This window comes from Vombatus ursinus, unplaced genomic scaffold (genome assembly GCF_900497805.2).
Source record: "Vombatus ursinus unplaced genomic scaffold, bare-nosed wombat genome assembly UNPS02011572.1, whole genome shotgun sequence".
NCBI classification, from domain to species: Eukaryota; Metazoa; Chordata; class Mammalia; order Diprotodontia; family Vombatidae; genus Vombatus; species Vombatus ursinus.
The window spans coordinates 2,595,075-2,738,407 of record NW_020951350.1 but is presented as its reverse complement, the minus strand read 5'-3'; the positions used below and the strand labels follow the sequence as shown (position 1 = coordinate 2,738,407).

At 40.4% G+C, this 143,333-nt stretch overlaps 4 protein-coding genes across 12 annotated transcripts; 3 read left to right on the top strand and 1 right to left on the bottom strand.

Annotated features, from left to right (window-relative positions):
• The first annotated feature begins 61,722 nt into the window (after window positions 1-61,722).
• On the top strand, window positions 61,723-87,917 carry CDC23 (cell division cycle 23). Its single transcript, XM_027856567.1, has 16 exons — window positions 61,723-61,889; window positions 61,983-62,055; window positions 77,361-77,498; window positions 79,860-79,902; window positions 80,185-80,290; window positions 80,914-81,046; window positions 82,557-82,734; window positions 82,817-82,914; window positions 83,092-83,173; window positions 84,690-84,843; window positions 84,957-85,076; window positions 85,370-85,445; window positions 85,801-85,862; window positions 86,549-86,627; window positions 86,707-86,826; window positions 86,980-87,917. The coding sequence occupies exons 1-16, from the start codon at window positions 61,735-61,737 to the stop codon at window positions 87,148-87,150; spliced, it is 1,788 nt and encodes a 595-aa protein (XP_027712368.1). The 5' UTR covers window positions 61,723-61,734; the 3' UTR covers window positions 87,151-87,917.
• Window positions 87,918-88,152: 235 nt separating this feature from the next.
• Window positions 88,153-95,305, bottom strand: KIF20A (kinesin family member 20A). 2 transcript variants are annotated; one of them, XM_027856565.1, is made up of 19 exons: window positions 95,066-95,302; window positions 94,485-94,673; window positions 94,042-94,131; window positions 93,829-93,948; window positions 93,433-93,571; window positions 93,141-93,328; window positions 92,915-93,050; window positions 92,368-92,562; window positions 92,150-92,261; window positions 91,992-92,060; window positions 91,656-91,796; window positions 91,320-91,485; window positions 91,055-91,219; window positions 90,783-90,922; window positions 90,530-90,632; window positions 90,095-90,302; window positions 89,828-89,919; window positions 89,442-89,579; window positions 88,153-88,715 (listed from the first exon to the last, which is right to left on the bottom strand). In XM_027856565.1, exons 2-19 carry the CDS (start codon window positions 94,650-94,652, stop codon window positions 88,389-88,391), a joined length of 2,697 nt encoding a protein of 898 aa, XP_027712366.1. In that variant the 5' UTR covers window positions 94,653-94,673; window positions 95,066-95,302; the 3' UTR covers window positions 88,153-88,388. The 2 variants fall into 2 exon arrangements, with proteins under 2 accessions (XP_027712366.1, XP_027712367.1); XM_027856566.1 differs by lacking the exon at window positions 88,153-88,715 and adding an exon at window positions 88,816-89,074 and having other exon boundaries at window positions 95,066-95,305.
• A 355-nt stretch (window positions 95,306-95,660) lies between these two features.
• On the top strand, window positions 95,661-126,739 carry BRD8 (bromodomain containing 8). 7 transcript variants are annotated; one of them, XM_027856529.1, is made up of 27 exons: window positions 95,661-95,705; window positions 96,978-97,074; window positions 99,156-99,225; window positions 102,170-102,219; window positions 102,423-102,545; window positions 102,653-102,733; window positions 103,216-103,280; window positions 104,908-105,044; window positions 106,446-106,590; window positions 107,290-107,499; window positions 107,892-108,172; window positions 108,422-108,937; window positions 109,223-109,316; window positions 109,492-109,538; window positions 110,235-110,449; window positions 110,639-110,731; window positions 110,876-110,944; window positions 111,992-112,169; window positions 113,051-113,155; window positions 113,806-113,850; window positions 118,499-118,777; window positions 119,496-119,768; window positions 120,166-120,320; window positions 123,506-123,595; window positions 124,401-124,469; window positions 125,305-125,482; window positions 126,692-126,739. In XM_027856529.1, exons 1-27 carry the CDS (start codon window positions 95,687-95,689, stop codon window positions 126,722-126,724), a joined length of 3,717 nt encoding a protein of 1,238 aa, XP_027712330.1. In that variant the 5' UTR covers window positions 95,661-95,686; the 3' UTR covers window positions 126,725-126,739. The 7 variants fall into 7 exon arrangements, with proteins under 7 accessions (XP_027712330.1, XP_027712328.1, XP_027712326.1 ...); XM_027856527.1 differs by lacking the exons at window positions 118,499-118,777; window positions 119,496-119,768; window positions 120,166-120,320; ... (2 more) ...; window positions 125,305-125,482; window positions 126,692-126,739 and adding exons at window positions 105,845-106,063; window positions 115,602-115,971 and having other exon boundaries at window positions 107,407-107,499; XM_027856525.1 differs by lacking the exons at window positions 118,499-118,777; window positions 119,496-119,768; window positions 120,166-120,320; ... (2 more) ...; window positions 125,305-125,482; window positions 126,692-126,739 and adding exons at window positions 105,845-106,063; window positions 115,602-115,971.
• Window positions 126,740-127,270: 531 nt separating this feature from the next.
• On the top strand, window positions 127,271-141,640 carry NME5 (NME/NM23 family member 5). Of its 2 annotated transcripts, none has more exons than XM_027856584.1 (5): window positions 127,271-127,894; window positions 132,722-132,927; window positions 133,535-133,635; window positions 138,938-139,056; window positions 141,431-141,640. In XM_027856584.1, exons 1-5 carry the CDS (start codon window positions 127,766-127,768, stop codon window positions 141,527-141,529), a joined length of 654 nt encoding a protein of 217 aa, XP_027712385.1. In that variant the 5' UTR covers window positions 127,271-127,765; the 3' UTR covers window positions 141,530-141,640. The 2 variants fall into 2 exon arrangements, with proteins under 2 accessions (XP_027712385.1, XP_027712387.1); XM_027856586.1 differs by having other exon boundaries at window positions 138,938-139,030; window positions 141,431-141,511.
• Window positions 141,641-143,333: the final 1,693 nt, after the last annotated feature.

Here is a 143,333-nt window from a genome sequence, read left to right as displayed (position 1 = left end):
AAATAAAAGAAAGCTACAAGCACTTAAACAGAGCTTCTGCCATCTTGCTGTCTCCCGCCTCATCAATGCGCCTCTGGGTTAAGAGTATTGAGCTGGTCTCATGCTCACCACTGCAGTGGCCAAGTCATTTTTCTTTGCAATAGCTTTAAAAAAATGAAAAAGCTTAGAAACATAGAGGATGCCCATCAATGAGGGAATGGCAGAACAAATTTGGAATGTGAGTGTAATGGAATAGGGTTGCCCTATGAAAATGACAAATGTGTGGAATTCGGAGAAAATTGGAAAGACATGTAAAAAACAAAGAGTGAAAAAGCACAACCAAAAGAAATATATGCACACTGACCAGTAATAAGAAGAAAAACCATGCTGAAAAGACAACTCAAATGAAAGCAATTCATTCAACAAACATTTATGAAGGGGGTGGGGTGGGGAGAAGAGCAAACACTGTCCTAGGCACTTTGAATACACTTCAAATACAAAGATGAAAAATGCCCCCAAGGACCTTCTACCAGGTCTTTAATGACTAACTTGATTCAAAAGAACAGGTGATGAAGCTTTACTTTCCTCCTTTTTGTAAAGAAGGAGTATGGAGTGCTGCAAACACAGAGTGTGCTGGTTTTCTTTGTACAAGGCAGAGTTCAGGGAATCATAGGAAAGATTTTTTTTTTAACGAACAAAATGTGTGTGTGTGTGTGTTTTAAGAAAAAAAAAGTCATCCTAGGTGTTAAACAGCGGGTCTGGGGCTGTCCCAGGGCCCAGGCAGAGGCAAATGAACAGATCAGCCAAGGAAACAGCACTAGTCTTCAGATCTAAGGATTCCCAAAGCTCCATTTGCGCTACAAATTGTATTCTAAGTGATGACTCTCTTTGGGACTGTGTGGCCTTGGATCCAGGTATCAGAAGTGTCAGAAGTTGAGGGGTTTGTGCTCCTTTAGAATTTCTGTTGGTTAAAACAGAACTTCTATGCTTGGAGCAGCAGGGACTGGAAGGAGAAGTGGTGGAGCTGAGATGCTCCATCCTTTCTGTCCCCTAGCTTCCTTCTTCCTTAGGTTTGAAGGAGTCTCTTCTGAGCTTTCCTCAACCAGAGATGGGAGGAGATGGAGTCTGGTCTCTGCTGTGATGTTAAGCGTGTCTTTCTTTCATCCTCCTAGGGATAAAATTAGGGAACCTCACTGGGAACAGGAAAGGAGCCAGAGAATTTAGGAGGAAGTGGATAAGAGAGATTTTAATATGAAGGTCATCGGATATGTTTTGCAATGAGGCTCTTTTTGAAAGCGTGTGTGTGCACAGGCAAGGTTCAGGAGCAGAAGGGATGTGTTCCTTTTCCCTACATCATGATCTTCCACATCCGGAATGTGCTTTCTTCACTTTACCTTGTAGATTTGTTAGTTTCTTTTAAAGCACAACTCAGAGACCAGCTCCTACTTGGGATCTTTTCTAATATTTCAGAGTGGCCTGATCATTAGCCTTCTTTCCTTCTTGAAATTACTTCATATATATTTGATCCCTGGAAGCTCGGAGGAAGGGCTACACTTATATATGTCGTATCCTACCAACACCTTGAAGGTGAGAAGTTTTGCTTTTTTATCTTCCTTCTTATAAAGTGTCTTGCACATAGATCATTAATGTCTATTGAATTGAATTGAACTTCCTTGGATAAAAATCAGTCCCTACCGACTTTGAGCCTCTTCTGTAGGTCACTTGCAGCCTGACTCCACCTTCTCTTTCGTACTTCCTCAACGTTACACTAAAGACTTCTAGTATTTCTCTATCCAGTCTGTCTCCTACCTGATTCTCCCATCCATGGGCTCTGGCATCAGAAGACATGGTTCAAATCCTGGCTCTGATAATCACTAGCTTTGTGACCTTGAGCAAATCACTTTTGAGGTCCCTGTGCCTCAGTTTCCTCATTCTGTAAAATGAGGGGGGTGGACTGGATGACCTCTAAGGTCCCTTCCAACTCTAGGTGTAGGATGCTATGGTCCACCCAGGGCCTACTCTTTTCCTTTAGCCAAATAGCCACCAAGTCAAGCTACAAGGGGAAGGAAACAAGACCGAGTTTTCTGATGGACCCTCTTGAGGTCTTGGAGGGGAGATTGGGCTGGATTGTCTCCACATCCACCCACCACCCTAGGGATCCTTTGAGTGTGACAGACCACCCAGTATGCTTCATAAAGGTTCTTGGCTGTTCAGGATATCTGGCCCTAGGGCTCTCCTAGGGAAGTAGGACAGGGACCAGCTGAACATCTGAATTGCATTTGGCATCCCCAAGCCCAGGGTTCTTTCTGTTTTCTCTGCAGCCAAAAGCGGAGAGAAGAGCAGAGGTCATTGTATGTGAGGGAGAAGATGAAGCAGAGGCTGTGTCTGAGTTCCTAATGGTGGGGGAACAAAAACACTGGATGCTTCCTCTCCTGGGGAGACAGTGACAAACAAGCCTGCTCAGTTCCATCCTGCCTTGAACCCTTTCTGTCTCTTTAGTCTACTGAAGTCCAAGGCATTCCTTCCACTGACTCTGTCTTCACTGGCTTCTTTATATTTTGAGGTCAATGTGAGATGCCTCCCCTCTATTCCAGAGCAGGCTGACCCCTATCCCCAAGAGGCCAGTGCATGGGCTGGGTGTCCAGGGGGTTCAGGCCAGAGCTATTCCCCGTTCCATAGTCATTAGATTTCACAGCCTCTGGTTATGAAGCTGTAACCTTCAAAAGCACAGAGAATAAATAAGAGAGAGAAGTCAGCTGGTGAATAGCACTGAAAACAAACTTTACCCTGTTCCTCAGTTTTGCCTCAGGCGGGTCTTTGCTGGACCTTTCCAATCACTTTCCCCCACAAAGCCTCCTTGTGTCTCCCAATCCTTCAGGGACAGACCCTCTGATTCATAATGGTTCCCCCTTCTCAGGGTAGGGCTCCCTCCCAGGCCTGGCTGTGATGGTGGTGGGGGTGCATGAGGGAAGGATCCTGGGGCATTCTGTGGATTTGGTGGGCAAGAAGCTGGGGGTTGATATATGCCTAGGGGGATTGATTTCCAGGAAAGCAGCGGTCAGGAACTCAGCCAGGCAAGGAGAAGAGAGTTGTCTCCCTAGGGAAGGGCTGGGGGTGGGGTGTAGTGTGAATGTGTTGGGGAGAGAATAAAAAGAAAGGGAGAGAGGGGAGGAGGACCCAGGCTGTGCCAACATTGAGCAAGACCGAGACAAGAATCTGGCCCATGCAAGATCCTGTATGGGGTATGGTTTCCCGGTCTTTTTCAGACAACTGTTCAAAGTAGATTCTTTCTTTATTTCCTTTGGACCCACCGAGCTATCTGAAGTCTTGGCCTTGGGAAGAGCTCCAGGGAGTGGGACAGGAGCCAGGACAGAAGGGGGATAATAACAATGTCTTATGTGTGCATAACTTTTACAATTTACAAAGCCTTTTAACAGCAATTATTTCATTTCATCCTCACAACCTTATAAGGTGGGAGTGAAAGGATTATTATTATTGCAGTTGCAAGCTAATATTGAGAGGCAGTATGGGTTTAGTGGATGGCAGGCCCACTTTTGAGTCTGCAAGACTTGGGTTCAAATCCTGCTTCTGACACACACCAGCTCTGGGACCTTGGCCAAACCACATAACCTCTTAATGTTCCAAGCAAGACTCTAATGGCAGATTGGTGGTAGTGGAGCAAATTCTAGGTTGGGACAAAAAAATGTTATCATGATTGTTTTGAAGGATGGACAGAATTTTAACAACCCCACCAATTTGACAAATTTCCCCACCAGAAAGGTAGGGAAGGTATTCTTAGAAACTTAACACACAGGGTTGTTGTGTGGGTTAGATGAAATAATACACATAGAAAATACCTTGAAAACCTTAATCTGCTCTACAAATGGCAATTGTCATTATAATTGTTAGTTGCCTAGAGTAGAGACAAATATTTTTGTGGGGGAGATAAGCCTGAAACATAGATGGCCTTGAATTTGGACTTAATTTTGCAGAAAATCCTTCTGGTGTCTAAATTACTCCCTTATTCAGTCCTCTTCCGTACACTGGAATGGTAATATACTAACTGGGTGTGTCAGGGGATATGAATAATATAGTAAAAACTCCATTAACAAATGTTTGGAGAAGAGGGTGTTTGGCTTAATTGAATTTTCTGATTAAGTCAGGGTTTTACCTAATTCCTTTCTGGGTGAGTCTATGTTGTTGAAAATCTTTCCCAAATGTATTAGAGGTAGTGTGGTACTATGGAAAGATCACTGGCTCTTGGTCAAAGGACCAGACTCTACATCTGATACCTCCTATCTGTATGACATTGAAGAAGTCATTTGACCTCCCTGGACCTCATCTATGAGATGAGGGGGTTGGACTAGATGATCTTTAGGTTCCTTCCAGATCTAAATCAATGATCCTATTGGCCTACTTTCCTGCCACAGTAAACTGACCAAGAATATTGAACAAGATGGAATACTTTTATGATGAGCCAATATCCTATAGGGACTCTGGGTTGAAATTCTATAAATTAGTTCTCATTGTACCAGACCATGAGTGTAACAGTTTGGGAGATTGGATTCAATCTGAAACTAAATTGACATAGTTTTATAACCACATTGAACTGGTCCTCTCTCAAACAGTACAGAAAATACCCACACATACTTTTTTTTTTTAATCCTGTTTGACTTTTGTTTAGATACTCCAATGAATTCTCACAGGATCTCTACCTAACATCCATCCTGGACATACACAGAGTCCATCCTGGCTCTGCTATTTTTACTTATGAGACCTTGGGCAAGACCCTTCCTCTCCCTGGGCCTCAGTTTCCTCATCTGTAAAATGAAGGGGGTTTGAGTAGATAGCCTCTGTCACCCCTTTCAGCTCCAGGTCTACGTCTTGGGGTAGAAGCTTTCCACCAAAAATCCTAGAAATGGGTAGAAGCTTTCCACTAGGTCCCATGACATTGAGTGGATACCAGTGAAGCACATGGGCTGTTTATCTATCATCCCTTGATCTTGTTACTCGACCAGCCCATTTCATCTTCCACTTGAATTTCTCATTGATCATTTCTTTTGTGCTACTTTTGTGGCTCAGATCTTCACTTTTATTGTGCTGTGGGCCTTCACAAACAGTAATTTGCCAAGATTACATCTTTATAATCAAACTTGATTGAAAGATACAACAGAGTCAAGAAAGATCCCATGGTGCTTATGGTTTGCTGATATTTTTAAAAAGCATTTTATTCCATTGAGCAAAAACAGCGTCTCTCATGTATCTGTCAAAACCACGCAGAATTCCTTGAGCAATATGATAGAAATACTCTTTTCAATGACTCTCTGGTTTTTAATGTCGAGCAAGGCCTAAAACAGAGATGTATGCTCACCAAATGTCTTAGCCACTGTCTTGAAGGAAAATCATCATAGAATCTAAACAGAAGGGAGAATCCTCCACAGATGGTGAGGTCTTCCAGATGTTACTGTTTGCAGATGACATTGTAATGAATTAAATCAAGGCCTAGGACACTGCTGAGCCTCCTGAGAACCTCCTAAATTAGATCCAAAAATTGCTTCAGTTTGGACTATCTTTCCATGAAGGAAAAACAAAGGGAAAGAAGAATGCCTATTGCCCAGATTTTAATTGGCCACTAGATGGACAGTCCATTGAACTTTTCTATCACATCAGTGTCTTGGACAGATACTTCAGTGGGACAATAAACTGGGGCTACAATTGAATTAAAGGAAGAGAGTGGGCTGGATAGTATTTGGGAGATTTTGCAGTTCTTTTAATAACCTCAAGTTTCTCAAGGGTAAAAAAAAGCCCTATTTTTTGTTGTTTCACTTAAAAATGATAAACATATTTTGTTCTGACAGGACATTAACAAATACACAAACAACCCCTCCTTCCCCTCCTAGTCCCTCCCGTCTCCAAAGTATTTTCCTGGAAAACTGTTAAGCAAAATTGGAACAGTATGATTGCTACAAATAGTATGAGTCACTTTCCATGTTACTGATTATTAACAGAAAGGAAAAATGTATGCTCTAACTTTGATAATATTGTTCATTAAATTTGACCACAATTTTATTGCATCTCAGTGTTGTCAACTAGGCCGTCACTACAACAAGGCAACCTTTATGTGAGGGACTGTCTGATGTTGGCAGCTACCAGGTTGGGCGCTGTGGCAAGAGTAGGGTAAGATCTGGGTATTTTGGAAGTCGAGGCAGGGGCTGTGGTAGGAGGAGTCATGGTAAACTGGGATGGGCTGGGTACGGAGAAGCCCTGAGGCAGTGGGCAGTGCTATGTGAGATAAGCTGGGTACAAGGAAGTAGCGGAGCTTGTGCTCCTGAGGCAAGGGGCGGTGCCACGTGGGAGTGGGATGGCAGAGGACTGAGTTCCCTTTGCTTAGTCCCCTCCCTATATGCTACGTCATCCCCAGACACCTCCATCTTGTGACCTTCCTGACTTCCTGGGTCCCTTTGTGTAGCACTGACCCCAGACCCCTCCTCCCAGTATCTGAGTCTGACTTCCTAGGTCACGTACTCTGTCTATGCACTAATCCCAGATGCCTCCTCCCTGTATCCGGTCCTAGCCTCCTACGTCACTCCCTCCCCCTTGGTGTGCTAAACTCAGACAGCCCCTTCCAGTATCTGACCCTACAATCATTGGCTAGTAAGCAGGCTGGGGAGGAGGGGCTAGGTAGGTATTTAGGAACGAGCGTGGTCAGATCATGCGCTCCCTCTTGGCTCCTGCTCTGTTGCTCTGGCCTTGCTGCTTGGGCTTGCTGTGATGGCTTGCTGTGATGGCCTCTGAATAAAGCTCTGGTGTTGGCGCCTCCCGATGGCTCGTCTCTGTGTGGTGATCCGGCTGAGGACCGAAGACTCGGAAGTGAGTATGACTCTGGCAGCCTGCTCCTTATAGGAGGAGAGGGACGGAGCGGCCGGCACAAGGTCAGCGTGGCCGGTACACCTTTACACCTCTCTAATTAACCTTCAAGATTCCACTCACCCTAGTGACTATTCCAAACAATTTTATCCTCATGGCACTCTTTCCCCTACCCTCTCAGCTAAGAATCTTGCCTCATACTTGACTGAAAAAATTGAAGCTCAGGTGCTTTCTCCAACTTCTTCTTTCATTGCTGTCTCTCATGAAAAAATGGCCCTTCTCCTTGCCAAGGTAAATCCTTCTTCATGCACAAATTATCCCATCTCATCCTATCTTCTCCAGCAGATCAATTCTGCTATTACCCCTACTATCTCATTAATCTTTAGTAACTCCTTGTCTACTGTCTGCTTCCCGCTGACCTACAAACACACTCATGTCTCTCCCATATTCAAAAAGCTTTAATTTGATCCACCCATCACCACTAGTATCATCCTATATTTTAATCGATCAATGGACATTTAGACAGAGTGCCTACTCTGTGCCAGGCATTGTGCTAAGTAGTAGGGATACACAAAAAGTCCAAAGAGAGTCCTTACCCTCAAGGACCTTACAATTTAATGGATTTTTCTCCTGCTTTTTGTGGCTAAACTCCTTGAGAAACCAGCTATAATTGGTGCCTCCACTTCCTCTTCTCTCATTCTCCCCTAAACTCTCTACAGTCTGGATTCAGACCTTATCATTTAACTAAAATGGCTCCTACCACAGCTACGAATGATCTCTTCATTGTGAAATCTAATGGCCTTTTATTAATCTTCATCCCTTCTTGGCTTCTCTGTACTTTGACACTGTTGTTCACCCTCTTGGATACTCTCTCCTTCCTAGGTTTTTCATGATTCTCCTCCTCCTAATTCTCCTCCTACTTATTCAACTGCTCTTTCTCTGTTTCCTTTTCTGGATCTTCATCCAGGTCACACTTTGGCTAAGATTCTGTCTTTGGTTCTCTTCTATTCTTGATCTATACCCTCTCAGTTGGTGATGTCATTAGCTCTCATGGATCCAGTTATCATCTCTATGCAGATGTTTCTCAGATCTACTTATCTAGTCCTAACCTTTCTGCTGACTTCTAATCTCACATCTCCAAATTTGTTTTGGACATCTTGGACTGGATGTCCTATAGACATCTGAAACTCAGCATGTCCAAAACAGAACTCATTATCTACCCTCCCCCTTCCCCAAGTCCTACTCTAACTTCCCTGACACTGTCAAGGTTACCACTATCCTTCCAGTCACTCATGCTTGCAACCTAGGTGTCATCCTCTACTCCTTATTCTTTAATTCCATATCCACTTTGTTGCCAAGACGTATTGTTTCTGCCTTCATAACACTTCTCCTATTCACCCCTTCTCTCCTCTGACACAGCCACCACCCTGATGCAGGCACTCATCATCTTGTGCCTAAACTATTGCAATAGCCAATGGTTGGACTCTCTGCCACATCTGTCTCCACTCCAGTCCGTCTTCTGCTCAGCTATCAGAGTTATCTTCTTACAGTATAGGTCTGACCAAATCACCCTCCTATTCAAGAAACTCCAGTGGCTCCCTGTTACCTCCAGGATCAAATATAAAATCCTCTGGCTATTAAAGTCCATTACTTCCTAACTTTCCAGTCTTTGTAAAACGTAGTGAAGCTGTCCTCCACATGTAACATGGGATGTCTTTATGTAGCTCTCAGGGAGGCAAGAATAAATTCATCTCTGAGGCTCTTCAAGAAAGACTTCTTCAAGAATTTTTGCCAGGAGGAGCCACTCTTCTCTCCTCAGAGAGAGGGGAGGCACATCAGTCTAGAATTATATTTATCTTCTCCTTTAAATATTATTCGTTTAGAGGATGAGATATTTAAGCTCAAGATAAATTCTTGATTGGTATTTCTAAAAGAGGAAAGGGAGACCTCAAGCTTTATATCCAAGCCTTGATTTTCTTCCCAGTAAATGACAATTTCACAATGAACACACAGAGCAGATAGCAAAGAAACCCATTTATCCAAGTGGATAGCAAAACAGAAATCAGAGAAAGTATACATATGATAATACATACCAGACAATACACAGAGTAAATGAACCCTACCACTGGGAGTTAGGAGACCAAGAGAGGCAGTCTTTGATCTTGTCCAAGGGGAAGTTCACTGAAATATCTAGTGGAGCAAGCTGTGGATAGGTATGTGACAGAGACTGCCAACTCCTCTCCATTGGGTTCTTCCTATAGTCTTTTTCTACCATCAGCAAATTGAAGAGGAGTTGGCATCTCCCATCTTCTCTTTTGAAGTTGAACACCAGAAGATGAATCTAAAAAGACTCAAGAGTGAGAAGAGACTGAAGAGATTCAATCTTTTTACTCCATCCTGCCCCTCCTGCCTGTATGGATCTCTACCAATAAGGAAAGAATCCCATACCAAATGGCTCTGGGGCTTGGGATACATTATACATTACTCCCTCCAGTGACACTGGACTCCTGGATGTTACTTGCACATGCCACTCCACCACCCAACTCTGCCTTTTTACTTGCTGTCTGCCACGCCTAGAATGTTCTCCCTCTTCATCTCTGCCTCCTGCCTTCCTTCAAAACTCAGCTCAAATCCTTCCTTCTGCAAGAGGCCTTTCTTGCTCCCCACCATTCCTTGCTCCACACTCCTATTGCCTTTCTGCTAAGCAAGATTATCTCTAATTTACTCCAAATACAGCTCTATTTGTTTGCATGTTATCTGCTCCATTAGACTGTGAGCTCTGTGAGGGCTGGAGCTGTTTTTGCTTTTCTTTGTATCCCTAGCACAGTGCCTGGCACATAATAAGCGTTAGACATTATGTTACTTGGTCTTTTTTTTTTTCAGTGAGATGAAATGACTTGTTTAAGGTCATACAGAAAGTCAGTGTTACAGCCAGGACCTGAATTCAGGTCTTCGATCTTCTAGCCCAGGGCTCTTTCAATTTGTCAGTGTTCCATCCATCTGCCTTGCGTCCAGCCTGTGACTCTTCAGCCAAAGTTGTGAATTTCCTCCTACCACACTATCAAGCCTTAGGTCCTAGCTGCCACTTGAAGGCCAGGCATGCTAAGCACAGCATTAACTCAATATGGCATCTTCACAGCAAGGGTCCCGTCAATCAACATCTTCCACTGTGTCAGATGGTAGTGTCAGGCCCCGCCCGGGGAGGGGAGCGCCCTGACTTCTTGGTCTTTTGATTACTCTTTCTTTCCTAATTTTGTATTCCTTCAAACATATGCTCATGAATTCTTCATATCTGCTCTTCCTTATGGCTCTTATTAAGTATATATATATATATTTACATATATATTTAGATAATAGTTTGATTCAGTACGTGATCATTATAAGACTCATCTTTTTTTTTTTACCACCAATACATTCTTCTAGCTATACTATGTGACTGTGAATCATGGAATCCCACTGTCTCAGAAGGTTAAAAGTTTCTGATCACCCAAAAGGGCAGTGGGAGAACGTATGGTGACTGTGAGTAATCAATAGCAATTTACCATTTATGACCATGTTGTCATACTGTGGAAATTGTTTGCTTGTTTGTTCAAATAAATCTTTGAGCATGTTTCCTGCCTCTCGGCAGAGAGGTGATGGTGTGGAGATACAGAATGAGACAAGCATTTTCAGGTAAAGCCAAGGTATGGATTTGTTTCACACAACTATACTTATTTACTACAAGGAAGGGCAAGTTAGTGGGTAGATGTGAAAAAGAGAAAGAGAAAGGATGGTCAATAAAATATTAAAAATTACAAACAAAATATTTCATAGCTTCTGTAGTTATTTTGGATGGAATTTCTCTTACTAGATTTTGCTAGGTTTTGTTGGTTGTATATAGGAATGCTGATTATTTATGTGGACTTATCTTATATCCTACAACTTTGCTAAAGTTGTTTCAATTAATTTTTAGTTAACCCACTAGGATTCTTTAAGTGCACCGTCATATCACTTGCAAAAATTAATCATTTTATTTCCTCTTTGTTTATGCTATTCCCTCTTTTTTTGTCTTATTGTTATAACTAGCATTTCTATCACTATGTTAAATAATTGTGATAAGGGGCATCTTTGCTTTTCCCTGATGTAAAGGCCTCTGATTTCTCCATTGTATATATTTGCTCTTGGGTTTACATTAATTCTTTTTACTATGTTAAGGAAAGATGTATTTGTTCCTGTGATTTATAGAGTTTTTAATAATATTGCATTTTGTCAAAAACCTCTTCTGCATCGAACAGCCCTTTATCAGTGCTCATCCTTCTCTATTTCTCTGCAACATTTGACACTGCTGATTATCATGTCCTCCTGAACACTCTATTCCCTGGTTTCTTATGACACTACTCCTTTCTAGTTTTCCTTCTACTTGTCTGACCACTCTCACTCAGTCTCTCTTGCTGGTTCTTCATCCATGTCATGCCCACTAGCTTTCCACTAATCTTCTATCTTTTATTGCCGTAGTTTTAATAATTTGGGTCAGTCTTTTATCTTTTCTAATCATCCCCAAACATTTAACCTCTCTATAATTGATAGACTCTTCACCATCAAGTGGCATCCAAGTCTTCTGGTTTTTGAACAAAGTCTTATTAAATTTGGCTCAACTCAGTCCTAGTATAAACTCTGGCTTCTGAGTTGGTGGCTATTTCCCCTCTATCTAAAATTTTGTTTTTTTTAAAGGACACAAGACTCACCAGGGGTCATTCATATCCTGCTATCCCCCTGGCAGTGAATTGTTTGACGCACCATCAAATGGGTCACTATTACTTCTTTGCCTTCTATTTTTTGCTCTGTCTTCTTTATGTTTGAAAGTTCCTTGGCATAATGCCTCTAATAAAACTCAAAACATCTGTTCATTGTTTTTACAGTTTCTTAGCTTATTTTCTAATTCCAAAGGAAGAGATACACTTTTCTCCACAAAATCAAATGTCTTCTTTTTGCCTAACTTCTTAAATAGGAAATCCCCAACATCTTGCAAGGGAGGATTTAAAACTTTTTGTTTCAGTGGTTTTGATTTTATCAAAGTCATGAGACCTCTGACTGCTGGTCTAAATATCCTTGCCTTGGCTAGCCATGCCTCTTGAGGTACTTCCCAGGTCTCTCGGGAAGTTAATTGGTTTTAAGTGTACACAGTAAATTTGTTGTAGCTGCTTACAAAGTCCCACCTTATCTCTGTGCTACCAGGACAGATGGGTCTAGTATGACGTTTTCTTTTTAAAGATTTTCTCTTAACACTTGGTAATATTATACCTTAGCTCATTATAAAAGTTACTTTCCTCTATGGGCATACTTTTAACAGAGTCCCATCTCAAGGACAGAGATGCAGGAATTGTATTGATTTGATAGGGGGAGAGAAAAAGAGAGACATAGAGACAGATAGATAGACACACACAGAGAGAGACACAGAGAGAGATGGAGAGAGATGCCTTTTTGCTAAGACAAGGGGTTCAGTAATGTAGACTTTGTTCTATCCAGGGAAGACAGAAGTTATCAACAACGGTATAGCTGCCATGAGATTTAGTCCTAGTTCTGATCAGCAACTTATAAATCTAAAGAGGAAGGACTTTCCTGTCATTAAGACACAGGATTTGGTATTTCATCTCTTGTTCTCTCCAGAGAAGATACGGAGTTTCAGCAAAGCTGATTACCTTACCTTGTCCACAGAAGTGTGGTTGTAGATAAAACTGGTCCTAGCCTTCATCAGTTACTCATGGATCTAAAAGGAAATGCTAGAAGTCAACCCTCAGTTTGTCTTCACTCCTTTCTGTTGCTATGGAATGCTTTTAACAGCATCCCATCCTTGTCATCAAAGGTTACGTCTGGTATACACATAACACTGATTCCCTGTCACATATGCTAACTAGTGCAATGGAAACACCAGATTAGACTTATGCTTCTCAATGAATGAATCAAACTTAGTTAATCAATGCATGCAAACAATACATACATCAACCCCTCTAGGAATAAACCACCAATATGATTCCTAAGAATCCCAGCAATTGTCTCATACAGGTGCTCATGACAAGGCTCTCTCTCTTCCCAGCTGGAGATTGTGTGTGTCTCCAAGGTGGTGTTTTGACAAGTGTTTGTCAATTAGTACTGTTCTTGGGTGAACATGATGCTTGAGTCTCTGAATTTTGGTAATGTAGGAGTCAGTTCTGGTAGCCACCCAAAAGCAAACTGATGGCTGCAGGGGACTCTATATCACTCAAGTCCTTAACTTATTACAGAAAAGCAACTTACACAACAATTACTCAGTCACAAAATGGAGTTGCTTATCCTAAGTTAACAAAGATCAACGTAGACAGCAACTGCAGCCACAAAATGAAAAAAAAAAGTTTGTTCCTTGAAAGGAAAGCTATGACAAGTCTGAATGGCATATTAAAAAGCAGAGACATCACCTTGCCAACAAAGGTCTGTATAGTCAAAACTATGGTTTTTCTAGTAATAATGTATGGCTGTGAGAGTTGTACTATAAGGAAAGCTGAGTACCACAGAATTGATGCTTTCGAATTGTGGTGCTGGAGAAGACTTTTGAGAGCCCCTTGGACAGCATGGAGATCAAATCAGTCAATACTTAAAGAAATTAATTCAGACTATTCACTGGAAGGTCAAATACTGAAGCTGAAACTTAGATATTTTGGCCACATAATGAGAAGACAGGGCTTCTTGGAAAAGACCCTGATGTTGGGAAAGATTGAAGGCCAAAGCAAAAGGGGATGGCAAAGGATGTCATGGAAACAACAAATAAAAACTTGGACAGGCTTCAAGAGATAGTAGAGGATAGAAGAGCCTGGTGTGCTGTGGTTCATCGGGGTCATGAAGAGTTGGACACGACTGAACAACAACATTCCCGCTATAGTCAGGGATTAAGTTTTGTTCATTGCTTTTCCTTACAGCACCAAGGACAGGTCCTAATACATAGTAGGTACTCAGTAAGTGGGTATTGAAAGAATGAATGAACAGGAGGGCTCAAAACATATTCCTTAAATGAATGAATGCATAATTGACTCTGAGCCTCACATGAGAATTTTAATAGATTCCCCAAGATCAGGGCCAGCAAAGGTAGGACAAAGCCAGCATTTGCCTTCTGATTTGAAAAAGTGCACTCCTGGTTGTTACTACCCACCAGAAGCTTTGAGCCTTCATAGAAACACACATGATATTATATCAGTAAAAATTCCTGCCTGCCAGGAAGAGCAGAATTTTCTGGCATTAAAAAATGTGCATTTATTTAAAAAGTCATTTAAAAAGCATTTCCTCCCCCATCCTCCCACCTTGTTTTCCTACTTGTAAGGAGTGTCCTAAGTGACTAGAGTGACTATCCACTTTGCCTACTCCTAATTCTAGCTCTGGAGACCAACTCTATAACCCTCCTTGTACAGCATATAGTCCTTCTCAGCACACAAATTAGACACTATTTAAAAGCTCTTTGAATGATGAGTTACCCAGACTCTGGAAGGCCCCTTTTTGCTCCTGGGAGGGATAGATGGGAGGCAAGAATGTTTGGATCTAAGAGGCCCAACCTCAGGGAATGAGGAAAGTGGGGCACTGGGGTGGGGAGAAGGAGAGAGTGAGGGGGAGGAAGTTCCTAAGGGACTGAGCTATTCCTTAGGGACTACGTGGTTTCAGGGAAGAGCGCTGCTGGAAACACTTGTGTGTGTCTCTTGGTGTCAGAGTCCAGCCCAGCCCTGCAGCCAGGGAATGAATGGAGCTTCCTCAGGAGTGGGGGAGGGCGGGAATAGCCTAATGCAGAAGTCAGTTAATTAGAGGAGAAGGTTATGTCATTAGCTGCGGAATCAATACAAAAAGAATTAAGAGCCTTTGACAGTGAATCGCTTGAGCTCTCTCCAGGTACCTGGGGCCTTATTTAGCTAAAATTCAATACACATTAGTAGGCAATCAATGTTTGCTTGTGTTGGGGCGGCTGCACGGAACACTTTAATTGGACCCTCTGTAGCGTTATCAAAGCTAAACAAGATGTCAGATTGAGACAGTCTGCCTAAGCTTGTCCAGGCAACCCAGGCAGTGCAAAGAAGAGACAATTACAGCCAGAATCTCTCTGGACTTTTCCAGCTATCCACCCTTATTCTTCACACCTGGGACTTACACACACACACACACACACACACACACACACATACACACACACAGAGGTATTTAGCCATGAACTATGAGAAGAGCCCTGAACTATGTGTGTGTGTGTGTGTGTGTGTGTGTGTGGGTGGGTGTGTGTGGGTGTGGGTGGGTGTATGTGTGTGTATTCTGAACATTACAGGGGAAAGAGGAGAAACTGAAGAGAGAGAGAAAGAAAAAGAGGTAATGTTTTTTGACCTTAAGGATTCCCTCATTTGGGTTCTATCTTGGCTCTGTTACTTACCACCCCACCTGCGTAACCTTGGACAAACTACTTAACTTCTCTGGATCCTATAATGGGGACCCTGTTTTGTTTTCTAGCTGGTCTGTCAGGGGTAAAGGGCAGAACTGAGGGGGATTAGTATAAGAAAATTGCCTGCTCCTTAATTAATTTCTCCAATTGAAACATGAAAATAAACCATCCTTCATTTCATATCTTTTTCTCATTAATAACATGGATATGGAATTCTTAGCAGAAAAGGAGAGAGAAAAGGAAGTAAAAAATATGAACCTAGGGACACTGGAGGTCATCTAGGCCACTGGCGTCGAGCTCAACTAGAAAGAGGAGCTGCTAATCTGTTTAGAAGGATCACTGTGGCAGTATATTGACTTAGAAAAACCACATATTAATGTTATCTATGTTCTATTATATTTTTATTTATTTGGTTAAATATTTGCTAATTACATTTTAATGTTTGGGCTACAATGTGGCCCAGTAGGCTGTATGTTTGACACCTCTGAATTCTGATCCAATCCACTTACAAGCAAGAATTCTCTCTATAATATCTCATTCCACCTCTGCTTTGAATACTTCCAGTGATAAGGAACTTATACTACCTACTGAGTCAGCCCATTCTACTTTGAGAGAAGTTCTAATTATTAAGGAGTTTTTTTGTTTTGTTTTATTTTTACCTCAAGCCAAAATTTGACTCCCTATTACTTTCATCTGCTGCCCCTGGTTCTTCCCTCTGAGGCCAAACAGAAGAGGTGCAATCCCTCTTTCAGATGTTTGTGTTTTTTGGTCCAGACCTGTGGTTTCACTGGTGGTGGCAATTCCAGGCAAAGAAATTCCTTCTACTAATACATATCTACTGTTCTGTTATTCGAAGAATGTTGTCTGGGGACATTGAAAGTTTGAGTGACTTGTCTGGGATCACACAACTTTTATATGTGTGTCAGAGACAGCCTTGAACCTACCTTGATTTCCAAGCCTCCTTCTCAATGCATTATACTGCACTTTTACATATTTGAAGACAATGGAAGGGATTGGATTATACCAAATGAGAAGAAATATATCTCAATTTTTAGAAATTTTCTCTTCCCTAACAAGTTTGTCTGCTCTAACAAAGGCAGTGACTGTTGTTGAGAAGCAATGTGGACTTGTAGCCAGACAACCTGAGTTTGAGTCCCAGCCCTTGTTGCTTTACTAGCTGTGTGATTTTGGGGAAATTGCTTCCATTTTCTAAGTTCCTATTTCTTCGCCTGCAAAATAGGGATCAAAATTCCCACCCTGCCAACTTTACAGGATTATTGTGAGGATCAAATGACACAATGAATATGAAAATGCATTGTAAAGCGTGGAGAACTAGGCAAACATACTTCAAGATGTCCAAAGATCTGTGATTTCATTGGTGTGGGGACTGTTTCCATTTACATGGGATCCCTTTGTATAGTCCTCTTTGTTAACCCAACTCTCAATTGCTAGTGTTGTCTCCCTCTTGAGTTCATAGCTGGCTCTTTTCTTTGCTGCCAGAAGTCTCACCACTAAAAGCTGCTTCTTGGAGTGACTGCCATCCTGTGTCCTTGTTTGTCTGGAGTATTTGTTTGTTACTTCAGTTGTACCTCTGAACTCTAAAACTGGTGAACTCTGGAACTGTTAGATGGGATTTCTCCCTCAGAACAAGTTGTGGGTAGATGTCACAGACATTTGGAGGAGGGGAGATAAAGTCCCTGCTTCCTCCCTTTAAGAGTCTCCTTGACCAATTGCTCTGGAGCCTACATTCCTCCAAACACCCCAGGACATCTATTTAAAGTCCTCAGGGTTTCCTTAATTTGTTTGTCTAACCAATCATAATATTCCCTTCTAGTTCAATCTGAGAGGTGGTTCATACTTTATGAAAAGGTGTCCTGATATGGTCACAATTTTATAATTAATTTAACATCTTGTTACCACATTAAAACCTCATCATTTGACCAAATTCTGTAACTATATCCACTGAACTGGATGGGTGGGGGGGAGATTTACATTGCCCCTTCCTTACACTCATGACTATAGGGTTAAAATGTAAAATTTCTGGACCAAATCAAATAGTCTGAATATTTTTAACTTGGTTCATTCTCCTTTAATTAAACTGTTGAATTTGTTTGCACGCAATTTGTGTGTCAAAGTGTAATAGATCAACATATGAAGTTAAAATGAAAGACTTATTTTAACCTGGCTTAATTCTATGAACTTGGACGGTAGGGGTGAATTTGCATCCTTTGGAAATCTCCCTGGTATTGGGAGGGGCAAAGAAGAGACTACTGCAGTTGGAATTTGGCACAGAAATTCCACCTTACTCCACTGACCCCGAAACAGAGACAAACATGAAAACATTGGCAAAGAAATCCATAAAAGCAAGTGCTAATTAATGCAGCTGTGAGAAGCCAAGATTTTAAGCAAGGGTGGGAGCCTAGCGAGAAAAGAGCAGAGCCAGGAAGGATTCACTAGGGAAGAGTGTCCAGGAAGATGATTTGAGGACTACTTTTTTTTCTTTTTGAAAAAAGGTTTTCCTCTTTCTAGGATTATGTCTAGGGACAGCTAGGTGATGCAGTGGATAGAGTGGAAGGCCTGGAGTCAGGAAGACTCATCTTCCTAAATTCAAGTCTGACCTCAGATACTTCCTAGCTGTGTGACCCTGGGCAAGTCACTTCATCCTGTTTGGCTTTGTTTCCTCATCTGTAAAATGAGCTGGAGAAGGAAATGGCAAACCACTCCAGTATCTTTGCCAAGAAAACCCCAAATGGGGTCATGAAGAGTCAGACATGACTGAAAAATGACCAAACAAGGTTCATGTCTTCTCTCTCTTACACCACTAGCTCCATAATCTCCCTAAGAGCAAGAGTTATATTCTATTTATTTGTGCCCTAATACTCCTGAGCATGTGCTTGGCACATAATAGACTCATAAAATCCTAGATTTAGGACCGTCTACTTCAATCTTTTCATTCTACAGTTAAGGAAACTGAGGCCCAGGGAATTTAAATGACTTTCCCAAGGTCACATAGGTGTTATCAAAAGCAGGATTTGAAGCCAGGTCCTCTGATTCCAGAGCCAGTCCTTTCCACTGTGCCACTCTCCCTCCCAGTAAATGTGTGTTGTTTGACTGAATAAGATGTGTTTATGAAATAAGTTTGATTGAATCTGAGTTGGGAGTAATGAGAAAGGTGGAGCACTTGAGGTAACACTCAAGTCATGGACTAGGTCCCTTTAGACAAGGCTACCCATGGTTCAAAGTACTCTGTGGGTCCTCAACAAAAACCATAGTTTATGAACCCCTACTGATGTGTTGACCTTTAGTATTCAGCCAAGGGACTCAGTTGAACATAAAAGCAAATGATCTAGCATAGTAAGAAAAGTGGCATTACAAGAAATCCTTCCGGGGCAGCTAGGTGGATAGAGTACCAGCCCTGAAGTCAGGAGGACCCGAGTTCAAATCTGGCTTCAGACCAAACACTTGACACTAGCTGTGTGACCCTGGGCAAGTCACTTAACCCCAATTGCCTAAAAAAAAAAAGAAATCCTTCCTAAAACTTGGGCTCACTTTCCCACAAAAGCACATTACCTGTGAGACCTTGGGCAAGTCACTTACTTTTCCTGGGCTTCAGTCTCCTCATTTGAAAAATGAAAGTTTTGGATTAGATGACTTCCAGCTTTGTATTTATGATGCAATGATCTTATAACCATCGGTGGAAAGAGTAGACACATAAAGGAATGTACCACCAAGTTGCACACAGCAAGCACCTACTCCGTGTCAGGCATTGTGCTGAGCTCTTTACAAATATTATCTCACTCGATCCTCATAACAACCCTGTGAGGTAGGAGCTATTATTATCCCCATTTTACTTTTAAGGTGACTTGCCTAGGGTCACACAGCTAATAAGTTTCTGAGGCCAGATTTGAATTTAGGCCTTTCTGACTCCAGGACCAGTGCTCTGTCCATTGTGCCACCTAGCTGCCCCATGTAGGGAAAATGTATGCATGGAGGGAGGGACAGCTCACACCTGTGCTTCAGGGCTTCTGATGTTTTCTGGTGATTTCCTCACATTGCTTCTAATGGAGTTGCTCTATGTTGATCTCTGCTAGAGGCTGCTCTGGTGGATACCTTGACTTCTGACACATCCCCTCTGGATATGTTGTGAAGCTGCTAATGCTCACTTCCCAGTTCTCTTAGAGGTTTTAGCCCTTCTCCCTCTCTTAGGATGAGAGAAAGACAATAGTCCTGACTTCTTCAGTCCTTGGGTCAAAGCACACTGAAGGTTTTGTTCTGTAAAATGGGGATCATAGTAATTCACAGGGTTGTTAAGAGAATCAACTGAGATAATATTTGTAAAGCACTTAGAACAATACCTGACACAGAGTGGATGCTTAATAAATGTCTTCTTCCTTCCTTCTTTCCTTCCTTTTTTATTCCTTCCTCTTTCTTTCTTCTTTCCTTCCTTCCTTCCTCCTTCCCTCCCTCCCTTCCTTTCTTTCCTTCCTTCCTTCCATCTTTTCTCCCTTCTTTCCTTCCTTCCTCCCTCCCTTCCTTCCATCTTTCCTTTCTTCCTTCCTTCCTCCCTCCCTCCCTTCCTTCCTTCTTTCCTTCCTCCCTCCTTCCCTTCCTTCCTTCCTGTCTTCCTTCCTTCCTCCCTCCCTCCCTTCCTTCCTTCCTTCCATCTTTCCTTCCTTCCTTCCTTCCTTCCTTCACATGTGCCCTATTGTGTGCATCCTGGCCACACATTCCCTATATGTTTCTTCTCTCCCCACTGATGGTCATAAGATCATAAATAAATATCAATATAAAGCTGGAAGGGACTTCAGAAGTCATCTAGTCCAACCCTTTCATTTTACAATTGAGGAAACTGAAGCCCGGGAAGAGTAAGTGACTTGCCCAAAGCACAACAGCAATAGTTAAGATTTGTACAGAGCCTTAAGGTTTACAAAGCACTTTACACATATTTTCTCATTTGATCTTTATAACAAGCTGGTGAGAAAGGTGCTACTATTAATTAATTGTCTTTTTATAGATGAGGAAAGAAAGTTTAAGTGACTTACTCAGAGTTACACAGATAGTGTCTGAAGTGGGATTTAAACTCTTCCTTACTCCATGTTCTTGGTCAAAAGGTTCTACAATTTTGGGTGTGTCCCTTATGCTTCCCAGTTTTATCTGAAAACTAGACTACACCTAATTATTATCTACATAGTGGATACTTGCTCAACAATCGTCAAGGCTATTCTGAGTCTGGAGTCTCCCAGTTTCTCAATTCTCAAACCCCTTCCATTTTCCTGATCAGACGAGTTGGGGTGTGATTGGGGGGGGTGGTTGAGGCAAGAGCAAGGAAGGTACAGAGATATATACTTATCCCTTCCACATGGATAGGGGGAAGTTAGGGGCATGATGCCCCCTTTCTGGTAATCTGGAAAATCCAGTAAAATCCAGTAAAATACCAGAGAAATCTGAATTGTTGTGGTATTAAAAGATAAAATATGCTGATATTATATAATACTATACATACATTTTATTCATTTCTGAGTTTCTAAATTTTTTCTGTGTCATCTGCTAGCTTTGACAAAACTCCCCTAAAATTCCCATTTAATTTCTTATGCCAACCTGCAATACATCAAAATGGCAATGGGGAGAGTCTCAATGTGGAAGAGATAACTAATTGTACCTAAACCAAGGATGAAAGTTTAGCTTCTTTCCTATCTCTTCATACTCCTGCCATTTGCATCTACAGCTAATGGAGCCAAAGAGACTGGGAGGGATAGGCAGGAAGAACAGAAAGCAAAGAACAGATAGGAGAGAGAGGAGACAATTAACAGAATAATAATAGCCCACACCTCTGTAGAGTCTTTAAAGTTTATAATGTGTTTCCCTTATAACAACTTTGTGAATTAAGTAATACAAGTATTATTTTTCCATTTTCAAGTTGAGGAAACTGAGGGGTCAGAGAGGTAAAGTGATTTGTTTAAGGTAACACAGCTGGTAAGTGTCAGAACCCAGGTCTCATAATAATAATAATAATACAAATATTCTTGCTTTTAGTATGAGGTGAAACTGCACCTTTAATGCCCATATAACAGCAACCTGAAATGGGAGGGAGCTACCACTTTAATATAATTCATTGCAATAAATACTTATTAAGCATGTAATATATACAGGGCAGGTAAAGTAGAGTTCTCTTTTTTATTCTTTTTCTCCCTCTGCTTCTTTCATTTTGTTATATCTGGGGTGTTTAGTAAAAACTTCAGTTCATATGGCCTTGGTGGTGGTCCCTCTAGAGAAGGAGGGTTATAAGTCATGGAGAATGGAGGTGCAGGGGAGTTTTTTTAGGAGGGTCACTTCTTTCTCTGGAAGGTAAAATGGTATCAACCTGCTCATAGTTTTCCCTGCCTTTCTAACTCTGATGTTGAATCTCCGCCCACCCCTCCTCCCAAGCCCTCTCTTTATTCCCTTTCCAAAGCAAACTGCTTCTCACTATTCTCTGCAAGCTCCTTCTACCTTCCCAATTGAACTTGGCTCCTGTAGATCTTCCCAGGTCAAGCAGGGGAAGCATCCAGTTGCTGAAATGCTCCTTGCTTCGATGCATCCACTGAATTAGGTAGCCCAGGCGGGGCTGATAAAAGCGTTATCTCAATCATATCCCATTACAAGGATTAAATCAGACTGGGCTCCAGGGGGCCTCCCTGGACTACTGGGAGACTCCATTCTCTGCAACTCTGGGTAATTACTTTTGGTCTAATCTGAGGTCATCACACTTCTCCAACCGGCATGAATGATTCTAATAGGTAGGAGACCTTGAAGGTACAATCAAAACTGTGCCAGAGGTCGCTGGTCGGGCACAGAGAAAACATTGTCCGCCTGTGTCTGAGTCTAAGAGGCTTTAGGTTTTGAAGCTGGTGGTTTGGAGTGATTGGAGACTCCCACTTCTCCCAAGAGAGCTCTGGAGTAGGAACCATCTCTCCTCTCTCGAAGCTCTTTTCTCTTCTACTCCCTACGGCCCCACGTCCCAACAGTCAGCCAAGTATTACAGCCTAGTAAATAGTATCTATTCCCTTGTCCGGGTACAAGAAACCAGCCCCAAGTCAAACCTCAGACCAGAGAAGAAATGAAGCTTCCCCTATTTTGTTCTGTAAATTAAGGCCATTCACTGCAGCAGTTTGAATGAGGGCTCAGTGTGAATTCTAGGAGATTTAAAAGGAGATTTGATAAATTTCTCCTGCCTCTTTCAATTCCTACATTTCACTGCAAAGGCCCTTCCAAATGAATGATTATGTATTAATTCAATGCCTGTAGTAGGTAAGGAAAAAAGAGAAAACCCACACACAAGACTTAACATGAGATCTGTTAAAAGATATTTTTTATAGCCAGCTGTAGATGGGAAAACGGTGCTGTTATCCTCCAAATCTGCATCTGGATTGGGGTAGTGGTATGGCAGCTCTCTCGAAGATGGCATCTCAACTTTCCCTACTATAAAGGGAAAGTCCTATCTCCTTCAAGTGTCAGAGATTCTGCCTCCTTTTTGGGAGGGGGGTCGGAGAGTGATTCTAGAATGTTGATTGGCTGAGGTCAAAATGGGTACGTACATGATTTATACATAAAGGGAGATACCATAAACAAATTAGAAGACCAAGGAATAGTCTACCTGTCAGATCTACGGAGAAGGGAAGAATTTATGGTCAAATAAAATGGAGGGCATTATGAAATAGACAATTTTGATTATATTAAACTAAAAGGTTTTTGCACAAACAAAATCAATGCAACCAATATTAGAAGGAAAGCAGAAAGCTGGGAAATAATCTTTATAGCAAGTGTCTCTGATAAAGGCCTCATTTACCAAATATATAGAGAACTGAGTAAAATTTAAAAGAACACAAGCTATTCCCCAATTGCTAAATGGTCAAAGGATATGAATGGACAGTTTTCAGATGAAGAAATCAAAGTTATCCATAGGCATATGAAGAAGTGCTCTTTTTTTAAATTAGAGAAATGCAAATTAAAACAACTGAGAGGTGCCACCTCATACCTATCAAATTGGCTATTATGACAAAAAAGGAAAAATGATAGCTGTTGGAGAGGATGTGGGAAAATTGGTACTCTAATGCACTGTTGGTGAAGTTATGAACTGATCCAACCATTCTGAAGAGCAATTTGGAAACATGCCCAAAAGGCAATTAAACTGTGATTTGATTTGATTTGATCCAGCAATACCACTACTAGGTCTGTATCTCAAAGACATCATTAAAAAGGGAAAAGGACCTACATATACAAAAGTATTTATAGCAGCTCTTACTGTGGTGACAAAAAATTAGAAATTGAGGGGATACCCATTAATTGAGGGAATGGCTGAACAAGTTGTGGTATGTGGATATAATGGAATACTATTGTGTGATAAGGAATGATGAGCAGGCAGATTTCAGAAAAACCTGGAAAGACTTATATGAACTAATACAAAGTAAAATGAGCAGAACTAAGAAAACATTGTACATAGTGATAGCAATATTGTGCTATGATCCACTATGAATGACTTAGCTCTTCTCAAAATACAATGATTCAAAACTATTCCAAAGGACTCATGATGGAAAATGCTATCCACACCCAGAGAAAAAATTGATGGAGTCTGAGTGCAGATTGAAACATACTATTTTCACTTTATTTTTTTCATGTTTTTTTTTCTTTTTAGTCTGTTTCTTCTTTCACAACTATAACTAACATGGAAATATGTTTTACATGATTGCACGTATATAACCTGTATCAAATTGTTTACCATTTTAGGAAGAGAAGAGACAAGGAGGAGAAGGGAGGGAGAGAGGGAAAAAATTTAGAGCTCAAAATATTGTAAAAATGAATGCTAAAAATTGTCTTTACATATAATTGGAAAAATAAAATATTGTTTAAAAAAATAAAAGGAGTACCTATCAAAAAAAATTGAAGATTTGTGACAATCCTGCACTGAGCAAGTCTATCAGCATCATTTTTCCAATGGCATGTGCTCTGTGTAACATTCTGGTAATTCTCATAATACTTTAAACTTTTTCATTATTATTGTTATATCTGTCATAGTAATCTGTGATCAGTGATCTTTGATGTTACTGTTGTAATTGTTTTGGGGCCCCCAGTGAACCTGTTCAGGTAAGATAATAAATTTAATTGATAAATATTGTGTGTGTGTTCTGACTGCTCCACCACATAGCTGGTTCCCTGTCCCTCTTCCTCTCCTTGGGCTTCCCTATTCCCTAAGACACAACAATATTAAAGAATATTATATAAACTTAGTTGATAAAGCAGCAGCAGGGCTTGAGAGGATTGACTCCAATTCTGAAAGACATTCTACTGTGGGTAAAATGTTATCAAACAGCATTCCATGCTATAGAGAAATCTTTTGTGAAAGAGTCAATCGATATGGCAAACTTCATTGATGTCTTATTTTAAGAAATTGCCATGGCCACCCCAGCCTTCAGCAACCCCCAACCTGATCAGTCAGCAGCCATCAACATTGAGACAAGATCCTCCCACAGCAAAAAGATTACAATTTGCTGAAGGCTTAGATGATGGTTAGCATTTTTAGAAATAAAGTAGTTTAAATTAAGGTAAGTACATAGGTATGCACATTTTTATATGTAATACTATTGCACACTTAACAGACTACATTATAATGCAAACATAATTTTTATATGCATTAGGAAACCAAAAAATTCATGTGACTCACTTGATTGTGATAATTCACTTTACTGCGGTGGTCTAAACTGAACTGGCAATCTCTCCATGGTATGCCTGTATACTATTCTGCTTCCTATTCACACAGGACCAATCATTTGAGAAGGTGAAGGTGTTGGCCTAGATGATCTCTGTGGTCCTTCTTATCTCTAGATCAGTGATCCTATTATCCTTTGATTTGTCACCTTGCACCCAACAAATTAGTAAAGATAGTTGAAAACTTTAAAATTCATTGTTGGAGAGAAGTGATCATTAAAAAAAAGAAAGAAAGAAAAGAAAGCAAATGAAACATTAAAATACACACAGAAGAGAGCAGAAGGAGGATCAGAAGGGGACGCTAAGAATCAGAACAATGTATAAATACCATTGTGGTCCATATATATTGGGGGGGGATAATCCTTATCCCAATTTACACTCACAATGGCAAGTTAGTTACCCACAGAATGGCTAGCTATCTCTTCCCACCAGAGTTCTAGGGGTATCCATGAGGGATTGTGGGTATCTTCTCTCATGCTCCCAGCCCAAGCCCCCATCCTAGGGTTTTTTTAATTTCCCAATATCAATCACCATTTATTATGTCCTCAATAAGGAGACCATTGATTAATGGCCCCCGTCATCTAACCATTTATTATCAATTAGCTTTTACAAAAGGCCATGTACTAAGAAGATGTAGCAAGAATAGAAGTTATAAAGCATTGCCTCTCAATAGCAGGGGCACAATCTTCCCTTTTCTGCATAGGTCCTTGGGAAAAATAGGCTCAAACTTAAATCAATTGCTGCAAAGTATTTCGCCAACCAAGTTCACATGTGAATGTGGCACAGCCAATGAATTTGGTTGTTCTTTGGCTTTCAGGACCCGTGTCAATGCATTGCTGAGCTGGGTCAAGCAGGCCAGTCTTCATGGCTTTGTGGATTCACCTAGATCAGTTAGCAGACAGGAAATAGTTACAGAATACATATGCGTGCTCTGAAGTGCAATGCTTGGTCTTGGTATTTTGCATCATCAAGCATCTTCAGAAGCAAGCTCACAAAATATTCATGCTCCCTGGACTGGGTCCTCCCGGGCTAGTGTGCCTGTCACACCGGGTTAAATTTAACATGTACTTTTCAAAAAGTTGTACATAATAGAGGTTCATGATGTCATATACAATCTCTTTGGTATATAGAAATATTCATGTTTGTCAATGTTTATCAAATTTTTTTTTTAAAAAGAAAGTTTTTAAGAGAAAAGGTTAGAAGGACCATCAGAGAGAGCAGAGATCAAAGGTGCCACGACTGTGTAGCACATGAACCATATTAGGCTGAGTCAAGTGATCAGGGAATCACTGAATGCTAAATTGTCATTGTTGCAATAGAGCAGCCTACATTCCAGGAACTCAACTCCTCAGATCTGTTCCAGTCAATCAGGGAGGTAGAAGCATGGCTTGTGGAAAAACAGAGAGTAGCCAGAGGCTATGAAAAGTGGTTCCTTACTGGTCTCTAAGTGACCTTCTTAACTGTGGAAAGGAGGTGAACTTCTTTTTAGAGGCCAATGCCAACAAGAGAAACCTCTCTGTAGAAGTTTGAGCCAGGACTTCAATTTGTTTGACTGTTGCTCAGGGTCATTCTTCCCAGAGGGTCAAATAGGCTTAGGTTCAGAAGGCAAGACAACCAACTTGGGAATGGTACCCTAAGAGCCCACCCAAGTGGGCCAGGCAGTCTTTGGCTACACTATGGACAAGATGATCAGAAGTATACTTGAGAGTACAATGTTAGTCTCCTAGAGCCAGGGGCTACCACAAGCCTCTAAAAAATGAGCTTTTTTTGCAGAAATCTTTCTTGGGTCCTTCTACCTGGACTCATAGGACACAATGCAGCAATGGTTGTGAGAACTGAAGATGTAGAGTGTCTCATGCTGGAGAGCAGATACCCAGTGATAATTGTAACTGCTATTCTATGAAGTATATGCCTGAGGTGTATACAGTTTATGAAAGAGTTGATCTCTACATTGCCAAGACTGCACATGAATAAGGTAGATCATAGAACTGTAATGTACCTCTCTGGAGATTTAAAGATCTTTCCCCATGAGTTGTTGTTCCTCCTTCGTTTTCAAAGAGGACCAATGACATCATTGGGTGATGTCTTGACTTGTGCATGAATTGGATTTAAATAAGGCAGAGTTGCACAAAGTAGTCAGCTTCACTCTCTCTTCCAGAGTCATCAAAGTCCAGTGGCAAGACAAAAATCAGGATGGCTGGTGATGGCCTGTGATGCAGTGGTTGACTTTGGCCTCTTCAATGTCTGACCAAACCCTAAGTGCCCGCTTGAGCCGCTTTCATGGCCATTGGAACAAATTATTCTCATCTACCCATTCTGCCAGGGGAAAGTCGTTATATGCTTGGGGTAGGCACCCGCCTAACTTACTGATGGATTTGAGGCCTGTCAGTTACCCCCAACCTGATTTAGCCTGTCTACCGAGACAGTTTTACCAGGGTGTGGCCTTTGCGCATGCTATAGCTTCTTGGAGTCACAAGTGAGTGTTGGATGACAGATGGACATCGAAGGTGAATGAGCAGTTCTGAAAAGGGCTTGGCAAGCCCTCACACCAGAGAAGCTAGTCCTCCCTGAACACCTCATACACCCTATACACAACTCTCACTTCCCCATAAGTATATTGGTCAGGGAGGAAGTGGGTCTGGAAAGCAATTTCTCAAGGTTCCATGGGTGATGCATGGATGTCACTGAGTGTGGGTTTTGAAGCTAAAGGTAGAAGAAGGACAGAAATACAAAGGCATGGTAGCAATGGGGAAGTCTTTGACTGACAGTGGTAAACAGAAAATTTTCCTGCTTCTCGAGTGGCAGAAACCAGAAGGCATGGAAAGTATGGAAATGAGCCACATCTTGGCATCAGTATTAGTGAAAGAGTCTCTGTCCAACCAAACTAATAAGTGAACAACGTGAAAAGCCGTTAAGGGTTGTTGTTAAGATTTCTGTAATCATTCAAAGTAAGGAGAAGAATTTCAGCTTCTCTGCTGGCACTGGCTATAGCAATTGACTTGTTTCTCTCCCTTCTGGATTCTTGTGGGAATCAGATTTAAATTTTACATTAAACATTTGAACATTTGTTTCACACTGCAAGGTAAGCCAGTCGAGTGAGAACTGAGGTGATGGCTACTTCTGAAATATATGTGTTTGTTGCTTCAATTTAATACTCTTTTTTCTAATGCAATTAAAATGCTTACTGAGATAATATTCTTTTAATCAGAGACTTTTGATTGATGCAAATCTGAGTAGGGAAAAAGGGGGAGTGGTTAGTGGGATTGGGGCAGTAAAATGAATAAATTATACTCAGATAAGAAGGACCAAGGGGAAAGGGATGGGGCACTATGTTGATTGACAGTTATTCCTGACCATGGTCTTACCTGTTCATAAAGGACCACAAATGAACCAAAAGACCACACCACTCACCCTTGTTGGAATAAATCTATAGTTTCCCAGAGAATTTGTGAGTATCAGGAAGAAAGGAGACACCACAGCCCTGGTATGTCAAGACCTGGTCAATATTTTTAGTGTTTTGGCATTGATTAGGTCCAATCGCAACCTCTTCAGGATACTATAGGTAGTAAGCAGGGACTCGGCACCTTAGCACCCTGACAATCCATATCTTTTGTACAGAAGCTAACAAAGGAAAAGAGGACATTGCTGACAAAGAATAATAAGAAACTCCAGCTTGGAAACAGATCCAGAGGAGTTCAGTTTTGAAGATTCCCCATTGCCCAAAGCATGTAAGGATTATCTGAGGAAGAAACTCAGCCTCATGCCTGGTATGTCTTCACTGCATGAATGAGATGTAGCAGAGATGTACCCAAGGTCCAATAAACATGATTCACCTCCCTGACTCCCAATCTCTTTGAGATTGCTCCTAGAAAATCATCCTCTCAGAGAGGCAGGAAGAGAAGAATCTGAGAAAAGAATAATTAGTCAATGATAGGATCAGAGAATCCCATAGTCGGTGTATTTTACTCATAGAGGTGATGCAAAAGAGTGAAGAGGACATCTGCAGAACATCAAATCTTGAATAAAAGAACTAAGATGGATTCACTATGCCATGAGATCAAAATGCACAGGATTGTTTTTTGGAGAGACAGTGGTTTCTATGTTGTTGTCTACGGCAGAGAGAAGACTTATATTCACCTGTCCAGTGAGACTTCATCAATGTAAGCACATGCTCCAAGGGATTTCTGAGGGCCCCTGTCTGAGAAGCAGCTTCGCACAGTGAATAGAGGGCTAGAGTTGGAGTCAGAAAGACCCGAGTTTGGATCCCACCTCAGATACTTACTAGCTGTGAGACCTTGGGCAAATCACTTAACCTCTCTTATTCTTACTTTCCACATCTGTAAAATGGGGATACTAAGAGCACCTATCTCACAGGGTATTGTAAAGCTCAAATAAGATAATATATGTAAAATTCTTTGTAAACCTTAAAGCTCCCTAAAAGTGTTAGTTATTATTTTTTCAAACATTTATGGAAAAGATTCATGAATTACTCATAGGTATTTAATCTAGATGAACTCCCTGTATTTGGGAAGACATTGAAAAAGGACAAGGATGTACCATTGAAGGTATTAAATGGGCTCAAAACTGTTATTCTAAAGCTATTGATTGACAGTTGCTAGCTCTGCTGAGTCTCTGGCAAACACATAGGTCACATTGTATCTTAGCTGGCATCATAGTAGGATCAAAGCATTAGAGTTGGATGGGTTCTCAGAGGCCATAAAGTCCAACCTTCTCATTTTACAGATGAAGAAAGTAAATCCCAGAGAAGTTAACTGACTTGTTCAGGGTGGCACAGCCAGTTGTGTCTGAGGAGGAACTTGAACCCTGGTCTTCTAGGCTCCAATTCCAATTCTCTATCCACTAACCCACACTGACTGTAGGAGAAAAGTGTTCACCCTGAGAAGATAGAAGCACTTGTCACTAGGCTGCATCTGAAAAATTATTGATTACTGAAGATATTTCTGGAATCTGGTACCTATTATCATATCTGTGAATGATTCTGTTATTATTGCAAAGGCTATCTATGATCTCACACTTTGATATATGACTGAAAAGAACCATAAAAAGCAGGATTGAAAGAAGCCCGTCCTGGATCCCCTGCTTGGGTAAAGAAAAAGAACTAGGTTTATTAGGACTTGGTTATCTGCCTCAAAATAATAGTTGCCTTTTTCTAATATGACCATAGGACAAGTCACTTAACCTGTCTGGGCCTCAGTTAACTCTTTTGTAAAATAAGGGGGTTGGATTTGTTGACCTCTAAGGTCTTTTCTAACCCTAAATCTCTGGTCCTATGATTCTTTTGTATTGTACATATATTATAATGCCAGCCTTCAGGGGTTGGGATAGTTTTGTACCACGAGAAAAAATGACCATTAGAAGACTCTTACATTTGCCTTCAGTCAGTCAACAAACATTTCCTAAGCACCTATGTGTACACATTCTCTGCCAGACACTGTGATAAGTACTGGGGATACAAAGAAAGGCAAAAGATAGTCCCTGCCCTCAAGGAACTCACAATCTAATAGGGGAGACAACATGCAAACCACTATGTAGGAACAAGCTATATACAGATTAAATTGGAGATAATTAGTAGAAGAAACTAGAATTAAGAGGTATAGGGAAAGACTTCCTGTAAAAAGTGGGATTTTAGCTGAGATTTGAAAGATTCCAAGGAAGCCAGGAGGTGGAGATGAAGAGGGAGAACATTCCAGGAATGGGGGACAGCCAGTGAAAATGCCCAAAGTTGGGAGACAGAGTGTTTTGTTTGAGGAACACCAAGAAGGCCATTGTCACTGGCTCAGAGTATATGGTGCGGTATAAGACATGAGGAAGACTGGAAGTGGCGTGGGGCAGGAGAGGGACGTGAGGAGTTAGTTATGAAGGGCTTTAAACAACAGAGAATTTCATATTTTGTCTTGGAGGTGACAAGGATTTAGTCAGCCCCTTTTTCCATCTATAGATTGGAATAAATAGCCTTTAACAGAGTTGTCACTGAAAAGTTCCAAGACTTTGTGCATAGACCTCAATTTCAAGTACAGACAAATAAGAATCCACTGACATATATTCTGGCAAGTGTTAAGTCAGATAACACCAGTCAGAGGTGGAAAGAAACTGGCTAACTCTGAGTTCAGCATGTTTTATTGGCCAAGGAGAACCACTACGGAAGAAACCCTGTCCAATAGGTCCCTGGTCATTCCCATAGAGGAAAGGATTGAATCAGATGATCTGTGACATAAAGGGAGCAGGGCTACTAAAATACAATATCATGGCTAAAAATTTGGGACTTACTCTGGAGAATGTGCCATTTTGTGGCTTTGAATCATATTTCCTGTGCTGAATGAATATGGACTATTGACAGAGAGCTCAGTTGTAGGATAAAAGTTGGTGAGTAGTGATATTGGTCAAAATAAAGGGGTGAGACCCTTGAGACATTAGCTATGCTTCCCCTTAGGGCACACTATTGTTGAGGGAGTGGCAGGAGCTGTCACTCTGCTGTGGAATGCTGGATCAGACTACAATTGATCTTCAGGGATCTGTGCTCCGCACCATGTTGGTTAATGATTTCATCAATGAATTGGATAAAGGAATAGATGTACACTCATCAAATGTACAGATCACACAAAAGTGGAATTGATAGCTAACCCACTGGATAAGTTAGAATTCAAACAGATCTTGAAAGGTTAGAACATTGGGCCAAAGGGAATAAGGTCTGGTGTAGTTATCACGTAGACATTTTGGTAAATATCTATGGTACTACCAGGAACCATGACATAGACTTTACTCTGTGCCCTTTGGTGCTGGAGATAGCCCCAATTTGACCCAAGATATTCACAGGCCAGTGGATAAAGGACACCTGTTTCCCCATAGAGGATGGGAAGATCACATGTTCAGAAGGGACATCGAGTCAAAGTAGAAGTGGTCAGATTACATAGACAGTAATCAGGCCAACATACAAAGCCCTGAGTGGTGGGTGAGGATGCTACTCATTCTGTTGGCACTTGCTGGTTCAGGGCCATGTATAGTCTTTGGGGAGTGATGGCATTCAGAGGCTAGAGTGTCTTTTAAGTCTACTACATATAAGTCTACAGTATGATATTGTATCCTATGTGATACCTGTGTGTCAGCTGTTTATCTAGTGTACTTTGCATGTAATCCTACCACATGTGACCCTGTAGAGGAACTGAAGCCTGTCTATGTCCCTATTTCCATCTTGGTGCACTAGAGAATTCAGGAAACTTCTCCTTGGATGAGATTGTTGAACTGAGATAGGGATATGCTTAAGGCACTAGCACCTACATTTTGGCTTCTTCCCAAAATCTTTCTCTCCTTCTAGGTCACCCTCCCTGAAGAAAGCCTGGAATTGTGTGTCCTCTCTCTAAGCCAGAAGCCAAAAAAAGAATCTCTTTTCCCCCATACTTTCCCTTACTTTGCCACTTAGACGGCCCTGGAACATTGAGTATTCATCTTCTACACCAATGAGGACTTTCTCATGCAAATGCCCAGGCTTGCACCTGGGTTACATAAACTTTTTTGTTGGGGCATTTGCCCTTCCCTTCCACATGTTCTGCAGTTCAGTTACACTGAACTTCTTGTGTTCTTCAAATATGACAATTCCACCTCTCATCCTATACCTTTGTACTGGCTGTCCCACATACCTGGAATTCTCTGCTCACTCATCTCCACCTTCTTGTTTCTCTGACTTTCTTCAAGATTCAGCTGCAGGTCTACCTTCTGCAGTAGGCCTTTCATGATCCTCCCACTTGCTAGTGCCTCCCTCTGTCAGATTCTTTCCATCTATTTTGTATATACCTAGTTATTTACATGTTGTCTTCCCCATTAGAATATAAGCTCCTTGAGGGCAGGCATTCCCCCCCCTCTTCTTTGTATCCATTGTGCTTAGCACAATGCCTGGCATGTGAATAAAAGCTTAATCAATACTTCTTGACTGACCACCCACTAGTGTTTATCCAGGATCCTGTGTTACTTGTTGCATCTCCTAGGCTTGCAGGAGACCTTTAATAAATGTGTCATATTGTTGTTATTGTTATTACATCATAGAGGTGTTGTGAGAATCAAATGAAATAATGTGTGGGAAGAGCTTTGTAAAGATCAAAATACCAGATAAACGTCAGTTGTAGTCAACCAAGTACTGGAATCCTCTTTTATGGGATCCCTGATAAGAGGCACCTTATCCAGTCTCTGCCTAAATTCTACCAATGACAAGGGCTTCTCTCTATGTGCCCTTGATGCCATCCCCTTCCATGTTTTCCACCACTTGGCACCCTCAATCATTCTCTCTCTGTCTTTGTCTCTCTCTCATCTTCAACCTCTTTCTATCTACTGGATCTTTCCTTACTGCCTTCAAACACATCCATCTTGCCTTATCCTTAAAAAAAAATCACTGGATCCTACCATCCCTTCTATTGTCCTATATCTTTCCTTTTCTCCCTTTCTTTTTTTAAACTTTATTAATTTATTTTGATTTATCAACAATCATTTCCATAAGCTTTTGAGTTTTAAATTTTCTCTCCTTCCCTCTCCACCTCCCTCTCCAAGACAGTGCGGAATATGATATAGGCTATACATATACATTCCTATTAAACATATTTTCACCTTAGTGATGTTGTAAGTAAGAATTAAAACCAATAGGAGGAACCACCAGAAAGACGAAACAAAGCACAACAGAAGACAAAAGTAGCAAATAGTACGCATCGATCTGCATTCAAATTCCATAGTTCTTGCTTTGGATGTGGATAGCATTTTCCATCATGAGGCCTTTGGAGATGTCTTAGATCCTTGTATTGCTGAGAAGGGTTAAGTCTATCAATATTAGTCATCACATAACGTGGCTGTTACTGTGTACAATGTTCTCCTGGTTCTGCTCACTTCTCTCATCATCAGTCCAGGTTTTTCTAAAGTCTGCCTGCTCATCATTTCTTATAGCACGATAGTATTCCATTACATTCATATACCACAACTTGTTCAGCCATTCCCCAATTGATGGGCATCCTCTCAATTTCCAATTCTTTGCCACCACAAAAAGAGTTGCTATAAATATTTTTGTACATGTGGGTCCTTTTCCCATTTGTATGATATTTTTGGGATACAGCCCTGGAAATGCTATTGCTGGGTCAAAGGGTATGCACATTTTTATAGCCCTTTGGGCATAGTTCCAAATTGCTCTCCAAAATGGTTGGATCAGTTCACAACTCCACCAACAATTCATTAGTGTTCCAATTTTTCCACATCTTCTCCAACATTTATCATTTTCCTATTTTGTCATTTCCTATTTTGGCCAATCTAATAGGTGTGATGTGGTACCTCAGAGTTGTTTTGATTTGCATTTCTCTAATCAATAGTGATTCAGAGCATTTTTTCATATGACTATAGATGGCTTTAATTTCTTCATCTGAAAACTGCCTACTGATATCCTTTGACTGTTTATCAATTGGGGAATGACTTGCATTCTTATAACTTTGACTTAAATCTCTATATATTTTAGAAATGAGGCCCTTATCAGAGACACTGGTTATAAAAATTCTTTCCAAATTTTCTACTTTCCTTTTAATCTTGGTTGCATTGGTTTTGTTTGTGCAAAAACTTTTCAATTTAATGTAATCAAAATAATCCATTTTGCATTTCATGATGCTTTCTATCTCCTGTTTGGTCATGAATTCTTCATTCTCCATAAATCTAATAGGTAAACTATTCCTTACTCTCCCAGTTTGTTTACAGTATCAGCCTTTATATCTAAATCATGAACTCATTTTGACTTTATTTTGGTATATGGTGTCAGATTTTGGTTTATGTTTAGTTTCTGCCATACTCTTTTCCAGTTTTCTCAGCAGGTTTTGTCAAAGAGTGAGTTCTTATCCCAGAAGCTGGGGTCTTCGGTTTTATCAAATAGTAGGTTACTATAGTCACTGACTACTGTGTCTTGCATACTTAATCTATTCCACTGATCCACCACTCTATTTCTTAGCCAGTACCAGGCAGTTTTGATGATTGTTGCTTTATAATACAATTTAAGATCTGGAATAACTAGGCCACCTTGCCCTGCATTTCTTTTCATTAGTTCCTTTGATATTCTGGACCTTTTGTTATTCCAAATAAATCCTGTTATTATTTTTTCTAACTCTATAAAATAATTTTTTTGGTAATTTGGTATGGCACTGAATAAGTAAATTAGCTTAGGTAGAATTGTCATTTTTATTATATTAGCTCAGCCTACTCATGAGCAACTGATATTTTTCCAGTTATTTAAGTGTGACTTTATTTGTGTGAAAAGTGTTTTGTAATTGTATTCATATAGTTGCTGGGCCTTTTCTCCCTTTCTCAGCTATATAATAGAAAGAGGGTCTTGGCATGTGATTTCATTGGAATAGGAAATTCCCAATGAGGAAGGTCTTTCTTTTTTTTATCAACCAATATGACCATTTTCTCTGGAATGTATACTCTTAGAGAGTTGCCTAGGACACTCATTAAGAAGTTAAGTAATTTACCTGGGGTCACCCAGCCAGTATGTGTCGGAGGTGGAACCTAAACCAAAGTCTTCTTGGCTCTGAAGCCAGCTCTTTATCCATTAATATCTGCACCCTGACAGACATTTTTTAGAGAAAGTTCTTTACACTCACTGGCTCTACTTCCTTACCTCAACCTTTACAAAATCTGGCTTCTGACCTCATCACTCAACTGAAACTTCTCTCTCCAAAGTTAACTATCATCTCTTCATTGCCAAATCTATTATTTTCTCAGTCTTTATCCTTCTTGGCTTCTCCATTGCATTTGACTCTCTCTCTCTCTCTCTCTCTCTCTCTCTCTCTCTCTCTCTCTCTCCCCCCCCCCCCCCCCCCCCCACTCCTTCCTCCTAGATACACTCTCATCTCTGAGATTTGAAGGCTCTATTTTTCTCCTGGTTCTATTCTTACCATTCCTGCCTGACTGGTCTTTGTCCCCTTTGCTAACTAATCAATCATCCATACCATGCCCCCTTATTATGGGTAATCCCCAATGCTCTGTCCTGTGTCCTCTTCTCTCCTCTCTATACTCTTGGTGACCTAATCAGTTCCCTTGAGTTTAATGATTTATGCTTGTCTTTTTTTTTTCTTTAAGGCAATCAGGATTAAGTGACTTGCTTAGAATTACACAGCTTGTAAGTGTCTGAGGCTGGATTTGAACTCAGAGTCACTGTATCACCTAGTTGCCCCGAGTTTAATGATTTATGCAACTGACTTCCAGATCTATAGATCCCAAGCTTCAGTCTTGTCTCCAACTACCAACAGGACATTTCAAACTGGATGTCCCAAAGACATCATAAACTAACAACGTTCAAAAACAAAGTCTTGTCCAAAACAGGAACGTATTATCTTTACCCAAAAAACTTATCCCCTTTTCCAAACTTTCCTAGTTCTGATAAGAGCATCACCGTTTTTTAAATCCCTTAGATTTATAACCTCACTGTCATCCTCCAGCCCTCACTCTCACTCACTCTTCATACCCAATAAATTCCCAAATCCGACCTTTTCTACTTCCAAACATTCCTCATATTTTATCCCTTCTCTGTATTCACACAACCCCTACATTAGCTAACATCGTCCTTATTGCCTCATCTCTCCCTACTTCAGTCCATCCTCCACACCTTCGAAATGTCCTTTTCTGTAGAAGCAGATCTGACCATGTCACTGTTCTCCTCAATACCAGTGACTCCCTGCTGCCTCTATGATAATATATAACTCCTCTGTTTAGTTTTAAGTCCTTTGAAACCTTGCCCAAGCTATCTTTCCAGCCTCATTGTACATCATTTCCCCTCCTGTACTCTGGGATCCAGTTAAACTTGCCTTTTCTCTGCTCCATCCTCCTTAGTACTGTGCCTTTGCCCAGGCTCTTGGGAATATACCCTCTCCTCATCTTGATTTCATAGAGTCTCCTTCTTTCTTTTAGATCCAAATCAAGCATTACTTTGTACATACATCCTTTCTTGATTCCCCATTGCTAATGTCCTCCATCCCAAATCATGTATTTAGTATTTATGTATTTAAGTACTGTGTGTTTATTTTTTAATTTTTAATTTATAGGATAAAACAAGCATTTTCATAAATAGTATAATAAAAAAGATTGTACATGAACCTGCAAATTTATTACCTATAGCTTGCTATTCCATTTAAATGTGTTATAACGTTATCATGTAAATTTCTTTTTTTCTCCAACCCCCATCCTAGAGATGGCTACCAGTAGACACACACACACACACACACACACACACATAAAATTGTTCTTTCCATACTTCCATTTATCATTTCTTTCTCTGGATGTAGATAGCATCTTCCTTCATATGTCTTTTGTCAGTAATTAGGATATTTATAATATTTTTCATTTTAATTAAATAGTTTTAGTTTTAATTATTTTCTTTATTTCCATTCTGTATTTAACTATTTACAAAGTTGTCTCCCTGCTGGTAGGGATTGTTTCATTCTTTGTATCTGTATCCTCGATTTCTAGCACAACGTCTGCTAAATAACCAGTGCTTAATAAATGTTGCTTGAGTGATTGATTGATACCCCAGGTTCGGGTTCTTTTTATTTTTGGCTAGGCAATGGGATTAAGTGACTTGCCCAGGGTTACACAGCAAGTAAGTGTTAAGTGTCCGAGGCTGGATTTGAACTCAGGTCCTCCTGACTCCAAGGCCAGAAATCTATTCACTGCACCATCTAGCTGCCCGTACTTGCAGGTTCTTAACCTTATTTGTGTCCTGGACCTCTTTGGCCGTCTGGTGAAGCCTATGGACCCTTTCTTACAATGTCTTCAAATGAATAAAATACATGTACAAATAATTACAAAGCAAACTAATTATAGTGAAAACAATTATTAAGATATTACACACACACACACACACACACACACACACACAAATTTATGGTCAACAAGTTAAGAACCCCAGAACTAGTTCAATTCCTTATTTTATATTATATTACGGATGAGGAAACTGAGACCTCAAGGAATGAAATAACTTGTTCAAGTTCACACAAGTAGCAGAGTCTGGATTTGAATCTAGGTCCTCAGGAAATGGCAAACCACTTCAGTATCTTTGCCAAGAAAATGCCAAATAGAGCCACGAAGGGTTGGACGTGACTGAAACGACTGAACAACAGCAAACCTCCAAATCCAGCATTCTTTCCTCTGAGTGGGACACTCTACCCCCTTGAAACATTCCCTAATGAGAGAGCAAAGCTGAAAAATGTTTGTTCTTGGAGCTGTTCCCTTTCATAGCTGCTTTATGTCAACAAACACTGAATACACTCTCCTACCTAGGAGTCAGATGTAGGGGAGAGGGCCACGCAGGGAGAGTGGAGATGGAGATCAGGTCAGTCTTAGATTCACTGTCTCCTTCCCCAAGGGAACATCTGTAGAGTAACAATCTGTCTTGATCAACAGTGATGTCACCACTGACGAGATTACAACTTCATTCCTTTTCTTCCTGGATGAGTCGAGCAGAACTTGACTCCAAGGTGATCTTGGAGAGATGTCCTTTGCTTCTTGCCCTGAGCATGGACACTAGGTGGAATGGATTCTGTGATAGGGTTGAAGAACATCAGGAATTCTGGACTGCTCTTCTTAGAAAGCCAGCAGGGAGAATTGAATTACCCAACCCTCAGAAGCCAGGATCTGTCCCTCACTCTCCAACCATGATAAATCCAGAGCCCTGGGCGCCATCTCCTGTCTGGAATCTCGTAAGCGCAGAGGAAATAGGAAACGGGTCCTGAGCAATCACTCTGCCTCTTGGCTGGCTTGCTAAGCACCTCTTGGCACTCTTGCCTTCCAGCTTCCTTTCCTCTATTCTCCACCCCGCCCCTTCCCCTCTCATCTCATTCTCTTTCTCCTGGAGTCAGTTCCCACTTATTAGCTGTATTACACTGGACAGGACATGCCACCTCTTTGGGCCTCAGTTTTCTTATATGAAAAGTGGTTACATGCACCACCTACTTCCCAGGTGATTGTTTGGAAAGCACTTTGTAAATCTTAAAGCACTATATAAATATGTAATACTAGTAATAGTGACTAGACCTACGATTTTATTGGTATAGGGAACTTTGGGATGAGGAAACATCCCCTACCTATATAGGTGGCACCTTTCTGTAACTTGTCCTGGAGAGTGGCTTAGAACACTGAGAGTTTAAGTGACTTGCGCAGGGTCACACAGCCAATGTGTTAGAGATGTAACTTGAACCCAGGTCTTCTTGGGTTCTTCTGAATATATCCATTATACCACACTGCTTCTCTTGTTATTATTATCTTCAATGGACTTGGATGATTCCCAATATTTCTTCTGGCTGTAAATCCTAGGATCGTATGATTCCCCCTGAATAGGGCTGAAGTAAAACTATGAAATAGATAAGTAGATACCATATTTTAATACAGACTTCTGGAAAACTGAGTTCAAGTGACTTTGCTAGATTGCAGTGGATTTCATTGGTTGCTTTTGCTGAATAGTTGTTTTGTTTTAATCTTTGTTACAAGGAAAAGCTCATTAGGTAGGAGAGGTAGAAACATGTATTTAGAAATTAATTTGATGTGAAAAAAGAAATTAATAAACCTTTTTAAAGCTCTCAAATCTTAAATAAAAAAAACCCTCCATTCAATTCAACAAACGTGTAAATGCTTGCTGCGTGCAAGGCCAGATGAATAAAACCCATTCCTTATGCTAAAAGACCTTATAATCCAGTAGAGTGATAAGAAACATATCAAGATGACACAAGTTAGAATATGGGAGGTCCATAGAAGAAATCTAATAGTATCTTACATCTGTGAAGTGTCCAGCATAACAAAGTTGCTTTCATAGAATCACATCCACAGCACTGGTCCCACATACTCTGGAGCTACTTGCTACCCACAAGGTTCAATATAAAGTGTCTGGGGCTAATCATAGTAATACCAAGCTCCCATCCAGGCATTCTCTACCAACAGACCAGGAGTCATAATTAGTCAAAGAGCAAAGTTTTTCATTAGGACAGTCCCTTGATTCCTCTATCAAGTTCTAAGTAAAATCCACCTTTTCTGATCCCCCTTCATTCTAGTGCCTTGCCTCTATTGATTTTCCCCTATTTATCTTGTCCATAGCTTGTTTGTACAGAATTGTTTTCATGTCATCTGCTCCACTAGACTGAGAGCACCTTTGGAACAGGGGCTGTTTTTTGCTTTTTTTTTTTTTAAATTCCCAGTCCGTAGCATGGGGCTTGGAACACACTAGGCATTATTTATTAGGTGTTGCTGACTGACTAACAGTGGACACCAAGGAGTATAATCTCCCACAAATTTCCCAGGCTACCACCAGGAGAAGGAACACTAACAACTCTGAACTTGAGGATTTCTTCAATAAGAGTATTATCGCTCTCTCGTAAGACTACTCAGCCAAAATGTGCCCATAGATAATCAACACTTTCAGGTCCTAGGATAGTCGAGCCCATAGCTACAGCCACAGACCTTGGAATGGAAAGGATTTCTATTCCCTGCTGTCCTACCACCCCCCTACCTCCTCAGCCAAAACCCATGCAACTTTCCTCTATGGGAATTTTCTCACTACTACTCTCTTCTTATTTAGGTTGGGATGATTAAATTCCTTTCCACTCCCATCATGCTTCTGGAAGCTATCTCCAGAGTTATGCAAATCACCCTAGAATTTCCACAAGCCTCAAAAAGGCCTTTAGGAACACTGATGTTTCTTTTAGGTTTTGTTGTTCAGTTGTGTCCAACTCTTTGTGACCCCATTTGGGGTTTTCTTGGCAAAGATACTGGAGTGGTTTGCCATTTCTTTCTCTGGCTCATTTTTACAGATGAAGAAACTGAGGCAAACAGGGTTAAATGACTTGCCCAGAGTCACACAGACAATAAGTATCTGAGGTCATATTTGAACTCATATCCATCTGAGTCCAGGCCAGTGCTGTATCCATTGTGCCACCTTGCTGCCCCATCTATTTTTTTCAAGATTATGTTCTTGCTTACACAAAGCTGCAAGGGGCCTTACATATCACCTAGTTCAATCTTGAACTTGCCCAAGATCACATAGTAAGGGCAGAGGTGGAACTTGAGCCCGGGTCTTCTGACTTGAGTGGGACATTCTTCCTCCTCCCCTCATGGTCTCATTTGAGCTTCATAACCATCTAGGGAGGGATGCAGGAAAGGGATTATTATACTAATTTTATAGATAAGGAAACTGAGGTCCAGAGGAAAAAAAGGGGAAATTGTAAATTACAGAGCTAGTCAGTAACTGAGCCAGGGAGGTAAGGTTCTTAGGCTTCTGGTACAATGCTCTCCAGACTATGTCATCTACCTTGCTGCTTCCAACCTTCAAGAGCCATTGGAATGATTCTCTAATACTGGAATTTCAGGTATCATGACATGCAATGGGCAAGGTATTTGGGGGAGAAGAATGACATATTCCTTTTTCATAAAACCACCACATTGACTTTTTGTGGAGCTAAAGAGAACAGTGAAGGGTTCAGAATGTCCAAGACCTCTGTTTTCTAGTGGTTTCCCCCATTTTCTGGAAGTGCAACCCTGAGAACATGGCACTGAATTGCCCCCTGCCCAGCCCTAAGCACAAGTTTGACTCCATAATCGTCACCAATGAAATTCTTTGGGCTCCAAGAATCATAAATGAAAAAAATGGCCATGATTGTCTTATGAAATGCTTAATAAATCCTTGTTGAATGAAATTGAATCAAATTAGGTTGAATGATTCCATCCCAAAGCTCCTGGGTCCTGTTTAGTACTGACATCCTAAACTCCAGGCTGGCAGGAAAGAAAGCAGCCTTATAAATTGTCTTAGTAGCATGATACCTCAGCCATGGCTATCAGTAAGACACCTGGCCTGGACATAAAGACCAGATTTTCAGCTAGCTGGCAAGACTAGATTCTGGTAGATCACAAAGACATCTGTAGGTGAGGTCAAGGGGAGGGGGTGTTTGCTGGTTTGAAGGAACCCAGGTCTCCTAACAGTTGAACTTTTTTATTCTTCAGGTATTAGAAGAGTTGAAGAGTTTCGTTTTATTAAGAAAATTAACCTCTGAATGCCCAAAGGGTCACTAAATTGTGATTCTTTGATTCAGTAATACCATTAATAGGTCTATACTCCAAAGAACTGAGAGAGAGAGAGAGAGAGAGAGAGAGAGAGAGAGAGAGAAAAGAATCCATTTCTACAAAAATGCTTACAGCATCTGTTTTCATTGTAGCAAAAATGTGGAAACTAAGTGCCCACATATTGAGGAATGGTGAAATAAATTATGATATTTGAATGTTATTATACCATTAAAAATGAAAAAAATGAAAAGTTTCAGAGAAAACTGGGAAGACCTGTATAAATGAAATGAGTAGAACTAGGAAAACAATTTATATAATAACAATACCACTATGAATTCAAACTACTTTGAAAGACCTGAAGTATGTTTTGCATGACTACGCCTGTTTTCCAGAGCTAAGGCCCAGCAAGCAAGCTGTGCCCTGAACTTGGCATGACAACAATCCTTTGTGCTCACCCTCTGGATGATCCCCGCCACAGCAAAATTCCAGAATTGTTTCTGGTCGTGAAGCCCTGCTAAAAATCACACCTGTCACATTGTTCTGTTAACCCTCGTTGTCAGAGCTACAGCTCATTGCACAGCCACTGGTTTAAGTATTGAGATCTCCTCATACTAAATCAAGTCCTCCCCTACTAGGAGCAGGGCTCGGCACATGTGTCCTTGCTTGCAAACCATTTCCCTCACTTTGAAATTAAACTTGTATTTGATTCCTGACTCTTCTGTCTCCAGCCTGCTCTGTTCTACTCTGGCTACCCACAGGTTAGAGGCTGATTCTGTTGGGTTGACGCTTCATATATATAATGGGTATCATGTTTCTTGCTTTCTCAATGGGTGGGGGAGGAAGTAGAGAGAGGGAGAGAATTTAGAACTGAAAATAAAAATTAAAAAATAGTTAAAAAAAAAGAAAGACCTGAGAATTCTGACCAATGACAAACCACAATTCTAGAGCACAAAATATGAAACATGCTACCCCCTTTCTGAAAGAAAGGTAGTAGAATCAAAATGCAGAATGAGACATAAGCCAACGAAGAAATTGATTGTGTTTTCCCAGCAGTTTTTGTCAAATAGTGAGTTCTTATCCCAGAAGCTAGGGTCTTTGGGTTTATCAAATAGTAGATTACTATAGTCATCGACTACTGTGTCTTGCATACCTAACCCATTCCACTGATCCATTCCATTCTATTTCTTAGCCAGCACCAAGCAGTTTTGATGATTGCTGCTTTATAATACAATTTAAGATCTGGAAGGGCGAGGCCACATTTCCCTACATTTCTTTTCATTAGTTCCCTTGATATTCTGGACCTTTTGTTATTCCAAATGAATCTTGTTATTATTTTTTCTAGCTCTGTAAAAAATTTTTTTGGTAGTTTGACTGGTATGGCACTGAATAAGTAAATTAGCTTAGGTAGAAATGTCATTTTTATTATATTAGCTCAGCCTACTCATGAGCAACTGGGAAAACTGGAAAAGAGTATGGCAGAAACTAAACATAGACCAAAATCTCACACCAAACACCAAAATAAAGTCAAAATGGGTTCATGATTTAGATATAAAGGCTGATACTATAAGCAAACTGAGAGAGCAAGGAATAGTTTACCTATCAGATTTATGGAGAACAGAAGAATTTATGACTAAACAGGAGAAAGAGAACATTATGAAATGCAAAATGGATAATTTTGATTATTTTAAATTGAAAAGTTTTTGCACAGACAAAGCCAATGCAACCAAGATTAGGAGGGAAGCAGAAAATGGAAAGAATTTTTACAATCAGTATCTCTGATAAGGGTCTCGTTTCTAAAATATATAGAGAATTAAGTAAAAATTATAAGAATACAAGTCATTCCCCAATTGATAAATGGTCAAAGGATATCAGTAGGCAGTTTTCAGATGAAGAAATAAAAGCCATGTATAGTCATATGAAAAAATGCTCTGAATCACTATTGATTAGAGAAATGCAAATCAAAACAGCTCTGAGGTACCACATCACACCTATCAGATTGGCCAACATGACAAAACAAGAAAATGATGAATGCTGGAAAAGATGTGGGAAAATTGGAATGCTAATGCATTATTGGTGGAATTGTGAAATGATCCAACCATTTTGGAGAGCAATTTGGACCTATGCCCAAAGGGCTATAAAAATGTGCATAACGTTTGACCCAGCAATAGTACTTCTAGGGCTGTATCCCAAAAAGATCATATGAAAGGGAAAAGGACCCACATGTACAAAAATATTTATAGCAACTCTTTTTGTGATGGCAAAGAATTGGAAATTGAGGGGATGCCCATCAATTGGGAAATGGCTGAACAAGTTGTGGTATATGAATGTAATGGAATACTATTGTGCAATAAGAAATGAGGAGCAGAGGGGCAGCCAGATAATGCAGTGGGTAGCAAACCAGCTCTGGAGTCAGAAGGACCTGAGTTCAAATCTGACCTCAGACACACTCACTAGCTGTGTAACTCTGGGCAGGTCACATAACTCCAATTGCCTCACCAAAAGAAAAAAAGAAAAAAAAAAAGAAAAAGAAATGAGGAGCAGGTAGACTTCAGAAAAACCTAGAAAGATTTGTATGGACTGATGCTGAGTGAAGTGAGCAGAACCAGGAAAAACACTGTACACAGTAACAGCCACCTTGTGCGATGACTAACCTTGATAGACTTAGCCCTTCTCAGCAATGCAAGGATCTAAGACATCTCCAAAAGTCTCATGATGGAAAATACTATCCACACCCAGAGAAAGAACTATGGCGTTTGAATGCAGATGGAAGCATACTATTTGCTCTTTTTTTTTTCTTGTTTTGTTTTGTTTCCTCTTTCTTGTGGCTCCTCCTATTGGTTCTACTTCTTCCTTACAACATGATTAATGTGAAAATATGTTTAATAGGAATGTATATGTAGAGCCTATATCAGATTGCACACCCTATTGGGGAGGGGGGGAAAGGAGGTGGAGAAAAATTTAAAACTCAAAATTGTATGGAAATGATTGTTGAAAAATAAAAATTAATTAATTAGAAAAAGAAAAAAAAGAAATTTATTTTGTATGACTTTGCATATTTATTATAAGGCTGTTATAAACATGACCCCAGAATCAATTCCAAAGACTGGTGTCTCAAAGACTTTTTATTAAAGAGGTTGAAGTGTGCCATTTTGATTCTCCCGAGAAGCGGGTGCACTTCCTTGGAAGCAGAGAAAATGCACGCGGTAAAAAAAGCCAAGGCAAGCTTTATATTTAGTAATTGCCTAACTCCTCCCTTCTGGATCAGGATTGGTCCTAATCCTTCTGGGTTACAATCTTCCTTATATGCTCCACCCCTAACGTACATTATGTGCCTAGAATTGTTTTATCACTCCCCCCTTGGACAGGGAAGTTAGCCTGTCTGTGCTGATTTCTTACCTACTTATGTGGAAATTTAACTCTTTCATTTCTCACAAGGCTTTTCTTTTTCTTCCTTTTTTTTTTGTTTCATGTGGGTGGGAACAAGAGGAAGAGAAAATAAATGTTTGTTATTAAAAAAAATAACAAAATAAAATTCTAAAAAATTAACCTTTGAAAACCAGCAGGGGAATATGTGTCTATATAAAGGAAAGAATCTTAGACTGAGGATTAGGAAAGTCAAGTTTTTATACTGAAGCTGCAGGCTCACCAGGTGTGTGACCTTGGACAAGTCCTGTCCCCTAAGCCTCAATTTCACTATCTTGTCAAATGAGAGGGATAAGACTAGATGATTTTTTAAGATTCCTTACAGTTTTGACATTCTGTTTCTTCAGCATTCTCTAGCACATCTGTGTGTGACAGACATAATGGTGATTCCAAGCAGAGCAATGACATCAGCCTAGTCAATTTTCTCTTATTTGATTGCTCTCAGACAGGTCCTTGGAGGTGAGACTTTTTTTGAGGGGGGGTGGGGAATGGTGTTGAGCAATATGTGATGGTCAAAGGAAGGGAGGGGAGGACCTTGGGGAAGGGGAAGGACTGGGGAATCTGCTGGCAGGAAACTGCATCAAGCTGAGGATGGTCCATTAGGTCCCTAGGGTGATTACCTTGGGGAGGTAGAAATTCCATTATGCTAAGAAATGGCCCTTCAAGTAGATATCCATTTAAGTGTGAGCTTAGATAAGTGAAGATGGGGCCACAAGAAGGATGATTGTCCTTTTGTGGTTATTAAGAAACAAAACATTTTACACTGTCCTTATGTTGTCTCCTTTTATCATATTGTCCGTTCTAAGATCTCAGTTCACTTTTAATGCTGTAAATAAACCCTCTGAGCTGTTGGGAGGGCAGATGTGGAAAGTGTACCATACTGGGAGGTAGGAAACCTGAGTTTTTGTTCACCTTCCTGTAGGGCTCTAAACAGGGTGAATGACAGAGGTTTTGCTCCAGGGCCCCAATGTAGTTGTCAGGGAGAGCTTGAAATACATTCACAGGGAATTTGCCACACTTTCCACCCCTGCTTCCTTAATTGTCAGAGCTGGATGAAGGAACAGGCCTCCTAACCATACCCCTCCTATTCCCACCAGTCCCTTTTCTGGGAAGGGTTTTCCCCATTAGCAGCATTCTTTCTTTGTCTTGGAGACCTTTGGGGTTTGGTATAGCTTTGGTATAGCTGAGAAAGCTGGACATGGATACATCTGGCCTTGGGGTGTCCTAATGTCTATTTCTCTCCCTTGTCCTCCACCCAGTGATAATCTCCATTCCACCCCTCCAAATGAATTTGCCTGAGGAAATGAAATTGCCAGTACCTCAGCTACTCTGCCACCCATTAGCTGTGTGACCTTGGTGAAGTCATTCTCTGGGACTCAATTTTTCTCTCCTGACAAATGAGGATAATAATGTGCCTTTGCTCACCTTCTCTACTCCTCCCACCCACTCTTCATTTGTTGAATTCTTTCCCATCCTTTAAAGCCCAGTTTAAATGTCATTTCCTCTTCTGTGTAGAATGATCCTTCACCTTGCTGACAGACTCACTGGCTGACTGACTAATCTGCTTTCTAAGAGACTTTAATCCTTAAATCAATCCTAACCCATGGCTGGGCTTTTCCAACCTAGCCAACTAGGCCTTCATATCTTTATTGGCTCTGTGAACTCTGCTGAACTCTCAAGCCCCTTATTTAGATGACTGATCTCCCTTGCTTCTCAAGCCTGCAACACTCACATCATAATAATGCCTTTTAGTTTTTAATGTTCTCATTCTTAATTATCCACACCATGTTGTTGATCCTCCCATTTCTGTCCTCAACTCTCGCTCATGGATTAGTGAGTTTCTAACATTTCAATGAAGCAAAAGAAGCATTATGTGTTTTTAAAAGGGAACAAGAAAGTCCTACTTTGTTGAGTCTTACAGTAATATAATTTAGTATTATTGCCTGGATAGCAGTCCTCAAAGTATTAGGAGGCAGAACTGGTAGCTGTGAGAACTGGCTGTCCATGCTAGGCTTTTGATTATCTTTACAGTTGGGAGGAGAGGATTTGTTTTTCTGCTCGGCCTCTATTGCTTTTTCTCATGAGACCATGGGAAGTCACACAACCAGAGTGATTGTATCTGCTACAAATTTTATATTATCAGATCTCAGTTGGGCTCTCACTGTAGCAAGGAAATTCTTTTATTTCTTTCTACTTTTTCTATCCTATTTCCACAGCTGCCATTCCAAACCTTCTCTTTCCTCCTCAAACCTACTACACTACTACTTCCACTTTACCTTTTCAGCTGAGGGTCTCACCTTAGACTTTTCTTCAGGATATTCACAGAATCACAGAATGTAGTCCAACCCGTTCTTGAAAGAAAACCCCTCTATAGCAAACTCAACAAGAGGTCATCCAGTCTTGGCTTGAAGATCTCCAGTGAAGGGGAAGACATTACCTCTCAAGGAAGCCTACTTTACTTTTGGACATCTCTAATTGTTAGGAAGTTTTTCCTGGCATCAATATGTTTAAATATGCCTCTTTGCAACCTGAACCCATTGCTCCTAGCTCTTTCCCAATCAATGTGACAGGCCTTTATATCTTTATTTTCTTTTTTTTTCTTCTTCTTCTTCTTTTTTTTGGGGGTGGTGGTGGTGGTTAGGCAATGGGGTTAAGTGACTTGCCAGGGTCATACAGCTAGGCTAGTTAAGTGTTATGTGTCTGAGGTCACATTTGAACTCAGGTCCTCCTGAATCTAGGGCTGGTGCTCTATCTACTGCGCCACCTAGCTACCCTTCATATCTTTAAAGATAGCTAAGCTATGCCGCCCTGATTCTTCTCTTCTCCAGACTAAACAGTTCCTAGTTCTTTAAACCAATCCTCATGTGACATGTTCCTCACTTCGTTGTCCTTCTTTGGATCTTATCAATGTCCTTCAGTCTCTGTACCTTTGCTCACCCTTTCTGTTCCTCCCACCCACTCTTTATCTATTGAATTCTTTCCCATCCTTTAAAGCCCAGTTTAAATGCCACTTCCTCCTTTGTGTATAATGATCCCTCACCTTGCTGACCCACTCACTGACTGACAGACTAATCTGCTTTCTAACCCATGCCAGGGCTTTTCCAAACTAGCCAACTCCTCTGTGAACTCTGTTGAACTCCTAAGCCATTCATTTGGGTGAGTGTGGTGAACTGTGGTGCCCAAAACAAGCACAATAATCTAAATGTAGCCTAATTAGGATGGAGTACAGAAAGACTTCCATCTCTTTATCCTGGAAGCTATGCCTTTTTAAAATGTAGCCTCATATGGCATTAGCTTTCTTCTGCTACAGCATCACACTGCTGACTTCTTGAGTTTGCAATCCACTAAAGCTGCACAGATGTCTCACTATGCCTCCCCTATCTTGTACTTGTGAAGTTGATTTTTTGAATCCAAATATGAAACTTTATATTTATCCCTGTTGAATATCATCTTATTAGAATCAGTCCAGTGCTAGCCTTGGATCCTTAAACTGTTGCTTCTGGATCCTGACACTGTTATTAACATAGTAAGTTAGTCCTCCCTGCTTTTTGTCATCTGGAAATTTGACAAGCATGCAATCTACACCTTTTCCAAGTAAGTGACGAAAGTGTTAAACAGCACAGAGCCAAGCACACATGCCTGGACTGTTCCTCTAGAGACCTCTTTCCAAGCTGACATTGAACTGTTAAAGACTACTCTTGAGTCTGTCCAATTCAGCAGTTCTGAATACATCATTCAACAAATATTTGTAATTATTAAGTGAAAGCATGCAATACCAGTATCTCTTTCACTAATTGTTTCATGTTTATAGTGCTTGTCTTTCCAACTAGATTGTTTGTTTCTTGTGGGCTTGGGCTGAGGTCACGGCTCTACTCTGGATTGTCACTGTGTCTGCTTCATGGAGGATGCTCTGTCAGAGACCCAAAGACTGTCAAAGCTGGAAGGAATCTTCAAAACCACTTCAACCATTCCTCTTGAAATGAATAACCTGAATGGGTACCGATGGATACTCTGAATGCACTTATCATGTATTATTGTATATCGTAGTCAATTATGTTGTGTTCATGTCTTATCTCCCTACTAGACTATGAGATGAGCCTGCACTAGGCTTTATATAAACAATTTATTATCTCTGCTCCCCTTCCCATTGACAATGTACTCTGTACACAGTGGACAATGATATCTGTTGTAAAACATTTGCCCTGTCTCACAGAATTGTTTGTGAGTTTCAAATGAGGTAATGGGTGTTAAAGTGCTTTTAAAAGCATGAATCCTCACAGAAATATAAAGAATCACTGTTACCCACTTTCAACTGGACAGGCAGGGGAACTTGAGGTAGAGGTTGGAAGGAGAAGTAATTAATCCCAAGACTCACAGTGAACAGGGTTCTGGGAAAGGGGCTCAGGAGCACTGATGCTCATTTCTTAGCTCATATTACAAAGTTATCCCTATTCGACATGACCACAGGGGTTAAAATACCAATGCATGTTTCTGGGCACCTAATTCTCCTCTCATCATGGTATTACCATACTTTAGGGTCTCCTACACTAGATATTTCTCCTCCTCTCCTAGCACTTCCCTCCTTACCTTGAAGCAGTCCAGATACCTCCTACAAAGAATGGTAGGATACTGGACAAAGTGTCCTTCATCTCTGATCACTAACCTCCATCCCCCCCTTCCCAATAAGGATTAAAAAGAGAGGTCTATCCTAGAAAATGTCCCACTGACTCCTTCCTATTCTCTAATCCTAGGCTGTCCTCAGGAACAGCTCATCTGTGATGGGTTAATCAGTCATAGGAAGTGCTAAGGGAAAAGGAGTTAATGACTCTTAGAGCTGCAGCACATCAGAGGAGAGGCAATCAAATCCTTTTATAAGGAGAGTCTCTGATGAAATCAGCTACATACCCCAGGGTAATGAGCAAGGGAGGGAGGCCCAGAGGGATGATAGCCAGGACAAAGGTGTCAGACTGAGGTTATGTTTTTTTTTCCAGACTGAGGTTATGAAATGTTGTAGCCCAGGTATAGATCTTGAAGATAAGATTTAGCAAGATTCTTTGCAGCTAACCTTTTTAACTTTTCCTCTCTCCTTTCCCCTCCCTCCCTCCCTTCCTCGCTTCCTCCCTTCCTCCCTCTCCCTCCCTCCCTCCCTCCCTTCCTTCTTTCCTTCCTTCCTTCCTTCCTTCCTTCCTTCCTTCCTTCCTTCCTTCTTTCCCACTTTCATAAATATATCTAAATTTGTTTCCTTCCTTCCTGGCATCATGGTGCAATGGAAAGAAAATTACTTCTGAAGTTGTCAAGAGTTCAAATCGCACCTGTGTGATCTTGGGCAAAGCCACTTAACCTCCTTAGACCTCAGTTTCCTTATCTGTAAAAATAATGTTGGACTAAATTGTCTTTGAACAGTTCTCATCATCTTCCAACTCTAGATCTGTGAACCCACAATATGCCCTTCCCCTCTTTCTCTCTCTCTTTTTTTTTTTAGGCAATTGGGGTTAAGTGACTTGCCCAGGGTCACACAGCTAGTAAGTGTCAAGTGCTTAGTCTGAGGCCAGATTTGAACTCAGGTCCTCCTGACTTCAGGGCCGGTGCTCTATCCACTGCGCCACCTAGCTGCCCCCCCTTTCTCTTACTATATAAAACTTCAACAAACAAGGAATGTCCACAACATCAGAAAGACTTCTGTTTCTACTCTCTTATTAACTTTGAATTTGATTCGACACGTTTATTTGAGAACCTACTGTGAGTTCATTTCTCTTGACTCATACTCCTCTGGGCAGTCGCCAGTCATCATGACCTATGTCTTACTATTAGACTCTGATTTACTCTGCAGGAGAGAGTGAGGCTGATGACTTTACACATCTCTGCCTCACTTAAATCCAATTCACTTGCAAGTCAAGTCATTGACCTCCTGATGTTATTGGTCCTCTCTGAGAATGAAGGATGAACAACAATGCTTCTATACATTATAATACCCCTATTTTTATTACTTATATTTTAAATGTAACAGTGGGCCGCTTGTGCACTTGGTGGGTGTCCCGTGTTGCACTTAAAGTGTTATAGCAGCAATTGCAGTTAGTTTTCTGTCAGAAAAGCAAGCTGTCACCTTATTAATTAATTAATCAGCAAAAAAATATAGCAAATAATTTGGCCACCAAGTAGCATTAAGCAAGCTACCATGGTTGATGAGTGCTTTCCTCAGAGAGTATATACATATATATATATATATATACATAAATATATCTATAGTGTGCCTGTTGGGGGCTGTCACAAAGGCTGCAATATTCTCATCTATCATCAGAGGACGATGAGCCTACACACACTAGCTAGGGTGGGGAACCTGCTCTAGACTAATCCTCTTCCACAGTCCCAAGGAGGAGAGGGAAGATTGGGTAGGATATCAGGTTTTAATTCAATATTAACTTAAGAGAGAAAGGAAGCAAAGTGGAAAGCATTCTGAAATATTAAAAATTATGACAATCTCAATATGGCTGTAGCCTCCACCCTTCCTTTTCTGGGAAGTATCCTTTTGTCAACCAATATCATTTGTAATATTCAGACAATTGACTTTTTAGTGGCCACACATTTTATTAAAATGTAGTAAAGTAACACTTTAATGGGCTAATCAAGCACAATTGCTTCTTGCAAACTTTCATCTAGATCATGGGAAAGATTTAGAGAAGGAATTATATGTAATCTGTCAAGATCAGCATGTCAAGAAACAGAGAAATAGGAAAAATTAGAGGGGATTGGGAATCAGTCACCTGGCCTGATTTCACCATCTTCTAAGATTTTACAGTAGGTGATGGTCCAATCCTGCTCTGTCTCTGTCTCTGCAACATCTTGGCCTTGTGACCTCCTCAGGGTTTCCATATCAGTCACTGAAGCTCCCTAAGATGTATACCATGATCTGCAAAGATCTGTCTTTGTCATGCAGGTCCAGCAGCTACAAACTACAAGCAGCTATTGGCAACTGACTGTCACTCTGACAGCTCTTGATTTTCTTTATTCTATTTCCAGACACATAAAAAGACTGATGGAAAGGCATAGCAACATTCCTTCCAACAGCAAAAACCATCAAAAAAAGAGGAGGAAGGGTTGAATCAAGCCTTATCCCCTGTCCCAATCTGTGTTGTAGTTGTATCCCTGTCCAGAGCCCAGGGGAGCAATCCAACTTTTGATTTTCTGTAAACTCAGTTTCCCCTGTGACATCTTTTGGCTCCCACAGAGATGAAATATTGAAGGGCCTGGTACATCTGTTGATGCCTTTTGCTTTTTTACATCATGGTCATTCCCATGGTCATTTCCCACATTCCTCTATTTAATTTTTGCTTGTAATAAAAGAGAAAAAAAACCAAAGCAGTTAAATAAGACTGAATGACACAAGGATCATATCTGACAGTACATGGAACATTCCACATCTGTAGTCTCCCATCTCTCCACTGAAAGGAAAGAAGTAGGTTTCATCATCTATTGTCCAGGACCAATTTTGGCAAATAATCCATGGCACTTAATCTAAGTTCAGCTGCCTTCTTGTATTGTTTTTATACATATTATTGTAGCCATTGTGTATATTGTTCTCCTGGTTCTGTTTTCTTTGTTCTACATCAGTTCATATAAGTCTTCCTATATTTCTCTGAGCCTTACACTCATATTCCATAAATATTCAGCCATTTCCCAAATAGTGGATACTTTGTTTAGTTTTTTTTTTAATTGCTGTTTTAATTCTGTTTTTAATCTCCTTGGGCTATATGCCCCAGTAGTAAGATTGCTAAGTCGAAGAATGTGAGTGAGTAGCTTAGTGACTTTTCTTACAAAAATTCTAGTCGTTTTCCAGAAAGGGAAAAAAGAATAATGACATGACCACTACTCCAGACCTACAAAGGCATCTACTAGTCAGTCAGTTGGTAACAAAAATCCATGGATGGAGAGCACCTATAGAAACAGAACATGGAGGATGGAGAGGACATAGTCCTTACCTTGGGTAACTCCAATATTAGAAAAGCAGTCAAGAAAATTTTTTTAAATTACTGATAAAGGAATAATATTTCTTAATTAGTATCTCTCAATTAATTGCCACTCAATTAACTTATTCTAATAAATAATAATAGATTCTATTAATTGATACCCCATATTAGTACCTGTGACCTAGAACTGACATTTTATGTTTGTTATAGACTGGGTTCAATATTTGGGATTTCTCACAAATCACTTTTTAGTCTGTGCTGCCCCCTAGGTTTTCTCCCCAAGAACATCAGAATATAGATCACATCCAGTCTCTACAGAGACTAGATACTCTCATGCAAACATCCAGGATAACAATACAGTGACTATAAAACAGGCTTTATTTAACTTGAGAGAAAAACACAAAAGACTTGCACCGTAGCCCCTAAATAGTCAAAACAACTTTTATTCTCTCCCCAGTAGGCCTCCACTTTCTCTAGGGCCTACATAGGATTGATGCTTCCCAGAAGGGGAAAGCATTTGGCTCTCTTCACAGCATAGACACTCTTCACAATGACTACTTCAGTGGACCTCAAGCTCTGGCTAGCTGTACCAAGATTAAATGGCTTGAAGTACAGGCCAGGGGTGGCAGGAGGGGGGCGGTGTAGATTTTGCATCTGTCACGAGGTGATCTCAGCTACAGAATTCAGAAGGGTTGGCCATCAGGTTGTTTCGGACAGAAGGCCACCTACTAAGTCTTAGCAGGGTTATAATCTGCCTTGGTGGATAGAGTACCTGCAATGGACTGAGGAAGTAAACAGAGTTGGAGAAATGGAGGCATGGGAAAGCTATTCTTTCCCATTCTCACTTTAAGGGGATCCAATTAACAGGAGAAAAGGGGATGTTAGGCTTCCTGGTTTTCTCAGAATTAATGACATTAGGACAAACTATAGTAACATCTTTCTAATCTTTGACTGATCCTAGTTACTCTGCAGGCAAACAGGTCCAGTGGGAGAGGGGAAAAAGAGTTCTCACTTCTTGACCCCAAACCACATCTTCCTCTGTTCTCTTTACATTACACCTTGTGATTTATGTATTAATTATGAACCACCCCTACCTCCTTACTAACCTTAACACTACTCTTAGGGTAATTTTTTTATCCTCCAATTTATAAAGCTTAAATCACTATACAAATGTGAGTCATTATTATTGTTTTCCTCCAGTGGCAGGGGCTGAAATACTTTGAACCATCTCACACTGAGGAAAGTGAATTCCTATGAAGTAGACAAGAACAGATTGGTATCATGTACTACTGATCTCCAGTTAAGTCACTAAGGTAATGAATTCTGGGCTTGGAATTAGGGGAGTATATTTGAATACCACTTCAGATACTTAAAAGATACATAAATCTGGACAGGTTAATTAATCTATCTGAACCTCATCTATAAAATGAGTATAATAATGCTTATGTCATACAGCTTAAATGACTGTTGTAAGGAAAGCCTTTTACAAACCTTAAAGCCTTAAACAAATGTGAGTGGTTATTACTTTCTTGGGAGGGTAATTATAAATACACTTGTATAAAAAAGTACAATTATATACAAAGCAACTTTTATATCCATTATCTTATTTAAGCTTATTTAAGTAGCCCTGCAAATTAGCATAGAGATTACTATCCTAATTTTGAGGAGTATGCTCTTGTTGGAACAAGCAAAATGATTTACTCAGTCATATAACTAGTAAGTGTGTCTATCAGAGGGGTTAACACGACTTTCAGGTATGAATTAGAGTACAGGAAGATATAGCAACACTTACCAGTATCAGGTCAAATGAGACTTTTTAATTGAGTAGAGGATATATGTAGGAATGTATTACATCTGCTGCAACCCATATTTCGGGATTTCCAGCCTCTGGGGCTAGACACGACCGTCATAGAACTACCTCTAACTAGGAGATGACAGCTCACTCTGAACCCCCACTTCCCAAGTGACCTCAAGAGAGGATACAGGTACTGGCTTTTTATACAATAAGCACCAGGAGTGGGTACAAATATGTCTATCAGTTCACAGCACTAAGAAATTATTTAAGGGAGTTCAAACATTGAAGGGTCATTCATCATAGGCAAATTTGGATCCTTGCTTAATCTAAGGTAATTTAAATTAGCGCAGAGTGCAATATTTGAGACAGCCACCAGGTGGCACTCTATACAAACTATTGGGGTTTGCTCTTCATGACCCCCCCCAACTAGCCACTTCTCTGTTGAAGAAGGCTTGAACAAACCTGGTGTCTGTCTCCACCCTCAAAACGGCCACTTCCGTGCACTTAGCTCGGAAGTGACATTTTTAAACTTCCTGTTGCTGGGTTCCAGTTGAGTCTAGGAGGTGAAATATTTTTATTGTTATTCAGTTGCTTCAGTCGTGTCTAACTCTTTGTGACCCCATTTGGGATTTTCTTGGCAGAGATACTGGAGTGGTTTTCCATTACCTTTTCCAGCTCATTTTACAGATGAGGAAACTGAGGCAAACAGGGTTAAGTGACTTGCCAGCTAGTAAGTGTCTGAACTCTGGTCTTCCTGACTACTAGTTCCCAAGCTCTATCCACTGTGCCACCTATTTGCCCAATGAAATATTAAAATATAAAATCTACTATTTATAGCTTATTTTTATTCTCTCATCCTTTAGAGGGTTATTATTCTCCCTATTCTATTCTCCTAAGTCACTAGCCATAGCATTCATAAGTAATACCTATGGCACTACATTTGATTTGTGTGCTCTTGTGTATTATTGTAAGCAGTCTAAATGTGCTCCGTTCTTAAGCCTATAGGAAGACATAATATCACTGTATTAATTATCTAATTTTAGAGAATAATATCTCTCTTGCCCACCAAGTAGAGCTCTGCTTGAATCAATGGGTCTGTGGTTTTGCTGGTTTCTTTCTGGCTCCTATGTGAGATAGCCTCTCTAATAGGCAGCATTGACTCTTCTGGCTAGTAGAGAGAGTTCAGCCTGCAGACATCTAAAGGACTCCTGAACTGCCAAGTCCATAGCTTCAGTGTGGGACATGAGCAGTTGGTTTAACATCTTTTGGCCAGTTCCAAAATTAAAGATGAAGTGGAAGATTTGCTCAAAATATTAAAATATTAAATCTATGGTCCTAGATCATGATATTCCCCAGACCATCTAGGTTCCTTTCTCTCTGGTCATGAACCTCTACCCCATTTGTGTACCGAAGTACTTACTATACTTATGCCTATATGGTTTATTGAACATAATGTATAGTGAAAGGATAGAGGTTATCCTCATCTTGATCTCCAATCCCTCCACCCCTCAGTGCTTTCCCAGAAAATCACCTGCAGAGAGAGAGCCTTAAATATAGAGAAGCCTCACACATGGCAAAGACTGTCTCCCACACCTATAGCATTGGGGGTGTTGTGAAGTTCAAAGGGAGACTCAATAGACATCTCTAGCCTCTTCCATCCTCACTCTTCTCCAAGGGATACTTAAATTCCTGTCAGAAGAGGAAGCAGGAATTTGGGGCCAGAGGCTACCACTTGGCTGTCTTCTGAGAGAGGGGATACTGGGCTAGAATTATAGCTATCTGCTCCCTTAGATATTGTTACTCTAGACCAGGGGTGGGGAACCTTCTGCCTCGAGGCCACATGTGGCCCTCTTTGTCCTTGGGTGTTTTATTAAATTTAATAAAAGGATTTGTTCTGTAAAACTTGGACTCAGTCAAAAGGCCACACTCAAGGACCTAGAGGGCCACATGTGACCTCGAGGCAGCAGGTTCCTTACCCCTGGTCTAGAGAATATGATTGGAATTAATCTAACTTCTGATCACTGTGTCATTATTGGGGATAAAGGAGGATCCCAAGCTTCATATCAAAGGCTTTACCCCTTTCCCACCAAACAACAGTTCTATAATGAATATACATAGAAAAGAAAGAAAAGAAACCCATTTACCCAAATCATAGCAAAACAGAAATCAGAGAAAGGATACTTAGGAGAATATATACCAGAAAAAACAAGGTGAAGGAGCTCTCCTGTTGGGAGCTGGATTTCACCTAAGGAGAAGTTCCCCTAAGTCTCTAATATTGCTAGTTGGGAATTTGGACATAATGGAAACTGCCTGCCCCTTTCATATCTTCTCAGAGTCTTTTCCTTCAGTAACCTGATGTGGGGTTGGTCTTTTCCATCTTCTCTCTCAAAGCTGGACGTTGACTCAAAGCTCACAGAGGACGGAAGCTGTAGCTCTTCCAGTCTTGCGAACTCCACCCCATCTTTCATGCAAGACAAGGCATTCATCTTCACCAGTGAGGAGAGAGTCCCATACCAGTGGGCTTTGAGACAGGGGTGGCATAGCCCCTACTGGTTGCACTGTCTCTGTCCTGACACTTTGCTAGCTATCATCCTATATCTCTCCTCTCCTCTCCCTCATGGATCACAGAACTTTGAAATACTCCCCTAAGGACTTCTTTTCAATGGGCTCATTAATCATTAACTCTTTGTAATTGGATTTAATCAGTCTTTTTATATCCTAATTGCTCTATTACCTAGTCCATATATCTCCATCTTGTTAACAAAAATAAGTATGAGAGCATTTGTCTTATGTCTTGTTAAAATCTAGCTAAACTATGTATAGCATGGGGGAAAGCATTGAGTTGGGAGTTAGGACACCTGGACTGCAGTCCCAATTCTGTCTCCAATTATCCATGCGACCTTGGATAAATCCTTTCCCTTTCTCTAGGTTTTACTTTTATCAATTATAAAATGAGAGGATTACTCTAGATCAAAAGTGTCAAACTCACGGGCAGGCCCATGTAGCCGAAAAAATCCTTAGTTCAATTTGAACCAGATTAAAATATAATTGGGGAATGTTTAACAAAATAAAAATACAATGCAACATAGATGATGCTAATTTGTGGTTTTCTAAGTTAGTAATGCTTCCCCTTTTATATTTGAGTTTGCTGCCACTGCTCTAGATTATTTTGAAGATTTCTTCCAACTCTAACATTCTGTGGTTCTGTGACACTATGTTATGAGATATAACTAAGAAATGCTCCCAAATGTCTCTCCAAAAAGTAATAAATGATACCTCTTTCTTATGGCAGAGAGATGGGAGACTATTACTAGAATAGCCTACTGTATAATGTTATATAATGTTTCAGTGTCAGATGATTTTGCTTAATTATTCCCCCACAAGGAAGGGTTCAATCTGGAAGGGAGAGAAGGAATGATTGTGAAATAAAGATAAAAGGTATTGATAAAACATAAAAAAAATCTTAGCATCAAGCTATTAGTACTCATTAACACTAAAGTATGTAAGAGATATGTGTTTGGCAGCTAGGTGGAGCAGTGGATAGAGCACCTGCCCTGAAGTTGGGAGGATCTGAGTTGAAATCTGGCCTCAGACCAAACACTTGACACTTACTAGCTGTGAGACCCTGGGCAAGTCACTTAACCCCAATTGCCTAAAAGAAAAAAGAGAGAGAGAGAGAGAGAGAGAGAGAGAGAGAGAGAGAGAGAGAGAGATGTGGGTTAAGGGAATGGGACTGAAAGATTTGAGGAAAAAGCCGGTTACATGGGGTAGAGCCAAATTTGAGGCTCTTGCTAGAAGGGAAGGCATTCGGATTGTAAGAGCAGTAAATGATCACAGATTACTTCCAGGTGTTGAAGATGTGATTGGCTTCTCCTACCCATTTTCCAATATTTAACTGCAAATTCTATCTGAATGAATAACTGTGTACTAAGAAGAGCATTTGTAGTCCCTCACAAGGGAGCAGGGGCCCTGTACCTTTAATATGTCCCTAGGATTATCATAGGATAATCCTGTATCTAAATCACAGATTTGTCCAGCCTCCTGATGTTATAGATGAGAAAAGTAAAGCCCAAAGAAGTCAAATGACTTTTTCAAGTTCACCTGGATATTAAGTAGGGAAGTCAGAATTTGAACCTAGGCCCTCTAGCACTAAATCCAGTACTCTTCCCAGTGTATCATATGGCCTCTACCAACTAATTTTGTGAACATCATAGATCAATTATTTATTAAGCAGTACTATACATATGCCAGGCTAAGAAAGATGGCCCATACCTTTACATTTGTTGTTCAGTCGTTTTTCAATCCTGTCCAACTCTTTGTGACCCCATTTGGGTTTTTCTTGGCAAAGATATTGAAATGGTTTGCCACTTCTTTCTCCAGCTCATTTTAAAGATGAGGAAACTGAGGTAAACAGGGTTAAGTGACTTGCCCAGGGTCACATAACTAGTAAGTTTCTGTAGATTTGAACTCAGGTAGCTGAGTCTTCTGACTCCAGGCCTGGTATCCTCTGCCCCACCTAGCTGGTCATACCTTTAAATAGCTAAGGATAATTATAGAAAATTCATATATAAATTTTATATATATTCAAATATATATCTTCACTTTTCCAGGTCTCAGCAGTCTTTCAAATTGGGTTATTTTGAAGTACCAAGAAATTTAACATTCTAGTTAATTTTGACAGCATATTATTAAAATGATCAAACAAGAAGTTATTAAGTGTCTGATATGTGCAAATTACAGTGCTCGATGGTGACAATACAAAGACAAATCTGAGAAATGGTCCCTGCTCTCAAGAAACTTACATTTTCTAGGTGGAATCAATATAGAAACAGATAAGTAAAGATGAACTGAAAATAAAGTAGAGATTGTGTATGTCTTTATAACATCTTTGTAATTTGTCATCAAATCTCCACTTAAAGACTTTCAGGGAATGGAACTCACTGCCTTTTGAGGCAGGTTATTCCTTATCTGGTTAGCTCTAATTGCTGCTCATTTCTTACCTAGCCTTAACCACTGACTGGGCATTGCCTTAGTCAAACTGATCTGACCTTAGTTTAAAAAGGCCAAGGTCTCCCACTGCATCCAGGGTCATTACAGCCTGTCCTGATCTTGCCACTGGACCCAGATGGCTCCGGAGGAAAAAGTGAGGCTGGTGACTTTGCACAGCCCTCCCTTACTTAAATCCAATTTCCTTGCATGTCATGGCATCACCTCCCTGATGTCATGGTCTTCTTCCAGAACAGGACAAACTACAATTGTTAGGAAGTTTTCCCTCATAAGGATTTTAAATTAGCCTCTGCAACAACTTGAACCCACTGTCTCTCCCCTAGGGGGCCGAGCAAAACTACTCTAACCTTTCTTCCTTGGGACAATTCTTCAAATACTTGAAAAATGTGATCATCTATACCCAAAATCTTTCCTTCTCTGAGTAAACATCCTTAGTTCCTTGAAATGATCTTTAAATGACATAATTCCCAATTCCTTCACCACTTAAACTGTAGCTGATTGATCTCCTTAAAAGAAATTTCTTCTCTTCCCTCAAGCCTGCTTCCCCGGCTTCCTTCAAAACACGGTTCAGTTGCCAGCTTTCTACTTGAGATTTTTTCTATCCCTCCCTCACCTTTTTCAGCTCTCTCCCTTGAAATTACTTTGCTTTTATTCATCTGTGTATATATCACATCACCTTCCTCCTTCCTCCCAGCCCCCTTTCAAATGTAAACTCCTTGAGGGCCGACTTTTGTACAGTGCCTCTAACTACAGTCTCGTACTGTGCCAGGCATAAAAAAACAGACCAGTCTATACCAGGTCTAGTGGCAAGATATAGATCAGGAGGGCTGGAGATGGCCCCTAGTAGGCACTTAATGTTTTTTTTGATTGAATTGAGTGGTGGTCATCCTCTCTGGTGAACATGTTACAGCCGTAACTACAAATGCGTCTGACATAAACACAAGAAGCGAGAACTTTGCCCTGAAGACTCAGGTGAGTTAGAAAGTACAGGCCGCACCTGGTACTTGGTTAAATTGTCAGAACTTTAGCCCCGCCCCCAATTCTGACCACGCCTTTCATCACCATAGGAACAAACCAAGCCTACAGGGTCCCACCCAGCTCTACAAAGGCTCCGCCCACCAGTCTTGTCCAGCATCCAATCATCGTCCCCGGTTCACGTCTAGCACCACTCCTATTTGGGAGGGGCCCCCAGCTCTCCTCTTCCCTCCTCCCCCCCATCCCCCGCCCAGGTGTCGGGGTCCTTTTGACTTTTTAGTTCAGACTTTCCCGCCTCAACGACACCCAGCCAATCAGAGGTCTCAGCCTCTGAGCCTACCCAGTCTATTCTGAACCGGATGAAAAGCCCTAGTTCTGATTGGTCTTTTTGCCACGGGAGGTGCCCTATAGCCACGGGGCTCCTTGCTAGGTGATCACCAGTAAGTATCACCTCGCGTGATTGGCCAGGGTAGGGGGACGGAGCCAGGAAGATGGCTGCTCTGGTCTCCGTCGCTGCGGCATCTATGCCTTCTGTGGTGGCTTCGGGGACCTGCAGCGACTTCTCAGATCTGCGGGAAATCAAGAAGCAGCTCCTCCGGATAGCGGGGCTGAGCCGGGAGCGGGGTTTGCAGCACAGTGGGAAATGGTAAGGCTTCAGGGCCTGGAGTGGGAAGCCGGGCCTGGGCCCTGTGCTTCAGATGCCCCTCTCCCTCACTGACTCGGCCTTTCTCTGTTTCAGGGCCTCGGAACTGGCCTTCTCCCTGGCCCCTTTGCCCCTGTCTGAGCTGCCGCCGCCTCCACCCATCACTGAGGTAATATCTTTTCCCACCCCCACCTTCCCTCCGTTACAGGTGCCTGAATAATGACACCTTGCTTATCTCCCGGCCCGGGAATTTACAAAACATTTACAAAACTCTTTGTATACCATGTTTCATTGGCTTCTCAGAAAAAAAGGTAGCAGTCCAGGTGTTACTGTCTCCATTTTACAAATGAGAAAACCCGGGCTAAAAGGATTAAACTGAATTAGCAGCATAGGGTGTAAGGGTAAAAAGAGCCTTAGAGATCACTTAGCTCAGCCACCTTGTTTTATGGATGAAATTGAGACCCTAAGAAGTGAAGTGACTTGCCCAAAGCCATCCAGCTAGTAAGTGTAGAGCACTAACACAGAATGGAAAAGGACTAACAGGTCATTCAGTCTAGGGACCAGGATCATTACATCTGCAACATCTTAGACTTGACAGTTGGTTGTCTAGTCTCCCATTTAGAGATTTTGATCGATGAGGAGGCACTCCCAATACCTCATGAGCAGCACATTCTACTTTGGGACACTTGTAGTTTTTAGGAAGTTTTGCCTTACAATGAACCTATATTTGCCTCTCTGTAATATATACTCAGTGCTTTTAGTTCTTTCCTTTGTGGCCCAGTAGAGCAAATCTAATTCCTCTTCAACTTGACAGCCCTCCATATACTTCAATCAAACAACAGACACTTACTAAGTACCTAGTATATGGCATTTGGGGTTGTTAGGTGGCGTAATGGTTAGAGCACTGGTCTTGGAGTCAGAAAGAGCAGAGGTCAAATATGACCTCAGACCCTAGCTGTATGATCCTGAACAAGTCACTTAGACTCTGCCTGCATAAAACTGGAGAAGGAAATGGCAAACCACTCCAGTGTCTTTGCCAAGAAAACCCTATGGAGAAGTTGGTTCATGGGGTCATGAAGAGTCCAAACACATATGAACAACAACAGATAAGGCTTGTACTCTGCTAGGTGATGGGGATACAAATAGAAAAAAACAAAACTTCCTACTTTGTGTTTTTGTGTGTGTGTGTGTACATGTATATATGCTACATAAATATAATATTGGAAGACCATTAGTAGTTTGGAGGAATCATGAAAGGCTTCATATAGAAGGATGTGCCTGAACTACATCTTTAAAGAGTAGGATTCTATGAGAAAATGTACGGGGAATGTATTCAAAGTATGGTGGATGGCCAGTGCAAAGGCCCCATAGCTGTCGGGCACTTTGCTAGGTGACTGCTGACAAGTATCACTTCTTGAAGAAAAGGTTTCAGAGAGGAGGCATAGGGGAGAATGGAATGATAGGTCTTTATGGTTAGAGGAATGTCAAAGGTTTGGGTCAAAGAAGTGGAATACTTATGGGTAGTAGTGAGATCTAGAGTGTAAACATCCCTGGGGAATGGGAAGAGGGCTTGGAGGATCTGAAGAGCAGGGCACAGGACTTGAGATTGATGGACTGGGAAGTTGGGATGTTTGAGGAATTATCAACAAAAATGTTGAAGTCTCCTAGTATAAGAAAGGAGTTGGGAAGGAGAGGAAGACAGTGAGCTAGGTGCTAAATTCCTTGAGAAAGGAGTTGGTAGACAACAACTACTATGATTTGAATAAGGTGGAAAAATTGCAATTGAGTGAACTTAAAAGGAAAGGTTTCCAAATAATATCTACAAAATTGGTGGCAGTGAGGAGCAAGGATTCTAGCTCTATTTGGGAACAGTGTAGATTGTGTGTGGTATGGGATGTAGTATTTTTTAGGGGAAGCCAGGTTTCAGTGAGAGCGAGAAGATGAAATATGAGATGAAGAGGTCCAAAAAGAAAGGAAATTTGTTGACTACAAAAGGTGAATTCCAGAGGGCACAGTAGGAGTGGGCAGGAATGGAGTGAGAGGTGGGGTAAGATTGAGGAAGGTGGGGTTGACAGAGTTGGAGGTAGAGGTTGGGCATAGTTTACTGCTGGGTAGTTGGTGATTAAGCAAACCCTGGATTGGGAGACTAGCTTGAATACGGCTAACATGTCCCCACTAAGTTTTTCCTTCTCTAGGTTTCATTAACCAACTTCGTGGCAAGTGTTCTTGCTACTATAACACAGCTGCTTCCAACTTATAAAGTGCTTTTCTCATAGTAATGTGAGTTGAGGAGTAAAGGTTTTTTGTCATACCTTTACATTTTGCTAAACATGTCTCCAGTCACTTGCCATCTCTAAAAATGTAGGTTCCTTTTCTATAAAACTAAAGCCTGGGACGTGATCTTTAAAACTTCTCCCTACACTGACATCCACATTCAACTTTGAGAGAAGGCAGGGCAGGGATTATTTATCCTCATTTTAATAGATGAAGAAATTTAGGCCCAGGGAGATTAAGCAAACTTGTTAATGGTTGGTTCCATAGCAAGTATTATATTGTGACTGGACCCAGGTATCTTGATTCCTAACCAGGTGTGTGCATTATACCATGGCACTTCTTCATAGGATCGGTGAAATCCCTTTCTTCCTAGTAATTTATCTTCATTCCTGTTCTGTGTCCTTCCAGAATAGTCATTCTTACACATAGATCTGTCATTTCACTCTTCTGCTCAAAAATACTCAATGGTCCCTCCAAGTAAAGTTCAAACTCCTTTGCTGGCATTCACGACCCCTATAATTTGGTGCCATTGTACTTTTCCAGCCTTATCCATGTGCTCAAATTGAGCTAAACTAGACTACTTATGACTCTTGAACATGTCTCTGTACCTCTGTTGTCAGTGTATTCTGTGTCTGGAATGTCTCCTATCTCCTTATTTGCCTGTAGAATTCTTGTGCATCATTTAAAGCTCAACCAAATGCTCTCTAGGAGGCAGTATAGTGGAGAGAATGGTAGATTTAGAGTAATAGCACAGATTTTTCCTCTGATATTTAATTAGCTGTGTGGTCTTAGGCAAGTTATTTAACCTCCCTATGCTTCAGTGCTCTCCTCTTTAAAATGAGGCTTTGGACTAGATGATTTTTAAGGTCCCTTTCTGCCCTAAATCTGATCCTAATTCTTCCCAAAGTCTTTTCTGATTTTCTTCACTTCCACCAATTAATAAATCAATCAAGTGCCTACTACCTGTTAAGAACTGTGCATGGTGCTGGGGATTCAAAGACAAAAATTAAATAGTTCCTGCTTTGAAGGATTGGGAGACATATGTAAAAACAAACTATGCTAAGTTATCACATGATAACTTCCTTTGGGAGGCTATAGCTGCCCAATGATCAGTAAAGGCCTAATGTGGCGCTTTAGCTCAACTTTGAAGGAAGCAAGAGATTCTAAGAGGCAGAGGTATAGCGGGAGAGCAGTACAGGTTGTGCAGAGGCACAAGTATAGGACAACAGGAGATGGAACGTTGTGTGTCAACAGCAGCAAGGTTTGTTTGGAACATAAAATGAATGAAAGGAGAGTGATATTTAATAAACTTGGAAAGATATACTACAACGAGATTGGGAAGAGTTTAAATGCTAAACAGAAGAGTTTGTAGTTGATCCCAGTGGCAATAAGGAGCCATCAGAGCTTTTTGAGAAGAAGAGTAACATATTCCTGTGCTATATGTGTGGAAGGTGGACTGGAGAAGGAAGAGATTTGAGTCAGGGAGACCAATTAAGAGACTGTCACAGTAGTGCAACTTAGAGGTGATGAAGGTCTTAACTGGAATGGTGGCTGTGTGGATGGGAAGAAGAGGATGGATGAGAAAGTGGTTGTGGAGGTGGAATTACTGAGACTTAGCAGCTAATTGGATATTGGGGTGAGGAAGAAGGGAGGATGAGGGAGGGTGAAAAGTTGAGAGGAGACTCTTGATGTTATTGTCCACTTGAATACCTAGAAGGGTGACAGTGCTTTTCATAGAAATAGATAAGACATCTTGAGTTTAAATGTATGAATGTATGAAACATTCAATTGGAAATGTTGATTAGGACCTATCTGCTCAGGTATCATACTAGTGTATTAAAGAGTTATGATACAAAATTTTATTTTTTAGTAAGTGTATATTCTAGTTATCAATATTGGATTCTAAGGCCCCTACTGGATTATATGTTTCTTGAGGTAAGGAGTCATAACTAATCTAAATTTTAAATATTACCTCCCATGTAATATAGGTCTTTGTATACACACACACACACACACACACACACACACGCCCCTTAATAAATGTTTGTTGATTAATTGATCCCCATAGCACCCTGGAAAGGAAGATGTGCTTAATTACCTTCTAATAAAATGGAAGCAGATGATTTGGTTTAGATTTCAATTACGAATTTGGATCAGAAACCTGAAAAGGAGAGTTTTGTTGAATTAAGTCTGAGGTATCCTATATTTAGTTCTAAGCAATCTACCTAGAAACCTAAAAAGAAAACACCCAAACACTAAAATTAAGGCAGCCTAGGTTCTGAAATTTATCCCAAAGCCAGAATTGGAGAAATCAGAGGTTTTCTGTACATGATGGAGCTATTTGTGATTCTTTTTTTCTAAAATAAGAGCTAAAATAAGGTCTTAGTTTTAAGTGCTTTCCCCCTACTTTTTGGTCATCTGACCACTAAGTTGCGGCAAGTGATATTGATTAGCTAATATTTGTTAGCCAGCATTAGATTTATTACTGTACTGATAAACTTCAGTCTTCCATTAGGTATATTAATCTAGTGTGTTCTTTGAAACATTGTGTTGTATCTGTTGTTTCCATGATGGCTCTATATTTGTTTTTTTGAAAACTCCTTATGATTAAAATAACTCATATTGTGATTTAAAGTTTATAAATTTTCCTCATAACTATGAGGTAGGTTGTGAAAATATTTATATTTTCATATTACATAGAAGGAAACTGAGGCACTTAACGTGACTTGCCCATGGTGACACAACTAGCCAGTGTCTGACCTGGATCTGGGCCGAGGAGCCTGTACTCTCGGTCTAGTACTCTGCACCATTTGATGAAATGTTTCCTTAATTTCTTGTTAAGACTGACAGCTAATCCGTCTTTGATCTTGTGAATTTAAACCAGAGTGAGTCTTAAAGCTTTACCATTATTTCCCTAGCTCTTAAGAGTTTTGCTTAGGCTTTGCAGATGCATTGTTGGGAATAAAGACAAGGAAAACCCTTTCATGGGAAGTTTTGTTTAAAAAAAAATAAACTTAACTGTCTGCCAACATACTCAAATATGAAAGAAAATGTTGTATATGAAACCATATACTTCCAGTCATTTTTTTTTTTGAGTGTATATTAGTTTTACTAAGGTAGAAATAAAATCTTCCTCATTGTGTCTGTGTCCCTTCTGAACTTCTGTGTATTTTTGGTCAATTTAGTGCCTTCCAAATGGCTCCTCATTGCCTCTGGGATCAAATACAAACTCTTCTGCTTGGCATTTACACCCTTTACAGTCTCTGTGTGGCCTGTCTTTCTGGGCTTGTTAAATATCACTTCACCTCATGCACTTTATATTCCAGACAAACTGGCCTCCTTACTGCTGCTGACACACAGCATTCTCTCTCCTGTGGTCCTTTATCTGTGCATTTGCTCAGATCTTCCCACAGCCCACACTGCCCTCCTGCTGTACCTCTGCCTCTTAGAATCTCTTCCTTCCTTCAAAGCTGAGCTAAAGTACCATCTCCTATACTAGGCCTCTCCTGATCATTGGGCAGCTATGGCTTCCCCTACCTAGTTGTAGTCAGTGCCTATATTTGTTTACTTCTTCTGTCATCACTACATCATTTATGTCTTTCCATATTTATTTGTATTGTTTACACTTGTCATTTCTTACGGCATAATAGCAATTCTCAATGTTCATATATTAGAATTTGGCTAACCATTCTTCAATTGTTGTACAAAATGATTTTTCCCCCTCCATTTTTGTGTTCTTTTTGTAGAGTTAGACTTTTTTTTTCCCTTATAAATAGTGTCCTTAAGATATGATCTTTGTAATGGAATCCTTTACTTACACTTACTGTCTTAATTTCTTTTTACCCCCTTGCCTTATTGCTATAGTTAGCATTTCTTCTGTGTAGTACTGTTAAGAGTGGACAACAGTACCTTTATGGGAAAGATCATTACCTATATTCATATAGTGCTAGTTTTTAGTTTCAAAATTTTAAAATCATATTAAGGTGGAAATATGTTTTGCATGACTGCCCATGTATAACCTATATCAAATTCCTTGCCTACTCAATTAGGGGGTGAATGTTAAAAATTGTTCTTACGTGTAATTCGAAAAATAAAATAAGTAACTGTTAAAAATGTCATACTAAGGAAAATTTCATTCTTGTATTTCTTGTTGGAGGAACATTGAAACATTGTATCTTTAATGTAAAGTTAAACAATGAATCTCTCAGAAGTTGACAATCAGACATCTTGTAGGATCTTATTATGTCCAGTTCCCTCATTTTACAGATGTGGGACTGAGGTCCAGAAAAGATAAACCACTTGTCCAGGGTCACAAATGTTTATTGGCTGACACTGACATAGATGACTAAAGATTTGAACCCAAGTCCATGGACTGCAAATTCAGCACATTTTCTACTATAGACTATACACACCACTGATGGTTGTTTTTTGTTTGTTTATTTTTATTTTTACTAGGGGTAGGGGAGGGAAGAGTGAGCTTTCATACTTTTATTTTCAATTTTTAAAACTATAAACAACTTGTTAATTCTCTTTTTTTCTTGCAAATAAAAGCATTCCTGTATATAAATTTGCCTTTCAGTATGGCTTTGGCTAAATCCCAGAAATTTTAATAGGTTTAGTTGATTAGCAAGCATTTAGTATGTTCCTCCTATACACTAGGCACTAGAAATACAAATGCAAAGTTGAGGCAGATCCTGCCCCTCAAATAGCTTGTATTCTGTTGGGGGCACACAATATATTCAGAGATAAGTAAATGTAGAGTGTATCTAGATAAATACAAAGTAATTTGGGGGAAGTCAGGAAATGCCTCTTCAAGAGAGGCTGGAGGTTCAAAGAAGCTGAGGTGCATAAGGAATGTATTCTAGGCATGAATGATAATCGGTGCAAATACATGGAGATAGAAGGTCTAATGTTATGTATATAAATATTATATTTGTAATATCTGTTTATCATCTTTGTAATTTGCTCTTTAACCCAGACATTAGTTAACAAGTTTTTTTTAAAGTTTCTATCTGTATAGGCCTTCATATTTTTGTTATTTTCTGTGCTAGTTACTTTTTTTTATTGTAATAGGCAGAGGGATTAGATCTGTGATTTCAGTGACATGGAGAACTCTTGGATGAGGTAACTCTTCTGCCAATGCAGGTCAACCTTCTCTACAATTTACAGTCTTAGATAGTTGCCCAGAGCAATGAGAGAAAAAGGAACTAGCTCAGGGCCACACATCCATTGTGTGTCATATTGCAGTATTTCTAAATGTAGTGTTTATAATTTCTAACTTTTTCTTTGGGTTCTAGAACATTCTGTTTTTGTTAATATTTCATTCATTTGCAAAAAAGGGCCATATTCCCTACTTCAACTATTCAGTATTCTCTATATGTGTTAAATTCAGTTTCTTTATTATGCTGTAAATGTTAGTTTTCTTCTTGATTTTGTTTGTAATACTCCCATTAGTGGGGCCCTTTGAAATCTCTAGCTTGTAATTATTTTTTCTCTAATTCTTTTACTAATCCAGCTAACTTTTCCTTTATAATTTCCCTATGACATTAGGTATGTAGATGTTTAATATTGCTGTTCCATGATTGTCAATATGTTATAAGCATAATTTTCTTGTTTATTTCTTAAGATTTCTCATATGATTTCAACTTTTTTCCAATAGCAACACTGCAGTTTTAGATTTTTAGAATAAATTCAAACATAGTAAATTTTAATCCATCCATTTGTCTTAAATTTTTGTGTGTCTCACTGTGTTAGGTTTGTTTCTCGTAGTCATATATTGTTTGTTTTTTTCCTAATTTTTTTTATTAATAAATTTATTTATTTTTAGTTCTCAACATTTACTTCCACAAGATTTTGAGTTCCAAATTTTCACCCCATCTTGCCCCTCCCCCATCCCAAGATGCCATGCATTCCAAATACCCCTTCCCTTAGTCTGCCTTCCCTTCTATCTCTCCCCTCCTTCTCTTATCCCTTTCCCCTTCTATTTTCCCGTATGGCAGGATAGATTTACGTATCCCATTTCCTGTATTTCTTATTTCCGAGTTGCATGTGAAAACTTTTTTTTTAAACGTGTTTTTAAAACTTTGGGTTCCAAATTTTCTCCCTTCCTCCCTCCCCACCCAACCTTATTGAAAAGGCACGCTACTCAATGTAGGTTATACATGTGCAGTTATGCAAAACACTTCCATAGTAGACATACCTGTGAAAAACTAAGTCTATTTCCCTTAATGCTATCCCGCCCCCCCATTTATTCTATTCTTTCTTCTGACCCTGTCCCAGAAGTATATGCTTCTGGTTACCCCCTTTCCCAATCTGCCCTCCTCTCTATCATCCCCCTACTCTCTTGTCTCCTTCCCCCCCTATTTTCCTGTAGGGTGAGGCAGATTTCCATACCCAATTGAGTGTATGTTATTCCCTCCTTAAGCCAAATCCTATGAGAATAAAATTCACTCATTCCCTCTCACCTTCCCCTGTTTCCCCTCCACTGTAAGAGCCTTTTCTTTTCTGTTTTTTTTTATGAGATAATTTACCCCATTCTACTTCTCCCTTTCTCCTTCTAGTATAATCCTTTCTCACCCCTTAATTTTGTTCTCCAGATATGACCCCTTCATCTTCAACTCACCCTGTGCCCTATATCTATCTATCTATCTATCTAGCTATCTATCTATCTATCTATCTATCTATCTATCTATCTATCTATATATACATACATATAATTCTTTCCCTCCAACTACCCTAATACTGACAAAGGTCTCATGAGTTACAAATATCATCTTTCCATGCAGGAATGTAAACAGTTCAACCTTAATAAGTCTCTTACGATTTTCTCTTTCCTGTTTACCTCTTCATGTTCCACTTGAGTCTTGTATTTGAAACTCAAATTTTCTATTCAGCTCTGGTCTTTTCATCAAGAATGCTTGAAAGTCCTCTATTTCACTGAATGACCATTTTTCCCCCAAGTGATTCTTGGTTGTAATCCTATCTCCTTTGCCCTCTGGAATATTATATTCCATGTCCTGTGGTCCCTTAATGTAGAAGCTGCTAAATCTTGTGTTATCCTGATTGTGTTTCCACAACACTTGAATTGTTTCCTTCTGGCTGCTTGTAATATTTTCTTCTTGACCTGGAAACTCTGGAATTTGGCTACAATATTCCTGGGAGTTTTTCTTTGGGGATCTCTTTCAGGAGGAGATCAGTGGATTCTTTCAATTTCTATTTTGCCCTCTGGTTCTAAAATTTCAGGGCAGTTTTCCTTGATAATTTTTTGAAGGATGATGTCTAGGCTCTTTTTTTGATCATGGCTTTCAGATAGTCCAATAATTTTTAAATTATCTCTCCTGGATCTGTTTTCCAGGTCAGTTGTTTTTTCCAATGAGATATTTCACATTGTTTTCTAATTTTTCATTCTTTTGAATTTGTTTTACAGTGTCTTGATTTCTCATAAAGGCACTAGCTTCCAATTGCTCTATTCTAATTTTTAAGGAAGTATTTTCTTCAGTAATCTTTTGGACTTCCTTTTCCGTTTGGCCAGTTTTGCTTTTTAGGGCATTCTTCTCCTCATTGGCTTTTTGGACCTCTTTTGCATTTGGGTTAGGCTATTTAAAAAATTTTTTTTTAAGATTTTTAGGCAATTGGGGTTAAGTGACTTGCCCAGGGTCACACAGCTAGTAAGTGACAAGTGTTTGGTCTGAGGCCGAATTTGAACTCAGGTCGTCCTGACTCCAGGACCAGTGTTCTATCCACTGCGCCACCTAGCTGCCTCTGGGTTAGGCTATTTTTTAAGGTGTTATTTTCTTCAGTATTTTTTTGGGTCTCTTTTAGCAAGCTGTTGAGTTGTTTTTCATGATTTTCTTGCATCACTCTCATTTCTCTTCCCAGTTTTTCCTCTACTTTTACTTACTTCTCAAAATGCCTTTTGAGCTCTTCCAAGGCCTGGGACTGATTTCGTATTTTTCTTGGAGGCTTTGAATGTAGGAGCTTTGACTTTGTTATCTTGTTCTGGTTGTATGTTTTGATCTTCTTTGTCACCAAAGTAAGATAATATAGTCTGACTCTTTTTGCTCTGCTTGCTCATGATCCCAACCAATTACTTGAGTTTTAAACTCTTTGTTAAGGTAAGAGTCTGTTTCCAGTGTGGAGAATGTACTGTCCCAAGCTTTGGGGATTTGTACAGCTGTTTTCAGAGATACTTCTAGGGACCTGAAAAGTGTCAGTTCTTCCAAGGTGCTATGATAAGGGATAAGGTGTTTCCTCTCCACTGCCACAACAAGCTCCACCACGCCAGCACTCCTCCTCGCCCCAGGACCGCCCCTCAGAACTGTGACCCATATCCAAGCACAGGCAAAGCAAGAGATTCCTGCCTCAGCACTGGCAAAGAGATCCCTCCAATCCCACTCTGATCAGCCACTAGATTCCCCCTCAGTCTGTGTGCCCGAAGCTCAGGAGGGAGCCACGGCCCATGCTCAGGACTTGCGGCTGAAACCTAGCTTCTCTCTCTCACCGAAGTCACAGACTTTTCCCACTGACCTTCTAAGTTGTCTTTGGCGTTACTGGATTGAGAAGTCTGGAAACCGCCACAGCTGCCCGCAATTCAGTCCTCTGAGGCCTGCTCCAGGTTTGCTGTGGCCTGCGTGCCCATGCCGAACTGCGCTCCTCTCCCCGCCTGGCGTGATATACCTTTCTGATCAACCATCCAGGCTGTCTTTGGCTGGAAGTTTGTTTCACTCTGTCTTTTTGTGGGTTCTGCTGCTTTAGAATTTGTTTAGAGCCATTTTTTTTAGGTAGTTGGAGCGGTTTGGGGAAGAAGTCAAGCAAGTCACTGCTTTCCCTCTGCCATCTTGACTCCGCCCCCCAAAGTTGTGTCATATATTGTTAAATGATATTTTTCATCCATTCAGTAACCTTTTTTTTATTTCTTTAATGGAATTCATTGAAGGTTATAATTTTTAAATTTAATTTATTCTCTATCAGACTTTATTTTGTTCATTTTTATCAGAAAGGAATACCATCTTGTTTTACTTGTAATAGTCTCTGAATTTTAACACACACTTGCACAATACTAAATACAATTACTATATCTTCTATTAACTCTGTAACTTTTAAACAAATTCAGACTTTTGTATCTCCTCCTCTATGATAGAAATTTTGCTCTAAGATTTTTTCCTTCTCTCCATTCTATTGTTTTTGCCTTTTTTCTCCTTTATTAGTAAATATGATACCCATAATAGCCTTATTCTTCTTTCCCTTTTTTTCTTCAAAACCATTTGCCAATCAGAACAACTATTCTTTTGATTATCCTTACATAATTTCTCTTTGTTTACACTGAGATTGCAACTAATTATTCAGAGTTGTAATTGTCTACTTTTCATACCCTGTTGTTATTCTGCTTTCTTTTTGGTTTTGCATATCAAAAAATGTTCTTCCCTGCCACAAGATTCAGAAATTCATGTGGACTCCTACATTGCCATCTTTTGTCTCAAAAGAATGTTTATCTTACCTGGAAGACTGGTTTTTGGGATGAACCCATATTTTTTAGTTTTCAGAATCACTTCTCTCTGTAACAGTCTTAGACAGTTAAATTGATTTTTGGAAGGTAATCAGTGTTTTCTTTTATGGCTACTTGTAGAGTTATTGTTTTGATTATAATTTTTTTTGTTTTGTTTTTGTTTTTTTGGTTGGGCAATGGGGGTTAAGTGACTTGCTCAGGGTCACACAGCTAGTAAGTGTTATGTGTCTGAGGCCGGATTTAAACTCAGGTCCTCCTGAATCCAGGGCTGGTGCTCCATCCACTGTGCCACCTAGCTGCCCCTGATTGTAATTTTTAAGCTTAACATTTATGGCAGAATCTCTTTTCTGAGGAGCCAAAAACCTCTCAGAAGCCATCTACTTTAATCCATACTTGAACCCTTTATAATATACCCAATAAGTGGTCGTTTAGCCTTTGTCTAAGGATCTTTGGTGAAGAGAAACTCCCTATATTTCAAGGCTTCCTATTTCAATTTGAGATAGTTTAAGAAAAGTATTGATATTTTTCATTTTTACATACCTACCTAGTTATCCTTTCCCTTCCCCTTCCCATTGTCACATTCCTAGTAATAAAGAATACAGACAGGGAAAATAGCCGTTCATCAAAACTAACCAATGTGTTGAAAAAGTCTAAGAAATTTTTGCAGTGTTGCACATCCACAGTCCATTTGGGAAGCAGTTTTAATTGGTAAATGTTTTTCTTTACATCAAGGTTAAATTCACCTCCATGAAGCTTTTTATTCATTGCTCCTAGTTTTTCTCTCTGGGCCTTGAAGAACCTGTTTGATCCTATTTCCATGTAATATCCCTTCAAATACTTGAAGATGTCTGTCATGGGACCCAGTTCTCTTCTTCTGCAGGTTAAACATTTCTTCCTTCAGGTAGTAAGAAGAGTTATGAATATATTTATAATTGATTAGTAGAAAGAGTGATGACTTGGAGTCAGGAGAACAGAATTTAAATGTCAGCTCTAATCCTAACTGGGTATTCTGGGATCTTTAATAATGAGAATTAAATAGTACTATACTGTTACTATCTGTTGTAGAAGTATTGTGAGGAAAGTACTTTGTAAACCTTAAAATGCCATAGAAATTTCAAGTATTAATATTTTCAGATTATTGACTTATACTCCCATAGCCATTGCAGTCTACTAAGAATAGGCTATGTCTCTTTATATCAGTGTGTTAATTGCTATTCCTGAGAGTTGTGATATCTTGAAATCTTCAGGTTTTGTTTTGTTTTTTACCATTTGCTAGCATCAACCAGTTCCCATATAGTAAAAATATATAATTGATATGGGAGGGGGGCAGGGAAAAACAAAGAATCATAAGAAGAGTGAGGTAGGAACAGAAATTAAACCTCAGTGAACGCTTTTAATGGACAAAACCTTGAAGTTTATATGGATGAAGTGGGTGGCAGAAATTTTCCCCCTTAAATATATACCTCAGTTTCCTTAATGAAAAATGGAAATTTTATGCTTGTATCCTGGGCTTTCATCGATATCATTGTATTTTAAAACTATCCTGAAATAGTGTAAACATAATACATTTTTAGTGGAACTGTGAACTGATCCAACCATTTTGGAGAGCAGTCTGGAATTATGTTCAAAGAGTTATAAAACTGTTTATATCCTTTGATCCAGCAATACCACTGTTAGGTCTGTTTCCCAAGGTTATGGGGCGGGGAAGGAAAAGAACTTATATGTTCTAAAATATTTATAGCTACTCTCTTTGTGGTGGCAGAGAACTAGAAATTGAGGGAATGCCCATCAGTTGGGGAATGGCTAAACAAGTTCTGGTTTGTAATTGTGCAGGAATACTACTGTGCTATAAGAAATGATGAGCTGATTGATTTTAGAAAAGCATGGAAAGACTTCCATGAAATAATGAAGAGTGAAGTGAGCAAAACCAAGAAAATATTCTATGTGGTAACAGTAATATTGTTTGAAGAACAACTGTGAAGAACTAAGTTATTTTAAGTATTGTAAATACTCAGATCAACAACAAAGGACCTATGAAAATGCTATTCACTTCCAAAGAAAGAATTGATAAATAGAAGTATATATAGTATGATTTTTTTACATATATATATATATATGTATATATATATATCTGTGCCTAATGGTTACTTTCTCAAGTGCAGGGTGGGCAGGGAGGGAGGAAAAAAATGCACAGCAGAGAACAAAAGAACTCCAAAGGAAATGCAGAAAAGCTTTGAAAACAATGTGTATATTTATTACATAGTTTTTCCAAAAAAACTAAACAGTGTGAAATGGAAATTCATGGTTTCATATTGAATCATCTTTTTGTATTGTGTACATGAAATTTTTTTTTGTCTTTTTGCATTTAGGTTGAAATGAATTAAATTTTTTTTAAAAAGATAGTGTAAGTAAAAATAATTAGCAATTATTTTGCATTTATGTGGGAGTTTAATTTCAAATAAGACATCATATAATATCTTCATAAATATATAATATCCTCCATGAAGTAGTATAGATTCTTATACTTATTTTTTTCAAAAGTATAAGTTGTTTTATTCTTTTATTTATTTATTTATTGGCTAGGCAATGGGGTTAAGTAACTTGCCCAGGGTCGCACACCTAGTAAGTGTTACGTGTCTGAGGGCAGATTTGAACTCAAGTCGTCCTGAATCCAGGGTTGGTGCTCTATCCACTGCGCCACCTAGCTGCCCCTAAGTTGTTTTATTCATAAAATGTTGGAAGACTTTCTCTTTTTTAAAGTGGGTCTAAGAATTTTTAAAACAGATGAACTGTAATCTAATATTATGGTACCTGGTTCCTCTTAGTAGTCCTTTGCACTCTCTGGTTGCCTTTTATCTTTCATAGTTATTCTTTCCCCACATCTTTATGAGAGGCAAGTTTAGGAAATTGGGTTATGCAGTATCGGATGAGGTTAGAAATATCTTATTGAAACTTGATTGCCATTTTAAAAGTAAATCTTTCTTTGTGTGTTAATTTCCTTATTTGAAATTGTTAACTTAATAAGTGTCTCCTTTAGTAATTAATTCTTGCCTTAGCTGTTTAATAACTAGATGAAAATTGAAAATTTCTGTTATTGGGATATTGCCACATACCTATGTATTTGTGATTGGTTAAGTACAGCTTTACATTTTAACCTTCCATCATGTTGTTATTCCTGAATTAATATAATTTAACAGTGAACAGTGATTTTGGGGGTAATTGTTTTAACACCCTTTCTTCCTTTTATTAAGCAACTAAGGATAATTAAATAGTTTTTCTAAGACCTTCATATCAGTCAGCAGCAGAGCCAAGATCTGGAAGTTCAATAAGATATTGCTTGTATTCAAATTTTCAGTGTTTTCTAGGTGCATATTTCTGGGTTTATGTCAGCATAAGTGATGACTATAACATTAAATTATGTAGGAGATTTTCTTTTCAGGAATTTTATTGCTCTCTTATTGTAAATTTTCAACATGAATAAAAAAGTGGTAAGTGGAAGATGTATGATTAGTGTTAGTGGCAGGAAATAAAGATCAACAAGGGGAAGGAAAATAGGTATTTCTTCAGTTTTGAAATTCACGAATGTATTTCCTAGAATCTCATTGCTTGCTCTCTACTACCTGTGTTTTTCTTTTCCCTCCTTTTTCTTTTCCCTCTCAGGGAAAAAAAAAATCTTTCCAAATTTTCTTTTCTAGGAGGATGCACAAGATTTGGATGCTTATACTCTGGCCAAGGCCTACTTTGATGTAAAAGAATATGATCGGGCAGCTCATTTCCTTCGTGGCTGCAAGAGCCAGAAAGCCTATTTCCTGTATATGTATTCCAGATACCTGGTGAGAACCATTTCCAAATATGAATGTAGCATTTATTAAATGTTTACTGCCTGCAAAGCTCTAAGTGTTGGGGATATGAACAGAAAAGCAAGACAATCCATACTCTTAAGGATCTCCTGTTCTAATTGAGGAGATAACACATAGGGAAGATTTCAGTTGCAAGTCAGATGAAACAGTACTATGGTCCATAGGGTGCAGCAGTAAAACAGATATCAATGCCTCTTCTTTAATGACATTTCTGCCATGAAAAAATTATATCAGTTTCTGATGTTTATTCATTTGATAGTGCCAAAGACTTTGGTAGCAAGAATTTTTCTGGCCTTTAGTAGCTATGGCTGCAGCACCTATAGGAGCAGATATAGCTTCAAGACCTTAATACTTTCTTATTATTATAAAAATATTATTATATTCTTATTATTGTAAATAAGGCTTTTTTTTTTTTTTTTTTGGTGAGGCAATTGGGATTAAGTGACTTGCCCAGAGTCACGCAGCTAGTGAGGTTTATGTGTCTGAGGTCGCATTTGAACTCAGGTCCTCCTTACTCCAGGGCCAGTGCTCTATCCACTTTGCCATCTAGCTGCCCCTAAATAAGACTTTCTTACAAAAAGGAAAATGTTTTTCTTTGCTTTATGTAGCCAGATCTTGGGTCAATTATGCTCACTTGTAGGTCAAATCATCCTGTTAATGATTTACCCATATTTAATTTTATCATCTTGAACTTTAAAGTAAGCCAGAGATATGCTTGGATATTTTCTTGCTAATAAAATTGAGACATATTTCTCATTAATTTATCAGTTAACTCAAGCCCCTATCCCAGTTCATTAAATATTATTTATTTAATTCATTTAATAAACTGGAGGAATCTCCTTTTCCAATAGTAGTTATGTATAGCTCTGTATACTACATCCCTTAATTTCTTGGGATTAATAAATTTTAAACTTAGGGAATATATAATTTATTAATGATAAAATCTCTAATAAAACAGACAATTATTTACAATATTTTAGTTGTGAGAGAGCACAGCCAGAGTAATCTTCTCTTAGTTTGGTGGCAAATGATTTGTTTTCCCTTCTGGAAACACAGTTCTACCATTTGGTTGACACAAGATACAAAGTAATGTCTCTCAAGAATTCTCTTCATATTTATTCTCAAGATAAGAGTTAAATTCAGTCTCTTAGGAAAAAAAAGTTACTTTAATTCTTTTTATTTCTCTTCAGCCATCATAAGTAAAAGTCTCTACAGAATGCACTATAAACTCTGAGTTTTCATAGACTCTCCACAAAATTTTTACAGTGTTTCTTCATAAATTAATATTTAAGATAGTTCTAGCAAGAAAGAAGTTTCTCTTTACTTTCTTTTTTGTATTTTTCCTCCAGAACTCCTCATAGATCAAAACTGAAACCAAACTGTCCTGTACTCCATATGGAGAAACACCTCATAGAATGACAGTTATAATTCAACTGTAACTTCAAACTGCCCTTTCCTCAACATCCCATTTGGCTCTTAAAGATATAGTAACAATATCTATAGTCTTTATGGGAGGGTCTAGGGAACTCGGTGTTACTCTTAAATTGCGATTTCAATAGGTATAGCAAAGAGCTACTTATTGAAATAGGTTCCTAAATAGCCCACCATGGTGATGAAAGAAACTTAGAAATATTTCTGTTGGGGTCCAACTTCTGGGTCATATGTTTCAAGTTATGATGATAAGTTAAGATGTTAAATACTCAAGAATTGCCATTGTATACTGTAGTGTAAGTAGCCTGGCCTGTCTTGACCTAAAATCTCAGTTGGTGCATTTTGTTTCATTCAAAGCTGTTAAAATTTGTTTCGGGCACTTTGCCCATGTTTCTTTGACTTCTAGAGCTGTAATGGACACTTTCAGTGCTTTAATGTTTTTCCTGTGATAGTTTGCCCTGCACACTGTCAGATGTGTATCAATAAAGATGTGAGCCATGAAAGAGTACCTTTTGACCAACTCACCAAAATTGTGAGCTTTGAGTTTTACTAAAAAACTGATTTCAAAAATTATACTTCACTTATAGACTTTGCAGTTTTCTTTCTAGAGTTCTATTCAAAGGGACTTCAAGATACTAACAGTGTTTTAGACAAGCAGCTATATAAAGAGAAGCAGCATTTGCTGAAATATGGAAGATGTACTCTTTTGAGGGCAAATAACATCATCAAAACTTTAGAGAGTGATGAAGTGAAACAAATATATGCATTGACCAGTTGTAGATACTGTTTTGTGTGGACTAAGGCCATTAGGAAAAGTTTAAAAATATAGGCTAGTTTTTTTATTGTTGTAAACAGGTTTTAGAATAAACAATGAAAGACCCACTTTTTGATTTTCCTTTACAGTCTGGAGAAAAGAAGAAGGATGATGAAACAGTCGACAGTTTGGGTATGAAGTTCTTCATCTTACCTTTTGGAAAAAAAATAACCAACAAACCGATGTGTATGTTTGTTAAATATGATTGTTGGGCTGTGTAAGAGTTGAATGGCCAAAAGCCTCTTTTTTCAACCAAATTAAGATAGCTTTAAGGTTGACTGGCTCCTTGTAGCCCTTGTTTCTTAGAAGTACTAAGCAAGTGTGAATTCTTCACTTCATGCCACAAGGAGTAGTTAAACCTAAGAGAATAAAGCAAAACTAGTTTGATCTTCAGAGATTTTATTTTGTTCATAGGCCCCTTGGAGAAAGGACAGGTGAAGAATGAAGCCCTTAGAGAGCTAAGAGTGGAACTCAGCAAAAAGCACCAGGCACGAGAGCTTGACGGATTTGGCCTTTATCTGTAAGTCTGATTATTGGAGGTTTTTGTTTTTTCCTGAGTTGAAGAGGCACAGTATAGCAAGGCACCAGAGCATAGCAGAAAGAGCATTAGGCCAGAAATCTGGAGATTTGGGGTTTAGTCCATGATCTTCCTCTTATTGGCTATGTGATATTTTAGTCCATGATCTGTTTTTTATTGGCTGTGTGCAAGTTATTGAATTTCTAGGAGCCTTATTTCCTACATCTGTATAATGAAGCCAATTGCACTGGTGACCATGTGGCTTTTTTGTGAGTAAAGCTCTTTGTAAAACATAAAGATAATCACTAGTATTGATGTATGATAATCACTAGTGTTTATGTAGCCCTCTAAGATTTGCAAAGTACTTTAAAAATATTATCTCATTTTTTATCCTCACAATAACTTTAGGAAGTAGATGCTATTATTATCCCCATTTTACAGATGAGGAAACCAAGGAAGGTGAGGTTAAGTGCCTTGTCTAGAGTCACAGCCGGTACATGTCTGAGGCTGGATTTGAAGTAGCATCTTCCTGACTTTAGATCTTTCCCTCCCTCACTTGAGTGATAGTTGTCATGTGAAGTCTTGATTTTTGCTTCATGCTCCCTGATGATTTTCTTGCCTCATAGGTATGGGGTGGTGCTTCGGAAGCTGGACTTGGTAAAAGAGGCCATTGATGTTTTTGTGGAAGCCACCCACATTTTACCTTTACACTGGGGAGCCTGGCTGGAACTGTGTAACCTGATCACAGACAAAGAGATGGTAAGTTGAGGAAGGAGCTATGAAAAATCTTTCACGTGCAATTTCCATCCTGTAGACTAGGTAACTGTGAAAATACTCAACCAACCCTTTCAATTGTTATGAAATTTTGCTGGCTAATGTAGCTGGCTCTTATATATATTTTTTTATTTGTTTTGCTAATATGGAAATTTGATTTTGAAATTAAAGATCACTGGCTAGTTAGTGATTGATCCTCTGTTGCTACTCATGTTTCATTGTTAATATTGATTTGGTACCAAAATTTGATTGGAAAATTCTTCACATGGAGTTTTACTGCATTGAAACTTTGTTACTTTCCATCAGCACTGTTTAGCTTTCAGTGCAGTCCAGCAGTTCCATTGCTGCCCCTATAATTTAGGAATATTTTTTCTGATCTTAACAATTGAATTAAATGAGTTTAGTTAAGTTCTCTGAAAATTTGATAATTTCTTTGATGTTGATGTCTTTGGCACTTTTGAGCTGGATCATCTTATAGTTTGTTTCTATTTTTTCAGGTATTGTTGCTATCTATTAAAAGAGACTAACAATAAAAGTCTCTTTTTTGGCATATTTAAAAAGCCGAGTTGTCTTGTCTTCTCTTTTCCTCTGGTCTTTCCTTCCCCTCTCCCCCAACGAAGATGCTGCCTGATGACTTCCAAGTCTGCATTTTTTCATCTGTCATCTCACCCAAGATTCAGTCACCTGACTTTGTCTGTTGGGCATTTCCATGTAGATGTTTTGTGGTTACCTCAAACTCAACATTACCAAAACTAGAAACTTCCTCTTTTCTTGCAAATAAGTTTCACCTTCCAACTTCCTTTCTCTGGCAGTGGTACCATTATATCTTGACTTCTCTTTCTCCTTTTTTAAGAAAATTCTGTCACATCGAAATGCTTCTGCATAGCTCATGGAGCTCCTTATAGTCTGGCGAGCTCTCTCTGTTTCTCTCTGCAGACACTATATAGATACATATATATACCATATACATATATAGGTGGGTAGAGAGAGAGAGACTTGTTTCTTCCTCTTCTATACATGCACTGTCCAGTCCATTCAGCTTCATTTCCTCACTGTCCTCTTCACACTCCAGACTCATTTCCTTCCGTTCTGTTTTTTCACTTGTGATAACCTTTTCTTCTCTCTTCTCTTATCTTCGTGCTAGCCATTCTTCAAAGCTCTTCTCAAGTTCTACCTCCTTCTTGAAGCCTTCCTTAACTTGCCTGTCTCTGAATTCCTTACTATAAACTTCTAGTCTAAATGTTACAACATAGCACTTCATTATGCTGTCTTGTGTTGATCATTATTGGTCTCTGTTTTGATTTTGTTTCTTAAATTAGAGTTTAAAAATGTTGAAGTCAGGGATCTTGTCTTTTATTTTGCTTAATACAATGCTAAGCCCACAGTAGATACTTAGTAAACTGCTGGTTGGTTGGTTGATGTTTGGGAAGGGAGTTGGGGACATAAATTAGCCAATTTGTAAATATATCCTGTCTTTGATCTTAATTGCTACCAGCTGAAGTTCCTGTCCTTGCCAGACACCTGGATGAAAGAATTTTTTTTGGCTCATATATATACAGAGTTGCAGCTGATAGAGGAGGCTCTACAGAAGTATCAGTCGCTCATTGATGTGGGCTTTTCTAAGAGCACATACATCATTTCCCAAATTGCAGTTGCCTATCACAATATCAGAGGTAAGTGAGGCAGGGTATTGAAATGCCATGAAGCCACCAAATAAGTACCTTTGATACTTACTGAACTCTCTTTATTGTGCAGATATTGACAAAGCCCTCTCTATTTTCAATGAATTAAGGAAGCAAGACCCATACCGGATTGAAAATATGGACACATTCTCCAATTTGCTGTATGTTAGGGTGAGCTGTTTTTCCTTTTTGCCTTGACTTCTTTAAGTAATACTGATTCAGTAATCTATTGGGTATAGGTATCATCCAGCTGAATTGATAATTTTTCCTCCAGTTAACTTTTTTTTCTATGTGAAGTTCTGCGGATTCCTTTTTCCATGATCTAATTTATTTTTTCTTTTTTTTCAGAGCATGAAGCCTGAACTGAGCTATCTGGCCCACAATCTATGTGAAATTGACAAATATCGGGTAGAGACCTGCTGTGTGATAGGTAAGGGTCATTTTTCTAATTGGAGTGTTGGGAGTAGGTAGGGGAAGAGGTTAAAGAAGTCAGTCCTTGGGGTAGAGGAGCAGAAAATTAGTGCACAGGATGAGTCAGGTTGATCTCTTTTTTTCTGCCTGGCAGCATTATCAACATTCATATGAATGGGTGTTCCTGTTAAAGTGGTAACCATCCAAAGCCTAGATTTCATGATGGTAATTTTCCCTTGAGACCGGTTTTTAAAGTATTAAGTTCATTTCTGAATCTCTTAACATTAGGATAGTATAAGCAAACTGAAGAGAGTTCCCAAAATGGAGTAGTCCTAGTGATGAGGGTAGGACTTATAAAATAAAATGGGGGTAGGGGAGAACTTTGACCAGATTCCCAAGAAGAATGGTCAAATTGCAGATTTCAGGATAAGAGAATGGATCTGAGATATCTTTCTTCCTTTTTCTGACTCTTTGGAAAAATTAGTTGTAAAGCTTACAGCTAAATTGTTTTTTTCTTGAGAGAGAAATATTTAAAACATTCAAGAGGGTGCATGGTGAAGTTGAGAGAGCTGGCTTCAGTCAGAGAGAGCTGGATTCAGAGTCAGAAAGACCAGGTTTCAAGTTCCATCTTTAACACTTACCAGCTTTGTAACCCACTGAAAATCACTTACTAATCTCTTAGTGCCCCAGGTAATTCTTCAGGGCAACAGCTGCTGATCTGCACTGATTGAGGATATTTTCTCACAAGGAGTTCCCTCTACCGATTAAATCATGGGTACTGAACAAAAAACAAATATGGTCTTCAACTTAACCATTTAAACAATTCAGTATAGGCAGAAGAAAAATTTATCAATGAGTATAACTTAAGAAAAATATTTTATTTTTCTAATATAACTAGATAAGGGAAAGCATGTGATAGGGAGAGAGGGGAAAAAAGGGACTGAGATTCTGAAGAGAGAAGAAGCAGAGAGACTTGGAGAGAGAGAAACTGACATCCATTTGCCTGACCCCATTTTCCACGGCATTCCTTTCCCTGCTGGCATCTGTTCCCAAGGCTTTGGTCTTAATTGGCTTCTTTGTAGCAATCATAGCTTTTTTTCCCCCATCCTCTATCACTAACCCAGATTCTGTGATGTACCTGATCTTCAGTAGTATCTCCTGCTTCCCATTCCTCTACTGCCTGGCCTACCTACATTTGACATTCCCACTATCCATTTTCTCCCATGACCAGACATCTGGGACTCTGTCACTAGTCTTCTGCTTTTCCTATCTCACCATCAATGGCCTTCTGTCTCAAGATACCAGACCTTATGTCTTGCTATAGGAACTCTGCTAGATTTGCATGAAATTGTTTTTGTTAATTTTAACTGCATGACATAGGGATAGCAGCTTTGCAGATACTTAATTTTAGGAAACTTGCCCTGAGCCAGATGAAATAGACAAAATGCTAGTTTTGTCTCCAACTAGTTTCTTTCTGTCCTAGGGAATTTCTGTTTGTGACTAACTAGTTTTTCTTATTTTCTTGTTCTTCTCAGGTAATTATTATAGCTTACGTTCCCAGCATGAGAAAGCAGCCCTTTATTTCCAGAGAGCCCTAAAATTAAACCCCCGATATCTTGGGGCCTGGACCCTCATGGGACATGAGTACATGGAAATGAAAAATACATCTGCGGCTATCCAAGCTTACAGGTATGTATGTGTGCTGGGGTGAGGCCAGATTGCATTAGGCAAACAAGTATTTTGTGGGTATCGGCATTGTTCCAACCTATCCTCACATATGTAAATACATTTTCATTCCTCAGACACGCTATTGAGGTAAACAAGAGAGACTACAGGGCCTGGTATGGCCTTGGACAAACCTATGAAATTCTTAAGATGCCGTTTTACTGCCTTTATTACTACCGAAGGGCCCACCAGCTGCGGTAAGTCTGACACTTTGGTGTGGGACAACTTGATGCTAATTAAGATTAATCAGCGTCCACTGATTAGTTGCTTAAGAAATCAGAATGAATAGTTTGACTTCCATAAAATCTTTGACACTGCTTTGGATTCATTTAAAGTTTTTCCTTTGGGGAACTCCATTAATAAATTTAGTAGTGTAATTGTATAGGACATTGAAAAGCAGTAAGATAGTCTATACGTTGATTTGGGTTGGTGGCAGTGGTTGGACAGAAGTTACAAATAACTGCTGACAGCAGTCTCCCTTATCTTGTAGGCCCAATGATTCCCGTATGCTAGTGGCCCTAGGAGAATGTTATGAGAAACTCAATCAGCTCGTGGAAGCCAAGAAGGTGCCTGAGGTTGGGTACTGGGGCATTGCATGACATTTTTGCAATTTAATGAAGGTTGGTCAGTCTGTTTCTGATGTCATTTGGTGTTGATCTGATGCATACACCAGTCTCCAGCAGGGTATGTGCTGGGCTCTATACCTTGTCTGCTCACATGCAATTCCCTATCAGGCAAGGCAGGGCCAGAAGCCACGGTTTGTGGAAGGCTGTCTGTGGCCAAGTGCCTGCCACCTGAACTTTGTTGCACAAGCAAGTGTTTGTTCTTCTGCACTCTGAGCACCAGCCTGAGCCTCAAGGTAATTGTCTGCTTTTTGGTAGGCCTGGGGTGGCTCCAGTAACCACTTTGTCCCTTTGGCAGTGTTACTGGAGAGCTTACGCTGTGGGAGATGTGGAGAAAATGGCTCTCGTGAAACTAGCAAAGTGAGTAAAAAAGACCAAATGTTCTTAAGTGTTTGAGCCCCATACGCTCTGGGAGTGTCTGGGAATAATCCTAAAAGGGACTAAAGATGTAAGACTTGCAAGAAGTCAAGAAATATGATTTTCCCTTAGGTAAATTAGGGCACATCAGTATATCATGAAGAAGTTCTCAACTAGGTGAAGGGCTAAGAATGAACTAAAGGAAATTTACAAGCAGTGCATTGGTATGGTGGAAGGAGGAAATTAATCACGTACTCAGCATGACAAAGAGTTAGGAAAGCTCTTTTGTCCTACGCTGGGTCATTTTTGTCCTTGGCTGTGGCCAGGACAACTTAGAAACCCACATAAGTTGTGACCAGTTGATAGGTGGGTTGTTTTTTTTGGTTTTTATTTTTTAAAAGATGATCTGATTCCTTCTAGCTTCTTCCTGGGTTCCCAAAAATATAAGTTGTTTAATTTCCTCTAGAATTGACCCTCCCAGTTCTTCTCATATTTATCATTAGCAAAGTAATGATATTTTTAATGGTGGTGACTATTAAATATACAGGTCATTACTAATGCCATGGGTTGTTTATATTTAATATTTTTTACTTTCATGTAGTCCAGTTTATTTTAGACTCTGGGCCTGTGTTGATTGTGTGTTGCCTTGGTTCAGAGATCTGTTTATGCTTACAGTCCATTTCTTTCAGACTCCATGAACAGTTGACTGAATCAGAACAAGCAGCTCAGTGCTACATCAAATACATCCAGGATATCTATTCATGTGGGGTATGTGTCAGAGGCACGGGAATTAAGTCAGCGCATCTGTCACTGTCACTTCAGTCATTTCTGTTCTTTGTCTTTTTAGGAAATAGTGGAGCACTTAGAGGTGAGCACTGCTTTCCGATATCTTGCTCAGTACTACTTTAAATGCAAACTCTGGGATGAAGCCTCAGCCTGTGCACAGAAATGTTGTTCGTTCAATGATGTGAGTGCCAGTATTCAGCCACGATTTCTGATTTGAACATAGTGTGTCTTCCAAGGGTGGGAGTTGTCAGGCTGAGGGACAACTTTAAAGTATATAGTTTCAAAAAGAAGTATTAACCTAACTTTTTTGTAACTTGGGATACATTTGTTTCAGACTCGAGAGGAAGGCAAAGCCCTACTTAGACAGATCTTACAGCTGCGGAATCAAGGAGAGACTTCCACCACCGAGATATCTGCTCCCTTTTTTCTACCTGCATCACTTTCTGCTAACAACACTCCTACACGCAGGGTGTCTCCCCTCAACCTCTCTTCCGTCACACCATAGACTACCAGTTTCTACGTTGGACTCAGTCCCCTATTAAGTCCTGACTCATAGACAGAAGCTGGATCTGTTCTTCAAGGACCTCATCTCTTTCAGTTTCTGCATTTGGAGACCACTGCTTAAGGATTATATAGGGTCAGTGCTCCAGCTGTAGGCTGATTGAATCATGTCTGAAGAAGACATTCTCTATTTGCTACAGTTAGAGCAGCTGGACTCTTTAGGAAGCACTTTTCTCTCCCTCCTGACTCAGACTAGCTGCAGTTTTTAGTCCTTTTTCCCAACCAAAATCTTTTAAAGAACAACCCTTTACAGCACTTTAGCAGGTGATGCTGTAAGAGCCTTGTTTCTTTGCTCCTTGGTGGGATTGCCCTTCTGAAGCTGAGGAAGGCAGGCAGCTCTCCCAAGAGCTCTGCTTTCAGCACGTATGGGATGCTGTTGGAACAAACCAGGTTGTCGAAGCTAAATACTCAAGAAGCAAGGTTGCTAGTAGCTTGCTGAAACCTCTTTCAGGCTAGGACAGCAAAGAGCAAACTGTTGATGCTGTGTGGAGGGGGAGATGAAGCCTGGACAGGCCCCTGGTTTCAGCTCTGAGGTGTGGGGCAGAAGATCAAGCTGTCTTACTCAACGAACAGTATTCATTATGTTCCTGTCTAGAACAATGTATCTCACAAGTGGCTCTCTAACTTGTCATGGAGGAGAGGGAGAGCCCGGACCGAAGACTCGTATCTGAAGAGCCAGTCTGTTTTAATAAAGATATTTTTTTAATCCAATTTCCTACATTAATTTTTCCAAAATTAGATCAGGGTGATGGAACCATCCCTTTTTTAACAAGTATTTCAATACATTTTATATTAAGCACAGCTTTGAAAAACTATCCCCCATTGAAGAAACCTTTCCATGGTGACTTAATATAAGGCTTCATAAAAATATTTGTGTTTGCTTATGCATGAGAGCAGCTTACAACTACTTTATGCAGTCCCTCAGATGGGCTTAAAAAAGTCTAACAAAGGCTAAGTATATTTATTATAATGTACATACATACATGTTGAGTGCATAGGAACCATTAAAAATGAAAACAGAAGATAACATTATATTACATATGAGGAAAAAAGCAGCCACTAGAGTATACCATCTTAGATAAAGCCCTTGGTGTACGTTAAAGCTTGTAAAGAACATCACAACTTCGTGCATAGAGCAATTTGCCCCACTTTAGCTCAAGTGCTAGTTTTATAATTGTTCTCTTAGTATTTTTTGCCAAAAGGCCCAGATTTGAGTAAAGGGGAGCGCCGGGAACGCAGAATTCGACTGTAGGGGCTGTTTTCTGCTGGGCCTTGGCAAGTAGGGGTTCGAGGAAGCAAGTTTCGAAGGAAGGGTTTCTTTCCTGGGGGTTGCTGGGGGGGCTGCTGGTTCTCCTGGTTGGGACCTTGCCGCTTTTTTAAGGAAACAGAGGAGGAAGAGCCCTGCAGCTTCATGACTGTATGATACTGCTCAGCAATGCAGGCAGCTTTCTTCCGAAGATCCAGTTTTACTAGCATCATGTTATTTTGTAGTTCAGCTAGGGTCTGGTCCTATGTAGAAAAGAGAGATGTTTAAGCTAACAGAAGAGCTAAATCTCAGAATCCACCTCTTAAGTCCCATTACACCCCACTCCCCAGCAAGTGTCCTAAAGACCAAAACAAAGGGAAGAGGGTCATGTACACAGTGCTAAGTACTGTGGGTTGAGAAACTAATTATGGAAATCCAACCACTGGGATGAGATCACTAGATTATGGTTGTTCCCCTCAATTAAAGGAAGTATTCTTTTCCCTATAATGAGGTCTGTAAATAAGTAACTCAAATTTTTGCTAAATTCACCTGATCCTGTTGGTTTGTCTTTGTGGGCAAATGTTTCTTGAAGCCAAAGCTCAGTTGATTGCAGGGAGTTACCCTAGGAACCCAGTCATTAGGTGGCAGCTGATAGAACTCCTCACTTCCTACCATGTAACATACATCCTCATGACTGCCTTGGTTTTACTCAACTCTAGGTTCTGTTTATCCCATAATAGCATTAATTGTTAATATCTACTTCAGAGTGTTATGAAGAAAGTGCTTTTACAAAGCACTATATAAAATGTCAGTTATTTAGCAACCAGTCTTTTCATGATAAAGAACAATAAATCTGAAAAAATAGTATAGATTAGTGTTCAGGTATTAACAGAAAAGTTTCATCCTAGATTTGGGCTTTCTCCCTTACTATCCTCTACTTCCTACAGTAGGGCAGTATGGGCAAGGCAAGGACAGGTAGGCCAGACTACCTGTTTGATCAGGATGTCATCACAGATGGTCAGGGCCTGGCGGAGTTTTCCTGCTCCAGTGCTATGACAACAGGCCCTCTCAGCTGATTGGAGGGACTCCCCAAGTTTCTGTAGTTCGGTCTTCAGCAGCCTGATGTTCTGAAAGAAGAAACTGTTACTATACTGTGGCCACAACTAGCTAAAAGATGAAATGCTAAAAAATGAAACCCCAGATATATACAGTATGGTCTTCATATGGATCTGGGGCAGTGTAGAAGATAGTTACCAATCGAAAGAGTTGTGGGAACAAAGAGACGAGCTAGTGAAGCTGAAAAGTAAGGATATGTAATACAAGGTGATTTCTGATGAGATGTATCCCCCTCCTCCCTTTTGTTCATTCTTATTACCTTTTGCCCCTCCTCTAACTTCTTGTCCACATCTACAGTGAATGGTTTGGCTGAAGGAGGTGGATCTAACATTCTCTGGTACTTCCGCAGTTCTGAGAAAAGAAAGGAGCCAGCCCAGTTAATGGACATTCCTGTTGGGGTCTGCTCTCCAGACCCCATCACTTTGGGAAGAGATTGGAATCAGACAGACTAGGGACTTGACAACCTCCTGAGAATGAGACCTCCCCTTTCCCTCCAGCTTAGAGCCCCCCTCCCTGACCTCCTCACCTTCAGTGGTAGAAGCCAGTTCTGCCTTGCACTGTTCCAGTTTGGCTTTAGTCTCCTGAAGCTGCTTGTTAGAAATAGAGGAAGCCACTCGCTGAGATCTTCGCAAGTACTGCTCAGGATCCAACTGCAGGCCTGTCTCTCGGGGCACAGACTGCTTCTTAGCCTCTTCCAGGGCTTCCTCCAACTCCTTAATCTTTTCATCCCGCTCCTGAAGGAAGAGCAGAATGCTGAGAGCAATACTCGGCCTCCCTTAACAGTGTGATAACCTGCTTTTCCCAATGCCTGCTCAGTGAGAGCGCACTGAGACTAAAGCCACAATGAATCCTATTCCATTTCCTAGAAGCCTCAGCCTCAGGGGAGCTTGATGATACACACCCTAGCATCTAACTGGGGAGAAAAGTCAAGGTAGTCCCTCTGATTTTCTCTGCTATTTACCTGGAGCTCTTCCTGGTAATAACTCTGCAGAGACTCCTTCAGGATCTTCAGTTTATCCTCATACATTTCCTCCAACAACTCTTTCTGAGTATCTAAGTGTTCACTGTAATGCGAAAGATAAAAAAAAAATGAGCAACGGTTTTCTTTGGGGCTAAGTCAGGTATGCAGAAGAAAACAGACTCGGAGACAGAATTTCATTCCATGCCCAAAGCCCTGCTTCCCTAGGAAATCCAGGAAGCCAGCCATTGTCTACCTGCACCATTGCTCCCGTTGTTGCATCTGCTCTATCATCTCAGTACAAATTTCATCACGAAGCTGCACCTCCAATTTCAGCTTCTCCTGCCGCTCTTGTAGCAGAAGCTCCTTCATGGCTTCCACCACTTGTAGTAGCTCCTAGGAGAGACAGGGAGGCCAGATAATTCCTGTGTCCTAAATTGCAGTTACCATCTTAATATCCCATTTCACTCATGGAATGCAAATCCCAGCATCAATTACTCAGAAATAACAGTCCATTTGCTTCCTCACCTCTTTGTCATACACGGAGATGTCAACTTCATCACCACTGTTTTCATCAGGCCCTGGTTCCTGCTTAACCCCTGTTTCCAAAGCGGGGGAGGCTCGTAGACTGTGCTCTTTAATGAACGAATGTAGGGATGGAAGCCCTATTTTCACAGGTGGAGCATGAACAAGCTAGAGAGAAAGAGAAATCTCTTAGTTCCTACCCATTTGGCTTTATCTCAAAAGGGGATGAACCCAAAACCATTTTACTTGGTAAGTTCCAAGGACTCACCTGACTGGCAATGGCTGAGAACTTGGCCACATGAAGAGTCTCATCATAGGTAGAGGCACAAGGATTCACATTGACAATCATGCAAGAGCGGCCACGACCTGTGAAGAAGCCCTGAAACACTCGGGTCAGCTTGCTGTCACGGAAAGGGATTAGGTTTTGCTTGAGCCTGGCAAGGGAGAAGAGACACGTGAGTTTTGGGAAGGACCCTGACGATTATGAGATCTCAAAGTACTACTCTCAAGAGTGATCAGTGTCCAGTGACAGGCCTTTCCATCTGGCCACAAACAAAATTCAGAGTACCCCCGCTGTCCTTCCTGAGGTTGGGTGGGTACTGACCGTTGCTGGTTCTGACGTATGGCAGTAATACAACGGCCCAGGGTATGAAGGGAAGTGTTGATATTCCCTGCCTCCTTCATCCGCTCACTCATCTTCTGTTCCTTGCAGCGCTCTGAGCCAGCCAGATCACACAGCGACAACCTGGAGGGAAGAATTGAGTTTGAACCTTTATCCCCTCCTACCATCCCCACCCTCATGCATCTCTTGGCAGAGAATGTTATTCTAATACTTCAATAATTCCCTGGGATGTCCAGCTTTCTAACTCCTAGGCCATTCTAGTACTCAAAGAGAACTGCCCGGGACCAGGGAGCCAGATTCCCGCAACATAAAACTTACTCGCTGATCTTAGACACCACGTTGCCTTCTCCCCGAAGGTGCAAGATCCGGATGGAGAAAATGCTGTGGCTAAAGGGCACAAGGAAGAAGCAGGAATAAGCACAGGGCCCAAAGTTCACCATTTTCCAGCAATGGCTATGGATGGACCCCTTTCTCACCTGCGACTGGAGTTCTGGTTCAGGTGAGTACTGGCAAAGCTCTGATTTTTACGACCTAGTTTCAGGAGCTTCCAGGCCTCATCAGCATCCTGGATGTTAATCCAATTCAGATCTGAGGAAGACAGGGAGAAGGGAATAAGATAAAAACATCTAATTCTTACTCCCCTTCTTTTTCTTCCCCTTTTCTAGTTACTTTCCCTGACCTCCAACCGTATTACCTTTCACATAGGGATTGCCATTTTGGTCTTCACATAGCCGGAGTGTCTGCCTCTTTCTCTGCTGGCTTGGGGGCTCCAACAAGTCAAAGATCATCTCATTGTAGATCTCGAAGAAGGAGATCCAGACAGAGAACCGGACATCAGCTGGGACACAGAATGAGGCAGTATCTGGTTCAGCCCATCTACAACATGTGTCTGTGGAAGGTACAATAAATAGTCAGCCACAAGCCTAGCCCTGATTATCATGTTTGTCGTCTCAGTAGCAAAGAGCCATCCTGGGCATTCAATCCTAAGAGCAGTAATGGGTGTCTGGATTTCTAGCAGAAGAAACTGAACTTGCAGGGGTTAAGTTTAAAAACATGCCCTTCACACACAGCCAATTTGGGAATTTGTTTTGCCTTACTATGCATACTTTTTACAAGGGTTTGGTTTTTCTTTTTCAGTGAGGGGTGCAGATGAGATGAAGCGGGAAGGAGAAAAAGCAGATTGTGCCCACTGAAATCATATCACATTTTGAAAAGATTTGTTTTCTTTTTTTTTAAATTACCCTCCATTTGGCTGAGGCTGACACTGCTTTGGCTAGTCGAAGAGAGTCCAGCAATGCCACTGTCAAAACTGGCACTAGTCCCCAGCCGTAGTGATTCAGTGTTGTGGCTTTTCTTCAGAGAGTTTATCAGTTCCTCCTAGAGAAACCCCAAGAGAAAATAAATACAAAGCTTTTCTGGGAGTACTCCTGCCCTTCATTGATATGATTCTGGGAAATGGGCACTCACCTCCCGAGAGCTGCCATTCAGCAGGGCTGACTTCTTCATCTCTTCCTGCCTCACCTGCTTGCTATCTAGCCAGATCACTTCGTTAGCAAATGAAGGCTTCAGATCAGAGGCTGGATAAAGCTGGTTCTGAATACTATTGAAGATCACAGCCAGAGAACGAGGTAGGATCCCCCCATCCTTGTTGCTACCTAGAAATATAAAAGAGATGGAGAGCTGAGTGCTAGCACTTGAAATGCTAAGAGATCCTTCTAAAAACTCATCAGAATTTCACGATGCTGAGAGTTTCACTCACCCTGGACAGTATGGGTCTTTCCAGAGTTAGTAACTCCGTACGTATAAATGAGCCAGTTGTAGCCTTTAAGCACATCTTTGACCATTTCTTTCACTGTCAGGTTGAAGAAAGATGCCTGTCCTACTTCTGGTCCAAAGATCTAGAAAGAATACAGTTCCCTGAAGTCTCTTGTTTTTAACATAGGCTTATTTCAACTCTTGGTCAGCTCCAGCAGCCCAATTCCTCCCCTCATAGCTCGGTTCCTCCTATTCCTCCTCTATTACTCCCCAGACCACTGTGGACTCAACAACTTTGTGGATCTTCCTCTCAGCAAACATGTCAGAAAAAAACATTCTCCCACTGGTTATACATCTCACTGGCAGCCTTGTTGAAGATGGCTGGCTTCCAGCTTGATACCTGGGAAAAGGTGAATCTATGAGTGGCTTGGCCCACACCTCTCTCATTGCTCCTCATGGCAAAAGAATCCTTGGGTGCCTGCAGAACAAGGGTTTCTGGGTTCTCGATTCGAACACAGCCCTAGCAAATGGAACATACATAAACAGGTTAGAAGGAAACAGCCTTATTACCCTTTTATATCATATCATACCACTTGCTTCCCTAGGCACTCACCTGTTCTTCTTGTCTCTCTACCTCTGCAGGCAGCAGGGGCCGGACTCTCAAGTATACTTTTACCTTCTCTGTACCATCCTCAGGTACAACCTGTGGCAGAAACCCAGCCAAGAGCACCACTGATTAGATTAAACAACTACCTCTGAGCCTTAGATCACAGGTAAACAATAGATTACTCAGAAGCCACACCAGGGAAATGGTCTAGATCTCCCTCTGCTATGCTCATCCTAAGGGACTGAAGAAATGCCATTTTGCTGCTTGGCTTTTTATTCCTCTCTCAATATCCTTTAAAGACCCAATCTGCCCACAAATGTCCAGTAAAAGCAGGCACATCGTTTGCACCAAGAGGAGGGTGGAGAGGTATGCATATCTCTGTGTATGGGTGTGAGCGTGAATGGGTAGGAGGGGAACGAATGGGTGGGAGTCACCTCCCTGGACTTTACCTGCTCTTTGTCCTCTATCGGGGTAGGGGAGATGGCAGAAAATTCAGACAATAGGTCTTTTTGGATCCCAACTCCCAAATCAGCAGCAGTGGATTCGAACATGGGCGACACGACGATTTCCTCATCCGAGAGGAGGCCCACAGGCGGGGTCTGGATACCCCGAGACATGACAACGGTAGTCAGTTCCTCCTGGAAGAGGAAAAGCCGCTCTAAGTAGAAAGCATAGAGGGGGTAGGATGGGGGTGGGGTACGAGCGCCTTCTACACCTGGCGGTGTTTACTCCTTCTTCCCTCAATTCTCCGCTTCCCCAGACCCAGGAGCGAGGTTACCCCTGGCAAAGCCTCGGCACCCGAACAGGGGTTGAAGAGCACCTCGTGCCACCGAGCCAGGCGTGAGCTCCTGCTCCAGCCGCCGGGGGAGACAGACTCCCCTGATGTCCCAGGGCTAGGCGGGGCTCCCAGTCCGGTCCCTCACCCCAGGCAGACGGTTAGGGAAGCCGATGCCGAAGGGCTGCGGGCTCGAGTTCACTCAGGTGAGCGGCACCTGCCAAGGATCAAGCCCCGGGGCGTGCTAACGTTTACCCGTTGGCGCGAAGACTCTTTAAGCTCTGTCTCCAGTGGGGGAAACTCGCTCTGGATTCCCCTGGCGTCCGAGGTCTCTACTCTCCTTGGGGGAAGAAGACACCACACGCCGTTACGGTCCTCCAGCCCCAGGTAGTCCTGCAGCTCCCGGCCCAGGGCCGCTCCACCCACGAGGGGCAGCTTTGTTTCTGAAGCAAGGTTTCAAACTACGCGCTCTGCTGTCTCAGCCAATCCGGCGGCGAGATCACATCCGCCAATCATGGCGCTCAGAAGGCGGGTCGGGTTACCAACCGTCGCGTCTTGGGCCTTTGGGCTCCGGGCTCCGGCCCAGGGCTCCTGCCCATCCCTAAGAACCCTCGACAGCCTATCCCGCCATGAAACGTGAAGGGAAAGCTGAGCCGAGGCCACCATCCCCCGCCCTACCGTTTTCTTATCCAGAAGCTTGGCCGAAAACTAGAGGCTCCTCCCCCATGCTACTCCACCCACCCCAAATAAACTCCATTTCCCAGAAGCCATCTGGTTGTGTCGACTCAAGGACCGCACTCCATTTCCCAGAGTCCCTCGGGGCGCGGCCCGATAAGGACCTGCCCCTTCCTGAGGCTGGGAAGAGTCGGGGCCAAGATGGCGACAGGGACGGGCAGTGAGTGTCAGCGCTGCTCGGGGATGGGCCGCTGCGGCGGTTGTGACAGAACCCTCACGCCCGCTCCCCCTTCCCGCTTCCAGCTCGAGGGTTGGGGATTCGCGGAGCCCTCGGCCTGGGGGCCCTGTGCGATGCGCGCTAGGCGAGACTCGAGCTTTCCGAGGGGGCCGCCGAGGAGGGGTTGTTATGGAAGGGTTGTTGTGGAGGGGCCGTGTCGAGTGCGGAGATCCGAGGAGGTGGGGCGGGGCGGGGCAGCGCTGCTAGGCCTCAAGGCGCCGGAGAGACCCGAGGATGGAAGCTCCCGCCCGCCCTCGCTCCTCCCTCCCTGCCGCCCTCTCCGAGGGCTGCGTTCCCCGCAGCTTGGGAGGGGCGAGGCCTGCTGCGGCCTGGCCTGGGAGCGGCTCGGATTTCCTCGCTAAACGTATAGCTCGGGAGCCTGGCGTGCTTGCTTCGAGTCCGCAGGGGGCCGAGCCTTCTCTCCCGAGTGCCGCAGAGCTTTTAGAGCTGGGAGGGGCCTTAGACGTTAGGCGGCCCACCCCTCCTCTTTTTTTTTTCTTCCTTTAAAAAACAACAACAACCTTCCCTGCAGTGGAAAGATTCTGGGTTAGGAGTCAGGAGACATGGGTTCTAGCCCAAAATTGATTACTCAGTCATTTTTTAGACCTATAGCTTTCGATCTTTAGGCATCAATTTCCTAAATTGTAAACTGGTTAGGAAAAAGAGGTGTTGGATTAGATTCATTGTGGTACACGTGAAAGATCACTGGCTATTAGAGTGAGAAGGGCTGCCTCCCTTTTCTGTATCTGTAAAATAAGGGAATTGGGCTAGATACGGGGGATCTTAATTTGGAGCGTATGGGTAGGTCCTTAAATAGATTTCAATAAGTTTTTTAATTTGGATGGAAAAAAATAGATATTTCAAAATAATTGGTTTCCTTTTTATGTTATTTTATGCATTTAAAAACCTTCTGAAAAGGGAAGCCAAAGGTTTCACCAGACTCCCAAAGGGGTCCATGACACATTAAGAACCCTTGGACTAGATGATTTCTAAGGTCTTACTCAACTACCTCTTTACCTTGTTCTCAAGGTGGATTGTTGAGATTTGGAGGCATAGAGCAGGTACTGGTCCAAAATTGGTTGCTTCCCATTCTTTGATGGAAAGAGTTGTGTTGAGACCAGTCTGGTTTAGTTTAGTTGGTTGGTATACTGTTAGACCTTTGCTTGGGAGTGGTGTCTTCTCATTGGGCTCTCACTGAGTTTTCTTTTTTTACAGAACACAAACTGCTGAGTACTGGCCCCACAGAGCCTTGGTCTATTCGGGAGAAGCTATGTCTGGCCTCCTCTGTCATGAGGAGTGGAGATCAAAACTGGTAAGATACTTAGGATATCAAATGTAGGATAGCAGTAGGTTAGAACATTGAAATTGCTGAGTAACTTTCCTATACTTAGGGGTTGGTTGATTCATAGGAGCCGGGAGCTCATGTAAACCCTTTTATCTCAGACTGTTGTGAAGTTCCAGGAGAGTAAAAGAGGGGGGTCTCGAGTCCTAAGATCTAAATCTGGGACAGTTAGGTAGTGCAGTGGATAGAGCACCAGCCCTGGATTCAGGTGGACTCTTGAGTTCAAATCCAGCCTCAGACACATAACACTATCTGTGTGACCCTGGGCAAGTCACTTAACCCCATTGCCCAGCCCCCAAAAAATTTTTTTTAGCTAAATCTTTGTGATTTTCACAGTAGGATGAGCACCTCCTTGACCAGTCTTCTGATTTTTATGTTAATTATTATCACACACTTCTTAGTACTTTTTCTTCCCTCAATCTAATTCCAATTTTGGAGGGTTATATCATTAGCTTAAATGAGAACCTAGTCATTCACTAAATAGAAGATATTGTTCTTTACAGGAAACTTTCTATACTTGTTTTCTGGTGTTCACCTAGGCCCTTAGATGGAATCTTATAATGAAAAACTTGAGAACTTCTTTTTAGCAGTGACCGAATGGTTGCTGGAATTTGTAGCACTGTAGTCCTGCTTCCCATGCATCGATAGAAGTATGTCCAGTGGTGGTAGAGAATAATATCAGTTACACTCTACATACTCTCTACCTTGTAAGTAGTAACAATTCAGGAGCCATCCCTGTCTTCATAATATAATGGAAAAACTACTGGCCTTAAAGTCAAAAGACCTGGACCTGATTTCCTACCTGAATTAATATTGAACCTTGTGACCCTGGGCCTAGTTACATACCACTGTTGTGGTACTTCCTAATCTAGTGGTGCCACACTTGTGAGCAGCATGAAATTATTCCAAGGTGTCTTTAAATCCATATGTATGAAAAGCGTTGTCTTTATAACCTTTAGTTCCAACAGCTCCTATATAATTGTTGTAAATAGGGGTTGTTTCAAATATATCCAGATGCTTTGGGGATTAACAAAATGCAAATTTTTAAAAATGTTATTGATTTCTTAGTATTTTTTAGTCATTAGGTAATTCCTCAATCATTGGATGTTAATGTTAAAATTGTCACAAAGAGGTGGATTTATTTTACGTCAAAAAGGTGGTCCTCATGTGCAAAGCCTGGTAATGACTCTTAAATCTGCAGAATGGGATAACAGTACTTGTAACCCACTATGTTACAAGAGTATTGGGAAGCAATTGCTTTGGAAACCTAAAAGCACTATATAAATGTAAGTTATTACATGTAGGAGATATGATAGTGGTATTGTTGTTTTGCATCATTTTGAGAGTATAATGTGATGGAAAGAACGATGTTTTTGGTTTTGTTTTGTTTTGTTTTCCTCTCAGATCAGAGCTGAATCCTAGTTACGTCACTGTTGTATAATCCTGGGCAAATCCCACGCTCTGAGCTTTAGTTTTCTCATCTTTAAAATGAGCATGATAATACTTCTATTATTTGCCTCACTGGGTTATTGTGAAGAAATTTCTTTGTAAACCCTCAAGTGATCCATTACCAAAGACCAGAATAAACAATAAACTATGTCAATTTTTTAAACCCAACAAACCCAAATATTTAATTTTACTGTAGTATAAAATCCAGCCCAACTTTTCACAAAACATCTGGTGAAGTAGTTTGAACTGACACTATGCTTGTTTATTTTTAAGGCATTTGAGCCATAGCAAAATGAAAATACTGACATATTCCCCAAATTGATACAGCATTAGGTACTTATTCTTGCTCTTTCTCACCTAGAAATTATAATTAGAAATATTCTTTTCATTCTAAATTACTTTTATGTTTATTCACTTCCATATTCAGAGTCTGTTTCTTCACTGTTCCTAGCTATAATCCTTTTGGTTTTAAAAGTGTGGCTCCCAACCTATGGACCTGAAATTCCCAACATATCTTTTGTCTTCTCATGATGGAGTTTTATAGTGTGTTGTGGTTGGGAGACTGATGCTTTGAAGGTCCTTATTTTTTTCTTTTTTTGTAGGGTGTCAGTTAGCAGAGCAATCAAGCCCTTTGCTGAACCTGGCCGACCTCCTGACTGGTTCTCTCAGAAAGTAAGCTCCAGGGATAGTGTCCTTCTTTAGCAGTCTTTCCCACCCAGCCCTATTAATTTAACCAGAACACCTTTGCCGTGTTGCGAGAATTTAAAGCTATGCACTTTCACTGTAGGAGATCAGTGAAAATTGCTTTTTATTTCCTTGTTATCCCTCCTTCAAATTACCTGTTTGTATTGAGGGTACCATTATCCTTCCATTTACCCAGTTTTTCAGTCTTGGATTCTTTTTTTTTTTTTTTTTAATTAAACTTATTTTTTTAACTGGCCAAAAATCTTTACCACCACCAGTCATTTCCTATTGAAAAAGAAGGAAAGACAGTCATTTTAACAAATAACGTCAAAGCAAAACAAATTCCCCCATTGTCCATCTCCAAAAAAATAGATCTTTGTTTCCACTCCTGAGTCCTCACCTCTTTGTCAGGAGGCAGGCAGCTCATTCAGTCATAAGTACTCTAATTGTCATTTTGAAGTTGCCTTTTTTTTTTTTTAAACTGTTGTTGCTTTTGTATTCATTGTTCTTGAATCATTCTTGATTCTTCCTTTCCTTCACCCAGGTCTTCATCTCTCAAATCCATCCTCTTCACTATTCACACTATAACCATCCTAGTAGGTCTGGCCCTCATCACTTACTTGGACTAGAACAATAACGAGTTAGCATTGTTTCCAGCCTCCTCGACAATACGTCCTCCACAAAGTTGTCACTGATCTTTCTAAAGCACAGATCTGATTATGTTACTTGCTTTTTCAAGAACTTTCAGTGTCCCTCTTTTGACTCTAGGATAAAATAATAATAATTATAACTAACTTTTATATAGTACTTACCATGTTCCAGGCACTGTGTTAAGTGCTTTACAATTAGTATCTTATTTCTTCATCACACCAACCCTGGGATGTGGGTGGTATAATTATCCTTATTTTATAGATGAGGAAACTTGGGCAAACAAAAGTTAAATGACTTGCCCAGAGTTAGTGTTAGAGGCCAGATTTGAACTCTGGTCTTTCTAATTGCAGGCCCAGTGCTCTACCCAATTTGACACCTAGCTCCTTTACAAATTAAGCTTGGTATTTAAAGCAATTTACAGATTGGATACTGCTTATTTTTTTTTTTTTTTTATGTTTACTGTTTATTCAGGCCATTCCCTTTTCATCTCTACCTCTTAGAATCCCTAACTTCCCTGAAGCCTCAGTTCATGACCTATCTTTTATGGCATTGGTCTCCCAACTTTTTATTATACATCACTGTTTTGCCTCCACTATGTATATTTACTTACATATTATATTTGTGCAGTATTGTATTAGTGATAATCATAAAACTTAGACAAAAAATAAACATTAAAAAGATGTGAAAAAGGTTAAATAATATTTGATCCTGGTATTCATAAGAAGCCACTGGAGTTTGCATATAGGAGTGATATAGTTAGACTTACACTTCAGGAAAATCACTTTTGCAGCTCTGTGGGAAGGTCAGGGTTGAACCAGGCAGACACATTAGAAGGTTATAGATGATGAGGCCCTGAACTACCACGATAGCTGTATGAGTAGAGAAAAGGGGACAGATTGGAGAGTTTCTGTGAAGGTAGAAAGGAGGACGTAAGGAGAGTGAGGAATAGAAGATGACATCATGATTTTGAACGTAAATGACTGAAAGAGATGGTGGTTTCCTTTAATAAGAAATAGTGACTTTCAGAAGAGGAGTGGTTTTGGTGTAGTGGTTTGCTGGTAAATGTTTAACAGTTGGCACTTTGGGTGGGAGGATGTACATATAATACATTTTTAAGCTTTAATCTGCATTGTTAATATTTCTTCTACTTTAAGTTGAGATAATCAACCAGACAATAAATCAAGCCCTGATTTGTGGAGTTTGATTTCAAAGATAGAAATGTTCATGCTCAAAATTTTAACAGCTCTCTTCTGAGAGCCAGTTTAAGCTGACTTCAGTACATGGCTGGTTTGGTGGGAAAGATGATGTACTGAAATCTGTAATGTAGATCACAACTTATCCATGCCTGCTTATCCTGCGTTGTTCCTACTATCCCACAGGAAATAAAAAGTGGAAAGAGGGAACTTCACTGAGGAGGGGATGTCTAGGTGTGGAGGATGCTGAGGAGAGATAAGGCAGGAAATTGTGTGTCTGTTTGCTGCAGATGTTTGGATCAGGATTATGGCTACAACTCTTCCTCTTTCCCTCTACTCCCTCCTCTCAGGTGAAGTAGGGCAGTACTGATCAATAAGAATAAGGTCCTGTAGTTGTATTGTAACAAGCACATGCTTGGCTTTTGTGGGGATCCTGGGATATAACCCATCTTCTTATTCTCCAGTTGGTTGATTACATGTCCTTGCTATCAGACCATGGCTGTTCGGGGATGGATAGCCCCCATTTTAGAGACTAGTTTTATAATTATGAAAATGCTCTAAGAAAGCTTTCCTGCCTTTCTTAGTCATTAGTACTCCTCTTCTAGAATTACCATGTATATAGTTATCCTTCTGTAGGTTATGTCTTCCTAGTAGAATATAAGCTACTTGAAGGCAAGGAGTGTTTTGTACTTTGTTGTGCCCTCAGTTCTTAGCACACAGTATGTGTGTTTAATTGGATTCGATCGTTCTTGCGATAATAGTCCTGTGTTTCTGTTCCACTTCATCTCCCTACTTTTTCTTCAGTTGTCTTTGCAAAGACACACTTGTTCTTGGCCAGGCTTGGAACTGGTGCTAATGGACTGACTTGGTTACAAAGATTGTCTTTTAGAAGCTACTTCCTTTCCCCTCCCACAATTTGATCTCAGTTCACTGGGTTATTGAAAATCAGATCTTTCCTTGAGCGTTTATTAATAGTAATAATAGCTAACATTTATATAGTGCTTACTATGTGCCAGGTGCTATGCTAGGCACTTTATGGTTATTATTTCATTTGATTTCATTAGATTCTTGATTCTTTGTTTCCATAGCATTGTGCTTCCCAGTACTCGGAACTTCTAGAGACCACTGAGACCCCAAAGTGAGTGACAAGCCAAGGGATTTGCCAAGTGTTTCTAGGCATATTTATGAGGTAGAGGGAAGTTATTAGGAAAGTCTAGTTTTATATTGATGGGAGGTATAATTAGAGTAGAAAGTACTTATGATTGAGTGGTGGGGAAATAGGGATGTTAGTTGAATTTGGAGGTATATTCTTTTGCTGTTATGTGGATTGTTCTTTTGCAGGAGGAAACGTGGTGAAAAAGGGGAAGTGGTAGAAACAGTAGAAGATGTTATTGTTCGGAAACTAACTGCTGAAAGAGTTGAGGAGCTGAAAAAAGTAATTAAGGAGACACAGGAAAAATACAGGTATTAATCACAGTCAAGAAATAGTGACTTTTAGTACTGGGCCAGAGTAGAAGGTAGGTGTTGAAAATTGGATAGAAACCAAAAAATCTTTTTTTCTCTCCCTGAAGACAACTGAAGAAAGATGCAGAGCTTATCCAAGCTGGACATATGGACAACCGACTCGATGAACTGTACAATGACATTGCAATGTGGGTAGTATTGGTCTCATCTCTGTGGATCTTTTCTCTTTCCCCTAGAGAAAAATCTATTCCATATATTCTGCTTGCTATCCCTTTAGACTCTAGAGACAGTCTTAAAGGGAAAAGCTGCCAGGTAGCTTACATAGCTACAATGACCTATGTAGAGCTGGTTCTAGAAGATGATTTCCACAAACACTGCCACATTGTTACAGTAACCTGGCTTTTATCCCCAATGCCAAATTTAGCATTTTACACCTGAATAGGCACTTAATAAATTTTGGTGCAATTGAATTGGTTCTCATTGGAAAATGTTGGTACTCTGCCTGAGTCTAGAACTCATAGATGAGCTTGATTGCATTCCTTTTTGGCTTCACTGATGAGGGATTCTGTAAAAGAGGCCTGGCTCAGCCTAGCAAGAGTATTCCTGGGACCACTGTGGAATTGGAGAAATAGAGTTAACTGGCAGCTAACACCTAATGTCCTCTGCCCAGGAAAAAGAAACTGGAGGAAGAAGAAGCTGAAGTGAAGAGGAAGGCTACAGATGCTGCATATCAGGGTGAGCGGAGACACAAGGTATTCTTTTCAGAGTTAGAAAATATGGCATTGTAGGTTATGTTACAGAAAGATAACTGGCCTTTCAAATCACGTCACAATTTTTCTTCTCTCCTTTTTCATGTTTACTGAACTAAGCCTACAAATACAGCTAGAAGGCCAAAATAATCTTTTGGAAAATGAGACTTTTGAGCTCTGCTTGATCCTCATCTGACCCTAGCTGGGTGTGATTAGAAGACAGCACAGGATTGTTGGGACATCAAGCTTTAGAAATTAAATACTTCTTAAATTAAGGCTCATTCAGTGTAGGTTTGAATAGTTTTCAAAAGAGGAAACATAGCTTATGAATAATTACTTGAAAAAATGCTCAAATTTGTTAATCAAAAAGATGTAAATTAAAATAACTGCAATATTATCTCACATCAATTTGGCAAAAATAATCAAACTGTAATTCGTTGCTGACAAATTGTGAAACAGGTATACTTCTTCATTACTGATGGAATTGTAGGCTTGAATCTTTTTGGAGCACAGTCTGGTGGTATGAATTAAAGATTGTGTTTTAAAAAAAAATGATACTCATGGTCTAATAATTCTGTTGTTGGGACCATACCCTGAAAAAGTTAAACAAAAAACACTGCCTGTTCAAAAGATTTTCACAGCAGCACAGTTGGTAATTATAAAAAAAGACTGGGAATAAGCTAAATGTTCAACAAAAGGGAAATGGTTACATAAATTTAGGTATATCAATGTAATGTAATGCCATGGTATGATTAAGATCAAACATGAATAATACAAATATATCTGGAAAGACCTTTTTGTAAAATAGTGTAGGACTAAGGACTGGGCCTTTGATTTCATCGGTTTAACAAACACCTTCTAATTCGAGTTGGCACCTTCTTGGCTATTTACAATCTTAGAGAGTTGCATAGAGGTTTAGCGATTAGCCGAGGATCCCTTGAGCTAGTAGGTGTCAGAGGCTGGTCTTTGAACTCCAGTCTTCTGCGTTCTAGACTTCTCAAATCACTACACCGTTATAGTCTCTATATAATGTGAATAAGGCAAAGCAAGAAAAACAGAACCAGAAGAAAAGAGTGTATCTTATGACCAAATAAGAAGAGTGAATGTGAGAAGAGACAGAGACTTATTTAGAGGGAGTGACAGAAAAATATTTTATTTTTTATACTTTGAAGCTAATTTAAATATATGTGGCTACTAAACTTTTTTATTAATGTTCAATACTAAGTTTGCAGTAAATATTTTTTTTTAATAACTTTATTCACATGGTAGCAAGGGAGCTTAGTCATTAATTTATTGTGACCACTGAACCATAGAGATCTTTCTAAGTATAAACTGCCTCTGAAGAAAGGTGACATGATAATGAACACTGTCTGACACCATGGACCATTAGGATTATGAAATGAGTTTGCTGGGTAATTGATAAGGAAATTGAACTTAAGGAAGAAATTAAATTGAAAGAAAATGCTTTTCCATATTAGGTAAAAGAAAGCAAAGGACACTGGTTTTCTTGCCCTAAGTTTGTTTTAATGCCACAACATGGCTTTTTAGTATATACAAACTAGTGTCTTTATTCTGTCTTGAGACTTTAGGTGTTATTCTTTTGTGTATTCTAGCTCGACAGGCAGTGAAAACACCTCCTCGGAGGTTGCCAAGTGTGATGGTCCGATCACCTGCAGGCTCTACTTCTCCAGGAGGTGACTATCCACTGGGAGACTTGGCTCCATCAGCTATTGAAGAAACCAGTCCTGGAGTAAGTATGTTTTTATCTTTGGTGAAGTCACTAAAGCCAGCAGAGGGCAGGGAAATAAGGAAATCATTTAAATCCTCTTCCAAATTTTTCTCCTGTTACAAAAATTGAGGGGCAGCTAAGTGGATAGAGTGCCAGGCCTAAAGTCAGGAAGACTCATCTTCCTGAGTATAAATCTGGCCTCAGACACTTAATGTGACTCTGGGCAAGTCACACCCTGTTTGCCTCCGTTTCCTCATCTGTAAAATGAGCTGGAGAAGGAAATGACAAACCCCTTCAGTATCTTTACCAAGAAAATCCCAAAAAGGGATCGTGACTGAAAAATGACTGAACAGTGAAAATTTAAGTCCTAATTTTTTGTGTTCCATGTATTGTGCTGGAGGAGGGCATAATGACTGACTTGTGGAAAAACTGAATAATAAAATGTTAATTGTTAGGGGTTTGCTAAGGTCTCTAGGCATATGAGAATTGAAGCCAGGTATTTTGCTTTCTAGATTCAGAAATAAAAATTGATGAGAAATTTGACACACTTGATCTAATTCATTGTTAGCAAAGTGGGAGTGAGCAGTTTCTACTGAGGGGATTGGAGGGAATTTATTGTTGGTTTGGGTGGCCAAAACAATTCTTTATGTTGTCTTGTGAATAGGAGCTATTTAGAAAGTGTTTCTAGGCATTCTGCTTGGGACTTAGATTGGAGGGGTTGGAAGTGAGGAGTACCATACAGATAAGAGAGACTAACCCTTCCAGATTAGTAGAAACCTTGAGTGTGAGAAGTCAGATACAGCTTCTCTGTTGTCTCTTAGGTAACCCCTGGGACACTGCCGAGTACCCCAGTTACCTCGTTTCCTGGGATTCCTGACACCCCTCCTCCAGGCTCTGCACCCTTAGAAGCCCCCATGACCCCAGTCACAGATGACTCACCCCAGAAAAAGATGCTTGGACAGAAAGCAACTCCACCCCCCTCCCCTCTGCTGTCAGAGCTCTTGAAGAAGGGCAGCCTCCTGCCTACTAGCCCCAGACTGGTATGGAGACTTCTGTGGGTGTTTGAGAGCTATAATGATTCAGTACTTGGAAGGGAGTGTCTGGGGCTTAAAATGTTTGGGTTTTTGTTTTTTTTTCCCCCTTAGAAAGGTCCAAAAGTGGGAGTGGTCTCCTAGCTCTTTTACAGGGTGCTTTGAGTCCTGAGGCATCTGAACCACAACTTTCTGAGATCTCTTCCCTAGAGAACCTCTTTCTATCAAATGGGAACCTGTGTGTTTGTGGGTCTGGAATTTTTTTCCTATCAGATGGAGTATAGGCTTAGTTTTTATAAAGTTTGATCCATTACAGGAGTTTCTTTGGGTAGATTGGGAGAATCTCAAATGTAGAAGAGAGATGACCTTCACCTCTCTTCTTCTCTGATAGGTCAGTGAGAGTGAGATGACTGTGGCTTCTGGCCACCTGAACAGTGCAGGTGTTCTCCTCGAGGTAGGCGGGGTCCTTCCAATGATGCATGGAGGGGAAATGCAGTCAACACCCAGCACTGTTGCAGCCTCTCCTGCTGCCTCAGGTAAGTCTCGCTGCTCTTTCCTTTTGTTTCTTTCAGGGTTGTTAAGCTTGGTGCAGTTACTGGTGCAGTTTTAGTGATTGTTGAAATATAGCTAATATCATTCAAAGATGGGTGGTGGTTTGGGGTTGGTTTGTTTTTTTGACGCTTCAGCCTTACCTCATACTGTTTGGTTCACAAACCTCATAAAGCTTCAGAATTCGAAACCCCTCAACTCCACCACACCCCTGAAGAAATGAATAGCATAGACTGGATAAACTTTAGTGTGAAGAGATGGGAAGGGAGAGGGTGGGGTGACCTGGACAGTGAATGAAGGGTTCATGTTGTTGGTAGAGCTGGTATTAGTTGTAGTGCTTAGGTAAAGTTGTGTTTGGGCAGTTATGACCTATCACTGTAGCTGGGAAAAAGAAGATGATTGTGTTGATTTTGTCAGAATTGGGGACTTTATTTGTGTAAACTTTTTTTTGTTCATTTACCTATCAGATGCCATGTGATGAGCATCCTGGTGGCTCATTTCTGTCGTAGATAATGACTAAAGGTTTCCTTAGTGATGTATGTGTTGGGCCTATTCAACACAAAAACTTCTTTCATCCTCTGATTTCTAGAGAACGATTGTTAATTGAGTCTTAGAGAAAGTAGCTGTTGCTTTCTGTTCATGTGCTTTTCCGCCAATTCCGTTTTGTGTACCTCTTTGTCTGTTAGGTGCTCCTACTCTTTCCCGGCTTTTAGAAGCTGGTCCTACACAGTTCACCACACCTCTCACTTCCTTCTCTGCTGTTGCCAGTGAGTCTCCAGCTAAACTTCTACCACCCCCTGTAGAGTCTGTACCCCAGGCTACCATTGTCATGATGCCTGCCCTGCCAGCACCATCCTCTGCTACAGCTGCTGCCACATCAGAAAGTGTAGTTCCAGGTGCGTCCCTGACCCAGACATTCAAGAAACCACTTGCTCCAAGATTGCAAAATTCCCCTGTGGGCTTCGGAGAGGAAAAGTATGACTAAGAACATCAGCCCCAGTTCAGAACTTTATTTTCTTTATCCACAGACTGATGCTCTTAGAAAAATGTGTGAGGGAAGGTGGGTGGCTTTTGTGTCATGGAAAAGCAGGTGGGTGGATATTATTAGGGGCCAGGTTCTTGCTTTGCCTCCTGGACGAAATTGGGGAAGGATAAACAGTCATGAAAGTTCTTATTCTTGGTCTAAATGGATAGGTACTTAATACTTACCTCTCTCAGGTATGGTATCTTTGGTGGTCAGTTTGTACCTAATAAGTTCGTGAGGTGTTTTATTCTTCTTGTTATTTAGTAAGTCAGCCTGACACTCGTGTACCTATGGAAGCTGTGAGTGATCAGCACACTGTGACTGTTTCCATGGACAGCAGTGAAATTTCCATGATCATCAATTCTATCAAAGAGGAATGTTTCCGATCTGGGGCAGCTGAGGCCTCTGGAGGATCAAAAGTCCCCAGCATTGATGGGAAAGAAGATTTGGACCTGGCAGAGAAGATGGACATTGCTGTATCTTACACAGGAGAAGAGCTGGACTTTGAGACTGTGGGAGATATCATCGCCATCATTGAAGACAAGGTAAGTGCCCAGCTGAGGCTAAGAGTTTTCCCTAAGCCTTGTGCAAGATTCCTCTCCCCAGCCTCTCCTCACTCCCTGAATGAGAATTGCTAGAAATTTCTCCTGCTTCTGTCCCTGTCTTCCTTTTGTGGCCCAAAGGAAAGGTGCTGACCCCATGGTCTGAGACTTAAGATTCAGGCCATCTCCTAATGAAATTGGTGGGTTGAGGCTTCACTTGATGGCCTCATTAGTCTGTCTGTTATGGAACAGGTGGATGACCATCCAGAAGTCCTGGATGTGGCAGCTGTGGAAGCTGCCCTGTCATTCTGTGAAGAAAATGATGACCCCCAGTCTCTGCCTGGCCCTTGGGAGCATTCTCTTCAGCCGGAGCAGGAGAAGTCAATCCCTCCTCCCCCAGCAGATATGACCGTTAAGCAAGAGAGGCTTGACTTTGAGGAACCAGAGACCAAGGGAATCCGTGATCTGGTGGACATAGTGGAACCGAGTGCTGAGATCAAGGTTGAACCGGCAGAGCCAGAGCCCAGTCATCCCAGCCCTGAAGCATCAGCTGGAGCTGTTATAACAGCAAATGCAGAGCCACCTGAGCTTAAAAGTCAAGATGTAGAAGAGGAACCCAGAGAACCCAGAGGTGCTATTGCTGCTGCTGCCACCCCTGCTGCCACGACCACTGCCATTGCTGCCGCAGCAACAGCAGCAGAGATTTCTGAAGTGGAGACTTTGATTGGGAAAGTCGATGAGACGGCACATCCCACAGTAAAGATAGAGGTATCAGAAGAGTGGGTAATAGGTTACATTAAGGTAGAGAAGTGACAGAGGGCACACTTTTCTTTTTCCCAGTGCCATAGCACTGATTTGAGTTTTTCTTAGTAATGCTATGTTGAGTACTACCTGAACCCCATAAACCATGATAAGGAGAATTCTATTCTACTCCTGCTTATTATACAAGCTAGATCTGTGGTTGAGTACGTAGATGGGACTTGGCATTTCTCTTTTTGGTCTCATTGTCAGTCAGATTTTCAGAAACTGAATGTTATGTGTTTTTCTCTTTAGGCTTCTCCTGAAAGTGTGATGTCTCTCCCACATGGTCAGAATTCCAGTGAAGACCCTTCCGAGACAGATAATCAACACAAGTTTGAGTTGTCAGGTAAATTAAGAAAGTTATGTTTTCCAGCCAACCAACTCAGTGGAATCAATTCTTATTCTTGACATATTTTGAAGTATGGGTAGGCAGCAGGGGAGCACAGGTCAGCATGGAAGGGGAAGAGCAGAAGAGGAAGAAATTTGTGAGAAACACTTGAAGATATCTCTTTTCTCTGCAGATTCGATGAAAGAAGAATCAGGAACTATTTTTGGAAGCCAGATAAAGGTAATTTAGCATTTTCTTTCTTCCTGTCTTGTGACTCAATTTTGTGTAGCAATGCCTCTAAATTTCAACATTTTTCTCCCAAATTTTTCTGAGACTAGAGTGCTTGGGGGTAAATGGAACAGTTGATTCTAGGGATTGAGCAAAATTGATAATCTCTAGTATAAACTGTGTTCATTTCTTATGTCAGAGCAACTTAAAGCTCATCTTAGTGCTTTTTACAGATAGAATGCTTTTGATAAGCCTTGGAAATACCAGAGAGTGGTACCAGAGTAAAGATCTGTGTAGGCAAGAAAAGAGATTTCATTTCAAAAAAGACAAATTGTCTATCCGAAGAGAAAATAAAATCTTAAGTTTTTTTCTGCCTCTCAGTCACTGCAGCTTTCCAGTTTTCAGAAAGTAGTTAAAGTTGGACTTGTAAAATGACACACCACATTAAATTCATTCATTTCTGTGCCTTCGAAAGCCAAGGATAGAAGTTTAGGCTTAACTAGAAACTTAACATTTTAAGTTCCCAGGTGTGTTAAGCTTTTATAAAACCAAAATTCCTTGACGTAAATACAAGTAATATTTGAACCTATGTGTAGTGCAGGTGGATGAGAGACAGTCAATAAATGTGAGTGTTAGGCTGTCCTTATAACTAATCTAACTTGATTCCCAAACCAGAAATTTGCTGATTGTAACTCTTTTATGTCCCAGAATGCCCCAGGTGAGGATGAAGATGAAGATGGGGCCAGTGAAGCAGCCAGCCTAGAAGAACCCAAGGAGGAAGACCAGGGAGAGGGTTATCTGTCAGAAATGGATAATGAGCCTCCTGTGAGCGAGAGTGATGATGGCTTTAGTATTCACAATGCTACTCTCCAGTCTCACACTTTAGCAGACTCCATCCCCAGTAGCCCTGCATCTTCACAGTTGTGAGTATCGAATGCTCTTAGGGTTCCCAGGGTAGGGAGGGTAAGAAATAGGAATTCGCCGTTTTCTCTATTTCACCTTCTCATCCTTTTTTGTCTCAGAGTTGACTGAGGGCCCTGGAAGTGTATTCTATTGGACCTGTGCCTAATGTAGGACTCCTTCATCTTACAACTCCTTTTTTTTTTTTCCAGTTCTGTTTGCAGTGAGGATCAGGAAGCAATTCAGGCCCAGAAGATATGGAAGAAAGCCATCATGCTAGTATGGAGAGCTGCAGCTAATCACAGGCAAGTAAGATTTTTGTCAGGTTAGAAGCAGGCTTCTCTCTGCTCATGCAAAAAGTGTTCAAATAATATTAGTCTGTGTAACCACAAATGTTACTCATATCTATACTAGTAAAATGAATTTTTAATGACTTTTATTTTGGATAGGTATGCCAACGTCTTCTTGCAACCTGTCACAGATGACATAGCACCTGGCTACCATAGCATTGTACAGAGGTAAGCAATGTTCCTGGCACTTGGAGCAGACATGCGTCTTGGAGAAAACCTAGCAAATTTTACATTCACTTAAACAATTATTACAATACTTCCTTATAAAGAAATTGTTGAAAAAAGTGTTCCTGCCTTTGTGCAACTTAAAAGAATACATAATGAATGCATTAAAAAGGTAGAAAAAAAAATGAACTCCAGGGGGCAAAAGGTGGAAATCAGCTGGGATGGGGAAAGGTGCAGGGATCAATAATAAGCATTTGTTAAGTGCCCACACTGTATCAAATGCTGGTTTTATAAAAACATTCTATAGAATTTATTAACGTGTGGCATTTGAGATGAGCTTTAAATGATAGGTAGGAATTTTAACAAGTAAAGAGGGAAGACATTCCAAACATAAAGAAGAGTGTGAGTGAGGATGTAGAGGCAGGAAAGCACCAGCTATGTTCAAAGGCAAGGAGTCCTTTTGGATGGAAAGCAAAGTATGGAGTAGAGAATAATATGGAATGAAAGTAGAAAGGTAGGGGTTGTACCAGATTGTGGAGGACCTTGAATGCGAGATGAAGAAGATGGAATTCTGTTTACTAGTAGGCAAAAGAGAGTCACTGAAGATACTCAAGTGTGATTGAAACTTGAGAAAAATTAGTCCAGCCATGAGAAATGGAGAGGAAATGATTTATTAGGAGGCTATTTCAGTAGTTTGGGCATATGGCAGTGAGGGCTTCAACTAGAGTGGTGATTGAGAGTGTGACTAAAATTAAATGAAACTGGTAATTTCAGCAGCATCAGTATGGTAAGCACTGGTATGCAGAATATATGGATGATACAGCTGCTGGTTTTTCAGAGCGTAGTGTCATAGCTTTTCCATCACCAAAGTTCTTTGTACAACATTTATTTGCCTCTTGGTTAATAGTCAATTAATACTGATCGTTCTGGAGTTGGGGGCTAGAGTGATGACAGTTGTGGTCTGAGTGTAGTCTAGATAGAGCTGCTGTCTTCCAAAAATTCAGAAGCAGCACCTTATTCATTATTGTTTACCCTGTGCTCCCTTTCTAGGCCTATGGATTTGTCAACCATTAAGAAGAACATTGAGAACGGGCTAATAAGGACAACAGCTGAATTCCAGCGAGACATCATGCTGATGTTCCAGAATGCTGTGATGTACAATAGCTCTGACCATGATGTCTACCACATGGCTGTGGAGATGCAGAGGGATGTTTTGGAACAAATCCAGGTAATGGCAGAATCCTTGTTGCTTAGCCTCTGAGTGAAAGGGGCCATACAAGTCGAGACATAGCCATGGTGTAGTGCATAGGTGTCAAACGCAAACGCTTAGGGATCTCTGCCAGCCAAATAGTGACTTTAAAAAACAAAAGAACATTATGTTGTATTGTATTTTTGTTTATTTTGTTAAACATTTCCTGATTACAATTTAATCTGGCTCTGAATTTGACAAATCTAGTGCAGTGTCTACAGGACCAGTCTTGGAGTCAGGATAAGTTGGTTTCCTATCCCAGCTCTGTCACATTTTGGCTTGGTGACACTTGACAAGTCTCTCCACCTCTTGACACCCCAGTCAGTTTTCTACGACTATAAGATGCAGAACAGTTGTCAATCTGCATTGGTAGAGGGAGTTTCCTTACCAGGGAGTTCCCTACCTCAAAGAAATCACCAGAAAATAAAATTAGTCATGGCATGAAGTAATGTGATTTTGTAGCCCTGGGGATCCCAGCTAGGAAACACAAGGTTGTTCGGCCACTTTTGAATGTTCCACCTATAGTTTTGAAAGTCAGCAGAAAAGCTCTACAAATAATTAACATCTTCTCTACCTCTGTCCTTTTGCTTCATTGCCAAACTCCCAAACCAAACCTCCCACATACTTGTAGAAGTGCTATAGAATTCGGATGTTACATTTATGCAACTAGTGTCTGTCTTTCCTAAAGCTTATGCTGTTAACTCTACCAGCTTGTTACTTAACTAAATGATATGGAGTATGAGACGATCCGTATTTAATAATCTTGTGCTTTGCCCACTGAAATTCTTGTCCTTGCTGCCATTGCCAGTCTTTTAGTGGCAACACTAAACTCTTCCAACACTCTTGTCTTCTCCCAACAGCAATTCCTGGCCACACAGCTGATCATGCAGACATCTGAGTCTGGAATCAGTGCCAAAAGCCTTCGAGGGAGGGATTCTACCCGAAAACAGGATGCTTCAGAGAAGGTGAGGGAGCCAGGCTATACCTGTGCCTAGAATAAATCTGTATTACAGAGATCTTGGTGGTAGAAAACCAAAAGACATCTAAGAAAGCTGCTGCTCCCAACCCACAAATACACATAGACCTTTAGGACTTTAGCAATATTTATAGTCAGTTGGATGCCTTATAATTTGGAAGCTATACCTTTTATCAATAGTTAGACCTCTGGGTGTTGGATACGCCGCTCCCAGAAGTCCTGACGTTCTCCCCGTAGCACGGTGGATGTTTTCTCCCAAACCAAACATTGAAGAAGCCGGGAGTGACTGAGAGAGACAGATCCAGTCACTTGGGGGAAACCGTAAGTTGAGTGAGTGATCTTGCTGGGGACAGCACTTTCAAGGTGGGGAAAGCTACTCCATTTGCTAGGGTTTGGGTGCCAGTGAATTCCCATGCTAGAGGCTTAATGGTCAGATTGCTTTTAGATCTATTTCACAATGTCCTTTCCTTTTGTTCTTGAGTTTTAAAAATTTGTGTCCATGTCCATATCTGTGTGTGTTTGTGTGTGTGGATATACGTTTGTTTGTGTATGGTGCTCGAGGCCCTGTCCTAAAGTGTGGGTTGCTTGTGGCTGAGAGTTTCCGTGGAACCTGATCAGTGTTTGTTTGTCCTCTAACAGGACAGTGTCCCCATGGGCTCTCCTGCCTTCCTTCTCTCTCTCTTTGTAAGTATTGAATGGCTGCAAGGGATGTTGATGCCACAAATGTTTTCAGCTCCTGGTAGGGGAGGGTGGTAGAGGGAAAACTGACATGCAGAGCTTAGCAATGTCTTGAACTTATATTTATTCAGGTCACTGAGTAAGAAGTGTTTTTCTCTACTATATTCCTGTCTTCTATGCATGCATGTGTGTATGTGTGTGTGTGTGTGTGTGTGTGTGTGTGTGTGCTGGGTGGGTACTGCTTATGTGATAAGGAGTCACTGGGCTAGGGTTATGTGTTCTTTGCGTGGTGTTATGAAGGATCTAGAATGCGTATTCTTTTCTTTCCTTCTCTCCATCTTTTTTATAGGACCAAACTATAAGTTATCCCTTTGCAAATGAAAGGTTATCAAAACAGTTGTTGGCTGACTTTCTAACAGCTTCTTATCCTTGCAGATATTCAGCATCTGTCCTCATTTCCTCCTCTAAAATAAGTTAAAGGACCAAGTATACCAGAGGGTCTTGCGCAGTGATAATACAAGGGGGTGGGGCAGGGATGAGGGAGTCACTGGAGTGGCCAGCCTAAGTTTGCTTTATGGAATCAAGAAGTGGTTTTGACTTTTCTTTCTCCACTTGGTTCATTGTGGGTCAGAGAAGCAGCATGGTGTGATAAACACCAGACTAAGAATTAGAAAAACTGATCACTTAATACTAGCTTTGTCCACTAATTTTCTTTGTGACCTTGGGCAAGTCAGTTTATCTGTGCCTCATTTATACATTTCTTCTGCATAATAGAACTAATGATACCTGTGTTACCTACCTCACAGGGATGTTGTGAGGACAGAATTAAACTGTAGTTGTGAAAATGGTTTGAAAGAGTTAAGTGCTATACAAATGCAAGATGGTGGTATTTTTATTATTCTTCCTGTTGCTTCACAGGCAACCTGTGTCCTTGAGTTGGGAACAGACAAATTTTTAAAGACTTGGCAAATTAGTAACAAAAATTTACTGGCCCACCAAAGATGTTCACTAGCTCATCTTCTCCCATAGGCTTCCCAGCCTGTACTACCGAAAGAACAAATTAAATACAATCACCATTCTTTCCTACTGGCCTGCTGCCCATCATCAGTGACTCTGGATCACCCAGACAGGTGTCTGGCTGCTGCAAGGCTGGTTTATAGGATTGGTCTTCTAACCTTTATCTATTGAAGACAGCAAAATATTGCACAAGAGGAAGGAGCTGGGCTGCAGGGAGAGAGCAGCAGATGGAAAGAAGCCTTCTGATTATCCTGCCCTCATGGAAAGCAGCTGTCAGGAGGTGCTAGGGAGCTAGTGCCAGGGTCAGTCGGCAGGAAAGGCCTTTCTTGTAGGGACCCCAACAGCTGGACAGGTACGTTAGCCAAGAATCTCGCTGTTCACTGCCCTTTCTGACTTTCTATCTTTTTTTTGACTCTTCCTGTCCCTTTGCACAGGGATCTGGGAACTGTGGGTGGGGTAACTAAGATTCATTCTGTGGGGACCCCCAAGGTGAATGCTAAAGGCCTCTGTTTTGGGTTTGAACAGGATTCCCTATCCTGTATCTCCCCTGCATCTCCTCTCACATACCACCAGGTGCTCTTCAGCCACTTTGTGGGAAGACAGAAATGCACCACATTTCCTTGGATTCCTCTGCTGATTTGTCTCCTGAGAAACTTGACTCCCAAGCGTGCCGGGTCCCACCTTCCCTTAACCATTGATTCCTCTCTGACGCTTCCTTTCTTTGTTTGCCTGTCATTTAGGATGGGGGCACAAGAGGGCGCCGCTGTGCCATTGAAGCTGACTTGAAGATGAAGAAGTGAGACTTTAGATCACCTTCTTTCTGCGTGGAAGCCGAGAGAAAAGAAGAGAAAAGAAGATGAGCTTGGGCTTGTTGGCCTTGCTCCTAGGATGGAACAAGAGGCGTCTGGGCGACTGCACAGACCAAGGAAACCTCTCGGAGAGGCAGAGCCCTCAGTGGACTGCCCGTTTTAGGGCAGAAGTGATGACCTATGTTCATGTCCCCATGTGTAGCTAGCAATTGTGGCTAGTTTGTATTGTCATGTGAAGTGTACAGACTTTTTTAAACCTGTGAAGTGTCTATGTATACAATAAACTCTAGAAGAAAGAAAACCTTGCCATTTTGTGTGCTCATTTTCAGTCTCGATGGCTTTCTTTATGAGGTCAGCCAGCCTCTGTGTGTATTCAATTGTCTCACCATTTTTTGGGCTTGAGACTACAAGAGGGGAAAATTGTCTGTAAGATATCAAGTGTGTTCCCATGGTGGGTGATGAGAGAAGGTAAGTAACTACCCACAATTTAAATCCATATGTTTAGCTAGTGGCATTGTGGAGTAGAGGCCAGCATTTAGTTTTTTTGATGGAATTCTCCTCAGAGTAGAGTTTAGCCAATGCGTAGACATATAGGAAGGATTATCCTTCATTTCAGTGATGTCAGCCACCTTTGCAGATAGCATTTCTAGGAGAAGACTGCCTTCTATTCTTTTCCCTGTTTGCATTGAAGCCTCAGCTTACTCTGAATTTTTGTGTCTGTTTTGGAAATGGATTTCCAAGATTTTTATGTGAAGGGTGAATAATGCCTTTTAAATTTATTTTTTGATTTGGCCAACCTTACTCTAGCTTCTTTCATTGATTCCTAGCTTACAGATGAAGAAAGGGTCATTTTCATGATAATCTTGTACTCATTACAGAGAGATTATGGGTAATTAAAAGAATGGTATCTATAAAGTATTTTGAGATCTTTGGAGGAAGGTGTGTTAAAGTGTAAGCGAATGTTAACTGTGGTTAAAAATCGCAAAGGCTCTAGCCTTGACAAATAGAAGCACTTAACTGAGTTTAACTTTCTGCGCTATTACTTGGTGTTAAGGGGGATACTAAAGTCCCTGTGGCATGAAAGTCTTTTCTAGTCAAGTTGTAGACAGAAGAAATGGAAGTCATTTTCAAGTTGTTTGTGAACATGAAGTGCTGTGATAGAATGTCGAAGTCAAAGACGTACAGAAAAGAACTTTGTGGTGGAAGTGAGCACTGAAGGTCCTATTGGCTGTGTGGGTTGATGGAGAGGTTGAAGGGTGTTTTACGTGAGCATGGAGGCAGAAGGGAGTAGAACTTTTATGGTGAGTGATAGACTGATGAGTTGGAGCAGAGGTGGTTGGGGTTTGGTTGATGAAGGAATTGGAGTGTTAGGAGTTTGGATTTGATCTAACGAGTGATAGGAAATCTTAGTGGGTTCTTGATTAGGAAAGTAATGGAGGTTTTTAGAACAATGTTGGGTGATGCACGACGGACCTTAGGGTAAGCAGGGTGTTCCATTGCTCTAGATGTGAATCAGTGAAGGGCCTGAACAGAGAAGAAAGAGTGAATGTAAAAGTTATCATGGGGTGAGATTATTAGGACTTTATAAGATTATAATTCTAAAGCTCAAAAGGACCTTAGAGGTCATCTGGTCCAATCATCTTTTTTTTCTTTTAAAAGGCAATTGGGGTTAAGTGACTTGCCCAGGGTCACACAGCTAGTAAGGGCCAAGTGTTTGGTCTGAGGTCGCATTTGAACTCGGGTCCTCCTGACTTCAGGGCCAGCGCTTTACCAACTTCGCCACCTAGCTGCCCCTCCAGTCATCTCTTTTTAAAGATGAAGGTACTAAGACTCGGGTTTAAAATGACTTGCTCAAGGTTACACAGGTAGTAACTGGCAGAGCTGCAATTTATACAGAGGTCTTTTGACTCCAAGTCCAGCAGATGGATGTGGGGAGGGATATTCAAAGGTTGTAAGCTCAGGAGCCTGAAAGACTGCTACTGATATTGATGGGGGTGTTGGAAAGGAGAAACCTCTTTTTAAATTGGTAAGTTGAATTTTGAAAATGTTGAGATTATGATGTCAGGGCAACCAAGGAATATGGTCTTTTGGGCAGATAAAGCTAAGAAACTGAAAGTTGAGTGGTCTGAACTGGAGATGATACATATTTAAGAGTGGTTACAATAGTTGAAAATTGAAGTCTACCAAAATATGTGTAAGGTGAGCAAAGGGCCAGGAGCTGAGCCCTGGTTCATGCTCGTTGTTAGGGAGCAAGAAGATAAGTGAAAGACAGAAAGAAAAGTCAGAGGACTGGGAAAATTGGACATTATGACTTGGAAACAGTAGAGGTTTATCACTTCAAGATTTGGCTAGGAAAACTTTGGCAAACTTGCAACAGTGTCATGGGAATGACAAAGATGAAGCCAAATAGCAATTAAGGACTATGGTTAGAGGGCATATTTCCTCAGGTTTACCTTGCTGCATTTCGTAACATGTGCCTCTTCTCCAGGAGAAGGGTATTTTTCAGGAGTATGCCTGTATTATTAGGTCTATTCTCTGCCTTGGACTGAACACTGGGGAAGTTGAAAACAAAACTTTTGGGATCGGGAGAAATAGCTGTTTTGTTTTGCCGATTGCAGTACATTCTCTTCACTCTTTGTTTCCCTTCAGCTGCAATTAGGAGAAAGACCAAAAATTAACTTGGGAAGTTAGATAATTTTCCCCTTCTTAAAGATTTGATAGAGAAATTCTTGTCCGCTTGCCTGTTCTGAATTATGGAAGAGAGGTGGATGTTGGGGATAGTTCTGGAATGTTGAATAAATCTAATCCTTTTCTCTGTGTATTTGCAGATGGGGCATGACTGGGTTTGGTTGGATTCTGAGCAAGATTATCCTAATGACTCTGAGCTGAGCAACGACTACAGGTCCCTCTTCAGCTCATGGGACTCCAGTCTGGATCTTGAAGTGGGCAGCTGGAGGGAAACAGAAGAGCCAGGAGCAGAGGAGCTAGAGGAGAGCAACTTAGGGAGAGAGTCCAGTGACCCCCTTACGGGGGATGGAGGCAGTGAGGAATTCCAGCAAGAGACAGAGCAATTCAAGCACCAGAACCTCCTTCATTTCCTCTCTGAGGTAATCGTGTTTGCTCAGAGTGGTCAGGTTCAGAATGAGGGCAAGTTTTCACCTTCTTAGAGAATTTTTCCTTTATACTTTACCCTCATGTTGTTCTAAAACACCAATTTGAGGGAGCCGAGATGATCATTGCTCATCAAGCCCTGTCAGCATTGAGACAAAGCGTGGTATGATACAGAGGGCCAGTTAGGGAATCAGGAAGACCTCAGCTAATCCTGCCTCTTCCACAGTCAGCTACCTTAGCTGTGCAACCACGGGCAAGGCACTTAACCTCTCAGTGACCAAGGCAGCTCTTTAAGATTTTGTTACAGATGAGTTGCCATTCTTTATCACTGGAGAAAGTTTCTATACTGGGAGTTTAGGAAATTACAGGAGCAGCTTTTTTTTTTTTTAAAAGCAGCACAGGCCCATCTATAGTATTGCTGCATTTCATTCTTTCAGTAAAATCGGGGAGGTCAACAGTTACCTAATATGAATGAGGATAATGGTTTTGGTATTCTGTGACTTCAAGCTGAAACATAACTCTGGGTGAGAACTAAGTGCCTTGAAATGAACTGGGCTTTGAGGGTGGTAGTGGATAGAAGGGTTTTGTGTGGCAGTCGGGATAAAGCCATCTCAAGAATGACCAGGAACATACCTGGTCTCTAGCTCAATTGTGGGTCTAGTTGATGATTCCCATTGGTGTCCTTATGAATATGGAAATAAACTGTTATTGCAGGTAGCCTACTTGATGGAACCACTGTGCATCAGCAGCAGGGGAACAAGTGAGGGCTGCAGATCTCAGCCTGACTCTAGGAAGCAAGAAGGAAGGGAAACTCCAGATGTTGAGGGAGAGGCAGGGGAGCCATGCAGGGAGATCGAGGAGTTTCCAGCCAAGGGAAACGGCTCAGTAGCACAGAAGGAGCTGGAGGGAAAAAATGAGAGGCCAGAGATGGCCCCAGTTTCCTCAGATATTTGTGAAGTTCAGGGGCCACCCCAAGAGAGTGAAGAGGTAAGTGAAGAGCTAAACCAGCTGTTTAACTAGGATAGGTTTCTCATTGCCCAACCAACTTGACTGTCTGCTCTGGTCTAACCTAGGAAAACTGCCCTGACAATAGGTATTGAAGAGTATAGCATCCCAGCCATCCTTGAGAGCTTTTCATAGCAAGGCTTGCTGGTGTCAAGGGTGTAGTGTTTCCTTATTTGTTCTGGAGGAAGAAAGAGAAAGTTCTGTTGTAGAGTTACTAAATATTCCACTAATTCTTCCAGTCCTAACTGCTTTTTATTCAGTACTTTATATAATTAGCTTCCTAAGAATAGTAGGTTTTTAAGTCACCTTAGCCAGGAAGAGACGTTGCTTTGATGATGAAGCTTTTTCTAAAGCTCGATTTGTCTCCTGGCCTCCCCAGGGGGGCACAAAGGAAGAACCCAAAGAAGAAAAGGGTGAAGGATGTGTCTCTGAGGTAGAGAGCAGACCGCCTTTGGGTGAGTGTGATGATGGCCTCAACATTAAGGAAGCTCCATTGGTGGATTTAATTTTCAGCAATGCCTCTTCCTCCAAGATGTGAGTAACAGCTTTAACCACAGTTGTCAGATATGTCATAATGATCTGAGTTTTTTTGTCTGTTTTTTGTTTATTTTTTTAAACTTTACCATAACTCCTTATGTATATGAACAAAAAAGGTGCAAAGATGGTATATGATAAATGTCAAACAACAAATTACTCTGGAACGTAAAATTTTGGTGATTTTTCAGCCTATTTGCTTGGCAATTTTCCATCTCTAAACCAAAAGGTAGGTTAAATTTAGTAAATTTCCTTTTTATTGGAAATGCAAGAAATATGAGTAACTGAGTCCAGACTATATTACAAGCAGACATTTGAAAAGTGGGGATTGCAGGTTGTTCTTTTACCAAAAAACACCTCTGAAGGGTAACATTCTTTAGAAATGGATGTTTGTCTCCCAGAACATCTTTCCTCATTAGATTGTAAGCTCTTTGAGGGCAGGGACTGGCTTTCTTTTTCTTATTTGTATCCCTAGCACTTAGCACAGTGCCTGGCATATAGTAGGCACTTAATAAATCTTTATTTACTATTGACTACATCTCAATTTTGGCCCCTTGGTTTGGACTGTCACCTGGTGGTAGAAAGCCAGGGTTCTGGGAGCTCTACTAATTTGAGAACATCTTTCATATTATCATAATTTCTCTTTCTACACCTAAAGTAAGTAGAAGCAGAAATAAGCAAGGAATTGTGTTTCAGGGAAATCACAAAGATGATTAAAAGGTTAAGGAATATCCGAATTATCATTATGCAGACCCTGGTAGACTATCTCTGTGTTTTCTTAGATTGTTGTTGTGAGTCACTTGGCAAAAAAGATTATGTGGTTATCAATATTCTGGTGATAAACCTTTCTGAACTTAGGTCCAGTAAGACTTTAGGACCTTAAAGGAATAGCTATAGAAGTTAAAGTATTTTATCTTTGAGGAGAAAAAGCTATAGAGAGACCTAAGAACTGTCTTAAGAAATATAGATGATTATTATTCATAGGATGTAATAACAAGCTTCCACTAAAGTCCTACTCTAATATTAGCATCATGATGTAGAAGTGGCTCTGAGTTCTCAAAGGCTATGTCACAGGAGCACAGGCTCTGGCAGGTCCTTCAGAGATGGAAGGGCTTCAAATATTGACCCAGTAATGGACTCTCTTTTGTTAAAGGACTAGTCTGTTTCAAGAGGTCAGTTGCCAGGTTGGTCCATCCTGTGATAAATTTGTTTGGCCATGAACCAAACTTGGTCAAGACCATCTACTAAAGCACGGAAGGGTTGTGATCTTCATTGGGGGAGAAAATGGTTTTAAAAATTGTTTTTAGGGGCAGCTAGGTGGCCCAGTGGATAGAGCTCTGACCTTGGAGTCAGGAGGACCTGAGTTCAAATGTGACCTCAGACACATGACGCTTAATAGCTGTGTGACCCTGGGAAAGTCACTTAACCCCAATTGCTTCACCAGAAAAGCAAAAAAATAAAAAATTGTTTTTAGCTAATATTCCAGCAGAGCAATAAACATTTAAAATTATAGTTAAAGAAAATCATAGCCAAGGGGGAAGAGAAGCATATAGAAATTTATATAGATATGTTATACACCAGGCACTGTGCTAAGCACTTTTTACAAATATTACTTCATTTGAAGATATATTTTTGTGTTAGAGCAGTCATACTGCCCTTCTTGCTCGTGAAAAGTAGAATGAAGCAAATAATTACGTTCTGAATTGTATTCTCTAGTACCATAGATATAAGACAGTACTATATTATACTAAGAAAATAGTAACAATAATAGCTGACACATAGACTTTAAAGTTGATAAAATGTACTCTCTCTCTCTCTCCCTCCCTCTTTCTCTCCCTCTCCCCCTCTCCCCCCCATATATATATATATATATATATATATATATATATATATGGGGCATATGCTATTACTATCCCTATTAACAGATGAGGTAAAGAAGTTTTAGAGAAGTTGTAACTTGTCCAGATTTACATGGCTAGGAAGTGTCAGATCTTGGAGTCTGCCTGAGCCCAAGTTCACACTCTTACCACCTCTAAAGCATCCTATACTTGCTTATGAGATGTGGTAGTAGCTATGCTATGCCAGAGTTATTTTTTAATGACCTTGTTTTACATAGAACTCTGTTTTTCCTGTATGGAAGAGCTGCATCAGTAACAGAATGCTGGGTTGTTGGGCGTTTTTTTTTTTTTTTGTTTGTTTGTTTGTTTCATTTTTAGGGTTTTTTTTTTTTAGTTTTGCTTTTTTATTTGGTTTTAAGATTTTTGCTAAGCTTCTTTGTGGGTTTTATTTCTTTTGGAAGCAAAATGAGATGAAAATGAAAGGTGTTTAATTTTGTTCAGATGATTTTAGAACCTGAAAAGGCTTTTTGCCTTTTTTATTTATGATGTCTAGCAAATTGTAATTGTGTATGTGTTTTGAAATTTTGGAAACTTTACCTATGATGCCAGCTTTAGAAGAAACATGTTCCACTTGTACTATGTGAGACATTAGAATTAGGCAGAAATTCACAACCATACTAATCTAGAAATTAAACTCAGTTTTCTCAATTTTTACAGGGTTAATACGTTACATTAAATTTATAAGATCTCATTTACATGGGTTTAAATACAAAACAAAAATAACCTGTAAATGTGTGTGGGGCAGAAGTAGATATAATTAAGCTGTTTTGGTTATTCTTTTTTGGCAAGAAGGGGATATCCTGAAGGTGAAACTTCTTTAAAAAATTGAATTAGTGGCTAAATATCTTCTCTCCTGAAGATATAGAAGAGAATCTCAACATTTGAGTGCCATTCTGGCTGAGGTCAGGGGATAAACTTCATAGGCCAACTATGTTATGTCAGAATTGCGGAAGAGCAGATTAGCAGGAGTGAAGAAGGCAAAGTTCATCATAGATGTGCTGCAAGATCACAGAAAAGCCTTAATAAGAAGGAAACCCATCATTGAGTTACCATGAAGACTGAGCTTGTTCTTAGTTTTGAGTCTCATTTATGAAAACTTTGGAAACACGTAATATCTCTCATTCTGTAGTGTTTCAGTGCTTTAATGTTGAATAGACACAAGGAGTAAAGTTCCTTCCTTTGGTGAGATCTGATAAAAAGTTAAGGCCTAAACATAGGCGGTACCTTGATTGTCTGCCTAAAAGAAGTAGAACAGCATTTGGGAAATGACCATGTCCCTTCCCATAGGACTGATCCAAACCAGGGTGATCCTGTCAAGGAACAGCTGCTATTCAAGAAAACCCTCCTTCCAGTCTGGAAAATGATTGCCAATCACAGGTAAGTGTCTCAAGTTTGACAGGAAGCTGGTGATAGGATGGCTGTTTGCCACTGAAGCATATTACCGTTGCTGTGTTGTCATAAGATAGGTAGGTCAGGCATAGTAGAAGACATGAATATATATTGGAAGTAAGCCACATAAGACAAAAGCTTGTCCTGTATTCAGTCCTTTCCATCCGTCAGCACGAGCAACTCCCTTTATAAACCTGCTTTTGCAGGTCTCTGGAAGAAAAAGTTGCTGTCATTTGAATTTAATTTCTAGTTTTTCTTCAGATATGGGACTTTTAAGAGATAAAACTGTGAATTTTGTTTTCTGAACCTGTTCTTTCATTGGGATGAAGAATTTCTGAAAGGAAACTCCCTCTATCAATGCAGAACAGTGCTTAGGAAACTAAGAGATTCCTTTGTGCATGGTCATTTAGCCACTGTATGTCAGAAGTAGGTCTTGAACCTAGGTCTTCTAACCCCATGGTTGGCTTTCTATTCATTACACTGTGTTACCTCTGAGATCAAATTTATATTTAAAATAAATGCCTTTCTACTAGGACCCTACCAGACAGGGTCGCAAACAAGTATCTCAGCTACAAACTGGCATGGTAATGTAGCATTAGCATGAAGTGTTCTATATGTTTATATGTCCGAGGGAGTTTACAGATTTTTGCACTCCCAGATGGTGTTTCCTTGGAGGAGGCTGGCATAGAACAGCACAGGACTTTGTAGTTAACCTGTTCCATCTTCTTCCTGTTTTAATTCAAAGTGACCTGCTGGGGCTCCCCTTATCCTTTCTGGGTTTGTCCCTTACCAGGTTCAGCAGTCCATTTCTGAAACCTGTGTCAGATAGGCAAGCTCCGGGGTACAAGGATGTGGTGAAAAGGTCAGTGAAGAAAGGGGAAGGGAAAGGTTGGTTGCTTCATATCCTTGTGCCTGTTCTCTTTTTATTGTTACCCTGTATTTTAAATGACCTCATATTTGCTGCACTTAGAAATGAGGAAAATAATGTTTGTCAGCATAAGATGTTAATAAAGCTATGAAGAAGTCAACATCTTTCTCTTTGGGAAGAAAAGGAGGGTGAGAAAAGACAAATAGATCATTTGCAGCAGTGTGTACTCTTGAGTCTAAAAGACTTTGGTTAGTACTTTGTAATTTCTGAACATTTCCTTTTGAACTAAAACTTTCAGAAGGAGAATCTGCATGGTCATTGTGAGCAGTTAGTATCGGTCATTTTTCACTTAACGTTTTTCAGGCTCACTTGGTATAATTGCTGTCTGTTAAGCCTAAAAGAAACTTAGGATGTTAATATTGGTGTTTTAAGCAAGAAAGCCCGAATATATGCCACATATGAATGAAAGTAGAATTTTGTACTAATGCAGCAATTTTCATAAAAAATATTTTCTATTTAAGAAACCCATTTGGGTTATTTTCCTACTTGAGTCCTTTCTCCTCCTTTGGTTTTCTCCGCCTGAGGAAAAAATCATTCTTCATAGCATTTGAATTATCTAGGGAAAGGGAGTAAATAAATCAAAGATGTTTACAGTGCTCTGCACACTGAGCACTCATACTTTTTACTAACCATTTGAGTTTCACAATGTGGTATCGGGAGCACTAGCTCATATTGCAGGGGGAGGTCAGTTATCTAGAAGAATTCATTAGACCAGGTTAGATTCCATGTGACCATGTAATTCCTCCTGGTCTCTCTTGGCCACTTGCAGACCCATGGACTTAACCAGTCTGAAGAGGAACCTCTCAAAGGGGCATATCCGCAGCATGGCCCAGTTCGAACGCGATTTGATGTTGATGTTCCAGAATGCTGTAATGTACAATGACTCTGACCACCATATCTACCACATGGCTATAGAGATGCAAAAAGAGGTCCTAGAGCAGATCCAGGTATTATATTTTAGGGACTTGTAGGAAAAGGAGGCCACTTTGCAGAGCATTCACATAAGTGGTGGTCTAGGAGAGTGCTCTTATCCCCTAGAGATTGGGGACCATGACCAGTAATGGTCCTGAGCCCCTCATAGGTTCACAGTGAAGTTTATAGCCCAGCAAATCCTAAGCCCCAGTTAGTGTTTCCTTGGAGGAGGCTGGCATAGATGAGCACAGGAATTTATAGTTAACTTGTTCCATCTTCTTCCTGTTTTGATTCAAAGTGACTTGCCTGGGGCTTCCCTTAGCCTTCTTGGATTTGTCCGTTACCAGATTCATCAGTCCATTTTTTAAACCTGTGTCAGAAGGCAAGCTATGGGGTACGAGGATATGTTGCAGCTCTGTTTAGAGAAATGAAATGTCATAGGCTCATATGTTTAGGGTTGGGAAGATACCTTGGAGATCATCTCCAGGGGTTTTTAACCTTTTTTGTATCATGGACCCCTTTGGCAGTTTGGGGAAGCCTATGAACCCCTTCTCAGAATAATGGTTTTTTTCTTTTTAATGTATAAAATACATAGAATTACAGAGGAAGCGACATTGAAATAGTTATCAAAATAATAAAACAAATTTATGGATGCCAGGTTAAGAACCCTTGATCTAATCCATCACCCTCATTTTACAGATGAGGAAACTGAGGCCCAGGGAGGTTGTGACTTGCCCAAGGTAACATAGCTGGGATTTTAACCCAGGTTCTCTGACTCCAAATCCAGGGCTCTTTCCACTATACCACAAGTAGTCAGGGGAAAGCAGCAGAGATGGGATCTCACAACAGCTGGGGGAAGAGGAAAGGAATCCTGAAAGGATGAATTTCTGTGGTGAGATCTCGCAGGTTGCCTGGAGCAATTTCCCAAGCCACAAGTCAACAGCCACTGGGAGGAGAAACTGCAGCCAAACTTCTAAACGAGAAGCTATAGCCATTGAATATTTTCAGGCAGCTGCTTTTGCTCATATAAATTTGACATCATTCCATCTTTGCCCATTCCCAAGGTGTGTAGCAGTCAGAAAAAGGCGAAGACTGTATGCCTTAGTTGCATTGAATTTTTTTTTAATTAATAAAAAGTTGTTAGCTGGAGAAGGGGAAAGGATATGTAGCTAGCTGCTCTCACCAAGTGCAGACATCCGAGTGCTTTTGAGATTTACAGCTTTTTCTCCTCTTGCCTGGCACAGGTGCTAAGTATTTGGTTAGAAGAAGAGACTTGAGTGATGTGGACTGATTAACCAGGGGACCACCGAGAGCCCTTGGGCTTCCCAGCCGGGCGGCTCCGGCGGCAAGCCTGTCTTTAACCTCTGACCTCGGCTCTGACCGGGCCAAGGCTGTTCTGGAGTCAGGGGCCTTCCGCTCGGCCCTGACCCCTGGACCGTATCTCAGAGATTGTTCGAGTTCTTGAGTTATCCTTTGTTCGTAAGAGTGAGAGGCCTTAAGTCACCCAAGAGAAGAAGCCTGGGCAGCTTTTAGTCAGGGACCCAGGAGGAGCGGGTGGGTCTGCGGCTTGTGTCTCCGCCCAGAGGCCACCCACTTTGACCAGGCTTCTTGTGTGACTGATCTAAGAATAAACGTTGTTCAACAAACTTCGAATTGCCTTTTAATGGGGGAGGGAGGGAGGGAGGGAGGGGGACGGGTGGAGCATCGTCGTAACCACGGGCCAGGCCTTGTTTGTGGGGGGAGGGGCCGGGCTGGGGCGTGGCCGTCGCTGCGTGTCTTCGGTGTCTCTTAGCAACTGGAGAGGCCGTGCTGGGCCGGGTTGCAGGGCTGGCGGCTCCGATTTGAGTGCAGCCCCAGCCCGGGCTTGAAGGTCCGGCCGAGCAGAAGCGAGACCCTAGCAGGGTCACAGAAAGCCCTGCGTGCGCCTTGCAGAAGCCGCTCCAACGTTGTCACCGGTAACGATCACCGTCACCTCGTCTATGGGCTTATGTGACCTCATCTGCAAAACTGGGCAACCTGCTCTGCCTACCTCCTGGGGAGAGAGACGGCGCGATTGTGACAGAGGCTGGAAAGCGCCTGGAAAATCGTAGAGCACCTGACCACTGACTGGAGGTGTTCCGATTACGACTCTCGGGGTGGTACCTAAGTAGTTGGGAAAATACGCAGCAGTTGTTAAATTTCCACCGAATTATCAGCTATCTAGCTCGGAGGAGTCTCCATCCTCCTTAACTGCCATCTCAGCATTTTGTGGGGGAAGTGGGCCGGGTCTCTTTGCAGTTCATACTCATCAAGAAACTAAGTTTATCTGAAAAGCCTAGATGGATCTGTTAATGCCCCCACCTCAGATTTACGTAGAAAGAACACTGGCTCTTATCAAACCAGATATTGTGGACAAAGAAGAGGAGATAGAAGGTATCATCCTCAAATCTGGATTCACCATTGTTCAGGTAAATCTGGGGCACAATGTTTCCTTGCAAATGAAGAACATATTTCAATTCTTTTCTGAGTGGCTGTTTTATTTCATACTTAATGAAAAGTTAATGAATAGTATTCCTATCGTAGAGTTAGTGCATGGGGATTTAATGATTTGCCAAAAGCTTCTTTCTCTGTTTGTGGCAGGACTTGGATGATAATGATTATTTATCAAATAGAATATAATTGGGTATTCTAGATCCCTGTTGCAGAAAGATAGGTTTGACTTAATCATAAAAATTGGAATTCCACAGAAAGAAAGCTTCCTTTGGTAACATGTTTCAATGTTCATCCTTCTAGGACAAGAATAGCCAAATACTGAAAGATATCTAATTTGAATAATGGAGCTTTTAAGCCTTTTCCCTCTTGTGTTATCTTGAGGGAGATTGGAAAACATCTACATAATTTGTTCCAAAATTCATAATCTTTTATTCTATCTTTTGGTATTTATTCCTTAGGGACCCCATCACTGATCTTCATCCTTGCCATCTTCTGATATCTTTGTTCCTCATTTTCTTTTCCTGATAGCCACCCCTTTCATTGGCTACACTCTCTTCCATCCTTATTTGGACCCATTGCTGAACCAAATTAACTCTATACTATCTACTGATTGACTTGTCCTTTGGTCCTATCACCAGTTATGCCTGGCCAAACCCAAACCTTGGCATATCCATCCTTTCAGTGCCTTCACATCTATTCACATGCTACTGAATGAAGCTGGAGAAAATTTACAAAACTGCCAGATGGGTCCACTATAAATTAATCTCAATTGGCCTCTCAGCAGCAAGGCCATACTTTTTCTCCTTCCTAATCAATTCACTGTCCCATTCATGACAGCTATTTCTAACCTTTTCAACTCCTCTTAAGCCTCTTATCACACTCCTCCTTGAAAGCTAAGGATTCCCCCCTCCATTTGACAGCATTTTCTGGGAACTTCTACTTGTCCTCTCCTCCTTGATTCATATCGAGTGGATGCCTTCCTTCGCCGTCCGCTCCCTCATTCCTGTCTCTTAGGTGACCCTTCTCCTAAACTGAGACAAACTCTTCTACAAATACCCTTGATTGCAATGCTCTATATTCTCCACCAGATTGCCCCTACTTTCATCCCCAATTTTTCTAATCGCAGTTTCTCCCTATCTACTAGCTCTTTCACTCCTACTTACAAATATGACCAATCCATAAAAAAAGAAAACCAAAAATCCATTTGATCCATTTCTTCCTACCAGCTATCATCCTATACCTTTCCTTCCTTTCTCAGATAAACTCCTTGAGACAGCCCCACAACACCAATAGTGTCAAACTCATATAGAAACAGGAACCACTAACCCATACACAAGGAACCCTGCAGGCCACATAGTGACTTAGAAAAATGCGTATTAATATTGCCTGTTTTACTGTATTTTTATTTATTTTGTTAAATATTTCCCAGTATATTTTAGTCTGGTGCATCCCTCACCCAGGAGTGTTGTGGTGGACTATGTACTTGCATTTCTTCTTTCTTCCCTTAATTCTAAACCTTCTGTAGTCTGGCTTCTGACCTTATAATTGAATTGAAACTGCCCTCTCCAAAGCTAACAGTAACCTCTTAATTGCCATATTTAATGTCTCATTCTTTTTTGTTTGTTTGTTTTTGTTGGTTTTTTTTGCTTGGCAATGGGGTTAAGTGACTTGCCCAGGGTCACACAGCTAGTAAGTGTCAAGTATCTGAGGCTGGATTTGAACTCGAGTCCTCCTGAGTCCAAGGCCAGTGCTCTATCCACTTTGCCACCTAGCTGCCCCCTTGTGCCTCATTCTTTTTAACCTCTCTACAGCCTTTGACACTGTGGATCAAGTGACACTTTCTTCTCTAGGTTTCTGTGACACTATTCTCTCTCATTTCTCCTCACTGGTCTGACCATTACTTCTTTGTCTCCTGTGTCATACCCACTAATTGTGCATATCCCCCAAACCTTTGTCATACGCCCTCTTCTCTTCTCCCTTTGTACCAGGGTTCTTAAGCTTTTAATGTGTTAAGGAAACCTTTAGCAGTCTAAACCCAATGGACCCCTTCTTTAAATGTTTTTTTGTTTTGTTTTGGTGTGGCAATCGGGGTTAAATGACTTGCCCAGAGTCACATAGCTAGTAAATGTCAAGTGTCTGAGGCCGGATTTGAACTCAGGTCCTCCTGACTCCAAGACTGGAGCTGTATCCACCTAGCTGTTCCAAGGTTGGTTTTTTGTTTTGTTTTGTTTTTCTTTGAATGTTTTAAAATTCATGATATAAAATATATAGGATTCAAAGGAAACAAAAGATTAATGAAAAAAAATGTAATTTTTTCTATCTGATTTATCAGACCCCCCTGAAATCTGGCCGTGGTGGAGGGTCTATGGATCCCATATTAAGAGTAGTTATTCACATCTCTCCTGAGTTCTAGTCCATGTTCCTACTGCCTTGTGCATATTTTTAACAGGATGCCCTATAAGCATCTCAAACTTGGCATGTCTAAAATAGAATTCATTATCTTTCCACCAATATGGTCCCTTCTTCTGAACTTCTGTGTTACAGTTGAGTTACTACCATCTTCCCTGTCACCTAAGCTTACAATCTGGGTATCCTCAACTCCTCACTTGGCATTTGCCCCCACATATCCAATGTGTTTCTATTTTCGTGACATTTCTCACATATGTATCCACTTCTCTCCACTCAATATAACCACCTTTCTGTAATACAGGCGCCCAATTATCTCTTGCCTGGACTATTGGAATAGTTGTGATTAGGCTGTCTGCCTCATCACCCCCTACTCCAATCCATCCTTCATTCAGTGATTGGGCCCCTCCCATCCCAATACTACATATCTCCTAAGACTGTAGATTTTAGAGCTGAAAGAGTACGTAGCAGTACCTTGCACCTGGCAGGCATTCATCTCCTTCCAGTCCCTTGTTTTGCACGAGAGGCAACTAGGTGGCTCAGTAGATAGACTGCTGGACCTGAAGTCAGAAAGACATTAGTCCAAAATTCATCCTCATACACTTCACTTAAACCTCTGTTTACCTTCATTTTCTCATCTGTAAAATTAAGATAATATCACCTTTCTCTCAGAGCTGTTGTGAAGATAAAATCAAATAATGTTTTAAAACACTGTGCTTTAACTTTAAAGCGCTATATAACGGCTAGCTGCTATTATGTGGGGAGCTGAAGCTCATAGACTTGAGCAGCTCTATTTAGGGAAAAACATGAGACATTCAGATTGGGAAGGTGATTGTTTCTATATTGTCCTTTAGCAAGTCAGGAAGCTTCTATGATTTTTTTAAATGGACTTAATCCTTATAGTGTCTCTCTTAGCGAGACTATAATAATTATAAAATGGAGACTCCTGAGAGGAAATGATTTTCTCAGAGACACTAATCAACAAGCCAGGGGGCAGGACTAAAAGAACATGAACCTTTAGAGCCCATTCTCTGAGCCTATTTAGAAACCATTCACATCTAAGCCCTTAATAGAGATTGCTTTCTGAAATACAGTTATTTCTTCCACATCACAGGGGTTAGGGGTAGGGCACCCCTGACATCTGGAAAATCTGCATAAAAGTTTTTGGCCCTCCTTTCATACCAAAGTAGAAGTCTGAATTTTTTCTTTTTCTTTTATGGGGTGTTTACAGTACCTTATTGTAAAATTTGGGTTAATATTATGTAATACTGTACATATATTTTATTCACTTCTGAGTTTCTAAACTTTTTCTGTGTCATCTACTGGCCTTCACATGTCATCTATGGCTTCTGCAAATCTCCCCCAAAATTCCCATTTAATTTCTTATGCTGACCTGTGATATATCAAAACCGTGATGGGGAAAGTCATGATGTGGAAGGGATAATTGTATATTCAAACGCTGGGGGGGGAGATCACAAGGTCAGTGTGAATTTGTGAAAGGTCTGAATTCCAAGTTTTATGAGAAATCCAGTTTATTACTTTTGCATTATATACTGTTAAATAAACAGCTTAATAATTATGAATTGTTATCTAACTGTTATAAACTGTTAAAGTCCTGTCTGGTCGATATCTTAGGTCTGCTTTACAGATGAATCTTCCTGCACATGTGCCTATATCATTGAGTTATTACTAGGTCATTTTAGATGATTGTATAAAAGAACTTTGAAAACTATAATGTTATGTGAGTTATATAAACAACAGTGCCTTAAACACTAGGCACTTAAATGTTTCTTGAACTGAATATGAGGTGGCATTTTTATTTATAATTGGCACATTATAATATCATTTTGTATACAAATTACTTAGTGGGAGAGCATTTCAGAGCAGAAAGAAAGCTTAGAAACCATCCAGTCCAGCCCCATCTTAAAGATGGAAAACTTGAGGCCAGAAGAGGATCATAGCCATCTGGGATTATATAAATAAGGTGTCAGATCTCCTAATTGAAAGTTTTTTGTTCCCTTGAGATCAAGCATTCCCTCTTCATAGTCTTAGGCTTAGAGAGGCAAGAGGGGGAAAATTGGCCCATATCTGTTGATATCATCCACACTGGAAACTCTCTCCACTGACACGGAGGATTACTCACCTGCATCTACATTTTAGAGTGGCCAGGGGCACTGACTTTAAGTGACTTGCCCATAGTCACACAGCTAGTAGTAGTCAGAGGTAGTACTTGAACCTAGGTCTTCCTGACTGAGGCTAGCCCTCTTTCCACTATGCATGCAGTCCTAATTTTCTTGGCATACTGTTTTTTCATTAGATCCTAGCTGATCAGATTATCTGCATTTCATGTCTGAATTAATCAGGTTTTCTTGCATATCTGTTTGTTTCCTTTATAGAGAAGAAAATTACGTTTTAGCCCTGAACAGTGTAGCAACTTTTATGTGGAACAGTATGGGAAAATGTTTTTCCCTAATCTAACCGCTTACATGAGTTCAGGTCCACTTGTTGCCATGATATTAGCAAGACATAATGCAATCTCTTACTGGTTGGATCTTATGGGACCATTCAATAGCTTCAAAGCTAAGGAGACACACCCAGACAGGTAATTAACCCAGGAGAAAATTTAATTTGCCTCTGTAGCTGGAGTCTAATTCCTGTAATATGAGATATTCCTTTTCTTTTGGAAATTTCCTTGTTTTCTTTTAATTTTATTAAGTGCGTGTGTGTATGTGTGTGTGCGTGCGCGTGCGCACAAATAACAGATACCATGAAAAAGTCTTGAACTATCTCCAGGAAGTGTCTGATTTTGTTCTCATACCTGTATAACATTACCAGTGAAATGAGCATGTTAACAGAATTGGGATGTTAGTATTTCAGACTATTGTCAATGCTACCAAATTTGGTTTCTTGATCCTCCTAGTCAAGGTTTTCCTTACTAATCTTTCAAATTTCTCTGTTTATTTTTTTCCTTGCTAGAATATTCACCCCCTTTCCCACCTTTTTGTCCAGTGTCCTTCCTACAAATTTAAATGTGTTGTTTGGCCCTTTTTTAGATAGCTTTGAACCCAAGTTCAAAATAAATTAAAGCCTCCATAAGTGAGAAGTGACAATATCTTTGTAAATTGGACTTCATTTGTAAGATGAATGCATATATAAAAGATCTGAGAAGGATGTTAGGTTGAGTTGACATCAATTCTACCTTCCTTTAGTCTAAGGGCAATCTATGGAACAGATGACCTAAGGAATGCACTTCATGGAAGTAAAAATTTTGCCTCAGCAGAAAGAGAAATTCGATTCATGTTTCCTGAAGGTGAGTTGTTATGTGAGTTGTAAATTTAAGTGAATCTTTCTATAATTCTTTTTTTTCCCCTGATTTCTAAAAACAAGCTAGACTTTTAAAGGATTTTTTGGATTTGAAAGGGTGGAATTTCCAGTGGTGGAATGTAAATACACGAGTAATTACCACATTTTCTCATTGCCAAACAGAGATAATTGTTTTAAGTCTTCTTTCTGAAGAAAAGTTCTTATGAAGACCTACAGTTGCATCTCACACTAGTTTTTTATTTCCCTTCTAATTGTGAGTTATTTTCATTATGAAGAAGAAAATGGAACTAAAGAATTGACCAATTTTAATACCTTGTGTCTTCTTTTGATTTTTCTTTCAAGTAATCTCCTGCTATTTTGTTGTCGTCTATCTTTTTATGTAGGCAGTTGACTTGAAAGTTTCAAACTATCTGGGTTCTAAGTAGAATACTAGTACTTCTAGTGTTTCTAAAGAAATACACAAGGACTTTTGTATAATTTAATGCACATATCCGGTTTTTATCTTTATAATCACATAAGGTTTCTACCTTATATGTGATTTCATTGATAGTTCTCTTTCACTTTGTAGATATTTAGGTCAGCTCGCCTTTCTTCTAGACTTCATTACCATCACCAGCTCTGCAAAGTAGATTGGGATGATGTCATCTTCAAAGTGAAAGATGATTATATTAATTGCTCATGATTGGGCCATGCTAGTTAACAAAAATGACAATACTATCTTAACCAATTTACAGATTCAGTATCAGACCAAACTACCAAAGGATTCCTTTATAGAATAAGACTAATAACAAAATTTAGATTAAAAGACGATTAGTAACTGTAACAAAAATAAAACTAGTGATTATTTCATTATTAAGTTAAAGAATTTCTAAAACACATTTCATTTTCTACTGTAAAATTTAGGCATTCATCAACAGCTATTCTCTTTTGAAGAAGAGATGACTTGAAGTGGGGACTAGGACGTGTGAAGTCTGTCTTGAAGTATTTGGAGGATAATTGAGTGGAAAAGAGATTGAACTTTTCTGGTTGCCTGTAGAGAACAGAGCAAAGAGTAATGGTTGGAAGTTGCGGGAGAGCAGATTTAGGCTTGATAGAAAGAACAACTTAATAACAGTGAATAATTTTCAAGAATGGAATGGGCTGCTTCTGGAAGGACAGTGTTCTTCCTTGGAGGAAAATGGAGTTAGTTTAGAGAAGGTTTACAAATTTGGAGGATTTGGAAGCTATTTTCAGGTCTTAGGTTCCTCTGACATTAGAGATCAGAGTTGCCTGGGCCACATGTGTGCCTTCTGTATATGTGTCCTAGCCACATGGGCTCCTGGTGTGTAGCTCGAGGTATCTAGCACACACTTTGTAGCCATATATATTCTCTACACAGATATCTTCATATCTGTTACATATCTGTTACATATAATGTAGTATGTATTGATAACATGGGAACTTGTAGGAGAGTTTCTTATCTATACATGGATGTGTTTTATTTTGTTTTTAAATCACTATTTGTTGCACTATATAAGTTTTGAGTTAATATGTTTCCTGACTGGTAAAAGTAAACATATTGTTGGGGGTTCATGAGCTGTGGTTTTGGGTGGGTGGTAATCCAAAATGTGTTTCAGAATTGTGGTATCGTACATGTGAGGAGGTCATATTGGATGTTGCATTTGTATCTTGCTTGGCACACCATAGGCACCTTAATAAATGTTTGTTGAATGAAGTTACTGACCATTTGCTAAGAAGTGCATTCTACCAGATCTGAAGCCATATCCATAGATAAAACTCAAACAAATATGTGCAAACTATGTGCAAGCCACTAAGTGATATAAAAACATGAACAAAAAAAGTCATTCCTGCCTTCAAGATGCTTATATTTTGCTGGGGCATGTGTACAGATATGTAATGTAAAGTAATTGGAGGAGAGGAGGGAGCACTAATCACAGGGCAAGATTCATGATGTTCATGAAATAAGGTTGCATGGGGGCATTTGGTTCCATGTTTTTGTTGTATCCAACTTTCCGAGACCCCATTTGGGGTTTTCTTGGCAAAGACACTGGAGGGGTTTGCTGTTTCCTTCTCCAGTTCATTTTACAGATGAGGAAAGTGAAGCAAACAGATTAAGTGACTTGTCCAGGGTCACACAGCCAGTAAGTATCTGAGTCCAGATTTGAACTTGGGAAGACTCCAGGCCCAGCACTCTATTCACTGCACCACCTAGCTGCCCACTTGATTCCCTAGGAACATTTTAAGTCAGCTGTTTGTCATATGTTGTTATATTGGGGTGGGAGAGTGGAAAGGAAGTCTTCCTATAACATATTGATGCTCCTCTGAAATAACATTGGGGCAACCTTATGCAACGAATGACTATAATTTGTTTGGTAGACTACAGAATAAAAGCATTGGTAGGGGCCTTGGAGGTAATCTTCCAGTTCAGACTCTACCTGAGACTGAAGCCCTTCTCCAGCATCTCAGACCAAGTGGTCTTCCAGCTTCCCCTGTGTGACCTCCACTAACTGGGAGCTTCCTGCTCCCTGGGGTGCTGCATTCCACTTCTGGACAGCTCCGAGGGTTAGAAAGGTCTTCCTGCCTGTGTAACTTCTACTTGGCAGTTCTAATTCTGCCTGGCTGGAACAAAGCAAAAACAAATCTCTTTTCTGCAGTGGCACTTCTAACATTTGAAGACAGCTGTCACGTCCTCTTCTTCTCTAAGTTGTATAGTCTCCCTTTTTTCAGTTGGTTCCTCTATCTAATGGTTTTGAGTCCACTCTTACAACCTTGGTTACCTGTCCCTGGTACACATTTCAGCTTGTCAAATTCTTTTGGAAATGTGGTTCTCAAACCTGAATATAACACTTGGAGTGGGGGATGGAAAGGGAAGACAATAAGCATTTATATAGCAAACCAAGGTGAAGTGACTTGCCCGGGGTCACACAGTGAGCACATGTCTAAGATCGTATTTGATCTCTGGTCTTCCTAACTCCAGGCCCAGCTCTCTATCTACTGTGCCATCTAGCTGCCCAAGTAGAGAATTCATTGGGACTAATCACCTTGTTCTGAAAACTATAATTCACAAAGACTGAAGCTGTTTACATGAGAGCACCCATTCAACATTATGGGGATTCCAATGTCATCAGGTTGCTCTTTGCTGTTCTCTAAGGAGAGCATCCTTTGGTTGCTTATCTAGTGCTTGAAGTCTTTGGTCCCAGACAACTTTGACTTAAGAGTTAAAAATTCAGTGTACCTCCTACTCAACCTCTATGGGAATTCTGTGCACCTAAAGCCAAAATCAATGACGTACCCCCACCTCCCAGTCCCAGCTGTATGTCTCTCTCATCAGCATGCAAATGAAATTGAACAAGAACTAAAGCTATAGGGAAAAGACAAAGTCATCATTGCCCATCACTCTTAGGGGCCCACATTCCTAGCCTTTTGGTCTGGACAGGACAAAACTTAGTTGTCTTCTAACACAAAATTTAGATACAACACAGTGCCTCTCAAAAGGCAGCTGATATTATACTAGGACATTAGCAGAGATAATTATAGTATGCAGATTATGTGATAAATACATTAGAAAATAACAAAATGAGGTGGTGTTATATGAGACCTGAGCAGGTAAATTCATTGCTGAGCACTTTAGTCAATAACACAAGGAAATAAAGACATAGTCATAGGTGGTATAATGGATAGAGTGCTGAGCCTGGAGTCAGGAAGATCTGAGCTCAAATCCAGTCCCAGACACTTACTAGCTGTGTTACCCTGGGCAAGTCACTTCGCCTCTGTCTGCCTTAGTTGCCTCAACTGTAAAATATAGTTAATAATAACACCTTCCTCTCAGAGTTGTTGTAAGGATCAAATGTTATAATAATTATAATAATATAATATTTATATAGTAATATGCTATAATAACATGATTGCTGAGCACAGTGCCTGGCACATCATAGGTGCTTAGTAATTGTTTGTTCCCTTTTCCTTCATAAGATCGTAGATTTAGCACTGGAAGAGACCTCAGAAGTATCTAGTATGAGCCCCTTATTTTATAGATGAGGAAACTAGGGGTTCAGAAGGGATTAGTGATCACACCGGCAGTAAGTGGAAGAACTGGGATTCAAACTGAATTCTTGTGACTCCAAATTCCGTACTCTTTTTCACTATACTCCCTCCCCCATTCGGGGGCTTTTGCTTTTCTCCTTTCACTCTTCATACAGATTACCTATAGTTCCGTTTCTTTATTGATTCTGAGACTCAATCCTAGAACTTTTTCAGAGGAAGGACCATTTATTCGTTCAACATTCAGCTTACGTTTCCTGAGCACCTACTATATGCAAAACATTATGTGTCTTCTGGAGTAATGAGACAGTAGTAGGTTCCCTAACCTAGATTTATAGCCTAGTAAAGCTCTGTCTCTCAAGAGGCCTATTAAACATAAAAATGTTCACAAAGTATAGTAGGTACTGTTGTCCTTTTGTGTTTTGAGATGGGTGTACTTGGGCTTTGCATTCTTCTCTACAGCTGAAAAGACAGTTTATCCCAACTTGTGAATATTCTGTTAAAAATAAGGAAATAAAGGAACATTGTAAATGATGCTTACCATAGTATAAATGAAAAGATCACTGAAAGGTAACACAAACTGTGAGTAATTGAAAAACCACTTACAGTTCCAGAGAACAGATAGTTGAACAGCACCTCCCACTCTTAGGAGAGGCAAAAGAATTGAAATATTGGTCACAGTGTCATTATATGTAATGTATGTGTTGATAATATGGGAATATATGTATCTATGTGTATATATATTCATATATGTATATATATAGATAGGTATATATGTGTATATATGTTCATGTATATATAGATATAGATATAGTCAGATGTAGCTGCTGTTATTGAGTGTTTTTTTGCTTAACTTTCTCTTTTACAAGGGAATGTTCAGTTTTGAATAGAAGAGTATTTCCAGAAATAACTGTGATATAAAACCAAAGGCATCAACAAAACATTTTTAAATTTAAAAAAGTAATATGACAAAGCAGAAATTTGAATATTTCCTTATTCTTATACTCTCATACTAATTTTTTAAAGCATGGTTTATTTTGGGTTTCATTTCTTTTTTTTTTTAAATAAAATTTTTCCCCACTTACATGTAAAGGCAATTTTTAACATTCATTTTTTTTTTAATTTTGAATTCTAAATTTTCTCTCTCCCTCCCTCATCTCCCTCCTCCCTGAGATGGTAAAAAATTTGTTCTAGGTTATACATGTTCAATCATCTCATACTAATTCTAAATGTACTTGTTGTTTTAGTGGTTATTGAACCCATCCCTGTTGGAGAAGCTGCTAAGGATTACCTGAACTTGTATGTCAATCCGACTCTGTTGGCTGGACTCTCAGAGCTTTGTAAGCACAAACCAGCAGATCCCTTTGTAAGAAACATCTCTTTCATACTAAAATAATGTTACCTACTAGCCTTAAAAAAAAAAAAAGTCCGAACTGAAAATGAAGGGACTGAGCTTTTTTGGCAAATGAAATTTCTATAATCTTATTTGTATTTCAGTTTTTTCCTTCTGTTTGATTTCCCCAACTCCATTTTCAACTCATTTAAAATATTCTTTTCTTGATACAGTATCTCTAATTGAATGGCATTTCTGTGTATAAATAGCTCCTGCTTATAAAGTGTTTTTCCTCATAGCAACCCGGTAAAGTAAGTAAGTACTAATATCCCCGTTTTTTAAAACAAATGAAAAAAATGAGGCTTAGCAAGATTAAATCACTTTTTATGAGGTCTACAGCTAGCTGGTTAGGTGGCAGAGCAGGGAGAGTGGAAGCTGGGGCCTTGCATTCCAGGTTCAGTGCTTTTTCTACTACAGCAGTTATATATGTTTGTATAATTATTTCAGAAGGAAAGAGCAAGGGAATCTTAGTTCTATGTAGAGCTCCTGGCTGTCAAGTAAATTCTATTAATTTTTAAAATTAAAAAAAAAAAAACTCTTCCCAAAGCCATCCATGTCCTTCAGCTAGATGCAGGGTGCTAGGTAGGAGTGGGGAGGGGGAATGGTAGAACAAGATGGCTGTTTATCCACTGGGGCTAAAAAGCATCCATTAAGGCCAGGTATCCTGGATGCTTTGGTTTTTGTTTTTTTGTTTTTTTAGTCATTTTCAGCTACTCTGAAGAGCCTTAGGCAGATCCAAGGGAAATTATGCTCAAGACAGCTCTAGTTCATTAACCTCCCTGCTATCTTTCTCCCTTTTACAAAAGAATATTCAAGCCTCTAACAGCCCTTCATGGGCACTTCTCCTACCCACTGCTTTGTTACCAGCAAGTTTATGCATCAGTTCTCTAGGAATTCTTCCCTCCCCTTTTCAGGTTTCTAGCTTTCATCACATCTAGTGATCTAGATGACAGGGTCTGTGCCATCCTCACCCCTTCCTGCTCAGGGTGATCAAACTTCTCAGGTGATTGAAAAGAAATCTATGGTAAAATGTATACAGTGGGCTGGAAAGGGGGAGGGAGGTTATAGGATGAGATTAAAAGTTTAGCCGTTCACAGTTTGCAGATGTTCTTATTGTTCTGTTCCTCAGCATCAGCTACTAGTCAGCTAACCTCTCCCCTTCGTGCCCTCCCTCTTAACTTTGGCCCTGGTCTTGGTCTTGGTCTTGACATCAACACTAGTCATAGTTCCACTTACTTCACAGAGTTGTGAGGATGAAAGGAAGCTAACATGTAAAACATTTGCAAACCTTAAACACCATATTAAGAAATCACTACATAAATGGTAGCTGCTATTATTGTTATTATTATTATTTGATGACCCAGTATGTGACTGCATAGAGCTACCATTCTTAGCAGTAAAGAGTCCTTCTCAGTCCTCAACTTGGCTTGGGAGTGGAGACTAGGACCTACACAGGGACTGTCTTTCTATATGATCCCTCAGTCCAGCCTTGGTCTACTTCATCTTCAGTCCCCTGGCTGATACCTGAGCCTCTGTGGCCTTTCCTCAAACTCCCAGTAAGAAATATCTTCCTTATCTGGGTCCCAAAGCTAACTTCCCTTGGTTTCAGGCCTTATGGCTTCCCCTCACCCTTATCTAGAAGTCTTCAACCCTTTCATCCCTAGAAGCTACTCTCTCTTTAGCCTCAACTTGTGTCTCTCTTCTGGCTAGTTTCCTAACACATATACTGTTTGACCAGTAGGTCAAATAATTGGCTGGTTCAGCCCTTGATGGAAAAATCACCTTTACCACCTACATCGTGCAAGACCTGGGCTTCATGGCTCAAAATGACAGGCTAGCCTCTCCTGCACCTAAGTACTCAAATTCCTTACCGTGTGCTTGACAGAGTGTCTGGGTCTCTAGGTCTGAAGGGATGTTCAGCAGGGGTGCCTGCCTCCAGATCCCCATGCTGAGCTGGTCGGGGCTTCAGACACACCTTACAGTCTGCATATGATCCTTCATTTCTTCAGGGAGGCATCTAATTTCTCTATCTACCTCAGAGTGATTATATAATTTATTTAGAATCCCAAAGATTCATATAGATGCCACGCAATATCAATTTATATTCACACCACCACCACCTCCTAATGCAGGGTCAAATACCATTTGATATTTGGGAAGTAAAGAATGTCCAGGCAGGTAAATTTTAATCTTGTTTTCAAGGCTTCTATAATTTGACAATCATCCATATGAGAGACACTTGGTGTTTTTTAATTAGAATTTTTACTTTTCCATTTCTCGTTGTTGACAAACTTTTCATTTGTATAGTATCCATTGAAGGAAGATTAATTTTTTCTTTTTCCTTTAGATTTGGTTGGCTGATTGGTTGCTTAAAAATAATCCCAACAAACCTAAATTCTGTTACCAAGAAATTGTGGAAGAGTCTAATGAAAATAAAACATATTGAAACATACTGAAGAACTAAACTAACAAGAACTGTTGTGTTATTCTAAAAGACTTTTATTCAACTGACTTTTTGTTAACATGATTTCTTAAGTAAAATATGGATGATAAGGAACTGTGCATGAAGTAAATCTTATTTTAAAATAATGGTTTTAAGAGTATTGTAAACATCAAATAACATCAAATTTACAAAACACTCAAATATAGAACCAGTGTTTGATTTTAACCATAGGGAATAACTTAATATAAATCTTATTTTAGTTATTGTTCAGTGGAAAAATGACTCATTTTTCCCTCAGACATCCTTTACAGGAAGTATAATCACTGATATGACTGAGTATAAGCAACTAAGCTAGATCTAAGATTATGGTTCTTATCTTTTATACATCGTTAAGGCCCAACCTAATGCTCGGGTGTGTCACCCTCTAGGGCAGGGATTCTTAACCTTAAAGTCCATAAAACATAGAAAAAAATTCAAGGGGTAACTATTTCAATATAATTGATTTCATTTGCAGTCTTATGGATTTTAGTTTGCTTTAAGTCTTAAAATATATGCATGTGAAGCTTTTTGTGAAGATCTGACAATCCAACAAGAGAAATCACTGACACTGAACCAACCACCATTTCCAGAAGACTCATGAGGAATCGAGCTCCCCTCCTCCTGACAGAGGTGACAGGCTCAGTACAGACTGACACATCTGTGGTTTTAGGACATTACCAGGGTGGGAATTTGTTTTGCTTAACTATACATATGTGTTACAAGGGCTTTTTCTTTTTCATTTGTGGGAGGGGGAGGAGGTGAAATAGGGATGGAAAGTACAATTTTTGTTAACAAAATTTAATTTAAAAAAAATAATTGACACTGAAAGATTTTGACTTCCAAACACCCACAGTTTGAATGTATCAATCCACAATCAATAAGAAAAAAATTGACTAAATTACAAATACAAAGATCAAAACAATCTCTACACACTTGAGGAGTACTTTTTTTTCTTATTAGCATAATAGATATATGACTAATCCTTGTCGTGGGCCAAGTAAGCTGTGTTTTTGGATACAGCCCTGCCTAGGATCACAGGTTTTAAGCCTAAAGAGGTCTTAGAGGTCGTTTTGTCTAACCCCTTCATTTACGGATGAGAAAACCCACTCCTGGATATCAAGTGACCTGCCCAAGGTCACAGCTGGGAATTGAACCCTGCTACATCCAGGGCTTTTCACTGCTTCCTGCTACCTCCCTTAAACTTGTGTGGCCCCACCAGCCGGGTTAATATGTACATTTCTGTCTTTTGAGCAACATCCACAAGAAAACAGAAAAGCAGGCAGTGTGTCCACAGCAGAACTCCATGACAACATCTTTAGGAGCCCATTGGTTTCTAGGATTTGATGCTTCTCATGTGGAAAGAGAGATTCTTCAAAAACAAACAAACAAATGAAAATAGGTGGGGCAGCTAAGTGGTGCAGTGGATAGAGCACTGGCCCTGGATTCAGGAGGACCTGAGTTCAAATCCAACCTCAGACACATAACATTTACTAGCTGTGTGACCCTGGGCAAGTCACTTAACCCTATTGCCTAGCCAAAAACAAACAAACGGAAAGAGAGATTCTTCTCCCTCAGCGGGGAGAAGGGTCAGAGCTGAGGAGAATACTGATGGGAATACCCTATCCCAAGGCCTAAGTGCTAGACCAGAGAGAGCAACGTTACAGAAGGGAGCCTTGCAGCTTCCTGGCCCTGTAGGTCACTAACCAGGACACGAAAACAGTTACCTTCTCAATCATAATGAAGTATGAGTGGATTTTTTGGTATAGCC

Bases quoted from the DNA above. Each gene is read 5' to 3' on its own strand.
- CDC23 (XM_027856567.1), top strand. From the start codon at position 61,735: ATGGCTGCTCTGGTCTCCGTCGCTGCGGCATCTATGCCTTCTGTGGTG. The intron at 80,291-80,913 runs GTAAGTCTGATT...CTTGCCTCATAG, and splicing joins GACGGATTTGGCCTTTATCT to GTATGGGGTGGTGCTTCGGA. The intron at 81,047-82,556 runs GTAAGTTGAGGA...AATTGCTACCAG, and splicing joins TGATCACAGACAAAGAGATG to CTGAAGTTCCTGTCCTTGCC.
- KIF20A (XM_027856565.1), bottom strand. From the start codon at position 94,652: ATGTCTCGGGGTATCCAGACCCCGCCTGTGGGCCTCCTCTCGGATGAG. The intron at 93,949-94,041 runs GTGAGTGCCTAG...TCCATTTGCTAG, and splicing joins TAGAGAGACAAGAAGAACAG to GGCTGTGTTCGAATCGAGAA. The intron at 92,262-92,367 runs GTAATACGGTTG...TGTCTTCCTCAG, and splicing joins TGGCAATCCCTATGTGAAAG to ATCTGAATTGGATTAACATC.
- BRD8 (XM_027856529.1), top strand. The intron at 103,281-104,907 runs GTGAGCGGAGAC...TGTGTATTCTAG, and splicing joins TACAGATGCTGCATATCAGG to CTCGACAGGCAGTGAAAACA. The intron at 120,321-123,505 runs GTGAGTAACAGC...CCCTTCCCATAG, and splicing joins AATGCCTCTTCCTCCAAGAT to GACTGATCCAAACCAGGGTG.
- NME5 (XM_027856584.1), top strand. From the start codon at position 127,766: ATGGATCTGTTAATGCCCCCACCTCAGATTTACGTAGAAAGAACACTG. The intron at 127,895-132,721 runs GTAAATCTGGGG...TTTCCTTTATAG, and splicing joins CTGGATTCACCATTGTTCAG to AGAAGAAAATTACGTTTTAG. The intron at 133,636-138,937 runs GTGAGTTGTTAT...TTGTTGTTTTAG, and splicing joins TCGATTCATGTTTCCTGAAG to TGGTTATTGAACCCATCCCT.